Here is a 144,179-nt window from a genome sequence, read left to right on the forward strand (position 1 = left end):
TAAATTTTTTAATATTTTTATTTAAAAAAAAAATAAAAAATAAAATAATAAAATAAAATAAAAACTGTTCATCGGCAGATGAATTTTGAATGACACCTAGTTATCAAAATATTTTTAACTTTTTGACAGTCAACATTTTGAAATAAAATTTATGATAAAAATAATTTTTTATTAATAAAAAAATAGTTTATTTAACAAAAACTTAATATAAAGGAAAGAGTTTTTAATTTCTAAAACAAAATTTTAATTTAGAATCGAATTACAACAAAATTTTTGCTAATAAGTTAAAAAAAATGAGGGAGGGGGTGTAAAAAATTCACGATACTATTCGACTTATTCGACTATTTTCAAAAAATGCAAATTTTTTCGACTTATTTTCAAAAATTGCAACTCTTTCGACTTTTCTTAAAAATATTGCAACAAAATACTACATTTTTAGTATAAAATGCTACTTATTTCAATTTTTCTAGTGTTAAAAATAACTATAAACAAATTAAATTATATATTTTTAAATCATTTTTTTACGATAATTAAATTTTAAAAATATTAAAATAAACATATAATTAAACAAAATTTTAAATAATTAAAATTTTGTAAAATATAACTGAAAATATTTTTTTAATTATTTTATGTTATATTTGAAAATCAACTTTTGAACAATTTTAATTGGAAATTTTTAAAATTATTGAATTCATTCTAATTTTTTAAAATTCAATTATTTTTAACATTTTCAATTACATATATTTCGGAAAATTCTAATACTATATACAATAAATAATAACATTAAAATTTTTGAGAATCCTTTTTAACATTTTGAAGAAAACCCATAATATTCAAATTTTTTTCATTAAAATTTTTCAAAAAATTTATTATTTTTTTCATATTTTTCAATTTTTCAAAAATTCAATCATTTGTAAAAGATTTTACCAAGTTTTAATTGTTTGAAAATTTTTTTATTGTAAAAATTGAAAAACTATTATCTTTCAAAAATTATTTTAAAAACTTTTTTTAAAATTAATTTTAAGAATTTCTTTATAAATTGTTTTTCAAATATTATACCTCAATAACTTTTAAAAAAGGACAGTTACAATTGAAATTTTTATAAAAATTTGAATTTTTGTTTTTCGATAATTGAATTCTCGAAGTCGGCTAATTATTTAAAAAAATAGATTTAGAGATGAAATTTATAATTAAAAATTGTAGAAAATAATCGATTTTTAGGAGAGTACTGTTATAATTTTTAAAAAATATTAAATTTTTTAGAAGGTTTTAAATTGAAAAAACTTTTAATGCAAAAACAAATAAGAATTATTTAGATATTTATTTAAAAGAATTATTCAATTTTTAAATAATTTAATTAAGAAATCAGTGAAAGGTCAGGGAAATACAAAATATAAAATTAAATTAAATAATCGACATTTTCGACTTTTTTATTTTTAATCGACTAAAGATACTTTTTTTGCGTCTTAAAGTCGATTTGAGACCTGTAGTATAAAATTAAGATATTTTGAAATATCGTAAATATTTTTTTTTTATTAACTATTAATTTATTTACCATCATAAAATGAAAAACCTTCTTTATAGTTATAAGTTTTCATATTCTACCAGAAATATTAATTTTTCACCAAAAAATGTCCACGTGGACATTTTTGGGGGGAAGGGGGTTGTTAAAAGTCCACGATGAAGGAGGGGGGGGGGACAATTTTTTAAAAAATTGTCCACGTGGTATATGAATGACTTCTTAATGACGAAAATATTCACTGAGGACGAACACAAACTGTTGTTCAAATTTTCCGTGCGGTATTCGTTTCCGACGGCTCAAATATTGCTAGACAATTAAAAGGTAAAGGAAAGTTAATCTTCTTTTAAAATTAGCAAATTTTAAAAGAAGATAAACTTTTTTTGTTTATTTGGATCCAATTTTACTGTTACTTTTTAAATATATACAATTTCTGGTTCCTCTTCAGGACTTAATGGGTTAAGGCATTGTTCTTATGGCGTAAAAAAATGGAACGGATAAATTAAACATCGATTTCGATATAATAATATACAATTTTACTGATTCAATTATAATTGAATTAGTAATAATAATTATTATTAGCAGAGTAGATAGATAGATAGATGGTTAGTACTACTTTTTTCTGCGGTATATCATGTAGCTTTGTTTGAAATGTATAAGAAAATAATACACAGTAGAGTTTTTATGCATGTAGTAGGGATTATTCGACATAGGTGCATTTGAAGGGATCATTAGGGGAAGTTACCTCTTCGAGTTGAGTCTATACCATGCAGCACACTGTAATTCCCCCTCACTGCCCCTCACGGATGGCAGTCACCCTGCTCAGTCTGACAGTCTAGAGTTCAGCTCAGTTTGTGCCAGGACCACTACATAGTTCAGTTTCGATGGTGCGGTAGTCAGTTATACTCGCTTATGCTGTAACACTTCCCAACTCACCGGGTTACCCTAACTGCCTAAAATGCCCAATGGATGACCGGTTGAATCATCGCATGCCATCCCATCGCTCGTAGCTGACACTCACCGAGGAGAGGTTTCCATCGTTACCATGTATCATAATCTCGCTCCATTAAATTCTACTCTCTTTTGGGGATTTCATTTCGAAAAATTTTATCAACATCAACTGCAAGGTACACTTATACTTTCTTCATCTCTCTAAACCTTATGTCTAAAGTTTATGGGCACTTCAGTATTTATCTCATTGTCATTGACTGCCTGATGTTATTTTCTTTCTAAAACTAATAAATAAATTTAGTATTCAAGTCAACGAACTAATAAATAAACCTAAAACATTAATAAAGATATGTTCCTTTAAAAGCTACGAGAGTTTGGTAGATTATTTTACTGAAATGGTTAATAATTTTGAAGAGAAAGTTTCGAGCAGAGAAAGTGTTCATAAAAGATCATTTAAAATCTTGTTAAAAATATTCAAAGCTTTCTGAAATAATTATTAACTTCAATGCAACATTTATAGTTGAAAAGTATTACAAAACTAAGTTTTTCATTCTATATTTATTGGCAAGTATTCTGTTGTAAACAAAAGAGTTTAATGAAATTTCTAATATGGTGGATTGTGCTATACACTTTTTTATATTTTGTATTTGTTTTATTGCACAGTGTTATTAATATTATCCATAAATAAATGTAGCAAAATACGCAAAAGTTTAACAAAAATCGAAATGTTTAGTTTTTGTAGTATTTTTAAGCGCTAAATGTTTCATTTCAATGTTCATTACAACTTTTTAGCCAACATTTAATGAACATTTAATTTAATGTTCAGGCAATTTTTTCTTTAAATATTTTCTCACATGTGGACATCTTTATATTTACATAATTTTTACCTAACTCAGCTTTGCAACACATAATATTTTGAAGTTTGAACTTAAATCTTTAGTAAATTCACTGTAAAAATTAAGTATCTTAAAAGTAACGACAAAATTACTTAAAATATCTTATCTTAAGATGTTTAGGCCATAAACATCTTTTTGCAGTGTTTGCGTATAAAGCGAAACATTTTATTCCGAGATCGAGGATAACATTTTTCTATCTCACACCTTATTCTCAGAAAAAAATATGTGTTAAATTTGTTGCGTGTAGTTTTCAGATGGTGTTGTTTTAACACAATTTTGGTGTTATTTTAACCCCATTAGAAATGTATATTAATTTAACACCCTCTAGTGTTAATTTAACACACTCTAGGGTTATTTTAACACCAATGAAGTGTTAAAATCACACAGTATCGGTTAAAAATGTTGCGTGTTGTTTTAACACTACTTTTAGTGTTAAAATAACACTTCTTTTTTCCTGTGTAAGGTACAAAATATTGCAGTGTAACACTGCTAAATTTACCATGCAATCCGTATCAATTTACATGCAAGAATTTATGCTATTTGGATAATTTTCATTTTTTTAAAGAATTTAACAAAAATTTCTAACAGTAGGTTATGTTTTGACACAATTTCTCAAGAATCTAAGAGATCTTCCACATATTTTTACAATTTATGATTTTTGACTTAATTAAAGTTAAGAATCTATTGGTCTAAATCAATAACCTATTACAATGTACTACCTAAAAATGTCAGAATCCACTGAATAGTAATTTAGAGCATAATTCTCAGCGTTTACAGAAAACATTCATTATTTCATAAAATTGAATTTAAAAATTTCAAAATCTTTCTTACTCAATAAAATTTTATGTAAGGCATACTAAAAAAACTCTAACGTGGGCGACAAATGACAAAAAAGATTGCATTATTGGTAAAAGTTCCAATGGTCCGATTGACAATTTTTATTCGGCATTGTAGCTCATTATTATCCTTAAGATATTCTTTAAAATTATGTTTTCTTGAATTTTGAAAATATTATTTTGTTTAAAAAGTATGAAAACACAATTTACTATTGGCTTATATTTATCTATCTACATCAAATATTTAAAAATAAATTTTCTATAAAAGTAATTTATTCTCAATATTGTACAACTGAGTCATTAAAAATTCTGTGGTATCAATATTTGTTAGTTTTACTTTGACGTTAAAAGCCACTAAATATAATTTGAAGTTATGGCAAGAAATTATGCATTCATTCTTATAATTTACTTTTGCTTTAATATACCTTGATTTAACCAGAAATTGCAGTTATTTTCGTTTAAATATTTATGGAGAAATATTTGTTTTGAAATTATTTTGTACACTGAGAAAAAAGAACTATTGGCCCAATAGCGCTAATGCTATTGAATTCAATTTCTTGGAAGCAATAATTTCTGTATTGAATTAAGAAAATATAAAAATATAATTCGTAATTTAGAACTAGAAGCATAATGTTGTGTAATGAAATATGCAAAATGGTTGAGATGTAGGGTTGATACAATTTTATTAAAAAAATATTAATTAGTTTGAAATAAGTGTAAAATGTTGTTAAATTAATAATTGTATTTACAGTATACATATTCATATTTATTTAAATTAAAGAATATACCTACTTGAAAAATTAATTTTCTCTCTCACAAGCGGTATTAGTTTCATCATTTTTGTATATAAGGGAATTCAAATCAACATCATCCAAATGTATTATGATTGTATGTATAGTGTGTTAAGTTTATATTGCGATGAATTGTGAGTTTAGGTCAAGTTGTGAGCTTCTATATCAAATTAATATGTATGTTGTGAGTTAAACCACAAAAAAGTGCGTAGCTTTAAATAGGTATTAAAGAGCAGGTATTAAAGAGCAAAGATATGTTGATTTCTTAAAACATTTTTATTAGAAAGGCAACAGTTTGGATAGTTGATTTGTTTGATAATAACACTGCAATAATCAATAGCACATGTTATTTAACCAACAGTATTTGTATCCGAACGATATTTTCTCACCATACCATTTATATGTTAGCATGGTTTATAAATAACAATATTAATAAATTAAAGTTTCCTGATTGCTTCTCAATAAAATAATACCTGAAAATAAAGAGTGACCCCATAAACGAAGAGATAAACTTTTACCGAAATGAAGCCGAGGAGAATCGTAAACTGATGTGATGAGCGCATGTAGGTGAGTGTGGTATCGTCCGGGCCAAGATGAAAAGGAGAAGCAAAAATAGTTTTGCGTTGTTCGCAGGATAGATGAGTTCGTATTCGAGCAAATAAAGAAGTCGAATGCCAGCCAAAAGTTCTCTTCGTTTTATGGAGGTGTAATATTAAATAAAAACATGGCGTACCGCGGAATCACGATTCAGAGGAGCTTGACAACGTTTACGTCGTCCCGTTTGTCGAGAAGGCAGCACCTAATTTATATTACAATAAAAAGCAAAAAAAAAAAAAAAAACAGTATGAGGAAAATAAAAAAAGAGTAATGGTATTTACGAGTCTTCGCGTATGTATTAACGTATTATGGGGTCCCTGCTATCAAAGAGACCGCTTTTACAACCTCATATAATGTTTACAACACTAAAATCTGACATCTGTATAACAGTTCTTGAGACTTTGGAACTTAGTCCTTCCCGCGACACGACGCAACATCGAAATGTCATTTAGATAGTAGAATTCTCCTACCAATATATTGACCCTTTGCAATTTCATTTCGATCCCAGGATACGCAAATCCCGCACTCCTCTGCTAAATTGTCATTCTTCCTGTTAATTTGTTTTTACAGTCCATTACTGTTTTTTAGAAAGTTAATTCAAATTGCACGTGGAGGAAAGTAAGTGGTAAAAAAATTCCTACATTTATGTATATGATCGGACAAAATTGCAAGAAATTACTTCCTTAGAAATCTTGAATCTTTGATTTCAATGTATTACGAGTTTCAATCAAATTCTATCAATTAAACAAAATCTTCCGCTATATTGAATCCGCTATTTTGAATTTTGAAAATTTTGCAAAACTGACATCGTATTCGTAATCAGCGACTCCAAAAACCCTTAACTACAGTGGCTGAATTCGAATTTAAAGTAACATTAAAAAAATTTAAAATGGCGACTAAAAATTTAAAAATTGGTCAGATTGACTTAAAACTTGTTACTCGGGGGTTTTCGAAGTCGCTGATTACGAATATGATGTCAAATTTAGAAGTGTAATTGAAACAAAACTGTAATAAAAAAATTAAAAGAGATAGAAAGCATCTCTTACAATTTACAATTTCACATTAAATTCGAATTCCGCATCTTTAAAAACTCCCGAACAAATATTTTCAGACAAATCCGTCAACTTTTAAAAAATTTGGTAGCCATATCGGGTCCGCCATTTTGAATTTTGAAAATCTGACATCAGATTCGTAATCAGCGATACCCCCGAAAAACTCGAGAAATGAATTTCAAACGAAACGCATCAATTTTAAATTTATCCGCCATATTGGATCCGCCATTTTGAATTTTGAAAAACTGATCTCAAATTCGAATTCAGCGACTCCAAAAACCTTATTAATAATAAAATCATATTTTATGGACCGTTTTAAGGCCACAAGTGTGGACATAAAATGAAAGTACTTTGCAATATTAAGAAAGATTAACTATTTTTTTGCATTTTAAAAATCAGGAAAAATCGTTTTTTGACCATAACTTTTAAAAAATGTCAGGACACCTCCAAATGTTTTTCTTTGATTTTATAGTATTTTTTCAGGCGCATCTTTTGACCCCTTATTGAACATTTTTCATCCATGTTAGCCGGAGATATCAAACGTTTAAAAATCTAAAATTTTGAAACAAGACTTTTTTGAAAATTTTGTTAATAAAAAATGTAGAAGTAACTTTAGAAGTCTTCTAACCAACTCTAACCTATTTTTTTGAGCCTAATTCAATCAGAAATTACGAAATTATTGATGATATTTTAAAAACAAAAAATTATGGAAAATATCATTTTTTCAAATTTTTTACATTATTTTTTTTTAATAGCAGTCCAAATTTCGAACACAACAAAGATATTCATATTTTTTAAGATTACATGCATTTTCTATAAACACCTTTTGTATTATTGTATCTAAAAGTTATCACTTTTATATTTTATCCTAAATTTAATGATTTTCAATATTTACTATTTTAATAAAAATTTCTAAAAGAATTTAATTATTTAGAAAAATTTTAATAAAATTCTACGCAAACATTTAATTATTTTCATAAATTTTAAAAATTTCACAAGAATTCAATTATTTAAAACATTTTATAAATTTCTTCGCAACAATTCAATTACATTTTCATAAATAAAAAAATTCTTTTTATGAATTCGATTATATTTATAAATAATAAAACTCATTGTAGGGTTTCAATTATTTTTAATAATATAATACTAATCGAATTCATCGAAAAATGTAATTATTTTTAAAATTTTTTTGATAAATTCTTTATGAGAATTGAATTTAAAAAGACATTTAATTATTCAATAAATTATTTATTTTTGTACTTAAACAATTGAATTCTCGTATAGAATTTTCTAATAAAAATGGACATAAAAATGAATTTTAGTTAAAATTTTAGATAATAATTAAATATTAAAAACATTATAACGTGAATTTTTAGAAATAATTTAATTTTGAAATGTTTTCAAATTAAAATCTTTGAAAATCGAAATTTTTCATACTTTTAATTAAAAGTTCTATATATATAGAACTAATTTTTTTCAAAAAGCTTCATCCAAATTTTTTAAAATTATTTCAAGTTTTTATTTCCTAATAGGTATATGCGCTTAATAGAAGAATTTCCGAAAAATCAAAATTTCATAAAATTGAATTGGAAACAAATGGATTTGAAAATTCACAAAAAACTTTTTCAAAAATTATTAAAAATAACACAGGACCACAAAATTTTTTTTAAAGAAAGTATTGACCGGACCATGTTTTTTATATGTTTTTTGGGTCGCTGAATTCGAATCCGAACTCAGTTTTGCGCCATCACGTCAAGTTTCTTCAAAATGGCGGATCCAATATGGCTGACGTATTTTTAAAAAATTTATCAGATTTATTCGAAACTTGTTACTTGGGGGTTTTTGGGGTCGCTGAATACGAATTTCACCTTAGTTTTAAAAAATCCAAAATGGCGGATCCAATATGGCTAACGAATTATATAAAAATTTATCAGTTTTTGAATTTTTGAAAACTAAGGTGAAATTCGTATTCAGCGACCCCGAAAATCCCCGAGTATAACGTTTGAGGTAAATCCAATAATTTTTTTAAAAATTGGTCAGCCACATTGGATCCGCTATTTTGAATTTTTGAAAACTAAGGTGAAATTCGTATTTAGCAACCCCAAAAACCCCCGAGTAACAAGATTCAGGCGAATTGGGTGAATTTTAAAAAAATCGACGCCATATTGGATCCGCCATCTTAAGTTTTGAATATTTACTAGTTTTTTTTGATTGTTTAACATTATATAATATTTTTTCAGTGATTTAAAGTTGTTTTTTAATAGAATCTTCTGTTTATTTTTATTTAAATCTTGTTTACAGTCAGTTTTTTTCGAATTTTATTAATTTGTGAAGAAACTTGACGTCGTGGCGGAAAACTGAGTTCGGATTCGAATTCAGTGACCCAAAAAACATAATAAACATAGTGCAGTCAATATTTTCTTTAAAAAAATTTTGTGGCCCTGTGTAATTGATTTAAAGAAGAATTCTAGTTAAAAAGTCTAGAAAATAATAATTGAATTCAAGAGATGGGAATAATTTTGAAAAAGTTACAGTTACGATGATCTTGTAATATAAAATAATGATCTTATCACTCGGTTATCTTTAATTGTTATAAAACATGAAGATATCGATCAATATCTTCTTGTTTTAAACAATATTCTTATAAGTTTATTATATTTCAAAAAAGTTTGAATTTGAAATTTTTTAAAATCATAATTTCTGTGAGTTGAGTATATAATATAACGATGAAATATTCATTTAGAAAAGAATTTAGTGTTGTTTTTGAATAATTTTCCAATTAAAAAAATTGAGTGAATCAGAATGAGAATAAGAATATTCTTTAGGGTCAGGAAAAAAGTCGAAATTTTGTCTGGAAATCAGGGAAAAGACAGGGTTGTCACGAAATTAAATTTTTATAGCAACCCAGATTTTAGACTCTTTCAAAAAAAAATAAATTCTAATTCTAACATGGTGTTAACTATTACAAAACAAAAAGTACTCTGGATTATTGTTTTCCCTATTTTGGACATATTGCGTATATCTACAGCTGGTTTTGAATTTACAACTCGAACAATTGGAAGAGAAGATTAAATGAAGAAAAAAATTGAAATGCAATCACAGTACCTCTTCCATTCATGTTTGCGGAGTGTCTTATCTCACTACTGGCATCGAAGGCCCAAAAGAACGATAATATCAGTTTCTTGGCACTTGGACTCCCTGTTATACGCGACTGTCCGCAAAATTTATTCGAATTGCGTCTTATTGCTTTTAGTTATGTAGCGAGTAGAAACAAACGATGTGACCCTTTTTATTCCACCAGGAGAGTGGTTATTTCAATAATAACAATTATCCTGGCGAGAGAGATCTCGCTTTATCGATAATGTTATATTACGGACCCAACAATACATTCGTATACATATATGTGGTAATAAAGGATGCTTGATCCTGCCACTTCTCACAGCGTGCGGTGGCGTGGGTGCACTTTCACATAAACACCATCAGTGTTACTCTTTTTCAAAATTATTGTTAATAACAACAATTCATGTGTCTGGGAAAGTGGATATTTATATACAAAATAGAAAATTTTCATTCAGTAGGTATGTTGTGGACAATTTAATAAGAAATTTACTCACTTTCAGACTTTGTATGTAGACTGTGTGGGTGTTCTATAGAAAAATTATTCGAAAACATTAATAACTTCTTTTTAAAATAAATATTTAATCATTATTTTTCCATAGGAGATAGGATCAATTTCTTCATGTTTTTATAATAATTAAAGATAACCCACAGTGATAAAATTATTATTTGATATAAAAATATTGTTACTCTAATTTCTTCGAAATTATTTTCATCACTTAAATTCAATGACTATTTTCTAAAATTTTTAACTAAAATTCTTCTTTAAATCAATTATTAGTTAAACTTAAAAGTACGAAAAAGTTAAATTTCCAAAGATTTGAATTTAAAACCTTTTCAAAATTCAATTATTTCTAAAAATTTATGCTATAATGCTTTTAATAATATTTAATTATTATCTAAAATTTTAACTGAAATTCATTTCTAAATCAAATTTTATTAGAAAATTCTACGAAAATTCAATTATTTAAATACAAAAATAAATAATTTATTGAATAATTAAATGTTTCGTAAAATTTCATTTTTACGAAGAATTTTATTAACAACTTTTGAAAATAATTAATTTCTTTCAAGGAATTTAATTAAAATTTTACTGAAATTCATTATATTAAAGAATTTTATAACAATTTTTGAAAATAATTGAAAACTTTAGAAGAATTTTATCAAAATTTTTAAAAATAATTGAATTCCTGAGAAGAATTTAAATAATAATTTATGAAAATAATTGAATTTTATTAAATTTTTTAAAAATAATTGAAATTTTGCCAAGAATTTCATTAAAATTTTTGAAAATAATTGAATTCTTTTGGGGATTTTTATTAAAATAATAGATATATATATACAAATTATTGAACTAAGAAAAATTTTTGAAAATAATTGAAACTTTTCCATGAATTTTATTAAACTTTTTGAAAATAATTGAATTTTGCAATTTATATTATTAAAAATTCTGAAAATAATTAAATTTTGCAATTAATTTTATTAAAAATCCTGAAAATAATTGAATTTTGTCGAAGTATTTTATTAATTTTGAAAATAATTGAATTCTTGTGATGAATATTGTTATTTATGAAAATAATTGAATTTTGCAATGAATTTTATTAAATTTTTTGAATATAATTGAATTTCGGCAAAGAATTTTGCTATTCATTTATAAAGATAATTGAAATGTTGATAATTTTTTTTAGATTTTTTTAAAAATAATTGAATTTCTGCAAAGAATTTTATTAATTTTAAAAATAATTGAATTCTTGCGCTGAATATTGTTATTTGTGAAAATAATTGAATTTCATTACACGGAGAGAGAATATATATTAAATTTTGTAAAAATATTTTCAAATTAGGGAAAAAGTGCAACAAAGCGAAATTTTGATATAGAAAATACTAAACTTTAAAAAAAGTTTTGTGAAATTTATTAAAGTTATATTAGAATTTAATTAATATTCTTGATATTTGATATAATTATACTAAATTTCACATAAGTTTTTTTAAAGTTTAGTATTTTTTTATATCAAAATTTCGCTTTGTCGCACTATTTCCCTAATTTGAAAATATTTTTACAAAATTTAATATATATTCTCTCTCCGTGTAAAATTCCTCAATATATAAAATTTTTTTAAAATAATTGAAATTTTGCCAAGAATTTTATTAAAATTTTTGAAAATAATTGAATAGTTGAAAAGAATTTTGCTACCTTTTTATAAAAATAACTAAATTCTTGACGAGAATTTTTGAAAAATTTTGAAAATAATTTAATTTCTGAATAAAGTAGTTTATTGCTTTTCAAAGGAATTGAATATTCTTGTTATTAATTTTGGTATTTATCAAAATAATTGAATTTTTGAAAAGAATCTTATTAAAATTTCTTAAAATAATTGATTTTATGGTGAGAATTTTGTTGTTTATTATAAGATAATTGAATTCTTTTGCAGAATTGAATTATTTCGTCAAGTTTTAATAAAATTTTTGAATTGAAAAATTGCATTTTTCGTTAAAATTTTTAAAAATAATTGAATTTCTTCGAAGAATTTTATTACTTTTGAAAATAATTGAATTCTTGTAATGAATATTGTTATTTGGGAAAATAATTGAATTTTACAACAAGTTTTATTAAAATTCCTAAAAATAATTGAATTTTCGGGAATAATTTTGTTATTTATCAAGATAATTAACTTTTGAAATAATTAAATAGGTATTAAATAATTTACTCTGGTCAGAAATACGAAAAAAATTTGAAGGTTTTGTATTAGAATTCGTGCTAGTTTCATAGCTTTTATGAGGCTGACAAAAAAGATACTAAAAATTCAAAATTTTCTTATGAATTCTAAAAATTTAATTTTTTCTAGTATTTTTAATAAAAATTCCTGACTTTTCCCTGATTTTCCTGACCTGTAACAACCCTATATTTTAATACCGAACTCAGCTCCAATTTAGAACCTTTTTTTACAGTGCAAATATCAATTCACCAATATAAAAAATTTTAGAATATCTTTTGCTATTATTAAACTGATTACGAAAAATACGAATTTATACGTCGGTGAAGTTCACAACGTTTATGATCAACGATTGAAAAAAAAATTATTTTCCTAATACGAAAAAGAATAAAATTTTTTGTTCACAAATATTTCTTTTGTAAATCATTATTCAAAAAACTAACCAAAATATTTTCTATACAAAAATTAATAAAAATTTGATTAAAAAAATATTTTTCTTAGGAAATCGTTGATTATAAACGTTGTGAACTTCACCAACGTGAATTTATAGTTTTTTTAATATGTATTGTTAATTTAATTTTTATAACCAAAAACATTTTTTAGATATATATTTACTGTAAAAAGAAAATTTAATTGATTTAAAAGTCTTTTTTCACCAATAGTGACCACAGAAGAAGTGACAAGAAAATTTTTCATTAATATGAAATCGACAAGTTCTGTGAATGTACCCATAATTATAGCCCATGACACAAAAGTGTGTCTGGTTGTTTTCTAGCAATGGACCATGAACTGTCAAGAGGTCAATCAAATCAAAAACCTAATTTACAAAGAGAAAAACGAATTTAGTTTAAAGTTCGAATCAACAATTAATTTCCATCTTAATTAAAAGTAACTCGACAAAGTGACCCCTTTTCATGCGGACATGTAGTTGAAATGTATCGATCAGCTTGGCATTGATTTCTGAATACTTGAGAGCAACTATATTAAATGTAGAAAATGAATAATATTTTCGCGGAAGTGATTAACAAAAGGGCAATATATTCCTTAAAGGAATATTAATAAATGGAAAATGAAATATAATTCGCAGTGAAGTTTGATATAGATAGAGGGTAAACGTAATATTTTGAAACATCGTGGTCGGAGACTTTGAATTCTGATAGAAATGTAACCAGCACGGGCCAGTGTGTGCCACGATACGCAAACGTGACGGGCGACGGTGGACGAGCAGTTCTTTGATATCGCTGGAGCGTGAGGACGTTTTGGTAGACGGACAGACCTCGGCACGAGGGGTTCTGGTTATGATTGTGATATTACTGTTGGCTCGTAGGCTCTCGGAATGTACACGAGTCCTTTTTCTCTCTTCCTCTCTCTCTCTCTCTCGCTCAGTTATGTGTGAAGTTCTACGTTGTTCTAGGTGGATGCATGCCTGCCCATCAGGGCGCGCAACGAAGAGCTAATCAAACGGGCCAACCCGCTGTGCGAATATTAATTAAACTCTCCGTTACGCCCGAATAGCACATACACTGCTGTGTATGGCTGGAAGGGGCAACGGGCCAATTTAGAATCTGGCAAATGTTTGACTATCACCTCCAACGTCACCTTTCTCAATGCAAAAGGCGATCATCGGCTCCGCACCAGTTGCAACTTCAAGCAAATGCCAATCAAACGCATATAGTTGTCAAACACACTCAAGATTATTGTCGCGTCAAAATTACTCCCCTAATAACATGTTTGCTCAGAAATACTACTTTGTGTTTACTCTCTCAACATTTTTGTGTTGAGAGAGCCGAAATGATGATTGCGAAACAATAAAAGAGCATTTCGCACATCGGTTAAAAATCTTGTCAATAAAACGTGCAATTCACTATGCAGAAAGAGGGCATCTTGTTGTGAGATAAGTTTTTCGAAACATCTTATCAAGAGCGCCTTAAAACGCATTAGTCTTTCAGGTGGAAGATATAGAGAAATTTAAACTTTGAAAGAGTACCCAAAAATTAAATGGCAGAAAATTTTAAGACGAATCGAGTATTAAGGGAAGAATCTTGACCTACAAAATACATACAACTCCCTTGACTTACGCCACTTACGGATTAAATAACCCGAGTGGAAAACGAACTTTGGGCAAAGATAGCGTAAGCTAGTAAAACATGGACACAGATTTTGGCCAAGGGAAATCAGTTTTTAACCATATTTTAAGTTTTAACTATGGGTAGAGCGTTTCCCATATTTCACCATTCAAAGTCCTAAAACCGACGGAGTATTACCAAAACACAGACTAGACTGAAATAACTTGTCCTAACTTGAAAAGAACAACATTTGGGTCAAATTTTCTCAAAAAAAATCAATGTTGGCATTGGGTCTGTCAATTTTTCTAAAATTTGATGTAAATGTAGTGTTGTGTAAGAGAAAAAAGAGGGAAACAAAATTTTGATTTTATTTTCTCGGGCAAAAGCACCCCTTCTATTTTTTGTAATTATGATATTTCGATTCCTTATCTTCCTATTATTTTGATTATTAAGTTGTTTATGTAATTGTTAACAAAATAAAAAATACGAAATTAACAATTACTATTGTTCATATATCGAGGAGATGTTGTTCGATGTTTCCAAAACTAATCATAAATTTTAAAAATTGTAACGATCTTAAAAGGTTACTTCAAAACTTTTTTTTAAACATTAACATCGTTTTTTTTGTCAAATGGCAAGTTAGTCATTTGGCCACCACTGCGTATATAAAAATTAAAAATTTCAAAATAAATAGATCCCATCGTTTGCCCACGATCGGACAAGGCTTAAAAATTGTTAATTTAATGCTAGTTTTTTACAAAAATTTTTTTAAAAAATTGATCGATACGTACATTGTTAAAAATGAAATTTTATTTAAAAAATTTTAAAATCTTATCGTAAATTATTTAAAAATATTTTTATTAAAAACTAACGCGTGAAAACAAAACTTTTCATTATAAAAACGTCCAATTTGATGAATTTTTGAACGAGTTATAAGCATTTAAAGAAAAAATTTACGTAAAAAACGTCATTTTTCAAAAATCTGTATCTCCTGAACCGCTTTATGTAAAAATTTGAAAAAAATCAAAGTAGCTCATTTCAAAGAGTACTAAAGGAAAAATGTTTTAAAAAAATGTGAGATGCAAAAGTAAAATGATTAACAAAGGGGTTAAATTTGTTTACAAAATGTTTATAAGAATAGTAATTGTTAATTTCATTTTTTATTTTGTTAACATTTATATAAACAACTTAATATTTAAAATAATAGGAAGGATTAAAAATTCGATGTTTCGGTTAGTTTTAAAAAGTCTCCAGTAATTTTTTTTTGCAAAAAATTCTGGAGAAGATAAGGAATCCAAATATCATAGTTCATAGTTACAACGAAATGAAAGGGTGCTTTTGCCCGAAAAAATGAAATCGAAATTTTTTTGACTTTTTTTTGGGACAAATTTTGAAAAATTTTTTTGTTTTTTATTGCATTAATCGATTAAAACGTCTCAGAGTTACGTATTTTTGAAAATGAATTACTTTAAATTTTAATGCCCGGTAAAACTCAAAATTTTGTAAATTTTTGAATAATTTTATTCCCACTTTCTTTTCTTATACAACACTACATTTACGCCCAATTTCAGAAAAATTGACAGACTCAATGCAAACATTCATTTTTTTTGAGAAAATTTGACCCATTACTTAAAAGTTGAAGAAAAACTGATTTTTGATCATAAGTTTATACTTTAACCATGTTTTTGCATAAATTTCAAAAAATTAATTTTTTTATGATTAAGAGCCAGTTTCACCAACTTCCGATTAAAAGTTAATCAATGATTAAAAACAGTTTAAAGGCTTCTGATTGGTTAATTGAGGATTTAATCATTGATTAACTTTTAATCGGTGTTTGTGAAATCGGCTCTAAGAATAGGTAACAATTGATTTTTTTTCGCTCATGCATCCATTTTTACTCTATCAGTTCAAGAGCATAAAAACAGTAAAAATTGAATTTAGTCTTGTGAGCATGAAATATAGTGATTTTTATATTATAATTACAGAAAATGAGTAATGACTGTGCAATTTTCTCGCGCTGTCTCGCTCTGTCTCGCTCTGTCCCCGCAGTAATCCCAGTTGGCAATTATTTATTTTGTGTATTTATTATCGGGTCCAGTAATACGCGGTAGCAACGTATTTATTAGCGAGATAGGCTGAGAAATCTCTCTTTCTTTTTGCTCGCTTCCAATTATCCAAGAGGGGGTTATAGTTTAGTGGCTTGGTGTGGTGTGTAGATATACACACCGTAGTCTCGCCTTTACCGTCAAGTTCGTTTGCATCCACAGAGAAAGGAGAAAGAAGATACGAAGCTGGTGCGTGTTGTCCGATAATGTCATAACGTATCCCCATTCGGGTCCACTTCATAAAGCAAACTTTCGGTCCTTCTCGCACTCCAAGTCCTCAAGGGTCAGCTTCCTCTTTATATTTCTCCTCTTTATCCAACTAACTGACCACCTCAAGTGATAAAGATGCTCTTATGTGTGCTGCCTGCAATCCCACCATCTTTTCAGTTATATTTTTTGTTATTAAAAACACAATTTTGCATTACATTTTTTTTAAATTCTGTTTCAATTTTTTACCTAAACACTAATGCGTTTACAAAACAGAACTAGTACCTATTCAAATAAAACTCAAATTAATTAAGTAAATCAAGTGTAGCCCACTTTTGAGTAAAACCATTTTTTACTGAATTTTTTGTCAAGATTTACACAGAAAAAACAAAGTCTGAAATCGTTTACATCTTAAAATCAAAATGATTGAAAATTAGCCTATTTAAAAAGCTCAAAACCAGATTAAGTCAACTTTAGGACTTAAAATTATAGTTTTTAAAATTTAGTCAAAAATGATTCTATATAATGTCAGGCTTCGCACTCATCTACTAAAACCTATACTATATTTACTATTTTTTTACACGTTATGCTACTATTTGGGTACTTTTTTAGATTCCAGACACAAAAAGATACTATTTCTGTTTATTTTTTAAGAATTTCCTCTACTTTAAATTTGCTAAAACTATAAATAAAAAACTATTCTAAAAAATTATAATCAAATTCATTAAAACGATTCAATTATTTAAAAAAAAAATATTCGAAATTCAATTATTTTCAATATCTAGTATTTTCATCAAATTTATGAACAAAAAGTTTTGAACGTTCAAATGAACGAAATATTTTTTGTTAAAAATATATTTATAGATTATTGATTAAAATTCAAATTAAAAACTCAAATTTTACATTTAGAAACATTATAATTAATTTGCTTAATAGTGACGCAAAATTATAGTAATAAAAATTTAATTTGAAGAAGAAATAAATAAATTTCGTTCATTTGAACGTTCAAAACTTTAACCTCCTCAAATTTTGCAAAGGAATTCAATTATTTAAAAGAAAATTGATAAAATTCTTCCAAAATCAATTATTTTCATAAATAATAAAATTTCCACAGGAATTCAATTAATTTAAAATTCTATTTTCAAAAATACCAATTATTTAACAAAATTTCTATACAATTCTTCACAATAATTCAATTATTAAACAATATTCATGGAAATTCAATTTCTTAAAAAAAATTTTTGATAAAATTCTAAGCAAAAATTCAATTATTTTCATAAATAATAAAACTCATCGAAGAATTTCAATTATTTTTAATACTATTTTAAAATAATTAATCGAAAAATTCAATTATTTTCACAAATAAAGTTTTCCACAATAATTCAATTATTTAAAATAAAATTTTCATAATAATTATTATATTTAGAAAAAATTAATTATTTAAAACAATGTTTATAAAATTCTTATGAAGAATTTAATTATTTTTAAAAATAACAAAATTTTTCACAGAAATTCAATTCTTTTTAAACATTTTAATAAAACTTTTCACAATAATTTAATTATTTTCATAAATAATAAAATTTTTCGCAATAATTCAATCATTTTCATAAATAATAAAAATGTTCAAAGAAATTCAATTATTATCAGAAATAATAAAATGTTTCGGAAGAATTCAATTATTTTCAACAATTATGATAAAAATCTTCAAAACAATTCAATTATTTTTATAAATTGTACCTAAAATTCTTGACAAGAATTAAATTATTTTTATAATTCAAAACAATGTTTATAAAATTCTTATAAAGAATTTAATTATTTTTAAAAATAACAAAATTTTTCACAGAAATTCAATTCTTTTTAAACATTTTAATAAAATTTTTCGCAATAATTCAATTATTTTCATAAATAATATAATTCATCCCTGGATTTCAATTATTTTTAATACAATTTTACAGGAATTGCTTAAAAAATGTAATTTTTCTTAAAAATTTGATTTCAATTCCTCGAAAAAATCAATTATTTAAAGAAATGTTTTTTTTTAATTCTTGGGAAAAATTCAATTATTTACAAAAATATTAGAATTTTTCACAGGAATTCAATTATTTTTAAATATTGTAAAAAAATTGTTCGAAAGAAAACCAATTATTATAATACAATGTTATTTAAATTTTTTTGAAATAATTTAATTATTCTTTTAGATTTTTATGAAATTTTTCTCAATAATTCCATTATTTACATAAATAATTCTTCGAAAGAAAAAATTCAATTATTTTGAGGCATTTTAATAAAATTCTTTGCAAAATTCAATTATTTTTATAAATAACAATATTCATCACAAGAATTCAATTATTTTTAAAAGTGATAAATTTTTTCTTGGAAATTCAATTTGTTTTAAAAAATTCTAATAAAATTGTTCGCAAGAATTCAATTACCGTCAACCGGGGCTATTTTGTGCACCAAATAGCTTTTTTTTATTCAAAGATTTATTTAAATTCAGAATTAAGAGAATAAAGAAAATCAACTTTTGATATATGTTGTGGACATCCTTCTGAAGCTTTCCTATAAATTTGGCAAAGAAAAAAATTTTTTTGTCTTAGTTATAGTCATTGAAAGTCGTGCACACAATAACTCCCGGGATGGGGCTATTTTGTGCATCGAACTTTGTTTTCCTTTAATGTTGCGTAAACATTTTTTTAATCGTTTCTGCTTCATGAAATCTTTTGTGTATATATTTGAGAGTAAGTTAAAAAAAGAATGACCTAGTAAAATTTTTTTTGTAGATATATTATACAAAAAATGTAAAATAAAGCACTAAAATTTTGCTAAAATCTGGATTTACTAAAAATTAACAATCTTTCTTTAAATTGTATATTACGCAGATAGTAAATAACATTTTTTTCTTTTTTAATATATATTTTATAATAATATACTAATATAATTATAAAATGATCGTTTAAACACTTATAAATAACTTTAAAACATCATTTCAATAGGAGCTTTTTTAATAGTTTTGAATGATATTTTTAAAAAACTTAAAATAAATATTTTTAAGGTTAAATAGATAACAATTTAATATCTAATATGCTTTTCAAGTTATTTTAAGAGAAACGAGAAAATAGTTTTAAAACTAATTTGAAAAACTTATAAATATTAATTAATGTTCATTTTTTGAGGTTACGTTGTGCACCGGTTGAGCTTTTAATCGTTTTAATGATTTTAATTAACCTATTTACAGTTTTTTGACAGAAAAGTAAGACAAAAATGTATTAAAATGATAAACAGAATCTTCTTTACTTACTAAATAAAACATTTATGAAAAATATTTGATTTTTTTAAGTGCACAAAATAGCCCCATGGAATCCTGGTTTTTCAGTTTTTTCCTCTTTTCTCTTAAAATAATGAATAAAAAATTAGCGCATTACGTATGTATCATCACAACATAATTGACAACAAATATGTAACTCAGTTAATGAGACACATTAAAACTCTAGAAGATCTGGTATAATTTTTCCGAACTTTCAAAATTTTTTAAACAAATTTTCCGTTTTTAGGAATTTTTTTCTCTTAATTGACAAAGAATTAAATAATAACATTTAGTGCTCTCTATTGTCATGTAATCAAACTTTCATTTTACAAAATAGCAGATTAAAATAATTCATTTTAATAATTTTTTTCATCAAAAAACTCACGTGCACAAAATAGCCCCCGGATGCACAAAATAGCCCCAGTTGACGGTATTTTCATAAATGATAAAATGCTTTTTAGAAATTTAATTATTTTTAAAAAAATTTAATAAAATACTACATAGACATTGAATTATTGTCAAAAATTTTAATAGAATTCTTTTTTAAAATTTTATTATTTTTAAAAATTTTTTGCAATTCAATGATTTTCAATATCTATTTTCATAAAATAGCCGAACCGAATTCAATTACCTATTTAAAAATTTTTTGCAAAAATCTTCTTAATAATTCAATTCTTTTCATGAATAATAAAAATTGCTCAGGAATTTAATTATTTAAATTAGAATTTTTATAAAATTAGTCGAAAGAAATCAATTATTTAAATAAAATTCTTGGCAAGAATTAAATTATTTTTAAAAAAAATTTTAATTCTTTGATTCTTTTTTTAGTTTAAAAGCTACTTTTTGATACTTTTTTAAAATTAATTATCGAGTGTGAAGTCTGTAATGTAAATGGTTTTAATCAAAAGTGGGCTGAAAGTATAAGATTTATTTTTTAGTCTATACAGTTTCAGTCTTGATTTTTTTTGTAATAGTTAAAATACTTTTTCAAAGAAAATAAAAAAGTATTTTTCCTATTTTATAACTGATAAACAAAAATTGTAGTCTTATTATTTTCCCTCTTTACAAATTATATTTTATATAATAACTATCAAAGTTGCGATACGTTTTGTTTAGTGATATTAGTCTTTTTAATTTTAAGAACGAATTTATATATATGCATATTTAGCAGTTCGATATATCAAGCTTCGAATGCATTTAAAAAGGAGATATTTGCATTACTATTATCTGTTATCTTATAGCCCATTACTGATCGTTATTCCTTTCTGTATCGAACCTAACCCATTACCGATCGTTTCGCAATGCAACCAACTTCCCTTTCATCGTCAAACATGCACTCGCAATTGAAAATAAATCCTTATTTTCCAATTTTAAATGTCTATTATATTATGCTAATTTTGAATATACGATTTTTTTATCAAGCCTCAAAGTCCCGAATTTAATGAAAAGTTTTTTAACCCCAACATTCAAATAAAACACTATCAACTTTCAATTACACTTGTTTCAACTGTGTATGTGTAAAAAGTGTTATATGAATAAAATTGAAATGAAAAGTTATACTTACTTAAAGTTTATAAATATTGTAATCAAATATTAAATATTAAGCAGAATAATTAAAATTATTTTATTAACAAAATTGATTTTCTGTTTTAGGTGAGTCCAAATTTTGCATACCTTACTTTAATGACGCAATATTTTGTAAGTATCTAATTTAATATTATTAATCCTTTAAGACCCGATGTTTAACCCTTTAACGTCCAGCGGTACATATGCTGTACCATAAAGAAATAAAAAACCTATCTTCAAATAGGGTTGATATATATAATTACAAAATGATATCTAGGGGTTTTCGGGGTCGCTGATTACGAATCTGATGTCAGATTTTGAAAATTCAAAACGCCAAATCCAATATGGCGGACCGAAAAGTTTAAAATTTGATGGATTTTCATGAAAGTTGGTATGTAGGGGTTTTCGAGGTCGCTGATTACGAATCTTATGTCAGATTTTGAAAATTCAAAATGGCGGATCCAATATGGCGGACAAAAATTTAAAATTCGATGGATTTTCATGGAACTTGGTATCTAGGGGTCTTCGAGGTCGCTGATTACGAATCTGATGTCGGATTTTGAAAATTCAAAATGGTGAATCCAATATGGCGGATCGAAAATTTAAAATTCGATGGATTTTCATGGAACTTGGTATCTAGGGGTTTTCGTGGTAGCTGATTATAAATCTGATGTCTGATTTTGAGAATTCAAAATGGCGAATCCAATATGGCAGACGAAAATTTAAAATTCGATGGATTTTCATGGAACTTGGTATCTAGGGGTTTTCGAGGTCGCTGATTACGATATCGGATTTTGAAAATTCAAAATAGTGAATCTTATGTCAGATTTTGAAAATTCAAAATGGCGGATCCAATATGGCGGACAAAAATTTAAAATTTGATGGATTTTTATGAAACTTGGTATGTAGGGGTTTTTGTGGTAGCTGATTACGATTCCGGTGTTAGTTTTCAAAAATTCAAAATGGCGGATCCAATATGGCGGACACGCATTTAAAAAATCTTTGGATTCGCTTAAAATTCGTTACTCGGAGGTTTTCGTGGTCGCTGATTACGAATCTGTTATTAGTTTTTCAAAGTTTAAATGGTAAGAATTTTTAAAAGAATTTATCCACTTTTGAAATTTTTCAAAATTTTTTGCGGCCATTTTGGATGAAAAATTATGTATTTTGAAAATATGACTTCAGAATCGTGATCAGAGACCCCAAAAACCCCCGAGTAAGATTTTTTAAAAGAATTTATCCACTTTTGAAATTTTTTGGCGGTCATTTTGGATGAAAAATTATGTATTTTGAAAATATGACTTTAGAATCGTGATCAGAGACCCCAAAAACCCCCGAGTAAGAATTTTTAAAAGAATTTATCCACTTTTGAAATTTTTCAAAATTTTTTGCGGCCATTTTGGATGAAAAGTTATGTATTTTGAAAATATGACTTCAGAATCGTGATCAGCGACCCCAAAAACCCCCGAGTAAGAATTTTTAAAAGAATTTATCCACTTTTGAAATTTTTCAAAATTTTTTCTGGCCATTTTGGATGAAAAATTATGTATTTTGTAAATATGACTTCAGAATCGTGATCAGAGACCCCAAAAACCCCCGAGTAAGAATTTTTAAAAGAATTTATCCACTTTTGAAATTTTTTGGCGGTCATTTTGGATGAAAAATTATGTATTTTGAAAATATGACTTTAGAATCGTGATCAGCAACCCCAAAAACCCCCGAGTAAGAATTTTTAAAAGAATTTATCCACTTTTGAAATTTTCCAAAATTTTTTGCGGCCATTTTGGATGAAAAGTTATGTATTTTGAAAATATGACTTCAGAATCGTGATCAGCGACCCCAAAAACCCCCGAGTAAGAATTTTTAAAAGAATTTATCTACTTTTAAAATTTTTCAAAATTTTTGGTTTCCATTTTGGATGAAAAATTATTTATTTTTTGTTTTCGTTTAATGTGCCTTAATTTATTTATTTTGAAAATCTGACTTCAGAATCGTGATCAGCGACCCCAAAACCCCCGAGTATGAATTTTTACGAATATACGTTAAGATGTTTTCTTGTTTGGGCCATGACGTGTATACACGTCATCCACTGTTTGGGCCAGTTTTTTTCATGACATGTATACGCGTCATCCACAGTCAAGGGGTTAATAATTTTTAAATACGAAACCAACTTACACTTTGCGTGACCTAGAACTAACGACGTGGACGTGGTAAGCTACTAGTTCCAAGCTACATCGGATTCATAATCAGCTACCACGAAAACCCCTACATACCAAGTTTCATAAAAATCCAACGAATTTTAAATTTTAGGTTCGCCATATTGGATCCGCCATTTTGAATTTTTAAAATCTGACTTAAAATTCGTAACCAGCGACCCCGAAAACCCCTAGATACTAAGTTTCATAAAAATTCACCAAATTTTAAAATTCCGGTCCGCCATATTGGATCCACCATTTTGAATTTTTGAAATCTGACATCAGATTCATAATCAGCGACCCCGAAAACCCCTAGGTACCAAGTGTCATAAATTTTGAATGGAAAAAAAAATTTGGACGTTAAAGGGAGTAACGCTATTTTCATCATATTCCTTTAAAGACGAAATATAAAAAAATTTAATACCAATTATACCCCTATTTTCAAAAAATTAAAAAACTTTCCGAATTCACTCAGAAATCGCTACTTGGTGATTTTCAAGGTCGCTGATTACAAATGTGATTTCGGTTTTTAAAAATTTTAAATAGCGGATTCAAGATGACGCGGATTCAATAATTAAAAGTTTATCGAATTCACTAAAAACTCGTTACCCGGGGGTTTTTGGGGTCGCTGATCACGGATCCGAAAAACCAAATGCCAAATTTTCTGTAGCGTTTTATTGTTTAAAAATATTGACAAACTTTAAGTAAAATTTTTGTATATTTAGTCGATCCTTAAAGGGATTTTCCGTATTTAGAGATTTTCAGCGTCGCTGATGTTTTTAATTAAATATTATCAGTAGATGCACAATTCGATCTGAAAAATAGCGATCTATCTAATTAAATCTCTTGAAAAATAGTTAATTACATTTGAAGAAAATGAGTGCCGGAGTTATTAACATAATACCTACTCGGCTAAAGGTTCTAAACTCACCGACTGCGACTCGGTCCATTCGCCACCGCTGAGCGCAGTTAAAAATGTAACAAGACGGGAATTGATTAAGTTGCTATTACCAGCCACGATTTTTAAACATATATATATATGGCACATGCGAATAAAAGAAAATAAAAAAATAAAGTAAAACACTCGAGAACTACATATCTCGCTGCAACTAATCCAGATCTGAAGCTCTGCTCTGGCTTGGAGAAACGAGGCACTGTTCCAACTCGACGAGCATTATATTAAAGCCACTGAGTAAGATATTGCCGGACGCTCGACGTGTTTATGAATATTGGCACGTTACAAACGCAGCCCGCAAGTCTACCGTTCACATCTCCTTACATGATTGTGTTAACAAGAACTCACTCACACAACCGACAGAGTTACATTAATGCAAGCTCTGTGTGCAGGTAATAGACTATGTAGCGTAAGGAGTCGAATGTTTTTGGAGAAATTGGTTTGTCAATTATATTTATAAGTGCAGAAAGACGTCTTAATTGAAAATTTTAATAAACAGTTAATAAACAGATTATTAAACCTGGGCTATTCGATGTCTGCTGCAAAATATTAATAGTGTCGCTAATAAATTGTCACAGCGAAAAGAAGAGAGTATATTGTTAGCTTACTGTTATCTACATTCTTTTCTTTTTGTTGTGATATTTTGCTTGTGAATATTAATATTTAGTAGCTAACATCGAATAGTGCAGGTTTAATAATCTGTTTATTAAAGTTGGGAATAAAATATTTCTTTAGTTATCTAGTATGATTTAACCAAATTAGAAAGAATTTCAGGTAAAATTGCTACCGCGAGTGAAATGCAATTTAGATTATCATATTAGCATATTAAATTTCCCTGTAATCGCAACATCTATAACGGGGATTAACACTTAATTTGTACTGTGTAAGATAAAAGAAATCGAAACATTATGCAATTTTTTATTTTTTAGTCCTCTGTATAGTCCCGCGTGGAAATGGAATAACAAAATTTTTCACAGAAATTCAATTATTTTTAAACATTTTAATAAAATTTTTCGCAATAATTCAATTATTTTCATAAATAATACAAATTATTCTTAAAAATTTAATTTTAATTCTTCGAAAAAATCAATTATTTAAAAAAAATTTTTTTTTAAATTCTTTGGAAGAATTTAATTATTTACAAAAATATTAGAATTTTTCACAAGAATTCAGTTCTTCTTAAACATTTTTAATAAAATTTTTCGCAATAATTCAATTATTTTCATAAATATGTAATCAAAATCATTCTTAAAAAATTTAATTTCAATTCTTCAAAAACATGAATTGTATAAAACTAATTTTTTTTTTAAATCTTTGGAAGAATTTAATTATTTACAAAAATATTAGAATTTTTCACAGGAATTCAATTATTTTTAAATATTTTAATAAAATTGTTCGAAAGAAATAAATTATTTTAATTACCTACAATTTTTATTAAATTTTTGAAATAATTCAATTATTCTTTTAGATTTTAATAAAATTCTTCCCAAGAATTCAATTATTTACATAAATAATTCTTCGTAAGAATTCAATTATGTCGATAAATAACAAAATTATTTCCGAAAATTCAATTATACAGTTTTTATAGTAACAATATTCATCACAAGAATTCAATTATTTTTAAAAGTAATAAATTTCTTCTTGGAAATTCAATTATTTTCAAAAAAATTTAATAAAATGCCACACAGACATTCAATTATTCTGAAAAACTTTAATAGAATTCTTTGTAAAATTTAATTATTTTTTAAAACTTTTCGCATTTTAATGATTTTTTTCTATCCACTATTTTCATAAAATTTCCAAACAGAATTCAATTATTAAAATTTTTTTTTTTTAAATCGACATCTTTTCCCATTTTTTACCCATACTTCCATTACCACGCGAGGTGGTTATAAAAAATTGTTATTTTACAAGGAAAAAAGAATTGACAATTAGACAATTAACAGACATATTGGCAAGTGGATTGTTGATATAAAACAAATTTATTTGGTTCCCCAATAAAAATTCTGAATTGTTACGATTCAGAACTAAAATTATTTTGTAACAAAAATTAAATTAATACATAGAAAAAAAATGTATTTGATTTAAGTAACCGATTACTTGTTTATTATTATCACATTAATATTAAATTGAATAAAATAGTTTTTATGTAAATCACATAAATTTTATTTGAATTAAATATTTTTTTTCAGTGTATACCTCAGAAAGGAGACAAGAGGAAAAAATACCTACTATTTAAATTAATTTTACTTTTAAGCGTGCAAGTGAAGTTTAGCCCCCATTAATAAAATTATTTTTGGATTTTTAACATCCCTTCCCCCACAGTACCGAAAATCTATTAAATATTCACTTGCAATGTTAACATTGAAAGGAAATATTTAATAAATTTTTTTTTAAATTTAAATGTTAACATTGCAAGTAAATATTTAATAAATTTTCAGGAAGTTTTCGGTGCTGTGGGGTTTACAATAGTTTTAGAGTCCCTGATACTTTTTAAAAATAGTTTCGGCGATTAAATAAATGATTTTAAAAAAATTGTGGGTAAAAACTCTAAAAGAATTTTTTTTGCTATTTTTTATATCGGAGTGGTTTTAAATGTATTTTTGTCCACTGAATACGACCCGATTCACAAAATTGCCCAGCATGTCAGGATTTTAAGAAAAGTGTCGATAAAGACTCAAAAAGATGTTTTTGTGGGTCTTTACCCACACTTTTCTAAAAATTCTTATATGTTAGGCAATTTTGGGACCTGGAATCGTATTCACCGGACAAAAATATATTAGGAACCACTCTAATATTTAAAAATAAAAAATCCATGTTAGGTCGGTGTTTTCAAATTTTTGTAGTTTCTTTGTTTATAAGTTTCATAACAGATTGTATTTTAGTTTTTTAAAGAACTAGATGGTGTGTTATAAAACTCCTATCACAACTCTTGGAATTTTACATTTTTGAGTATAGGTTTTCTATCATTTAACAATGGGCACTATTTATAAAAATTATCAGGCATTCTGGAACTATTGTAAAAGATTCAATATTTTTTAAAGCCATAAAATTGTATAAATAAAAGATGTTAGAACTCCGAAAAATAATTAGTTTCTTTGAAGTGGAGGGTTCACTTGTCATACATCTATGAAGAGAATACATTTTTGGTTTGAATGTTAAAGTGATAAAAACTGTTAATTTGACTGAGCCCACCAAAGAACAGGAAATCACATATGTATAAATACTGTAAGATTTACTTTAGACTATCAGGAAAATTGGTAAAATGTAACTGCACTTGAATTGGTAGCCGCGCAGAGTAATTATTATTGTCATTAATACAATATTGAAACAATATTGAAAAGAAGATTAATGAGTTCGGATAAAGAAGTTGTCGATAGAAGCGTAGGTGAATTTTGGCGTTAAGAGCAGTTACACAAAGCGGTGCGATAAAATATAAGGGATTTGTCTCCGCGGCACCGTCGTACGTCATGTCGCAAATATTAACTCTGATACAGGCCATTCATTCACTTAATTACAAACAGGCATGATTTAAGAGAAGGGAACTGCAGGGGGTCTCGACACTGACTACGTTGGTAGGTGTTCAAGAGGTCTAGCGAAATACTGAACATCTTTCTTTACGATCTCGCATTTACACAACAGGACCCAAGAGCCACTTCGTCGAACGTAAATCTGACACTTTCGAATTCACTTATTTTAACTTTAAGTGAGTTCAAGTGATTTAAACCCTTATTCTAGTGGAGGTGCTATGTTTATGTGATTATTCTGGTTGTACTAAACAAATTTTCTTTAGTACGGTTCGAATGGCGAAAAGTGAGTTAGTTACTTTAAGTCAGCAAATTTTATGAAATTGCTATGCAAGCTTGCTGCAAATAACAAAATGTTCTTACAACTGCACAATAAATAAACCTTGTTGCAAATGTGTACATGCTTGCAGTGCTTGTAAGCACCTACTACTCACATTTGTGAGGTCACTTCTCTATTTGCAGCAAGCTTGGAGTACAAATTTCCATTATGGGTTACATAATTAGCATACATTTTTTACAAAATTTTACTGAATGTTTCTTTAAATAATTTTAAACACTGAAAAATATTAGAAAGGAGTTATCAAACTTTTACCAAATTAGTAAATACTATAAAAATTAGCAGGCTTTGCACTCATCTACTAAAACCTACTATTTAATTATTTTTTTACTTTATGCTACTATTTGGGTAGGTACTGTTAGTGATATCAATCTAAATCAGACAATTGACTTTTATATTTTACCTATTGCGCCTAATTTCCGCTAACAGGTACTTTTTTAGATTTCAGCCACTAAAAGCTACTAGGTATTTCTGTTTTTTTTAGAATTTCCACTACTTTAAATTCGCTAATACTAGAAATAAAAAAAATATTCGAAATTCAAATTATTTTTAATATCTAGTATTTTTATTAAATTTCGCAAAATAATTCAATTATTTTTAAAAATAGATCAAATTCATCCAAAATTCAATTATTTTCATAAATAATAAAATTTTCATAGGAATTTAATTAATTTAGAATAGCATTTTTAAAAAAAAATACGAAAAAATCATTTATTTACACTAAAAAAAAATTTATTTGATTCAAATAACCGATTAATTGACTATTATCAATTAAATATTTACATGAATCAAATAATATTTATTCGAGTCAATTAAATGGTATTTGAACCAATAATTTCAGTATTTGAAGCAAATACCTACCATTTAATTGACTCGAATAAATATTATTTGATTCAAGTAAATATTTAATTGATAATAGTCAATTAATCGGTTATTTGAATCAATTAAATTTTTTTTTCAGTGTAACAAAATAATTATAAAATTCTTCACAATAATTCAAATACTTTCACTAATAGGTAATAACATTTTTTATGGAAATTCAATTTTTTAAAAAAATGTTTAATAAAATTCTAAGCAAGAATTCAATTATTTTTACAAATTATAAAACTCATCGAAGAATTTCAATTATTTTTTATACTATTTTAAATTAATTAATCGAAAAATTCAATTATTTTCATAAATAATAGGTATAATTCTTCTTAGAAATGCAATTATTTTTGAAAATTTCAATAAAATTCTTATCAACTATACAATTATTTTCATAAATAGTAAAATTTATCCCCGGATTTCAATTATTTTTAATACAATTTTAAAGAAATTGATCAAAAAATGAAATTATTCTTAAAAAATTAATATCAATTCCTTGAAAAAATCAATTATTTAAAAAAATGTTTCTTTAAAATTCTTTGGAAGAATTCAATTAGTTACAAAAATATTATTTTAAAAAGTATTTTTTTCTAATTAATTCAATTATTCCTTTATACATAGATTTCAAAAAAATTCTTCCCAAGAAGTCAATTGTTTACATAAATTATTCTTCGAAATAATTCAATTATGTCTATATATAACAAAATTATTCCCGAAAATTCAATTATTTTAAGGGATTTCAATCAAAATTTTTGCAAAATTCCATTGTTTTCATAAATAATAAAAGTCATCTAAGAATTTAAATTATTTTTAATACTATTCTAAATTAATTAATCGAAAAATTCAATTATTTTCACAAATAAAGTTTTCCACAAGAATTCAATTACTTATTTAAAATAAAATTTTTATAATATTTATTACATTTTGAAAAAAATAATTATTTAAAACAATGTTTATAAAATTCTTTTGAAAAATTCAATTATTTTCATAAATAATCAAATTCTTGTCTGCAATTCAATTATTCTTTTAGATTTTAATAACATTCTTCATAAGAATTCAATTATTCACAAAAATAATTTTTATTATTTAAATAAATAATATATATAATAATATAATATATAATAATATAATATAATAATATAATATATAATAATATTTTTATTTATTTATTTTTTTTTTTATTATTCCCTAAAATTCAATTATTTTGAGGCATTTAAATAAAATTCTTTGCAAAATTCAATTGTTTTCATAATTGACAATATTCATCACGAGAATTCAATTATCTTTAAAAGTATAATAAGTTTCTTCTTGGAAATTCAATTATTTTAAAAAAATTCTAATAAAATCGTTCGCAAGAATTCAATTATTTTCATAAATAATAAAATACTCTTTAGAAATTCAATTATTTAAAAAAAATTTAATAAAATCCCACAGACATTCAATTTTTGTCAAACATTTTAATAGAATTCTTTGTAAAATTTAATAATTTTTAAAAACTTTTCGCAATTTAATGATTTTTATTATCTACAATTTTTTTAAAATTTCCAATCAGAATTCAATTATTTAAATAATTTTTTGTGTAAAGATCTTCGTAAGAATTAAATTTTTTTCATGAATAATAAAAATTTCTCAGGAATTAAATTATTTAAATTAGAATTTGCATAAAATTAGTCGAATGAAATGATTTTTTAAAAAATTTATATAAAATTCTTGGCAAGAATTAAATTATTTTGATAAATATTTAAATTCTTTGATGAATAATAAAATTCGTCGCAGGAATTCAATTTATTAGCAGGATAAGAAAAAAGTAAATATTTTTTATGAAAATTAGGAAAAAGTCAGGAATATAAAATATAGAATGGAATTTTTGTCAGTTTTGTAAAGGGTTTAAAAATCGAGTTTTTTTGGTCGTCATGTTTAATTTTTCAATAGCTACTTTTTTACTACTTTTTTTTAGTTTGAAAGATACTTTTTGATACTTTTTTAAAATTAATTATCGAGTGTGAAGACTGAATTATAGTAAAATTGTTATTATTTAATTGGTATACGAATTTAAACTCTTTGATTGGTAGAAAACTAAAAGTTCAGATTTAGAGAGTAATTCGTAAAGTGTATATTTCTTGGAAAAGAGCCTTAAGGATTTGAGATCTTTAAAATAAATTAAATTTTTTTAAATTAAATCTCGTAAACACTAATTTCTAGTTAATTTGTAGTATCATAATAATCATATCATAATAATCATGTAGTCATAATAATCAACTAGTCCGGATAGTCGGATTTGAACTGTTAAAATGTCAAATAAGTGAGAGATAAATGAATGGATACAGTTACAGCTCGATAGAAAGATTAGATGAAACAAAGAGAAGAGAAGGATTGTAAAGAAGCAAAGGTACAGGAATGAAGAAGGAAAGGAATGTCTATATGAGTCTAGAACCAAGTAAACGCGGTGACGCGTGATCCTGCACATTGGCCAAAGGAAAGATTACCATCGCTCGCTTTTTCCAAAACTGTGTTCCTCCTTCATTTCGCCCTTTCCATCTCCCTTTTATCCCTGAAAATTCTTTGATATTAAGCGGATGATGTACGCTCTTCAAGGGACTTTCTGGTTTAGAGAAAGAGTAACTTCTCGAGGTTTTTAAGTAGAAGATGCTTTAGAGAAATATGTCTACTTTTAAATGCATAATAAGAAAAATGTTATTGGTGTGTAAGATTGCATTGAGTCAATTTTCCCTAAACGCAGTTACTCAACAGTTGTGAAATAAGATATAGTTGAATCAGAGTTCCTACAAAACCTGAAAGTCATTAAGTCTATCCTTATCAGAACTAAAATTTTATTAATTAATAGTTTAAAAATTTGATTTAACATTTAAAATTATTAATTAATCATAATGACTAAAAGAAACATTTGTAACTCTAGACATTAATAAAGATTTAAATTGATTACAAAGTTTCTTTCTTAACATTTTTTTAAGCTTTTTTTCTATATATATATATATGAATTAAGTGAAGACATCGCTTTACAACAGGGAACTTATCTGGAAATAATTATTATTGGAATTATATTTATCGTTAAATTAATTAAGCGTAATTTATTTTTATAAAACCATTGGCATATCTTAATGAGATTATTCTCGGCTCTTTCGATATTTTCTTCCTCGTCTTCCATATTTTCTAGATGCATATAGTGTACGTGTTGATATTGACTTTATTATTTTCACTTCTGTTATTACTGAAAATAAGGTAAAAAATTGAGTATATCTAGTCAACTTTTCCACTTACATATTTTTTTAGAACAAAATAATTGTTTTTAGCAAATCTGGTTTCTACTTTATTATAATATTCGTTGCCGCAATTTGTTGATAAATATTTCGCATATTTTTAGTTTGAAAGAAATTGAAAACCCTCATATAATACCTACATGGAGATTTATACAATTTCATTAGATCGATTCTATAGAATTTCTACATGAATTTTACTAAATTTTATTGAATTTTAATTAGAAAGAATATAAATTTCGTGAAATAATTTTTTTAAAAATTATATTATTGTATGGTTACTACAGGACTCGAACTAGGTCCGTAAATTTGATTAAAGTCCGTAAAAGTCAGTTTTTTAAAAAATGTCCGTAAAGTCCGTAATTTGATTAAAAAAGCACAATTACTTAGCTCTTAAATTGTACGATAAAATTTGGAAAATTTTAGAGAAATTAAAAAAGATTGCAAAATTTAATTATTTTCAAAAGTAATAAAATTCTTGTCAAAATTTCAATTATTTTCAAAAATTTTCCTCAATTTTATGATTTTCAATATCTATTATTTTCATAAAATAATAAAAATTTCACAGAAATTCAATAACTTACAAATTTTTTATAAATTTCTTCGCATTATAATTCAATTATTTTGATGAATATTAACATTTTTACAGGGATTCAATTATTTTTCTAAATAATAAAATTTTTACAGGGATTCAATTATTTTCATGAATAATAAAACTCATTGAAGAATTTCAATTATTTTTAATACAATTTCAATCGAATTCCTCGAAAAATTTAATTATCCTTAAAAATTTGTTGATAAATTTCTTTATGAGAATTAAATTTTAAGAAATATTCAATTATTCAACAAATTATTTTTGTATTTAAATTTTGTGAATTCTAGTAGAATTTTATAATAAAAATTGATTTAAAAATGAATTTTGAGTTATAAACAAATGAATTTGAAAATTCTCAAAAAACTATTTCAAAAATTAATGAAAATAATGTATGTATAGAGAAATTTTTGTTAACACTAAAAAAAATTTAATTTTGAAAATACAAATTATTGCATAAATTCAAGTGTTTTCAAGAGTAATAAAATTCTTCGCAGAAACTTAATTATGTTCAAAAATAGTAAAATTCTGGTCAAAATTTCAATTATCTTTGTAAATAAATAAAATTCTTCTCCGAAATACAATTATTTTCCAAAAAAATTTAATTATTTAAAAAAAAATTTGATAAAAAATTCTACGCTACATTTAATTACTTTCATGAATAATAAAAATTTCAATAATTCCAATATTTTCATAAATAATACAATTTTTTTACACAGATTCAATTATTATTTTCATAAATAACAATATTCATCACAAGAATTCAATTATTTTTATAATTAGCAAAATTTTGTGCTGGAATTTAATTATTTTCAAAAATTTTAATAAAATTCTCCGCAATAAATTCAATTATTTTCATAAATAATAAAAAATTTTACAGGAATTCAATTATTTTTAAAAAATAATAAAATTCTTTTTAGGAATCTAATTATTTTGAGAAAGAATAAAATTCATTGCAGATAAATATAAAATTTTTTCCCAGAAATTCAATTATTTTCGGAAATTTTAATAAAATTCTTTCCAAATATTACAATTATCTTTATAAATAGCAAAAATCTTCGGAAAATGTAATTATTTTTAAAAATTTAATTAAAAACTGTCGAAAGAATTCAATTATTTAAAAATATTTTTGTAAAACTTTTTATGAGAATTTTGAATTTTAAGAAACATTAAATTGTTTAATAAAATATTTATTTTTGTATTTAAATAGGGTCATTTGGGGTAAATGTGAACGGAATATCTATTCTTTACCAAAAACATTAGTTTTTTTTTTTGTTAAAAGGTAAAACGGACGGATTTCTTTTGCATGAACTTGTTGCTAGAGTTCCCTAGAAAAATTTGATGAGATACAAAAAAATATTGATGCACCTGAATCGCCTAAAACTGACTGTTTACATTTACCCCGAGATTTTGAAATTTTCCTGAAATTCGGGGTAAATGTAAACACCACTGTAGTTAAGCGAGGTTTAAGAAACAAGTTATTTCAAGTATACTACTGTTTTAAGGGATGGAAAAACTGGAAAAAAATTCTTCGTAGATGTGTAGTAAATCAACCAGTTGACTGATAATGTATCATATAAATAAACAATCAACCATTACAAAATTAGTAATGTAAAAACTTGAATAACTTGAACAAATTTTAATAGATTTTCATTCAACTTGGTAAAAAGAAGTTTTTTTTTATTTTGCTGAATAAGAATCTAAAATCGAATTTTTAAATTTCAAAATGGTGTATCCAATATGGCGAATGAACCTAAAAATAATATTTTTAAAAAATGATCAAATTTGTTTGAATCTGGTTACTAGGGGGTTTTTGAGGTCGCTGAATACGAATTTGAAGTCAAATTTTAAATTTTCAAAATGGCGGATGAACCTAAAAATATTTTTAAAAATTGATCAAATTTTCAAAAAAATTTTTTTTTTTTCTATCAAATTTTTTTTTTCAAAGAGGACCTAATTTCCTTTCCTATGTAATTTTACATTGCAAAATTAATGAAATTGTGAAATAGAAGCAAATTTATTCAATTATTTTCTTTTAAAATGTAGTTCAAGTTCTGTTTACATTTACCCCGAGTTTTCGAATTCTCGGGGTAAATGTAAACACTTAATTATTTATTATGTAAATTGACGAAAGTCAAAAATCAAAGTCAATTTTTGTTAGGGCATTAATAAGGAAGAATTACATATTTTTGTTTGATTTTTAAATTTATGTTTATGCAAATGCGAGACAAAATACTGAAACAGTAAAATTTTGATTTTCAATCTTTTTTGCATTAAAAAATAACTTACACTATGGCATTGCCAATTGTCAAAATAAAATATTGGCAATACTCAGAACATCTTGTAGGTGAGCTGAGGTAAAAATATTGACGTCGTACTTATTTTTTAATTTGTAAATTTAGCTGAAACATCTACTGTTTACATTTACCCCTTCCCAATGGGAAGTAAACGATTGGTTCAATAATGGGCCATGCTTGGCGAACTCCGTTCCATTATTGGAACATTAATGGCAACCATCATTGGACCACCAATGGTTTAAACTTGGGATGATCACGCTACTGCCAATGATCGGTAGCCAAGCATCGGGCCAATATTAGTTGCCAAGGAAACAAAATCGATTTTCAAAAGCTTGATTTTTTATTGGCAGCCAACAAAAAACAAAGGTTTTGAAAATTGATTTTTCTTAATTATTAATTAAAATTTATTTTTAAAAAATATATTTTTCAAAAAATTATTTAAAAAAAAATATATTTTTTAAAAATATATATTTTTTTAAATTAATAGAACATATTAATTTAATTTGTCACCTCTGGTAAAACAAAGATGAAAGACTGATAAATTCCCTCACTTTATATCTTACAGTGGAGGGATAACTGTGAATGTCTTTGCGAGAGAGGAGCAGGTACTTATATAGAGCCAGTGAAACAGGTCACAAGCGAGAAGAATTCACTAGCATGCACTCTGGCGGCGCTTGTCGGAACTGTTTTCTGGCGCGCATGTATATCCTGACATTATCGACACAGCGCTTGGCAACCAACGTTGCGCCACTTCCGACAAGCGCCGTCAGAGTGCATGCTAGTGATTTGTTCTCGCTTGTGACCTTTCTCACTGGCTCTATATAAGTACCTGCTCCTCTCTCGCAAAGACATTCACAGTCATCCCTCCACTGTAAAATATAAAGTGAGGGAATTTATCAGTCTTTCATCTTTGTTTTACCAGAGGTGACAAATTAAATTAATATGTTCTATTAATTTAAAAAAAATATATATTTTTAAAAAATATATTTTTTTTTAAAATAATTTTTTGAAAAATATATTTTTTAAAAATAAATTTTAATTAATAATTAAAAAAAATCAATTTTCAAAACCTTGGTTTTTTGTTGGCTGCCAATAAAAAATCAAGTTTTTGAAAATCGATTTTGTCTCCTTGGCAATTCCTTGGCAAATAATATTGGCCCGATGCTTGGCTACCGATCATTGGCAGTAGCGTGATCATCCCAAGTTTAAACCATTGGTGGTCCAATGATGGTTGCCAATTGTTTTGCCAAGAAAAAACCATTGGGTACCAAGCATGGCCCATTATTGAACCAATCGTTAACATTGGCAACTTCCCGTTGGGTTGTTTATATTTACCCAAAATAACCCTAATTGAATTTTTTGTATATTATTTGAAGTTTTTCTTTTCTGATATATATTTAAGTTGAAAAATTTACGAATAATGGAAATTTTGTAAAATTGAATATTGTAAATAAATGGATTTTGAAAATTGTAGAAGAACTTTTTTGAAAATTAATTGATTTAAAGAAAAATTTTAGTGAAAAATTCTTAAAAATAATAATTGAATTTAAATGATGTAAATAATTCTGAAGAAGTACCATTGTTAATTATTATAAAACATGAAGAAATTGATCGCTCCGAGTCAAAGACTCGGAGTGATCGATTTCTTCATTTTTTATAGTTATGAAAAAATTTAATTTATACTTTTAAGTAAAATGCTCTCTTATTTGATTGTATAAAACTTTTACAGCTGTATAGAGAGTTCTATACACTTTTTAATATCTAGATTCTCAAATCAGATCCAGATATTTACTTTTAATATCTAGGTAGTTATCACAATTTGTTTTCCTTAGAAAAACCGTGATGTTAGGGGTCGTCCATAAAGCATGTGATATTTTAGGGGGCAGAGAGGGGGGGTCTGTAAAATATGCTCCATGTTAATCATTAATGGAAAAAGCATCATGACGAGGGGGGGAGGTAAAATTTCTGAAATTATATATCATTGCTTTATGGATGACCCCTTAGAGAATAAAAATATTAAATATCCAGTTTTGTTCGTGATAATGAAAATTGATGGGAAAAGATAATCATAGATATGTTTATTATATTTCTTCGGCATATAGGTAGCTTTCGTTCCTTAAGGGGACTTTGAAGTTGCAATGCTGCGAAATGATGGTAGCATAATACTCATATATAGTGAAAATAAGTTAACGGAGAAAGAAAGAAAGAGAGGGGAGCAGGAGAAGGGTAGGTTTAGATGAAACTCATCTTCGGTGCTCCGGTATGCATGAAAGGAAGCTTGTCCTTAGCCCCTTTTGCGAATAAGGGATAGGTCCTTACTTAGCCTGGCACGAAGTGGTACGCACAAAGTACACCCCCATCCTTATATATCCTTAACTGCCGAACTTATGGTTAGGAGCTAACCTAATAGGCTACCATCCTGTCTCACAGCGTCTTCTTACTCCCACACTAGGAAATTCGACACTAAAATCTTTGATACCCAGCACAAGTGTTGCGTGCATGTCTCAATTTTTTTCGATTATTTACTATCTAAACTTTGTATACAGTTATACTGTCAGTTACTGGGATTAGAATTAAACACTCAAAAAATGCCCAAGTAGATTTCACTATACTTTTCTACTATACTACTCTCTAAAGAATTAAGATTTTATGCAAACATTTTCTAAAAAAAGTATTCACTTTTGAATTCTTCTGTAATATATTGAGAATGTCGTGAAAACCCTGCGGTATGAGCCACTCCCATCAGATTTCATGATCATCGAGAGAATGTAAAAGAGAAAGAGGAGTAGAGAGAAAATTGCGTAAAGTTGCGAGAGCAAGTCGTTATCATTTCATTACATGTGCTTAAGCCGACTAATTATTAAGAATGCGCGCCTATATTGTTTCTGAAGCTTAAGTTATTAATAAAATGGCCGTTTCACGCCTGCCTGCCGCTCACTGCCGCTTTTGGAAGCGCAGGACTACTTTACCTTTCGTGGCTCGCAATCAGAGCTCGAGGACTATAACCCCCTGCCCCTCACGTACACGTCTCTAGCAGTATATACATACCTAAGTGTGTACCACAACACGACCATATCGCCATCGTCATTCCACTTGTTACGAGAGAGTCCATACGATTGATTATTCTTCTTCCGGCATTTTCATTACGATTTATACTACTCTGGAAGGAATTTCTCTAAATAACATCATGTAACACATTCTTATACATTAATATAACGTCCATACTTCATACACTCATTTAACCGTACAAAATAAAGAATTGCATATCTTCAACGCAAATCTCCTCTCATGGAATGTGAAATTATCTATTTTATAAAACTCAGAATTATTTGCATTTTTCATTTCCTTTCAAAATTATTCGCACTCATATTATTACTACCGTATATTTTAACTAAATTATTACTATTTACATTTTTTTTTAAGAAAAATGATTATTTTTTATGTCGTTGCAAAATATTAAAGCAACAATTGATTACTGTACTGAAAAAAAACTATTGGCCCCCTAATGCTATTGAATTCAATTTTTTTAAAGCAATAATTTCTGTATTGAATTAAGAAAATATATATTAAAATATAATTCATAATTTAGAACTAGGAGCATAATGTCGTCTTATGAAATATGTAAAATGGTTGAGATGTAGGGTTGATACAATTTTATTTAAAAAATAAGAATAAGAAAGTATATTTCTACAGTTATTTAATAGTATTTGCATTTCGTATAAAAATATCATGCTACAAACTTAGAAAAAATACTTTATTTAACAATGATAAAAATAAAGTCTAAAGAAGATTTATAAAATAATGTAATAATCGATAAATTCTTTCATTCATTTTGTTTCGTTTGACTCATCTAAATTATGCAAATTTTTTTGCTTTTTATTTAGAAAAAAAAATTAGAAAATTGTTAATTGTTAAAAAAACGGAATTATATCCATTTTATGCATAATTTTTAATTCTCAATAACTCAATAACTCATTCTTTTCTGTTAGGATACGGGATTACATACTCCCGTTTCTTTCTTTTTTAATATATTCTTAAATTTTAATTGAAAAAATAAAATGAAAATTTTTAAATTTTTAGAAAATGAAAAAATATTTCTCAAAAAAATGTTCTGTTACATTTATTTACGAATTTCTTTAATTGTAAAATTATTCGAAAACATCAATAAATACTTTTTTAAATAAATATTTAATTATTATTTTTTTCCCACAGGAATTAAGATTTTTAAAAATGTCAAATTCATACCTCTTTGAAATTAAACTATACTTAATAAAAGTATTAGTATATCATTCTTTAAATTAAGAATATTGTTACTGTACACGGAAAAAATTAATTTAGTACATTTTACGAAACTAATTTTGGAATAGCGGATACGGAGAGGAGTTTAGTATAAGATAAAACAGAATCAATAGTAATATATGATGACTGCGTTTCTCGAAAACTCAAAAAAAATTCTATGGACTTCACAAATGATCGGTTGGACGTTCTAATTCAAGAGTTTTGTAAAATGTTTAGCCTGAAGCGCATGCGCCACGGAAAAAAATATTCACGGAGAAAAAAACGAATAAAGCAGAAAAAAGAATTTCTTAATGTACCAATGAGCTCTCAAGACCATTTTTTCTCGACTTCTATAGGAGATAGATGATTGGTTCGACACATGTGACTGCACTCTACAACGCAATGGTTCGCTTGGATTGGCTTACTTTATTCTGACACTAACTTAACGGAAATACGCATACATATAAACGAATTCTGACGCAACGCACATACAATATAACTCGCACTTGTAGATGAAAGAATTGAGTTTCTTTATATACTAACTGAGGAGATTAAAACTGCGCTTGTGAGAAATGTCAATATACTGAATATTAATTTTTAAAAAAATCATTTTTTTAAAAGTTATACAAAATATTTTATGGTTTTTAAAATAACATTTTTTGATTATAATTAGTTATAAAATCTCTATAAAATTTTTCAATTTTTAGAAAATAATTTTATTCTTAATTTTAAATTATAAATAAATTGACAAAAAATTTTCAAAATTAAATTCAAACTCAAAAAATGTTTATATTAAATTGTCTAAAATTTGAAGTAATAACAGTTAAAACTTGAGAAATTAATATATATATTGTCATCGGTAAATATTATGATAAACTATAAAATTTATTGGAATGTAAATTAAAAGAAATTAATAATAATTAAAAGTTTGGATTACAAAAGCACATAAAAAATGTTACGAATTTGGAACAATGAAATGTGAAATATGTAAAAGAAAACAATTATCCAAATGTTACCGGCAGGTAAAGCAGTTCTCTTTTTCCTTCCACATATTATCTCTATATACAGCAGACAAATACCGACGCGACGAGACAAGCTTCAACATATCTATTTATAACGCGACTTTTGGTACACCCCGTATAGAATTTTACGAAACTTTGTGTTCGAGAATTCACGATAGACAGCGAAGTGGAAACTCAAACCACGCGTTTTTAGATTGCACGAAACATTTTTACCATTTTCTGATAAAATGTTCACCAGAAAATACGAAACATTTCTATATTCAAGCTTGTTTTATAAATTACAACACTGGTTGCAGTTTCTCGACAATTGTTCTGCTTAAAGTAGTGAAAGTTTCTGGGTTTTTGAAAAACTTCGTCAAGGAATCTTAAATATCCGCTAGTGCGAAATTAGTTTCGTAAAATCTGCTGAACTTATTTTTTCCGTGTAACTTCTTAAAAATTATTTTTATCATTTTAATTCAATTATTATTTTCTAGAAATTTTAACTAAAATTCTTCTCTAAATCAAATATTTTTAAAAACTTTTTAATAAGTTCTTTGAGAATTTTCAAATACATTTGTTTAAAATTCACTTTTACGAAATTTCGATTATTCGGGAATTCTTCAATTAAAAAAAAAATTAAAAAAAAAAAAATTAATAAAAAAAATTAATAAAAAAATTAATAAAAATTTTTTTCTGTAAGAAAAATTTTGGAAATTTTCCCAAAAAAAATTTAGGAAGCAAATTACACCAATTATTTAGAATTTACTAACATATATAAAGGGATTTTTTTTTAAATTATTGAAAATTTCCTATGAATTTAGAAACATTCTCATAAAATAGAGTAGAAAAAATCCCAAAAGTTCGGAAAAATTCTCTTAAACGTTTAGGAAAATTTCCTTATGAAAATAAGTATATGGAAATTTCTGAGAATTTGTAAAAATTCCCCGTATTTGGAAAAATTTTCATGTAACTTCAAATTATTTTTTAAAAAAATTAAATTTAACTTTTTCATAAAAATTAATTCTTCAAAATTGCCAGTTAAAAGTATAGAAAAATCAAATTTTCAAATATTTTAATTTGAAAATTTTTCAAAACTATTCAATTATTTAAATACAAATAAATAAAATAATTTATTGAATAATTGAATGTTTTTTAAAATTTAATTCTTATAACTAAAAATTTTATCAACAAATTTTTAAATAATTAAATTCTTTTGAAGAATTTTAATCAAGTTTTTAAGAATAATTACATTTTTCGAGGAATTCGTTTAAAATTGTACTAAAAATAATTAAAATTCTGCGATGAGCTTTAGTTATGAAAATAATTGAATTCCTAGAACAAATTTATTATATTTATAAAAAAAATTGAATTCATAAAAAAATTTATTATATTTATAAAAAAAATTGAATTCATATAAAAATTTATTATTTATGAAAATAATTTGTAAATATTTGAGTAGAATTTTATTGAAAAATTGAATTCTTTATGGAAAATTATTAAAATAGTAGATATTAAAAATCAGGAAATTTTTTTCAAGTAATTGAATTTTGGAGAAGAATTTTGTTATGTTTAAAGATAATTGTGATTATGACGAGAATTTTTTTTAAATTTTGAATACAATTGAACTTTTGTAAGAAGAATTTTATTACTTTTGAAAATAATTGAATTTCTGCAATCATTTGTAACTTTTCCAAAATTCAATTCTTTAAAATGTTTTTAACTGAAATTTTTCTGTAAATCCAATATTTTAAGTAATTAATTAAATATATATTGACAAATTTAACTAGATTTCCATAAGAAAAATTTGAATTATTAACATTTTTCAAAAGTCTAAGTTTTTTAAAATTTCTAATTAAATTCATTAAAAATTGAAATTTTATAGGGTAAGGGGCCCCAAGGTGGCCAATAACATTCAAAAATTCACTGAAAAATTAAAAAAATAGTTGCAAAAATCAATTTAAGGTAATTTTATTTGAAATGTATTGTTATTGGCTTATAATCACAGAATTAATAGTTGCAAACTCTGTTTTTTACTTATAAGAAGCCATTCTAAAATATTGTTAATTATTCATCCTATTTCATACGTTAAAAACTGAATTATTTTATCATTCATCATAAAATTTTCCAAATCGATAAAATTTACATTAAATTTTACATTTTTCGTAATATATTTTGATAAATATTACATCGTAAAAAATTCAAAAGTGATTTTAGATAAAAACGCTTGGTGGCCACCTTTGAACCAGGACGACATTTTTTAAGTTATCAACAAATTATATAACACACCATTTTATCGATATTCATTTATAATATTATTGTATTACATGTAAACAAAATTACCACAAAGTTTAGAACTTTAAAATTATTAACTGTAGTCGCGGTATCACTTTAAAAACAATGCTGTCTTAGAATGCAAACAAATATGTCATTGATTCAATAGCATTTTTTCTTAGTGTACACATCTATTTTTTTCACAAAAAAAATTCTACCCTTTTGCATATAATTAATGAAATTTATTAACATTTTTTTGTATCAACGAAAATAGTTTAGTGAAGAACCATAACTATTGAGAAAATTTTTATTGGGAATAGATGTAAAATATCTGAATACAAAGTCTCAAAAAGTCGAAAGTTATGTGTCACATTCTACTGTAAGTAAAGTTTCGAATGAAAGTTTATGGGATGACACTAAGTGAGTTTTTAACCTCACCCATTTGCTTCCCTGTCATGTTTCTATCACGTGGAAGAATATCCGAATTTTAGTGCAGCAAGTCGACGTGATAAATGGCCGAAGGGTGCTGATGAGTGCCAGGCGGAGTCGCGTGCTTCAGTTGGGAGTTGCTTCGTTCACTGATATTTGATATGGTAAACGAGAGACATGTGGCATCGGTTTGATTCCCACCTTAGGTTTATGGTTACGATTTGGATTCCTTGTGCATTGGTCGTCACCTGAATACCTCTTTGATTTAATACAGAGAATGGAATCAACATATTAACGAATCCTCTACCAACTGTACTAAATACCATCAATGTCCCACAATTTGTCCTATTCGTATTCATTCGAAAATCTCATTTAATTTAATAGGTTAAATTTTTTTAATTCTTTGTGGTTAGAAAGGTTTAAGTAAACAGGTTTATTGACGGTATGTGAAAAATTTGTTTGCAAAGAATCATAATCTTTTTTTCGATAAGGAAGCAATAATTGTGAAATGCAAAGAAATTAATATACCTTTTTATAAGAATAGTAAAATGAATGTCTTAATAAATGTTTAAAAATCGACTGGTAGTTAATAATAATGGTAGTTAGTTAAAGTAAATTATTTGAATAGATATATTGATGGAACGTCGACCTTTAATACGAGGTCAGAAATACAGATGTAGAAAGTTACAGCTGGCATTTCTGCAAGAAGGTATAGAGCAGATCCACTTCGAGTAATCCGGTTTTAATTAAATAAGCGGCTGCCACATCTAGGCGGTGCGGTGTAACGCGAATCAACTATGCGCCACCCTTCTGATTATAAAAAAAGAGTTAGATTGAAAATTTCAACTTCTCAGACTTGGAAATACTAGGGAAGAAAATTTACAATTACCCACAAATGGTGTACCACATAGGTCATCCAAAAATCTTAATCTCTAACTCAAAATCTCTCTTAATTTAAATTGTAGTTTTTAGTACTTTATTGTCTTCGAAAACCTAACTCATAATTAGAACTGTATTTATCAGAATACGTCCAATAGAATCACTCATTATAACATGTTGTTGACGCATTCATGTTCATTAATATTAACAATGCTTAAAATAGAAAAAATTTTAACTACTTCTATACCAGTAATAAATAATATTCTGTTCCTTCGAACATTAAACCAGATTCATAATTAATGAAATTTATGGTAATGTCGAGAGCTAGTTTCATTCACTTTTATTAATCCCAATTAAACTATCCGACGTTTCAATACATAAAACTCGTCCAGCAACTATATTTCGTTAATAAAGTTCACTCAAGCATCTGATCGTATTTCAAGAATAAGGAACTTCGTATTGACGATCTATGAACTTAATATAGGGAGTTAATTACTGTTTTCAATTTTCCGCGTCAGAAGTAATCTCAGGTGGATTATTTTAATTGTGGGAACGTGTTTAGCTTCTGGAATTTCAAGGTTTCAGTTCTCTCGCATCAATGCCGCAACATTGTTTTTCATATATAAATTATGTAAATATATAAAATAATAATATTATAAGTAATGATGGAAAAAATATAATATATTTAATATATAAACTAATGCAGGGTTGACACAATAATTTAATTTTGATTTTCCCTGACTTTTTCCTGATTTCCAGTGACTTTTTCCATGATTCTAAAGAATATTCTGATTAAGAATTAAGATTTTCAAAAATTTCAAAATCAAACCTTTTTGAAATTCAACAACTTATAATAATTAAAGATGACTGAGTAATAAAATCACTATTATTGTTACTCTAACTTCTTTAAAATTAGTTTTCATCATTTCAATTCAATTATTATTTTCTGCAATATTTAAATAAAATTCTTTTTTAAATCAATTTCTTTAAAATAATCTTTAATAAAATTCCTTTAGGAATTTTCAAGTTTATTTGTTCATACAATTCAATTATACGAAATTGCGATTATTCGGAAATTCTTCAATATTAAAAATACATTAGAAAATAAAAACTTGAAATAATTTTAAAAAATTTGAATGAAGCTGTTTGAAAAACATTATTTCTATAGAATTTTTAATTAAAAGTATGAAAAATTCAGATTTTCAAAAATTTTAATTTGAAACCTTTATGAAATTAAATTAATTCTAAAAATTGCAATTATTAGTAACTTCTCAAAAATTCAAATTATTATCTAAAATTTTAACTGCGAAATTAATTTTTAAATCAATTTTTATTAAAAAATTCTACGAGAATTCAATTATTTAAATACAAACATAGATAATATTGCATAATTGAAAGTTTCTTAAAATAGAATTCTTATACATAATTTTAAAAACAAATTTTTAAATAATTGAATTCTATCGACGAATTTTAATAAAATTTTTAAGAATAATTACAATTTTGTTAAAACTGTTTTTAAATAATTGAATTATTTTGGGAAATTTTAATAAAATAATGAATATACAAATTATTGAAATAAGAAAAATTTTTGAAAATAATTGAAATTTTTTCATGAATTCTATTAAAATTATTGAAAATAATTGAATTCTTGGGAAGAATTTTATTAAAATTTCTTAAATAATTGATTTGCTTCGAAGAATTTTATTTTTTTCGAAAATAATTGAATTGTTTCAAAGATTTTGAAAAACAATTTTACCAATAATTGTATTCCTATAGAAAGAATGTTATATTTTACGAAAATAATTGTATTCTATAATCAATTTTATTATAATTTTTCAAATTTATAAAGCATTTTATCAACATTTTTTTAAATAAATGAATTCTCGAGAAAAATGTTATTATTTATGAAAATAATTTAATTCTTAAGAAGAATTGTATAAAAAATAATTGAATTGTATATGAAAATTTTATTAACAAAATCTTGTAAAAATTTTTGTCAAAATTTATTAAATAATGGAATTCTTAATAGAATTTTATTTAAATTTTTCGAAATAATTGAATTTCTCAGAACAGTTTTTTTCAATTCTCTAAATATAAATTTTTTCGAGAAACTTCATTAAAAAATTAAAAATAATTGAATTGGTTCGTAGAAATTTATAAAAAATTGGTAAGTAGTTGAGTTTCTGGGAAATATTGATTAAAATTTTGTTTAAATAATTGAATTCTTTTGGAAAATTTTATTAAAATACTAGATATTAAAAATAATTAAAATGTGGAAAAATTTTGAAAATAATTGAAATTTTGACAAGAATTTTATTAAATTTTTTGCAAATAATTGAATTTTGGAGAAGATTTTTATTATAATTATAAAGATAGTTGAAATTTTGACGAGGATTTTTTTTTAAATTTTGGAAAATAATTGAAATTTTGCCAAGAATTTTATTAAAAATTTTACAAATAATTGAATTTTATTACCTAGTTTAGAAAATAATTGAATTTTGCAATAAATTTCATTAAAATTCCTGAAAATAATTGAATTTCGGCGAAGAATTTTGCTATTCATTTATAAAGATAAATAAACTGTTGAGTTTTGACCATTTTTTTTAGATTTTTTGAAAATAATTGAATTTCTGCGTATAATTTTATTAATATTTTGAAAATAATTTAAATTTTGACAAGAATTTATAAAGATAATTGAAATGTTGATGAGAATGGTTTTTTTTAAAATTTTTAAAAATAATTGAATTTCTGGAAAGAATTTTGATATTTATTGAAATATGTCAGTTTTTCAATAGAATTTAGTTATTTAAAATTTTATTGTCAGAAATAGAAAAAATTAAAGATTTTTTTTAGAATTCGTGGTAATTTCATAGTTTATGAGGCAAACGATGATTACGAATCTGGTAGCCATAATCTTAGCCATAAGTTCTAATAAAGTTGATGGCTATATTTTTCCTGTCATCTTCACGTTAAAATACATTCATGTATTAAATTTAAGCTCTCTATGTCAAAAAATGTTGCGGCTAGGGGAAGGGATATCTTTTTTTAAGTCACTTATGTCAAAAATAATAGTTTTTTCTTTGCAACGCCTATATAACCATCAATTCTAATAAGGTTCGTTATATATAACGAAACAATTTTCAATATATATTAAGGTCAATTTTTTCTAAGCTTAGTTTACAATTTTTGAAATTTTAAACTGTCGCATGCATTTAAATAATATGCAACTGGTGAAAAAATGAAAATTCTAACCTCTTCAGAAATTAAATTTTCAAATTTGTTACCATAATTTTTAATTATCAAAGAAGATTATATATTTTTCCAAGAATTCTTGGGTTACAAATTTTGCAAGAAGAAATATATAATCTTCTTTGATAATTAAAATTGAAAGGGGTCAACGTTGTGGTTGGTGTCTCTAGACTTATGCTTATAATAATGTGTATTATTATTATAATTAACAATGTAAAATTGGTTTTATAATTTACTAATATGTTAAGTTAATCATTAATTGGACATTTAAATTTATCTCAACAATAAAGTACAGCTTTTTATCTCTTTTACACTTCTTTCTCCGTTTCTAAGTGTTATACTTGAATGTTGGCTCAACTAACGACACTATTATCAACTAAATATCCTTGCAAATAAAAAGCCTTATCAACTTTCTCGTCGGGACTTTTAATATTGAGATAGCCTGGCCTCTGAAGTACCTACGAATGTACACTTCTTCTTTTAATTAAAGATACGCGACTGCTTCTATCTCAGCCCCTTTCGCCAAACCCTAACCACGTTTTTCGTGCTAAGGGGCTAGCAGTAAATGATAGCGCAGTTATGGTCGCTTCAGTTCAAAATATCCATATTTTCCGCAACTTTCTTGCGGACAATTTAAAGGAACAGTGAGAGAAAAGAAGAAGGCGAGTTATATACATCTATATAAAAGATAATATGACCCAAAGAATGGCTTAGCCACTTGTCATCTAAACAAAAATCTTCCCGCTTTTTAAAGCCTCTTACACTTGTAGAAAGAAATTTTTTCACACTACCGTTAATTATGCCCAGCAGCGAAAGGAATTTAATCGTAAATGGTTCTAAAAATGTCTCTCTCAGTGTTGCTGATAACGATTTTGCGGTAGTTAACGACAAAAAGAAACTTTAGCTTTTACTTTATTATTGTTATCTTCTCTTCTTTTATTTTCAAGTTGGTAATTTTATTTATTTTATATTGTTGTGGAAGAAATAGCAAAATGGCCTTTATTAATACAGGGTTGACACAGGTCAGGGAAAAGTCAGAGATTTTTATTAAAAGTAATGGAAAAAATTAAAATTTTAGAATTTATAAGAAAATTCTGAATTTCTGAGTCTTTTTTCTTTGCCTCATAAACTATTAAATTGATAAGAATTCTAATCAAAAACCGTCAATTTTTTCTATTTCTGACAATAATTTCTTTTTAAATAACTCAAAGTTTTGAAGAACTATCATAAAATTATGACTTATAAATTATTTAATGAATAATTTTACCTAAAAATTTCAAAGTTAATTGGATTTCAAAAAGAGTTGCGTTTACAATCTTCATAAACAGATGAACTTCAAAGGTTTCAATTGAAAATTTTAGAAAATATGAATTTTTAAAAAATTTAATAAAATTCTCGTCAAAATTTCAATTATTTTCAAAAATTTTCCTCATTTCAATTATTTTAAATATCAACTATTTTAATAAAATTTCCCAAAAGAATACAATTATTTATACAAAATTTTAATAAAAATTTCCCTGGAATTCAATTAGTTACCGATTTTTTTTATAAATTTCTTTGAACTAATTCAATTATTTTTAATTTTTTAATCAAGTTTCTTGAAAGAATCCAAATATATTCAAAGAATTGAAAAAAAACTGTACTAAAAAATTCAATTATTTCGAAAAATTTAAATAAAATTCTTTTAAAAATTCTATTATTTCAAAAAATTTTGACAAAATTCTTTACAAGATTTTGTTAATAAAATTTTCATATACAATTCAATTATTTTCAATACAATTCTTTTTAAGAATTTAATTTATTTCACAAATAATGCATTTTTTAATGGAATTCAATTATTTAAAAAAATTTGAATAAAATTCTTCGCAAGAAATCAATTATTTTCATAAATAACAAAATTGTCTTTAAAAATCTTTGAAACAATTCAATTATTTTCGTAAAAAATAAAATTCTTCGAAGCAATTCAATTACTTAAGAAATTTAAATAAAATTCTTCTCTAAAATTCAATTATTTTCAAAAATTTAATAAAATTCCTGTCAAAATTTCAATTATTTTCAAAAATTTTCCTCATTTCAATTATTTTTATTATCTATTATTTTAATAAAAATTTCCAAAAGAATTCAATTATTTAAACAAAATTTTAATAAAAATTTCCCAGGAATTCAATTACTTACCAATTTTTCATAAATTTATTCGAACCAATTCAATTATTTTTAATTTTTTAATGAAGTTTCTCGAAAGAATACAAATATATTCAGAGAATTGAAAAAAATAGTTCTGAGAAATTGAATTATTTCGAAAAATTTAAATAAAATTCAATTATTTAATAAATGTTGACAAAATTCTTTACAAAATTTTGTTAATGAAATTGAAAGTTTAATAAAGTTTTCATATACAATTCAATTATTTTCAATACAATTCTTCTTAAGAATTCAATTATTTTCACAAATAATACATTTTTTAATGGAATTCAATTATTTAAACAAATTAGAATAAAATTCTTCGCAAGAAATCAATTACTTTTACAAATAATAAAATTTTTCTCGAGAATTCATTTATTTAAAAAAATTTTGATAAAATGCTTTATAAATTTGAAAAATTATAATAAAACTGATTATAAATTACAATTATTTTCGTAAAAAATAAAATTCTTCGAAGCAATTCAATTATTTAAGAAATTTTAATAAAATTCTTCGTCAGATTTCATTTATTTTCAGTTTTGTAATGAAATTTCTCGATAGAATTTAATTACTTTCAAAAATGTAATGATTCTTAAAACTTTAATTTGAATTCCTCGAAAAAATCAATTATTTAAAAAAAATGTTTTTTAAAATTCTTTAAAAGAATTCAATTATTTACAAAAATATTAGAATTTTCCACACGAATTGAATTATTTTCAAATATTTTAATAAAATTGTTCGAATGAAATCAATTATTTTAAATAGAATTTTAATTAAATTTTTTTTTGAAATAATTCAATTATTCTTTTTCACAGTAATTCAATTATTTAAGAAAAAAATTAATAAAATTCTTCGTCAGATTTCAATAATTTAAAATTTTTTCAATATTCTAGAAAGAATTTAAAAATTTTGAGAAATCCAATTATTTAAAAAAATTTGACTAAAATTCTTTACAAGAAATTAATTATTTTCATAAATAAATAATATATTTCTTCAGAATTCAACTATTTTCACAAATAAAATTCTTCACAGGAAATTCAATTCTTTTCAAAAATGTTGAATAAAATTCGTCGCAAAAATTTCATAAATTAAAGTATTTTTATAAATAACAAAACTTATCGCAGTATTTCAATTATTATTTTTTGTACAATTTTAAATAAAATGATAGAAAATTGCATTTATTCTTAAATTTTTTTTTGAAATTCGCCGAAAAAATTCAATTATTTTAAAAATTTTTGATAAAATTCTTCATAAAAATTCAATTTTTAGAAATATTCAATTATTTAATAAATTACTAATTTTTGTATTTAAATAATTGAATTCTCGAAAAGTAAATTTTATTTTTATTTTCTAATAAAAATTGATTAAAAAATAAATTTCACATAAAATTTTAAATTATAATTGAATATTAATATTTATAGTGTGAATTTTTAGAAATAATTGAATTTTGAAAAGGGTTCAAATATAAAATAATGATTTTATCACTCTGTCATCTTACATTTATTATAAAACATGAAGGAATCGATCACTCCGAGTCTTTGACTCGAAGTGATCGATTTCTTCACGTTTTATAATATTGTTGTCATAAGTTATTGAATTTCAGAAGGTTTGAATTTGAAAATCTTTTAATTCCTATAGAAAAATAATAATGATTAAATATTTATTTAAAAAAAAGTTATTCATGTTTTTGAATATTTTTACAATGAAAGAAATTTGGAAATAAGTGTAATAGAACATTTTCTTATATCTAATAATAATTTTGGAGTGAATCAGAATTTTCTTCAGGGCCAGGGAAAAAGTGAAAATTTTTTCTGGAAATCAGGAAAAAAGAAAATTAAATTTTTGTGGCAACCATGTAATAATTTTGTTTGAATATAAAAAGAAATGATATGGAGTGTTTTTGATTATCAGAGAGAAAAAAAAAATGAATGAGATGAGTTTAAAATGCCTGAGAGTGTAAAAACTGAGAATCGATCCCATTTCTTTTCTTGGAGAAAGGAATTGAATATTGAAAAGCAAATAATACAGAATACAGTTGTGCGTACATAAATTTGCTGGCGTACTTAATTGAAAAGGGAAGCAATAGAGGATGCTGTCTCGGAGGACAAAGAAACGAAACAACATCCAAGATTCGTCGCAAGCTTATATGTGGGGATACCACTTATTCTTGAGACGAGAATATGTTAAACAGCTGAAGAATGCCGTTCGGCATTTTCTCCAAACAAACGAAGCGAACAAAAGTAGGTGGTTAATACGATAGTCCAATTTCGCCTTAGTAGAAATCCAACCAACAACATTCCAAGCAATACATTTTCGAACAATTCTAATACTTATTTTATTTACTTTTATTATTTTCGAGCGTCAATTAAAGCACTGTTAACTACTTAGTCATTGCAAATATTTACTTTTTTTAATTAGGATTGTATTCTATTTTCATTTTTGGATTATAAAAAAATCAAAATTTTATGTAATATTAGTTTTTACTTTGACTTAACTCATTTTTTTCTGTGAATCCTTCTTTTTGTGTAGGGTAATAATGGGGACTTTATTCACCTGCGAAGAGGTCAATAAAGTTCTTATTATTTCTCTAGGGTAATAATGGTCAGTTTATTAACCTGCTAGGCTGTATGAAATAAGCGTAAAGTAGCTGTGGCTCAAAAAGCACCCATCAACTATAAAATCGTACCTATGACACTGCTGCATAATGTACTATTTTTAAACGAATATATTATGATCTGCTACTAATGAGATGGATTCATAAATTTCTGTTCTATTACAGTATAATGAGATTTTCAAAAATATCCAAGTAGATGAGTCAATAAACTGATTAAAAAGACAAATTTGAACTTTCTCTGATTTATTTATAATGCAATGCTCACCCACCATATAAGCCTTTCTATAAATACAACTTTTCTATTATTAAAAATATTCCATGTCGTTTTACGAATTTAACATACTTAAAAGTAAAGAAGGATTTCACTACCTGATAACTATCTGTTTTCTACACGTTCTTCAAGAAATGGTTTCATGCGCTATCTTTTCGGTTATTAAGGAATAATTTAATTTTAGAAATCATATAACACACATCATTATTCTTTTTTAACATATCAAAACGTTGTTATAACTTAAATATATTTAGATACTTTCGAGATAATTTAAAATGCGATAAATTAAGAACTAATTTTATTTTTATTAGAAATGTAATTTCTGTATTTAAGCATTGCTATTTAATTAGTCTTGAAAGCTTTTAAATAAAGTTGTAGGGTTTCTTATTTGGTAAAATCGTTTATAATCTAAATCAGTTAAGTCATTTTTGAAACTATAAAAATTTTAAATATTTACAAATAAGCTTCAAAATTCCACTCATAGAAAGATAATGTATTTATTATACAAAATCAAAAAGGAAAAGAATAATTTTAATTATAAAGTTATTAAGTATATTTAGTATTTACAAAGTGAGCGTAAGACAAGAGAGAAGAATAATGTACAGTCTTCGCACTCATCTACCTACTATAACCTACTAAAATTTACTATCTACTAAAGTACCTATTATTTTTATTTTTTTACATTAGGCTACTATTTGGGTATACTATTTTGAGATTTCAGTCATTAAAAGCTACAAACCATTCTCAAAAATTATAATCAAATTCTTTAAAACGATTCAATTATTTTGAAAAAATATTCCAAATTCAATTATTTTCAATATCTAGTATTTTCATAAAATTTCGCAAAATTAAATTAAAAAAAAAAAAATTATAAAATTCATCCAAAATTCAATTTAAAAAAAAAAAATTTATAAAATTCATCCAAAATTCAATTTAAAAAAAAAATTTATAAAATTCATCCAAAATTCAATTATTTTCATAAATAATAATTTTTCCACAGGAATTCAATTAATTTAGATTAGCATTTTCAAACGAATTTCGAAAAATCAATTATTTTACCAAATTTTTATACAATTCTTCACAATAATTCAATTACTTTCACTAATAATAACATTACAATTATTTTTAAAAATAAAAATTTATTTCACAGAAATTCAATTCTTTTTAAACATTTTAATAAAATTTTTCGCAACAATTCATTTAATTTCATAAAATAATAAAATTCTTCTCAGTAATTCAATTATTTTTAAAAAATTTAATCAAATTCTTAGTAACTATTCAATTATTTTCATAAATAAAAAAATGCTTTTTAGAAATTCAATTATCTTTATAAATAATAAAACTCATCGAAAAATTTCAATTATTTTTAATACTATTTTAAATTAATTAATCGGAACATTCAATTACTTTCAAAAATCAAGTTTTTCACAAAAATTCAATTATTTAAAATAAAATTTTCATAATAATTATTATGTTTAGAAAAAGTTAATTATCTAAAACAATGTTTATAAAATTCTCATGAAGAATTCAATTATTTTCAAAAATAATAAATTTCTTCTTGAAAACTTAATTATTTAAAAAAATTCTTATAAATTCGTTCGCAAGAATTCAATTATTTTCATAAATAATAAAATGCTTCTTTGGAATTCAATTATTTTCAAAAAAAATTTAATAAAATATCACACTGATATTCAATTCTTTCAAAAATTTCTCAGGAATTCAATTATTTAAATTAGAATTTGCTTAAAATTAGTCAAAAGAAATCAATTATTTAAAATTTTTTATAAAATTCTTGGCAAGAATTCAATTATTTTTATAAATAATTAAATTCTTTGATGAATAATAAAATTCGTTGCAGCAATTGAATTTATTAGCAGAATAAGAAAGAAGTAGATATTTTTGATGAAAATTAGGAAAAAGTCGGGAAAATAAAATATATAGAATGGAATTTTTGTCAGTTTTGTGAAGTGTCTAAAACGAGTTTTTTGGTCGTCAAGTTTAATTTTTTGATAACTACTTTTTTTTAGTTTGAAAGATACTTTTTGCTACTATTTTAAAATTAATTATAAAGTTCGAAGTCTGATATAATAATAAATAACTATAAGTGATAAGGTTTCGTTTTAAAACTGATTTGCAAATTTTACCGATGCTTTTCGCTTTATAAAATTAATTGTACTTATATATTTCTTAATATAAAATATCTCTGTCCTTATTTTCAATTTTTTCACATTCAAAAAAATTAAAAGATATTATAAATACCTGCGTTTTAATTATAATTTTGAAATAAGTAACGGTAGGAAACTTTAAAGAAGATCGTGAAAAATGAATGTTTGATATGTCTGTAATATAAGTCTTATGAACATTTGAAGAAAAAAATATTTTCTCGATTCAGACATAAATCGTGAGCAACGAGCCCTGAGGATATCGGTTTATAAAAATAGTGGAATAAAAGAATATATTTCCGGTTACAAGTTTCTGTTTGGTTTTGGTTGACCGTTCCAAATATCAAAGATGAAAGACGTCCAAGCAATGCATTGTGTTGGTGTTATAAAGACACGAGAATGTCTCTCTTTCATTCTAAAGTTTGCTCTTTCTTATTCTTTCATGTTATGTACCTCCTCTCAACTCTCGCGTCTGCAAACAAATAAACTTTTGTGTGAAATCCTACAGCTGAACATATCCTTTACTATACTCTCTTGGCTTTCTATACTTTCAAAACTTTTCAATACTTTATAGCGTCTTTTTTCAAAATTATATACGTATCTATAAAAAAACCATTTTTTTCTAATTAGAAAAACCATACAATTTTCACCAATTGTTGTCGATATTTCAAATAAAGTATTATATGTGTCAATTTAAAAATTTCTTGGATGTATTTTCGATCATGACTGTAAACTTTTTAGTAGTCAGTCTCAAATGTAAAATTGTTTCATCTAAACATTTGTCTTCTCATCATAACACTTTTTATGACCAATCTTCTCTATATTTATTTTTCGGTTTTGAGTAAACTTTCAATTTCTATTTTAGATTTAATAAGATTACGAACACTGAAAAAATCTGGATTCAAAATGAGAAGCCTATGTTACTCAATTTTAAACGCAACAAAAATTATAACCTTATAGGTGGCACCACATTATATGGCGTTTAACATTTACTTATTTTGAGCTGCAACAAAAATGAACCTAGGTTTTTTGTATGAATTTGACAACAACGAGCTTTTCATGTAAAACCAGTTTTACTCTTGACAATAATGTGAAATTGGTTAAAGAGTGTGCATAATTAAGAAAAGTTATTTTTTTGTTTCAGGGAAAAAAAAGTTGGATCCATCGTGTTGTCCAGTTTGCGGTGTGACTGTGAGGGCACAAGAATTGGAGCAACATTTTGTTCACGAATTAGATAAACTTTTCAAGTTGACCTCAGTTACGCCTCGCCCTAAACAGTCGAGATCAGCTCTACCACCGGGTGCTACGGATCATCCCCATTCTTCCCTCTTGCACGCTCCTTCTGCGTCCGACGGCACGCCGCTGGGCAGATGGGAAACTTTTAAAAGAGTCAAGGCAAATCGTCAAGTAAGCAGTTTCGATATCAATTAAAAATATCACCCTACTTTCTTCTTTTCTTATTTACTTTTATTTACAGTGTATAAGTAAGTTAGTAATATACAACAAGAGAGTAATTAATAAGAAGTTAACGTTGGTTAACGTTGATCTAACGACACTTTTTGGTCACTAACGTTAGATCAACGTTAACCAAACGTTAGTAGCATTAGCAAACGTTAACTTTTTCACCATCTACCATTTCTCAGTGTTTCCAGGTCACTGTAGCGCTTTCCCCCTAGATCGTCATATATTTTCCACTAACAAAATTTTTTTTCCACTAAAAGTATCTGAACGCAAATTTGAAATTGCACATTGATTTTTATCAAAAGTAATTTAAACGCAGTGCTCAAACTAGGTCCGTAAATCCCGTAAAAGTCCGTAACTTTGCTTCAAGTCCATAAAAGTCCGTTCTTTTTAACCCCTTAGCAGTGTAGTCAAAATAAGCTTTTCGTGCCACAAGTGTGAAAAAAAAAATTTTTTTTTAATTACTTGATATTATTATATTTTATGTTTTCGGGGTCGCTGAATCCGAATATTTGATAAAAATTTAGAAATTCAAAATGGCGGCTCCAAAATGGCGGCTTAAAAAATTTAAAAGTTTCCGTATTTGACTAAAAATACTCACTTGGGGGTTTTTGGAGTCACTGAATTAGAATATTTGGTTAAAATTTTATAATTCGAAATGGCGACTTCAAGATATCAACTAAAAATTTAAAAGTTTACGAATGTGGTTATAAATAGTTATTTGAGTATTTTGGGGTTTATATTTTTATATACGTATATATATATATATATATATATATATATATATATATATATATATATATATATATATATATATATATATATATATATTATATTTTTATATTTATATATGTATATATTTACACAAACTATTTAAAGCACCGCTCTTAGTCGAATCCGGAGTCACGAACTATTTAATTTAAATACTATTAATAAATTTTTTAATATAGATTGATTTTGAGTATTTCACAATGTTTTAAAACATCGGACATATTAATTCCTCTGCTTTAAGTTTTAAGAACTAATTTGAGAACTTTACATTTTTTTGGTCGCAATTTTGGAGCCGCCATTTTGAATTTTGAATTTTTCTCTAAATATTTGGATTTAGAGACCTCAAAAACCCCCGAATGAACATTTTCAGACAAATTCGTAAACTTAAAAAAAATTTTGGTCGCCATTTTGAAGCCGCCATTTTGAATTTAAAAATTTTAACCAAATATTCGAATTCAGCGACCCCAAAAACCCTCAAGTAAACATTTTTAGTCAAATCCGTAAACTTTTAAATTTTTTTTGGTCGCCATTTTGGAGCCGCCATTTTGAATTTTAAATTTTTGACTAAATATTTGGATTTAGAGACCTCAAAAACCCCCGAATGAACATTTTCAGACAAATTCGTAAACTTAAAAAAATTTTTGGTCGACATTTTGAAGCCGCCATTTTGAATTTAAATTTTTCAATAACGGATTTGGATTCAGCGACCCCGAAAACCCCCGAGTAGGCATTTTTAGCAAGATTCGTTAACTTTTATATATCTTTTTTTTCGATGCCGCTATAGCGGTCATACACCTGGGGGCACGAATTATTTTTGCCTCTATAGACGTCAAACACTGTGAAGGGGTTAAAAAAGTTCCGTAAAGTGCGTAAATTGTACGATATAATTTGGATAACTTTGGAGAAATTACAAATGATTGTAGGAATTCAATTATTTTTAAAAGTGATCAAATTCTTCACAAAAATTCAATTATGTTCAAAATTAAAAAAAAATTTTCGTCAAAATTTCAATTATCTTTAAAAATAATCAACTTCTCCGAAATTCAATTATTTTCAAAAAATTTTAATAAAATTGTTGGCAAAATTTCAATTATTTCAAAAAATTTTTCTCAACTCAATCATTTTTTATAGGTATCTACTATTCTTATCAAATTTTCCAAAAAAATTCAATTATTTAAAATAAAATTTAATAAAATTCTACACAAACCTTTAATTATTTTCAAAAAATAATAAAAATTTCCCAGAAATTCAATTATTTACAAATTTTATATAAATTTCTTAGCCATAATTCAATTATATTCATAAATAATAAAATTTATGGCAGAGTTTTGATTCTTTTTAATTTTATTTGAATTCCTCGAAAAATGTAATTATTCATAAAAATTTTATTAACATTCATCAAAAGAATTCAATTATTTAAAAACTTGTTGATAAAATTCTTTATGAGAATTTATTTTTAAGAAGTAATCAATTATTCAATAAATTATTTATTTTTGTATTTAAATAATTGAATTCTCGTAGAATTTTCTAATCAAAACTGATTTAAAAATTAATTTTTTTTTAAATTTTAGATAATAATTGAATATTAAAAGCATTGCAGCATGAATTTTTCGAAAAAATTGAATTTTAAAAAGGTTTCAAATTAAAATCTTGTAAAATCTGAATTTTTCATACTTTTCAACTAACAATTCTGCATAATTAATTTTTTTTAAAGTTCTCGTCAAAATTTCAATTATCTTTTTAAATAATAAAATTCTTCCCAAAAATTCAGTTGTTTTCAAAAGTTTTAATAAAATTCTTGTTAAAATTTCAATTATCTTTAGAAAGAATTAAATTCTTCTTCAAAACACAATTATTGTAGTATAATTAATAGTTATTATGAAATCAAAGATCAATTAACTCTTGATTAGTATTTATTTTAAATAGTGTTTTCATACATTTGCGTCTATCGTGACAGATGTCTGAATGACAACTAAGTTTTTGTTTAATTATAATTCATATTTTGTTTAACAGATCCTCTTTTGTTCTGCGTGCCAATTCCGGTTACATATTTAATTAGTAATTGTTAAGTGATTAATACTACACTCGGCCATTCTGATAAATTCACCTGCCCTCAGGTGTTCGAAAATCAAGAACTTTCTAAACTTTTTTATTTAATTGACTATAGTCGATGTAAATTCTTTTAGACACATTTTTCTTTGTCGCGATTACAATAGGACTTGCGTAGTCTGACGTAGTGGATCTTATTATTTTATCATCTAACAAATTATTAATTTCGTTTTGAATTTTATCATTTTTTATGTAAGAAAGATCAATTTTATTCGTTTCGTTGATATAATCGATTTGATTTATATAATTTTTGTCAGAAGTATTTTTAATTTTAGAAATTTTTATTTTTCCGTCTTTATAATGTAATTCAATTGTGTTCAAAAAGTCCGTGCCTAATACTATAATATCTTTCATCACGTGATTCGAAATAACATGTAAAATTACTTTAAAGGGTTCGTTATCAATTTTCAAATTTACTGAAGCCATACCCAAAGTAGACATAAATGAATCACCTGATCCTATGCCTGAAAATTTTGTTATTTTTTCTTTGTTAAATTGTATTTCTAGATTTTTGATAATTTCTTCCCCAATAACACTTAATTCGCTCCCTGTGTCGATTAGAGCTTTGAATTCTTCCCCATTTATCGAGATTGTTTTGTACGATTTTTGAGAATTAGTTTGAAGTACATTACATGTTCGAATTTCTTTGGAAATTCCAATATCGTGTGAACATTGGTTTGCTTTATGTCCATAATTATTACATTGAAAACATTTTGGTCCTTTATCTTTAAGTGGACAATCTTTGCTCATATGGCCTTCTGACCCACAATTAAAACATTTGTTAATTTTGTCAGTGTCTGTTTGTTTTGTAAAAGTTTTCTTTAGAGTATAGTCTGTTTTATTAATTAATTTAGATTTTAGTTTCATTTTTTCATATGTGTCTAGTCTCAATTTTAATTCGCGAATATTATTTGATCCGTATAAAATCAATTTGTTTACCTCGTCTCCTTCAATTCCTTCTATAATATATTCTATTACCGCACTAGGTTCCATGTTGACCTGAGCTCCAATTTCCATCATTTTGTAACAATATTCGTGATAGGTTTCATCATGCCTTTTCTTACGTTGACGCATTTTCAGATGTACTGCATGGCTGTCGATTTTCGTGCTAAATTCTTCTTTGAGTGCCTTCTTCATTGCTTCCCAGGAATATTTGCAATCTTCAAAATTTATAAATAATTTGGCGGAACCTTTCAGTAAACGTTTTGCGTAGATTGCTTTGTATGTTTCGTTCCATTCACATATTTGTGCTGTATCTTCAAATTCGCTTATCCAATGTTGAATATTTCGACCATCATCACCGCTGAAGAAGTCTAACGTGCCCTCTATGTCTTTGAAGGTTATTATCGAAGAGTGAGATTGATTTCTTGAATTAATTTGATCTCTTCTGTCGTAACTCGTAGGTGATTGTTGATAATCAATATCATTAGAATATGATTGAATTTGATTTTTTTGTTGATTTTGACGTCTTTGCTCATTTTGCCTTCTTCGTTCATTTTCTCGTCTTAGTTCATTTTCTTGTATTTCCTCATTTTCTCGTCTTAGATTATATTCTCGTCTTAATTCATCTTTTCATCTTTGCTCATCTTTTCGTCTTTGCTCATCTTCTCGTCTTTGCTCATCTTCTCGTCTTTGCTCGTCTTCTCGTCTTTGCTCATCTTTTAGGACCCTAAAGTTTTGAACGTTCATTTGAACGAAATTTTTTTTTCTTCATTTAACAAATTTTTCTCAATAATCCTGTTTAGAATAGTAAATAAAACAAATATCAATCAAAAAATTCCAAAAATATTAATATTAAGGGTGAAAAACCACCCTTAATCAAATAACCCATATATGCATAATAATAAATTGCACAATATCACTACTATGCGTTCGGATATTTTTCTAACAACAATTCCAAAAATTCTCTAAAAATATACCAAGCAATTTCCAAAAGGTAAGAATGCTCGCTCGGACCCCCAAAACCCACCCCTAATTTAAAATACTTAAAAAAATACATAAAAGTGCAAAAGCGAGAGAATGCGTTCGTCTTTCTTTATGAAAATATTTTTAAAAATTCCCTAAAAATATACCAAGCAATTTCCAAAAGGTAAGAATGCTCGCTCGAACCCCCAAAACCCACCCCTAATTTAAAATACTTAAAAAAATACATAAAAGTGCAAAAGCGAGAGAATGCGTTCGTCTTTCTTTATGAAAATATTTTTAAAAATTCCCTAAAAATATACCAAGCAATTTCCAAAAGGTTAGAATGCTCGCTCGAACCCCCAAAAATCACCCCTAATTTAAAACAATTAAAAATAATATATAAAAGTCCAAAATCGAGAGAATGCGTTCGTCTTTCTTTCTGAAAATATTTTTTTAAATTCCCTAAAAATATACCAAGCAATTTCCAAAAGGTTAGAATGCTCGCTCGGACCCCCAAAACCCACCCCTAATTTAAAACAATTAAAAATAATATATAAAAGTCCAAAATCGAGAGAATGCGTTCGTCTTTCTTTCTGAAAATATTTTTTAAAATTCCCTAAAAATATACCAAGCAATTTCCAAAAGGTTAGAATGCTCGCTCGGACCCCCAAAACCCACCCCTAATTTAAAACAATTAAAAATAATATATAAAAGTCCAAAATCGAGAGAATGCGTTCGTCTTTCTTTCTGAAAATATTTTTTAAAATTCCCTAAAAATATACCAAGCAATTTCCAAAAGGTTAGAATGCTCGCTCGAACCCCCAAAACTCACCCCTAATTTAAAATACTTAAAAATAATATATAAAAGTCCAAAAGCGAGAGAATGCGTTCGGCTTTTGATCTCAAAATATTTTTAAAAATTCCCTAAAAATGTACCAAGCAATTTCCAAAAGGTTAGAATGCTCGCTCGAACCCCCAAAACTCACCCCTAATTAAAAACAATTAAAAATAATATATAAAAGTCCAAAATCGAGAGAATGCGTTCGTCTTTCTTTCTGAAAATATTTCTAAAAATCCCCTAAAAATATACCAAGCAATTTCCAAAAGGTTAGAATGCTCGCTCGAACCCCCAAAACCCACCCCTAATTTAAAATACTTAAAAATAAAATATAAAAGTCCAAAAGCGAGAGAATGCGTTCGTCTTTCATTCTGAAAATATTTCTAAAAATTCCCTAAAAATATACCAAGCAATTTCCAAAAGGTAAGAATGCTCGCTCGGACCCCCAAAACCCACCCCTAATTTAACATACTTAAAAATAATATATAAAAGTCCAAAAGCGAGAGAATGCGTTCGGCTTTTGATCTCAAAATATTTTTAAAAATTCCCTAAAAATGTACCAAGCAATTTCCAAAAGGTTAGAATGCTCGCTCGAACCCCCAAAACTCACCCCTAATTAAAAACAATTAAAAATAATATATAAAAGTCCAAAATCGAGAGAATGCGTTCGTCTTTCTTTCTGAAAATATTTCTAAAAATTCCCTAAAAATATACCAAGCAATTTCCAAAAGGTTAGAATGCTCGCTCGAACCCCCAAAACCCACCCCTAATTTAAAATACTTAAAAATAAAATATAAAAGTCCAAAAGCGAGAGAATGCGTTCGTCTTTCATTCTGAAAATATTTCTAAAAATTCCCTAAAAATATACCAAGCAATTTCCAAAGGTTAGAATGCTCGCTCGAACCCCCAAAACCCACACCTATTTTAAAATACTTAAAAATATTGTGTAATTGTCTAAAATTGAGATTCCTTAAAAATATACTATTTTCTAAAATTTCTCATTATATTAAAATCACATATTTTTTTGGTGGATATGGGACTGCCATATAGTATTGCTGTTTCAGCCATACGCAGCGTAGAACGGCCATATGTATGTGAGAGGCAGTAATATGTATGTGGAGAACACCAATACTGTATTTTAATGGGAATAGCAATACAGTATTGCTGTTTCAGCTATACATCCTAACCATGTACTTGTATGTCAAAATTGACGTTGTCATTTTTTTCAGTGAAATTTTTTTAAAATTTAATTATATTATCAATATTTTCACTTGTATATCTTTGAAAATTTAAATGTGTATGTCAAATAATTGCAGTAAATTTTGATTTTGTAGTCTATAATGTGAGATGAATTTTGTCGAGAAAAGCGGATAGGAAAGTCAAAAATTGTAGTTAAGAACAAGCAACCATCGGGTTTTTTCGGCAAAGCTCGGCTCTGTAGTCTCTCTCTCTGTCTGCACTTGCGCATATACACCGAAGGAAAGGTGTCTTGCATGGAATGAATGAAACGCTTTTTATTGCTCTCAAGTCTTAGATCGACGGGGCATTATTTGGGATGAATAATTGTAACTGTAAAAAAAAATATTTTTAACCGAATTTTAGATACTAATTTTTAATGATTATAATTCGTTCCCGAATTTCTGATTCCTTATATTTATGTTTGTGTAAGTTTAATTGTATATGTAATACACAAAAAATACATAAAATTTGTAATAATGAATTAAAAATGAGGCAGGGAACTGAACTGAGATAGCAGAGAATGAGAGACGAGGAAAGGAGGCGGCCGTCGAGTGTCGACAGAGATAGTATTTCGTACTAGGTTCTACTTCGGTAATATTCGGCGTCGCTCGACTGTTGTCGACTCTGAAGCCCCGCCACACTCCCCGGAAGTTAAGAAGGTTAAGAACATAGACATATAAGAATAGACTGCGCGAGTTTCATGATTCCCATGAGAGGAGCAAGCCGGTGGTATGAAAAGAGACGGATAGAGCGTAAGAACTCTCTTTTTTCTCCCTCACTCCAAAGCATGCCGTGCGCTAGAAAGAGTCTGACAATCGGTTCTTCTGCTCTATCCGTCTCGGTCGAACGCATTGATGTCTCTTTCTATATCACAAGCTGAATTTGAATCCTCTTGCGCAGTCTATTCTAATATGTCTATGGTTAAGAACGAAAAGAAAATCTTCTACGCTTTCAATAATCAACGTATTTCTAAATCTTTTGAAGAAATTATGTCTCTGTACTCCACCCTATAAACAAGTATATTAAAATTAGTTTTAATTCTTAGTTTGTATTCATAGAGGGCATATAATTATCAATTTAAATTTACAATTTATAAATATTTATGCATTAATTTGTGATACATAAAATTTGTAGTAGAAATTAAAAAATAAGTTTTAATAATATTAGGTATAAATTTCATTAAATATTTAAGGCCGATTTAGAATGCAATAGTCTTTTTTTGTCTATGTTGTTTAAAAAAATTTTTCTTTAAAAACTTTAAAAAATCTATTACATCTTAATAAAACAGTATACTTTTTTAAATTAAATAATAAAATTAATGTTTTTAATATGAAATTTTTTTCTTTTCCTTTACTTTTAAAAAATTATTATAATTTCTCTTCATTAAAGAGAACAAATAACAGAAACTTTTTTCTTTTTTTCAAAATAATTTTTTACTATCCATTGTACAAAATTTTTCTTCTCTCTTTAATGTTATAATTTAATTACGAAAAATTAATTTGTATTATTTATGAATAGAAAAACACGAGATTGGAATATTTTCCGTTTTCCTGAGCTTAATTTGAGCTGCCGGAAAGTAAAACCACATATAAAATTTCCACAGGCGTTTGAGTTGGTCTCTGAAGGTTGACAAGTCGATTATGATAAAAAATAATTTTTGAATTCACTTCCTTACACGGAGAAAATTTATTCCTGAAATTTTACTGAATTTAGTTCGGTAAAACTGGGATGAAGTGTCAAAACAGTAATTTTTCAAGAACTAGACTGTAAAAGAAATTGCATTGAAAAATAATGTAAAAATCATAAAGCTCACGATACATGTATTAGCGCTTCACTTACAGTTCGGTAAAACGTAAGCCAAGTGCTCGCTACATTCATATTTATTGAATAGTTCGGTAAAACGTAAGATAAAGTCTTCGGTAAAACTGACGAGTTGCAATGTATTGAATAGTTCGGTAAAACGTAAGATAAAGTCTCACCGCTTGTGAGAAAGATTCAAATTAATAAACTATCGTTGTACAAAATTAAAAATTATTTATATTAATGAATCATTTCTAACTATATTCAAGGTCAATTTATGAAATATTTTTAAATTATGCTTTTTTTATTATAAAGAAAAATGTTTAAATTTGTATTTAATGGAATAAAACAATAATTTATGAAAATCCTTATTATTCTCAAATTTTTGTGTTTAAAATTAAAAATATGCATATTAAAAGTGCAAGTATTAAATAATAATTGTGAGGTATTAGAAAGCGAAAAGGAAATAAGCAAGTCAGCAAGAAGGAAATAAGCAAGTAAGAAAGTAAGCAAATAAGAAAGTAAGTAATGAAGAAGGAAATAAGCAAGTAAGCAAAGTAAGAAAGGAGGAAATAAGCAAGTAAGCAAAGTAATCAAGAAGGAAATAAGAAAGTAAGCAAGTAAGCATATAAGGAAGTAAGTAAGCAGAAAGGAAACAAGCAAGTAAGCAAGAAGGAAATTAGGAAGTAAGCAAATAAGTAGGTAAGCAAGTAAGCAAAGTAAGCAAGAAAGAAATAAGCAAGTAAGTATGCAAATAAGAAAGTAAGCTAGTAAGCAAGCAAGTTATTTCCTTTTTGCTTACTTGCTTACCTACTTATTTACTTACTTACATACTTACTTATATGTTTAATTGCTTACTTATTTATTTCCTTTTTGCTTACTTACTTATGTTTACTTGCTTACTTACTTGCTTTCTTGATTGCTTGCTTACTTACTTACTATTATTCATATTTAATTAAAATGAATAAATTATATGTTAAAAAAATAAGTATGTTATTGCCATTTTATATTTTCTTTTTACATGATTTAAAAGCATTTATTACATATTTGGCAATTAATAAGTGTTTAAATTTTAAAATAATGAATTAATTGAATTTTAATTTAAATAATAATAAAATGATTATTAATTAAGTCTAAATAAGTTGGAAAAATCAACTATTAGTGTGAAAGTCTTACATTTGACTGCGGGACACTTGAAATAAAGTATTTTAATCCAGAAAACTAAAACTTTAGGCAAGTCAAGGAAGTTTTATCGAACTATTCCTGAAAATTAACACTTTCGGCAAGTCAAGAAAGTTTTACCGAACTATTCCTGAAACGTTAGTGCCCATCAAGGAGGTATTTATTTAATTTACATTAAACGTTCATTTTCAATTTTTTTAAAACTTTTACAGTACTAGTTCTTAAGGAATAAAGAACATAATAAACATAATAAACATTAGATTTTAAATATTGTTACCAAAAAAATAATATAAAAATTATTAAAAATTACGATTATGCTACTTTATCCCAACTTTATTGAAAAATTCGGTAAAATGTAAGGAACAAATTTTCTCCGTGTATTGGAAGTTGTATTGGGCATCATTTTTCTTCTTTAAAGAAATTGATAACTTACCATTTTCAAGAAAAATGAATAAAATGGATTTTTTGAAAACACATTTTTAATTGAATTTTTTACTTCAACTTGATCTAAAACATAAAGTTATGAATATTTTCTTTTGATATTTATAACGAGTATAGTTTAAACTGCTTATCTATTTTCTGACAAACGCGCGCGAGTCAGGAGTCTAGGTTGTTTATGTATAGCCGCTCGCGTTGGTCAGAAAACAGTCTTTTAATAATATTTACAAAACGGTTAATTCTAGAGTGAAACTACTAGGCAAAAATATTTATTACACCTTAATGAACATTTTCTTCACTGGAAGTTTTCGACCACTAAAAATTTTTCAGATAAACGAAGCTCTCGAACATTGTAAGTAATAATTTTGACAATGTGTATGATAAAAATTAATAACTTTTTTTAAATAAAATATTTTACTTTCTTCCAAAGTTTGTTATTTTAAAGATAGTTTAAACTATACTCCCTGAAAATATAAAAAGAAAATATTCATAACTTTATGTTTTACAGCGAGTTGAAGTCAAAAATTCAATTAAAAATGTGTTTTGAAAAAATCCATTTTTTTCATTTTTCTTGAAAATGGTAAGTTATCAATTTTTTTATGGAAGAAAAATTATGTGGAATCCAATTTCCAATAAGGAAGCGATTTCAAAAATTATTTTTTCTGATAATCGATTTGTCAACCTCAACCATCAGAGGCCAACTGAAACGTCTGTGGAAATTTTTTGTGTGGTTTTACTTTCCGGCGACTCATTTTTTAATTCACAATTTTAATGAAAATATAGAACAATCTTCATAATTTCAATTTTTTTGTTACAATACCTACTTTTTAACAAAACTTAAATTTTTTATTGAAAGAAATGAAAAAAACTATCATGATTAATATTAGACAATTACAATGTTTATTACAAAGTATTATTTTTTTCAAAAAGAAATAAGTTTGGAATAAGTAAACACGATTTCCTTCGCCGAATAGCATCTCTGCTAGTGCTTAAAGAAAAGCGAAAAAGAGGCTCACGGACAAGAGCGAAAGTCTGGCATATGATTGTGGGAGTAAGCAGTAAGCATGTTGGAAGGAGAAATTCTACCGCGAGAGTGGGAGCCGTTTGCCTCCGTTGTCTGCCAGAACAGCTGGTTACAGAGCGGAGTGGGGAGACTTGATTTTGTCGAGTCTTCGAGAGGCACGATGCTCAAGAAAGTCCCGCGTGAAGGAATCGAAAGAATGTAGCCTTCCCCCACCATGCGGCACACGTTGATTGTTGAAAGCGCTGACGATTCTCCTTTCACTTCGCGGTATATGTGAAAGTGTCGAGGCTTTGAAGCCGACAGAAGTCGAGCTTTGACGAATATACTCGAAACAGGACACAATATAACTTGAGTACGTTCGGCACAGCTTGGCTCAGCTTCGCGTTTTTAAAGTCGCTGAATTGTCTCAGTACCAACTCGCTTTAATAAAATGTTTATATCTTCTTAAATTTTTATATTTTTAAAAATATTTTAAAACAATTATTGAAGAATTTTTAAATCTGTATTATATGATTAAAAAAATTTAAATAATTGTCAGAAAATTCATTAAAATATTTGAAAATAATTATTTAAAAAAAATTAGGAATTTAAAAAACTAATTAAGTTTTTATAAAATTTTGAAAATATTTGATTACTATACAAATGCTGAAAACAATTTTTATAAAAAATTTAAATTTAAAACATTGTGAAGTACACAAGGAATTTTATAAGAGTTTTCGAAAATAATTGAAATTTTGAAAAGAATTTTAATAAAATTTTAGAAAATAATTAAATTTTAGAGAAAAATTTATAAAGATTATTGAAATTTTGACGAGAATTTTTGTAAATTGTTGAACACAAAATAAATTTCTGCGGAGAATCTTATTAATTTTTGAAAATAATTGGATTCTTCAAATGAATTTTATTAAAATGTCTTTTCAAATAATTGAATTCTTTTATGAAATTTTATTGAAATAGTAGGGGAACATAGTCTAGGTCGGCCACCTTTTTGACTTTTGTTTATAACTTTTTTTTAAAAAAGAATTTGGACAATTGAAGTATATGGTTGGAAAGTCCTGTTTAATAGGAACATTTTTTCTGTACAAAGTAAATTGACAGGTTTAAAAATGAAAAAGTTATAAAGATTTAAAAAAAAAAAATTTGTAGTCCAGGTTGGCCATTACAGTCAAGGTCGGCCATGTTTAAAATTCAAAGAGCATTAATCTTTAAAAAATAAAATAACATGTTTGGAGTTACGGAAAATTGATTCTTTATTGTTTACAGTTTGTAACTTAATGAAATAACAAAATAATACAAATAAACAATATAAAAAAATAAATATAAATAAAAAAAATTTTGCACTATAATATTAATAAAATTAAATAAAAATATTAATAAGATGATCAATTATATTATGAGTTATACAGAATTGCAGTTTTTGCAAATGAAGTAGCTCGTCGTCATCTTTGCGCATTTTAAACACATAGTGGCCGACCTTGACAGTAAGTAACATTACCGAATTGTTGTAACCATAAAGAAATACGTTTCGGGATTCGATTTTTTACTTTGTTTTCCTTTCAACCATGAGTCCCACAAATTTTCTGCATACTTGCCTTGACGATTCAATTTGTTTTTTATCTTTTATTAATGGTTTTTCACATTATGCACAAAACTTTTTTTGAGCTTTTTTTGTACCGACGTCACAGAAAACACAATTTTCGATTTTCCGAAAATGTAATTGAACAAAAAGTTAGGTTTCACTAAGACAAGCTTCGACAAGCATGCGCGTAGGTGGCGCTAGTGAACTTGTCCAAAAAATCGCGATGGCCTACCTAGAAAGTAGACCAACCTTGACTACATTCCCCTAGACATTAAAAAGAATTTAATTTTCACAAATTTTTTTCAATTATTAAAATTTCTATGAAGAATTTTATTAAAATTATTTTGAAAAAAAATTTAATTATTACAAAGAATTTAATTAAAATTTTTGAAAATAATTAAATTTTTTGAATCAATTTAATTAAAACTTTATATAGAAAAAAATACTTAAATTGTAATAAATGAATTGTAGCATAAAGGTTTTTAAAATAATTGAATTTCTTTGAGGAATTTTAATCAAATTTTTAAGAATAATTTCATTTCTCGACGAATTCTGTTAAAATTGTATTAAAAATAATTCAAAGTCTGCGATGAGTTTTATTATTTATGAAAATAATGAAATGTTAAATGTTTATTAAAATTTTTTCTAAATAATTAAATTCTTTTAGAAAATTTTATTAAAGTAGTAGATTTGTTAAAAACCATTGAATTAATAGAAGTTTTTGAAAATAATTAAAATTTTGCCATGAATTTTAATACAATTTTTGGAAATAATTGAATTTCTCAGAAGAATTTCATTACTTTTAAAAATAAATGAATTTCTGCAATCATTTGTAATTACTTTAAAATTCAATTTCTATCAGTGTTTTTTATTAAAATTCTTCTATAAATCCATTATTATTAATAATCAATTAAAAATATATATTAAAAAATTTAATTAATTTCAGAAGAGTTGGAATAGGTAATTAAAATTTCTCAAAAATCCACGTTCTTTAAGACAATTTCTAATTAAATTCATTCATAAATGAAATTTTACAAAATTTCAAATTAAAATCTTTTAAAAATCATCTGTACTTATGATAACTGTAAACGCAAATTATTTAAAATTTAATTAATTTTGAAATATTTATTTAAAATTAGATTTCAAGAATAAACTTTCAAAAATAACAATTCTAACCTTTTGGAAATTGCTTGGTATATTTTTAGGGAATTTTTAGAAATATTTTCAGAAAGAAAGACGAACGCATTCTCTCGATTGTGGACTTTTATATATTATTTTTAAGTATTTTAAATTAGGGGTGAGTTTTGGGGGTTCGAGCGAGCATTCTAACCTTTTGGAAATAGCTTGGTATATTTTTAGGAAATTTTTAGAAATATTTTCAGAAAGAAAGACGAACGCATTCTCTCAATTTTGGACAATTACACAATATTTTTAAGTATTTTAAATTAGGGGTGGGTTTTGGGGGTTCGGGCGAGCATTCTAACCTTTTGGAAATTGCTTGGTATATTTTTAGGGAATTTTTAAAATTATTTTCAGAAAGAAAGATGAACGCATTCTCTCGCTTTTGGGCTTTTATATATTATTTTTAAGTATGTTAAATTAGGGGTGGGTTTTGGGGGTCCGAGCGAGCATTCTTACCTTTTGAAAATTGCTTGGTATATTTTTAGGGAATTTTTAAAATTATTTTCAGAAAGAAAGACGAACGCATTCTCTCGCTTTTGCACTTTTATGTATTTTTTTTAAGTATTTTAAATTAGGGGTGGGTTTTGGGGGTTTGAGCGAGCATTCTTACCTTTTGGAAATTGCTTGGTATATTTTTAGGGAATTTTTAAAATTATTTTCAGAAAGAAAGACGAACGCATTCTCTCGCTTTTGCACTTTTATGTATTTTTTTTAAGTATTTTAAATTAGGGGTGGGTTTTGGGGGTTTGAGCGAGCATTCTTACCTTTTGGAAATTGCTTGGTATATTTTTAGGGAATTTTTAAAATTATTTTCAGAAAGAAAGACGAACGCATTCTCTCGCTTTTGCACTTTTATGTATTTTTTTTAAGTATTTTAAATTAGGGGTGGGTTTTGGGGGTTCGAGCGAGCATTCTAACCTTTTGGAAATTGCTTGGTATATTTTAAGGGAATTTTTAGAATTATTTTCAGAAAGAGAGACGAACGCATTCTCTCGCTTTTGGGCTTTTATATATTATTTTTAAGTATGTTAAATTAGGGGTGGGTTTTGGGGGTCCGAGCGAGTATTCTTACCTTTTGGAAATTGCTTGGTATATTTTTAGGGAATTTTTAAAATTATTTTCAGAAAGAAAGACGAACGCATTCTCTCGCTTTTGGGCTTTTATATATTATTTTTAAGTATGTTAAATTAGGGGTGGGTTTTGGGGGTCCGAGCGAGCATTCTTACCTTTTGGAAATTGCTTGGTATATTTTTAGGGAATTTTTAAAATTATTTTCAGAAAGAAAGACGAACGCATTCTCTCGCTTTTGCACTTTTATGTATTTTTTTAAGTATTTTAAATTAGGGGTGGGTTTTGGGGGTTTGAGCGAGCATTCTTACCTTTTGGAAATTGCTTGGTATATTTTTAGGGAATTTTTAGAATTATTTTCAGAAAGAGAGACGAACGCATTCTCTCGATTTTGGACTTTTATATATTATTTTTAATTGTTTTTAATTAGGGGTGAGTTTTGGGGGTTCGAGCGAGCATTCTAACCTTTTGGAAATTGCTTGGTACATTTTTAGGGAATTTTTAAAAATATTTTGAGATCAAAAGCCGAACGCATTCTCTCGCTTTTGGGCTTTTATATATTATTTTTAAGTATGTTAAATTAGGGGTGGGTTTTGGGGGTCCGAGCGAGCATTCTTACCTTTTGGAAATTGCTTGGTATATTTTTAGGGAATTTTTAAAATTATTTTCAGAAAGAAAGACGAACGCATTCTCTCGCTTTTGGGCTTTTATATATTATTTTTAAGTATGTTAAATTAGGGGTGGGTTTTGGGGGTCCGAGCGAGCATTCTTACCTTTTGGAAATTGCTTGGTATATTTTTAGGGAATTTTTAAAATTATTTTCAGAAAGAAAGACGAACGCATTCTCTCGATTTTGGACTTTTATATATTATTTTTAATTGTTTTAAATTAGGGGTGGGTTTTGGGGGTCCGAGCGAGCATTCTAACCTTTTGGAAATTGCTTGGTATATTTTTAGGGAATTTTTAAAAATATTTTCATAAAGAAAGACGAACGCATTCTCTCGCTTTTGCACTTTTATGTATTTTTTTAAGTATTTTAAATTAGGGGTGGGTTTTGGGGGTTCGAGCGAGCATTCTTACCTTTTGGAAATTGCTTGGTATATTTTTAGGGAATTTTTAGAATTATTTTCAGAAAGAGAGACGAACGCATTCTCTCGCTTTTGGGCTTTTATATATTATTTTTAAGTATGTTAAATTAGGGGTGGGTTTTGGGGGTTCGAGCGAGCATTCTTACCTTTTGGAAATTGCTTGGTATATTTTTAGGGAATTTTTAGAATTATTTTCAGAAAGAGAGACGAACGCATTCTCTCGCTTTTGGGCTTTTATATATTATTTTTAAGTATGTTAAATTAGGGGTGGGTTTTGGGGGTCCGAGCGAGCATTCTTACCTTTTGGAAATTGCTTGGTATATTTTTAGGGAATTTTTAAAATTATTTTCAGAAAGAAAGACGAACGCATTCTCTCGCTTTTGGGCTTTTATATATTATTTTTAAGTATGTTAAATTAGGGGTGGGTTTTGGGGGTCCGAGCGAGCATTCTTACCTTTTGGAAATTGCTTGGTATATTTTTAGGGAATTTTAAAAAATATTTTCAGAAAGAAAGACGAACGCATTCTCTCGATTTTGGACTTTTATATATTATTTTTAATTGTTTTAAATTAGGGGTGGGTTTTGGGGGTCCGAGCGAGCATTCTAACCTTTTGGAAATTGCTTGGTATATTTTTAGGGAATTTTTAAAAATATTTTCATAAAGAAAGACGAACGCATTCTCTCGCTTTTGCACTTTTATGTATTTTTTTAAGTATTTTAAATTAGGGGTGGGTTTTGGGGGTTCGAGCGAGCATTCTAACTTCTTGGAAATTGATTGGTATATTTTTAGAGAATTTTTGGAATTGTTGTTAGAAAAATATCCGAACGCATAGTAGTGATATTGTGCAATTTATTATTATGCATATATGGGTTATTTGATTAAGGGTGGTTTTTCACCCTTAATATTAATATTTTTGGAATTTTTTGATTGATATTTGTTTTATTTACTATTCTAAACAGGATTATTGAGAAAAATTTGTTAAATGAAGAAAAAAAAATTTCGTTCAAATGAACGTTCAAAACTTTAGGGTCCTCATCTTTTCGTCTTCGCTCATCTTCTCGTCTTTGCTCATCTTCTCGTCTTTGTTCATCTTCTCGTCTTTGCTCATCTTCTCGTCTTTGTTCATCTTCTCGTCTTTGCTTTTCGTATTCTTTTTGTTCTTCTTCGGTAAAGCCTCTTAAATTGGGTTCTTGATTTATGCTTTCTAATGCTTCTAGTAAACGATTTTTTAATTCCGGTTTATTTCCTATGATTGACAAACCCAATTGTCGTAATCTAAATTTTAATTCATTTAGTTTTAAAGAATTTATGTTTACTTCATCATCTGTCAAAGCGTCGTGATCGTCGTCGTTGATGGTTAATTGATGATCTTTCGTCAGCTCTTTTCGAAGTCTTTCTCTTAAATTAGCGGTTGATCCGGTTAATGGAAGTCCAAGTTCCGCTAGTCGTTCCCTCATGTTGTCGTCGGATAAATCGTGTAATTCTTCCAATTGTCTCTCGATATCTGTCATTGTGAATTTGACGTTTCTTATTTTTCGTGAAGAAAGAATTTTTTTTTTTTTTTTTTTTTTTTCTTTGGACGAGCCCCCAATTGTAGTATAATTAATAGTTATTATGAAATCAAAGATCAATTAACTCTTGATTAGTATTTATTTTAAATAGTGTTTTCATACATTTGCGTCTATCGTGACAGATGTCTGAATGACAACTAAGTTTTTGTTTAATTATAATTCATATTTTGTTTAACAGATCCTCTTTTGTTCTGCGTGCCAATTCCGGTTACATATTTAATTAGTAATTGTTAAGTGATTAATACTACATTATTTTCAAAAATTTTCATCAATTCCATGATTTTGAATAGACATTTACTATTCTAATAAAATTTTCCAAAAGAATTCAATTATTTAAAAAACAATTTAATAAAATTCTACACAGACATTTAATTATTTTTAAAAAATAATCAAAATTTTACAGGAATTATTTACAATTTTTTTTATAAATTTCATCACAATCATTCAATTATTTTCATAAATAATAAAATTTTTACAGGGATTCAATTATTTTGGTAAATAATAAAATTCTTACTAGGAATTTAATTATTTTGATAAATAATCAAACTCATTGCAGAATTTCAATTATTTTTAATACAATTTTAATCGAATTCCTCGAAAAAATGTAATTATTCTTAAAAATTTTATTAAAATTCGTCAAATGAATTCAGTTATTTACAAATTTATTAATAAAATTCTTTATGAGAATTCAATTTTAAGAAACATGCAATTATTTAATAAATTGTTTTTTGTATTTAAATAATTGAATTCTAGTAGAATTTTTTCATAAAAATAGATTTAAAAATGGATTTCAGTTCAAATTTTACATTATAATTGAATATTAAAAGCGTCAAAGCGAAAAATTTTAGAAATAATTGAATTTTGAAAAAGTTTCAGATTAAAATCTTTGAAAATTTGAATTTTTCATATTTTTAACTAACAATTCTGTGGAATTAATTTTTTTTTTGAGAAAGTTTAATTGAGAATTTTTTTTATATTATTTGAAGTTTTTATTTTCTAATATATGTTTAATTGAAGAATTTACGAAAAATTGAAATTTCGTAAAATTTAATATTGTAAGGAAATGAATTTGAAAATTGTCAAAGAACTTTTACGAAAATTATTAAAAATAATGAATTTTCGTTAAAAATTGTTGAAAATAATAATTGAATTGATTATGATTTTATCATTCTGTCGTTTTTAATTATTATAAAACATGAAGAAATCGATGACTCCGAGTCGAAGACTCGGAGTTATCGATATCTTCATGTTTTATAGTTATGAAAAATTTAATTTATAGTTTTAAATAAAATGTTCTCTTATTTGACTCGGATTGTAATTTTTAATTTTTTGTCCGTAAAGTCCGTATTTTTAAATACTTTCACTGGTTCGAGCCCTGTCCCTAGATCGTCATATATTTTCCCCTAACAAATTTTTTTTCCACTAAAATTATCTGAGCCCAAATTTGTTGAATTTGCACATTGATTTTTGAAAAGTTATTTAAATAATTGTGCCATAAAATATAATAGTTGAATGTATAACAATTTACTATTATAGTTATAGATGTTTTTAAAACATTTCGAACATTTATTAATTTTAAGTAAAATTTATTTATATAATTGACATATGAAAACATGCTTAAAGCGCATTTTGTAACTAGATCATGAGTGTGAAAGTATACAATTATTTTTAGGTAAAAAACACTAAAAAAATCTACTAAGCGAAAAAAAACATACTAATTTTTCTACTAAAATATTCCTTCTACTAAAATTGCTACCGAAGGGCCAAGATCTTACTAAATTTAATGGAAAAACCGCTAACTTGACAACTCTGGCATTTCTATCAAAACCTTGCATCCATACAGTTAATCATATACATAAATGAGAACCTTACAAAGAAAACTCAGCGTCGAAGTTTTAACATATTTATTTCCTAATAACCTCGTGATTGGAGTAATTGAAAAACATATATATATATACTTGTTTGCTTATTAATAATATAAAGTAAAAAATTGTCACTTTTAAAAATGAAAACTTCTGAATATCTTATTCGTTCTTTTGTAACCCTGAGACTTTACAAACTCGAAAGGGATTAACGACAGTGCTACTAACGAGGTCTGGTGCGCAATCAGCGTTAGGCATACATATTCATTATTCGTAATTCCACATCGTCGGACAAACTTGATAAGATTGATAATTAAAAGAGATTTGACTTTGTGTATTTATAGGGTAGAATTCGTCTCAAGAATCGGAAGAGGAAAGCCGACGATCCAACCTGTCCGGTTTGCAACGAACGACTCTCTGGAACGCCAGAAGAATTGAATCAACATGTTGAGAGATGTTTAAACAAACACAATGGCAATTCCACTGGATCAAATGTCAATGATGAGGAAGACGTCGATGTCGAAGGCGATTCCGAAACATTCGAGGAATACGAGTGGGCTGGGCAGAAACGGGTTAGAGCCACTTCTATGCTCGTCGGCGGATTTTCTGGTAAAATTTTAATTTTTTCATTTCAATTCATAACAATAAGTTAATAGCTTCTTAATATCATTAAGTTTTGCATTAAAATAGCAAGATTAAAGACTCAGTAATTAATAAATAATTGAATAATTAAAAAATATATAATTAAAAAGCTTTTAGACAAAAGAAAAGTCTGCTCTAGTTTTGCACTATGTAATTTAATCGTAAATTTTAAGTCACTGAACAAAATTTCCATTACTTTCGAAACATTAAGAGTTTTAAAAAAAGGATTTTAAAAATTAAGTCTTTTTAGCTACTCCGGGTAGCCCCTGGTAATCCGCTTACACAAAAAATCTTCAGTAGCGTGAAAGATAAATTAAAACTAGTTTTTAATAATAAGGGTTGCTACAAATATTTAATTTTGTTTTTCCCTGATTTCCAGACAAAATTTTCACTTTTTTACAAACTCTAAAGAATATTCTGCTTCACTCTAAAAATTATTAGATACTCAAAAATATTTTTTAATACATTTACTTAAAAATTTCTTTAATCGTAAAATTATTCGAAAACATCAATAACTTATTATTTTTTAAATATTATTTAACTTATTTTTCAAATATTTAATTATTATTTTTCCATCGAAATGAAGAATTTCAAAAATTTCAAATTCAACCATTTGAAATTAACAACTTATTAAAATTTTATAAAATATTTTATAAAATAAATTTAGATTACCATAAAATTTTTCAAAATAAATTTAATTATTCTCAAAAATCCTAATAAAATCCTTCGCAAGAATTCAATTATTTTTACATTGTAGTAAAGTTTCACAATACAATTCAATTATTTAAAAAAAATGTAATAAAATTCGTTTGCAAGAATTCAATTATTTTCATAAATACTAAATCAATTATTCAGAAATTCATTTTAAAATAAATTTTTATCAGAAAATTAGCTACGAAAACTCAATTATTTAAATGCAAAAATAAGTAATTTATTGAATAATTGAATTTTTAAAATTGAATTTTCATAAAGAATTTTATCAAAAAATTTTTAAATAATTGAGTTCTTTTTACGAATTTTAATAAAATTTTTAGGAAAAATCACATTTTTCAAGGAATTTGATTAAAATTGTATCAAAATTATTCATAAGAATAATTGAATTATTGCAAAAAAATTTTTTTTTTATTTGTAAATAATTGAAATCCTGGGAAATTTTGATTATGAATGAAAAAAAATTTGTTTTGCGTAGAATTTTATTAAATTTTTTTTAAATAATTGATTTACAGCGAAGATTTTTGCTGTTTATAAAGATAATTGAAATCATGGCGAGAATTTTTTTTTAATTTTTTAAAATAATTGAATTTCTGAAAAGAATTTTATTACTCTCGAAAATAATTTCATTCTTGTGATTAATATTGTTATTTACGAAAATAATTGAATTTTGCAAAGAATTTTATGATAATTCTTGAAAACAATTGAATTTCTGGGAAGAATTTTGATATTTATCTAGACAATTGATTTCTTTCTAAGAATTGCGTTAAAATTTTGGAAATAACGTTAAATACAGAATTGAAATTAAAATTGTATTAAACATAATTGAAATTCTGCTATGAGTTTTATTATTTATGAAAATAATTGAATTATTTAGACGAAATTTATAAAAAATTGTAAATATAATTGAATTATTGTGAAATTTTAGGTATTTATGGAAATAATTAAATGTTTGCTTAGAACTTTTTTAAGATTTTTTTTTAAATAATTGAATTCTTTTGGAAAATTTGATTTAAATAGTAGATTCTTTCGTAAAATTTATTTGAAAATAATTGAATTTTTGCACAGATTTTACTATTTAAAAAAATAGAATTAAATTGTTTTGAAGGATTTATTAAAATTTTGTTTAAAAAAATATTTGAATTTTTGCAATATTATATATTTATAAAAATAATTAAATTCTTGACAAGAAAGTTATTATTTATGAAAATAATTGAATTCTTGCGAAGAGTTTTATTAAAAGTTTTGAAATTATTAAACAAGAATAATTAATTGGTAAAATAGTAAATAATAATAAAATTTTTGTTAAGTTTGAATCTGAAATTATTTAAAAATAAAAAATTTTGTAATTTGCATAATAATAATAATAAATTGGATATCACGTTCCGCGTGCTAGCGCGTGTGACATTTGCTAGATTTTTATTAAAGAATAAATATTATAAAAATAAATATTTTGAAGATATCAAAACTTATAAGAATTGTTTTTTATATTGTTGAGAATTTATGGTAAAAATTTGGATTGAAAAAAAGACTAGGGTTTCAAGGGCTAATTTTGAAGCTCTTAGTAAATTTCAAACTGAATTTTAAAGAGGACTGGACTCCCCACAAGATCCAAGAAAAGAAATTTAATTACACTCATTAGAAAGAAAATTACAAGCTGGACAATCTTCTGCCACTGTTCTTTCGAGTTCTACCATTCAAAGTTACAATGTGCATAACTTCGCTAAGAATAATTTAGTGAAAAATAAAAAAATATGTGTCTGTATTTTTCATGTAGAAATTATTGAATATCCAACTACTGTAATTTCAAAAAGATTGTAAAAAGAATTTCTTAATATCCGACTGACGATTTACACTTTTTGATTAATTCCGAAAATATTTGTCTGATTGTAGCTGTCGGTTTAGCGACATCCTCCAGCAGTCGTAATTCCGCAAGTGGTCATCATGAAGACGAGGACGTGGATTTAATTGTGGATGGAGACGAAACAGCTCAATTCGGTCCAGCTCAGTATTCAGAGGCTGACGTAGTAGCACTAAGAGTCGATGGCGACTCAAGGGAACAAAAGGAGAGAGACGCTCTTCGGGAAGCGGTGATATCGCCTAATGCACCCCCGCACACTCCTCCAGATCAGTCGCGTATGCAGATCGAAGTTAAACCAGAACCTGGTTCAACAACTCCGTCGGGACAACAGAATGAGGTCGAAGAAAATTCCTCTTCAGTGACTCCAAAGAATGAAGTTGAAGCTCCCGTCGTCGAGGCTCTTCGAGGACGAATCAAGGAACTTGAGGCCGAGATTCGAGGGCAACCTTACAAGTGTTTGATCTGCATGGTAATTTAATCTTTTTTATATTTACCGCTTATTTCTAGATATTTTCTTCCTTGTCTTTATGAGTTGCATTAAAGTAATATTGTTAAATATTTTATAATCAATTGCATTCTTGCATTGCAATAAATATTTATTTCAATAAAAAAATCTGTAAATTGTTTTGCTTGTTATACTTTATGCAACAAAGGTTTATTAAGGTCACTCTATGCTACCTGTTCCGGTGCATGCTAACTATATAAGCGCAGCTGGGCAATAAAGTGTCCATTATTGCCCTAGGGTAATACTGAGTACCCAATAGTGTCCATTATTGCCCTAGGGCAATAATGAGTATACTTTATTGACCAATGAGTAAGGTCAATAAAGTACACTTTATTGCCCTAGGATAACAATGGCTACTTTATTCAGGGTTGCCACAAAAAATTAATTTTGTTTTTCCCTGATTTCCAGACAAAATTTTGACTTTTTCCCTGACCCTAAAGAATACTCTGATTCACTCTAAAAATTATTAGATACTCAACAAAAACATTCTATTACATTTACTTACGAATTTCTTTAATTGTAAAATTATTCACAAACATCAATAACTTTATTTTTAAATAAGTATTTAATTGTTATTTTCCCATTGGAATTAAAATTCTTCAAAACATTTAAATTCAAACATTTTTAAAACTCAACGACTTATAAGAATATTTTTATAAAACATGAAGATATGAATTACTCCGAGTCTTCGACTCGGAGTAATTCATATCTTCATGTTTTATAAAAATTTAGATTTCCATAATACTTTTTTAAAAAAAATTAAATTATTTACAAAAATTATAATAAAATTCAATTATTTTCATAAATAATAAAATTCTTCACAGGGTTTTAATTATTTTTAATACAATTTTAAATAAATTTTTCGAAAAATTAAATAATCTTCAACAATTTTTTGCAAGAATTAAATTACATTTCACAAATAATGAAATTCTTTGCTGAAATTCAAAAATTTTCAAAATTTTCAAAATTTACTATTTTAAAGAAGTTTTGAAAAGAATTTAGTTATTTAAATAAAATGTAATAAAATTCGTTGTAGGAATTCAATTATTTTTACAAGGAATAAAATTTTTCACATGAATTCAATTATTTAAAAAAAAAAATTGATAAAAATCGTTGTAAGAATTTCATTATTTTCACAAATTAAAAATTTTTTTCTGAGGATTTCAATTATTTTTAATACAATTTAAAATAAAATCCTAGAAAAATGGAATTGTTTTCTTAAATTTTTTGCAAGAATTTAATTACATATCACGAATATAATGAAATTCTTCGTTGAAATTCAAATATTTTCAAAATCTACTATTTTAATAAAAGTTCTCAAAAGAATTCAATTATTTAAAAAAAATGTTATAAAATTCGTTGCAGGGATTCAATTATTTTCATAAATAATAAGATTCTTTACATTATTTGAATTATTTAAAAAAAAATTTGATAAAATTTGTTCAATTACTTTCATAAATTAATAAATTTAATTAATTTATAATTTAATGTATGCTTAGAATTTTATCAAAATTTCTTTTTTTAAATAATTGAATTCTTTTGAAAATTTTTATTAAAATAGTAGATTTTGAAAATCATTGAATTAAGAAAATTTTTTTGAATTAATTGAAATTTTGCAAAAATTGTTATTAAAATTTTTAAAAATAATGGAAATTTGGAGAAGAACTTTATTATTTTTAAAGATAATTGAATTTTGAGGAGAATTTTTTTTAAATTTTGAACATAATTGAATTTTGTGATAAGAATTTTATTACTTTTGAAAATAATTGAATTTCTGCAATAATTTGTAACTTCTCCAAAATTCAATTTTTTCCAGTATTTTAATAAAAATCCCTGACTTTTCCCTGACCAATTTTACTTTCCCTAACTTTTCCCTGAATTCCCTGATTTCCCTGACATGTGGCAACCCTATTATTGTCCTAGGGCAATAATGGGCACTTTATTGACTACTGGACTATAATGGAGAACTTAGTATGCGCCTGTAGAGAAAAGTAAAGTGACCATAATATGCCTGAGTTGTATAAAATAATTTTTGATGAATTAATGTTTATTTTTATCATTTTTCTCCTTCTTCAAATAGGAACCTTTCAAAAATCCAGTGACCTCTGTCTGCTGTTGGCACGTCCACTGTGAACAATGTTGGCTGCACACCTTGGTAAGAAGATCTTTTCAACTTTTTTCAATCGAAAAAAACTCACTTTATACCAATATTTATTTACTTATGGGAACATGGAACAGAATATAATAGAATTTATACGACATAGCATAGAATTGATTGAATTTGTTTTAATATTGTTACTCGGGGGTTTTTGGGGTCGCTGATAATGAACCAGATGTCAGATTTTCAAAAATTTTAAAATTCAAAATGGCGGATCCAATATGGCTGACGAGATTTATAAACATTGATTCAATTTGCTTCAAAATAGCTTTCTAGAGTTTTTGGGGTCGCTGATTACGAATTCGCTGTCAGATTTTCAAAATTCATTAAATTAAAAATTACGAATCCAATACGGCGGTCGTTTTTTTTAACCGGCAAAGATTAATTCATATTAAATCCGACATTTTTAATTTTTAAAAACTGACATAAAAATTCTTAATCAGCGACCCAAAAAACTACCGAATAGCAATTCTTTAGTAAATCCGAGCAATGTTTAAAAATTTTTTTCGTCATTTTGAATTTTTAAAAACTGACATCGGATTCGAAATCAGAGACCCCGAAAACCCCCGAGTAGCAATTTTGAAATAAATCGAAATAATTTTTAAAAATCTCGTCCGACATATTGGTTCCGCCATTTTGAATTTTGAAAATTTTTAAAATCTGTCATCAATGAAAGAAAATTCTCAAATAGATTCTCAAACAAATATTTTTTGAACAATTTAATTAACAAGCTAAGGCGAAATCACAGTTTGGAAAACAATTTTTTGAAATAATAACTAAAATAAATTACATAAAACTGAACCTTTTCTAGAAATTTCAAAATAATTTCAATGAATAAATTTTCAAATTATCATCAGAGGAAATTTGAAATGAATGTTTTTAAGAAATTTTTTTTTTAAAATATCACTTATAAATTTTGATTGCAGGGAGCAAAGAAACTTTGCCCACAGTGCAACATGATTACATCACCGGGAGACTTGCGGCGAATTTACATGTGAACCCGGCGATTTGGTGTCCAGTGAAAAAACTTCTTCTCTGGCCAGTGTCCGTCAACGAATTTACCCTAATTCTAATCTAACTACAATTCGTCTTGTCTGATAAAATGGATCACGGCCACTTGTATATTTGTATATTATGTTATAAATTAACGATTTAAATACCGTTATAAATATTTAGAGCTAATAAATTAACATCTAGATCGTTCAAATAGATAATATTACCTAGAAAGACAGAATCTTTCACACTGAAACTTCGTAGAATTAAAATGCAGAAAAGAAAAATCATTTATTTGACAAACAATTGGGGCCATTCTTGAAAATATATTTTATTATTTTACATTCTTTTATGCAAAAGGAGTTGCACAATTCTTATAAAAGTACATTGAACAATGAATATTGTTTTAGGGTGTAAAATAGTTTGGAATTTTTAGAAACAGTCGCAGGTAAGTTCGCTGAAAATAGTAAAACTTCACATCATTGTAAGTAAATTTTCATACAAGTTTCTTGCAAACTTACAGGTATATAACTTAGATTCAAAGTATTTTAACAGCCCCTCCTCATCATATTTTAGAATTTTTTACAATTCGTTCATTATTTTACGAGAAAAAAGCAATTTATTTTAAATTTTAAATAATTTAAACAAATTAACATTGAGGTGATCACGTGACCTATAACAGACATACATTTGCTGTTAATTCAGTCTGACTGAACAGTATAATATAAGACCAGTATAATATTTCATCATTGGTTGGTTAAAGATTTCATCGTCGATTAAATTTTAATCGTGGTTTCTAAAACCGGATCATAGTCATGGAAACGACTTATCTTTAAACTCAGTTAAAATTAATAAATTGAAAATACTCAATAGAGTAAACATTTTTTTTATAAAAATATTTTTAAAAAATTTTTTTTATAAAATATTCAATACAAGATATTATAATTTCATTTCTTCTAAAAAAGTAAGATATTTTAATAGGTTTTTTAAATCTTTTTAAATGTCTAAAAATGTTTTATTGTACGCCTTCTATAGTCGAAAATAAAAGTTAAAAATTATTTTATATTTTTCTTATAGTAATTAGTTATCAGTTATTCTGAATTTCTTGTACTAAATTCTATTAAATCAAAATATTTAAAAAAAAATTTTAAAAACATAAGTTCGTAGATAGTATCTAAGCTTTCCTTGAACTTGTGAACCTTAAAATGGGTTGAGATACATTTTTTCTAAAACGTATTTTCTAAAACTTTATTTTCTAATAAAGGTGAATTTTTAAGAAAAACTTTTTTCTAATAAAGGTGATTTTTAATTTTCTTTTTTCTAATAAAGGTCTTTTTCTAAAAATTTCTTTTTGTAATAATAAGGTAATTAAAAAAAAAATTCTAACAATATCCAATTTTTGTAATGACGATCAAATAGGTATATGATTAAAAAATAAAATTTATAATCATTTTTTAATTCTTTACAAAAAATACTTGAAATTTCATTAAAAAAAATGTAATAAAAAATAAAAATTATGCAAAGTGTTTAACAAAATTTAAAAAAAAATATCGTTGAAAATCGTAATTTAAAAATAGAAATTATAGGCTTTTTTTCCCTAAAGATATTCAAAATTTTCTGAAAAAAAATGTTTTATAAATATAGTAATTTTGAAAATTTTGGTATAAAAATGATGCAAATTATTATTTCTTATTTTCAAAGAAAAACAAAATTTTGTTAAAAAATTGTGATAAGAAATAGAAATTTTGCAAAAATTTTCTTTTTTTCAAAAAGAAACTCATAATTTTGTAAACAGAATTGTGATTGAGAAACAAAAAATATGCAAAACTGTTTTTTTTAACAATTTTCTAACTTTTATCAAAATTATAGAATTTCCCAAATTTCAGGAAATTAAATATTAGAAATCATACATTTTTAGAAAAACTTTTTTTAGAAAACAGATTTCATTAGAAATCGCTTTTTTTGGACAAAAAGGATTAAAAAATATTTTTTTTTGAAACAGTGACCTCCTACCAAAAAAATCCAAAATTTCCTTTCAATTTTGAGACAATCTTATGACAACTTTACATGATAAATTAGAAATCGCTTTTTTTGGACGAAAAGGATTAAAAAATATTTTTTTTGAAAAAGTGACCACCTACCAAAAAAATACAAAATTTCCTTTCAATTTTGAGGCAATCTTATGACAACTTTACATGATAAATTAGTCAAAAAATTTAAATGTTTTCTTGGTTGAATTCATTTAATTTTTCAGGTGATAAGAACTCACAAAAAGTAGATTCATAACTCGATTTTGATTATTATTTCTGAAATCTACTACAAAATTTTTTAGTATAAATAATTAGAGCCCATACAAATCCCATAGAAATTATTTATTAAAATATTTATTTGAGAAAATTTTATTAGAATTTTTATACAGTCCAATATCCGACAGGAAGATTTCGGCGTGAATTTTAAAATAATTGACTAATCAGTAGAAATTATTGATAATGTAATTATCGGTCAATTTTAAAATATGCGCGGAAATTAATCGGAGGGACAGCATATATGCTTTTGGTTGTATTTTCTGCAATTTTTAAAAATTGTAGGATGAAATGCAATTTTTAAAATTCTACTGTGTTCTTTAGCAAGTTGTGCATTTTACTGTCAAAGTTTCATGAGATAAAATAAATAATTTTCCATGTTAATAATTATTTATTATTATTATTATATTAATTAGGTATTTTTTTAAAAAGATGTTTTCAATGTAGATTCTGTCTGTTTAGGTGAATTTTCATTTCCACGTCACTTTAAACAAAAGATTGTTATCTTACATTATTTTCACACTTTCAATCGTCGATATGATTTAATTTTAAATGTCTCAAATTTATGCCCCAAAATAAATGCACAGAATTCAAAATACTGTCTTTAATGTCCACGGAAAGAAAATGGAAGTCCCATTTTCTTAAATTATAAAGTACGCAAGTTTAGAGAATTAAAAATATATCAACTGTCACTCAGTAATTCTATTGATAAATCTTCGAATTTCCTTTTTTATTGTCTCTCGATTGTCAAGATTCTTCTTAATGGAATTTAAGTTTCCATTCAAGAATCTACATATTAAACAAATAATCTTGGTGAAAATATGTATAAATTATTTACTTATTAATGAAGAAGTAAAAACACTTTAAATCTGAATCAGTGAAAAATTTACTGATTTCGATGATAGTCGATGAAAATTATTTAGTCGATGATGAAAAAAGTGATTTTTGCTGATTCTTAGTGAAATTCTGATACATTAAAAAAGCCCGATTATCGAAATCAGTGAATCTTTCACTGATTCAGATTTAGAGTGAAAACTGAGGAAAAAGAAAGGGAAATCATTGTTAAGGGTGTATTCCTTGTAAATAATGTTGTATCTACTAAACAATATTTCTTCGTATTTGTACCTTTTCACCGAGGAGTTTTCAATTTATATTATATTCGACATGACTTTTGTTTTATAAAATATATTTTTCATAGAATTTTCATTGCAGGGTTTAACTCTTAAGGAAAATGAACAAACTCAAAGTGTCAATTTTTTCATTATGGAGGTATAGCGTTTTTTCTCTTTTCTTCATAATTATTTACCTCTTTTCGTATATTTTATTAGATAGATGTGCATATTTGCTCCACCAATTTGGACGCTACGTGAATATATTTATAGCCACTTTTCGGGACACTTGAAGACTTATTGTAAATACACAAAAACCCCTAAAGCTGTGCTGTATTCGAAATAAAATGACCATGGAAATGTAAAATTTTGCTGTCATTTATTACATTCCTTTTGCTTCTTAATTCATAAATGCAAAAATTATTTTACTTTACAGGTAAATTAATTAATACATAATAATAATTAATGAATTTTGTGTCTTTCTTCAATATGCTTTTGGGAGTCTATTGGAGAAAGACCTTAATTATGCAGAAAAGTCTATTATTTCATGTGCAGAAGTGCGGAACCCTCGGTTACGGTAAGTGCAACTGTCACTCGTCTGATTTTTATTTAATTTAATTTTTTATTATTTTTATTTATATAATTAAGGGAAAGGGGCCATCCATAAACTACGTTACCAATTTAGGGGGGAGGGGGGTCCAAAAATCTATAAAACTGCGTTTAACACAATGATATCTTTCGATATTTAAGTTGTTAAGGTGTGACAATTTTTTTCGGACATTATTTAGAATCTAAACTTATTTATTATTAAAATTTTTAAAAAATTATTTTTTACCATTTTCGAAATTTTTTTTTGGAAAATTACATTTTTTTAAATTCATACAATAGATTGTATCATTAGAAAAGCATATAGAAAATTGTCAATGAAAAATAATCAAAACTACAAGAGAAGTTCGAATTTTTATTTTTCGAAAGAGGGTTACTTTAAATAAAAGAATAAATTTCTTCCTGTTCTTCTCTTGTGCTATTTTGTGGAATTGTTTTCTAAAACAATTATACCAATAGATTGTAAGTAATTTAATAATTCAATTTAAATAATTATAAGTTTCTATAGATTCTTAAAAGCACGTGAAAATCTGCGTGATTTCGAATCTAAAATTTATTGCACGCCTTTTATGTTTATCGAATGGCACTATGAATGTAATAAATAAATGATTAAACGATTTCTCCAAGAATAACATAATAATATTAATATTCTTTAGCGAATTTAATATACTATTAATCTTTCAAAATTAGAAAAAATAGAAAACTGTTGATCAGTAGATCAACAATCACAAAATGTGGCTTGATTTTCGCTTCCTCCAAGTGCAGATAAAAGGGAGAAAGGATTTTTTTTTTATAAATAGAAACAAATTTTACACTATAAATACTGCTAAAAGTTAACATAATATTTAAAAATTCTTATTGAAAGTTACAACATATTCAATAAATCGATTTTACTGGATAAGTGTGTTCTTGTTTTGAAATCTTATTTTATATATCGACAACCGAGAATTTTCAATCAAAATAAGAAACACAAATTTTAGATGATTTTTTATAAACTTCCCCGAAAATAACGTTATTTTATAACTTAAAGCACCATAGGAAGGACATTTTAACTGTATTTAGAGGCAATTAAAATTCCTCCAAAAATGATTTTGTTTAAAAGTTTTATTAAAACTTCCTTGAAGATAACGTTACTATCTGATCAAGAGCTTAATATGAAAAAGATGACTGCAGCCTTATTCTCTACAGTACCGGTCAAAATTTTGGAGACCACCCATTTTCAGGGGAATGGAAAAAATTTATAAATGGCTAATTCTATCTCAATTCATGCAGGGCGAATAGGTTAAAAATTCTAAATCAAGTTAAAGGTAATTTTTCTTGTTCTTTACGACAAATAAAGAGACACGTATTTTTTTATTTAGCGAAAAAAAATTTTTTAGCTGAGTTATTAGTGTTTGAAAATTTTAGGACATATCGTGATTTTATAGCTAAACAGCTGACAAATTATTTTCAAATCTTTCTAATTTTTGCAAAAATAAATATTTTTCAATTTTTTTTCTTGATTTTAGTAGTGTTTTTGATACTTTTTCTTTGCAAACTTGAAAATTTGAAAATTTTGAAAATTAACAAAATGGCGTCTATTTTCCGAAAAATTAAAAAAGTCAATTTTCTCAAAAACATCATTTTTTTTTCTTAAAATTTTTGTGTGATTACTAGATGAAAAAAGGAATTAATTTTAAAAGATTTCATGTCCACTAAAACTGTTTGGAAGTCGCAATAATTTTTTTCAGAAAGTAACAGATTTCATTATTTTGAGTAATGTATCGGCATATACATATATATATTTTGCATGTTTATGTTTTTCGATGATTAGTAGTGTTTTTGGTACCTACTTTTTATTTGCAAACTTGAAAATTTTGAAAATTAACAAAATGGCGGCCATTTTTCCAAAAATCAAAAACTAAAAATACTAAAAATAATTGAATAAAAATATTCATTTGGAGGTTTTTGGGGTCGCTGAGTTAGAATATTTGGTTAAAATTTTAAAATTAACGAAATGGCGACCAAAAAAATTTAACGGTCGCCATTTTGTTAATTTTAAAAATTCTTAAGTTTGCAAATAAAAAGTACCAAAAACACTACTTATCATCGAAAAACATATAAACATATGCAATAAATATATATATGCCGATACATTTATACTCGTATCAACTCTCTAAAACTGAATCAGTGAAATTTGACAGAGAATCACTGACTCTATTGTCTATTCTTGCGATTTAAATCAGTGAAATTTCACTGAAGAACAGTTAAAAATGATTTAAATTTTTGTCATTTTTCATTGATTGGCCAATTAAAGAATAACTGAAATTTTCAATATGTGTGACAGAAATTTTCAGTAGTTTATTAATTGGCGAATCAGTTAAAAATAACTGAAATTTCAGTTATTTTTAACTGATTTTCAGTGAAATTCCACTGATTCAAATCGCGAGAATAGAGTCACTGATTCTCAGTCAAATTTCACTGATTCAGATTTAGAGAGACAATAATGAGATTTGTTATTTTCTGAAAAAAATTATTGCGACTTCCAAACAGTTTTAGCGGACATGAAACCTTTTAAAATTAGTTCCTTTTTTCATCTAGTAACCACACAAAAATTTTAAGAAAAATAAAAAATAATGTTTTTGAGAAAATTGACTTTTTTAATTTTTCGGAAAATAGCCGCCATTTTGTTAATTTTTAAAATTTTTCAAATTTTCAAGTTTGCAAAGAAAAAGTATCAAAAACACTACTAAAATCAAGAAAAAAAATTAAAAAATATTTATTTTTGCAAAAACTAGAAAGATTTGAAAATAATTTGTCAGCTGTTCAGCTCTAAAATTACGATATGTCCTAAAATTTTCAAACACTAATAACTCAGCTAAAAAATTTTTTTTCGCTAAATAAAAAAATACGTGTCTCTTTATTTGTCGTAAAGAACAAGAAAAATTAACTTTAACTTGATTTAGAATTTTTAACCTATTCGCCCTACATGAATTGAAATAGAATCAGCCAAATATAAAATTTATGAAAACTAAAATTTTTTTCAGTATAGACTGAAAAAAATGATATTGTTAATTTTAACATACGAGTATGGTTAGGATGTATAGCTGAAACAGCAATACTGTATGGCTGTTCAATATCTACCAATATAATATGTGAGAATTGGCCATTTTTATGGCAGTACCAAAAATATATTTTTTCATTGTATGTTTTGAAAGATGATAAAATTTTGAAAAGAATATGACCTTACGGAAGTCATTTGGCTAATATTTTATTTAGATATTTTTAAAAAATCATCATTTTCAATGTTTTACAATTTGAATAACTGCTAAAATAATGAACGTTTTTTTAATGATCTTCGGCTTATTTTAAAGGTCATTTTCTACAGAATGATCTTTAAAATAAACCTTATATCATTAAAAAGCGTTAATTATTTTAAAAGTTATTTTTTTTAAAACATTGAAATGACGATTTTTTAAAAATATCTAAATAAAATACTGGCCAAATGACTTCTGAAGGATATCTTGTTTTTTTCAAAATTTTATCATCTTTCAAGAAATAAAAATAAAAAAATTTTAGTTTCCATAAATTTTATGTTTTAAAATGTTTTTCATTTAGGGATGTTCCGCATATATTACGTAACACTTTTTGGGGGGAGGGGGTCAAGCTATTTGTTAAGATAAGCAAAAAAAATGGCGCTAATGTATGTAACAGTGTGTTACATGGGGGAGGGGGGGGTCCAAATTTTCAAATATTAGCGTTATGTAATTTATGCACGGCCCATCACCTGAAAATGGATGGTCTCTCAATTTTGACCACTAGTGTATTTGTAAAAGATAAAAATCAAAATAAGCTTGCACCGCAGGTATCCTGCAAACATACAGGTTATTTGAGGAAGGTCTTTTTATAATAAGCATGATTTTTGAATTTCTAGAATCTTAAATTTTCAGTGTTATAGATTAATTGATGGTGACCATGCAATAGTGCATTAGGCTCTCGGACTGTCTGTCCCAACAGCTATACCTACTTCGAGTTACATAGAGGGGAGTAGTCTACTTATTGGTCTGATCTATTCTCCACCGAGTAAATCAAAGTAGATATTGCGGTTGGGACAGACAGTTATAACGCCTAATGCACTGAAGCAAGGGCAACCTCAATTTTACTTAAAAAATACTATATCAATTTTATAGTGAATATTATAATTTTAGAATTCAAGTAAAAATAATTTTAAAGATATACCAAAAAGGAATTTTGAATCTGCTAAAACTTTCTAATTGCAAGACTGTCACTATGCTTTCCGGAACTTACAGTACAATCTTCCCAATTTTTCTTTGAAAGTTTAAAGGAAGCTTTTTTATAAAGCTAAAATGTCCACCTGAAATAAAGCTTTCATTTGGAACCATAATAGATGTCTCCACCGAAAACTCAAGGGAAGCTTCCAGTAAAATGTATATTTTTGAAAATTTTAAAATCTTTTCAAGTGTTTTTCTGATTTTTGTTCATTTTTATGACATAAAGAATAAATCTCCTTTACTCCCGAATATTGAGAAAATGAACATTCTACTGGAATCCATTCAAACTGGACAAAAATTTTCAACCCCCTCCTCCTAGAAAATTTGCAAATAAAATTTTATAATATTTTGTGGTTTAAGTAGTCACTAATATTACTAAAGTTTGTGGAAATATTAGTTCGATTTTGACAACTTTTACTCTTGAGATTGGTACACTTGAGAAAATTTGCCCCATACACTTTCGAATAACTCTATTCAATTTTCCTCATCAAGCATTTTAGTAAAAAAGTAAATAAACTAAAGTTCCAGTAATTTGTGTCTATTTATTTCTTTCTATTAGATTGTGTTGTCTCTGATATTTAATCGTTGACAATATTGTATAGTTCTCGGAACAATTTTCACATAATTAATTTGAAGACAGAGTAGGGGCTAAATATATTACAGCCACAACTTACTTTACGCCTGCTGTTCTTGGATGAGTTATATTCGGTAATGTATAAAAAAACTTGAAATAACTTTTATCAATTATACGAACACGGCTAACCATGTTATTATATAAGGGTTAATGTTATTTCTTCGTTCATGTAAAGTTTGAACTATTTGTTTCTGTTATTAATAAAGTAGCTTTAAATAATTGGAAACGAAAGTCAAGGAATGCATCGCAGCTATAAAGAAAAATAAATTTCTGTGTTTAATTTTCAACTTATCATCGCTTTATCTTCTCTCCCCAGATTATCAAAGAAACCAACTTCTGGGTAAATATGAAGTCTTAATTAAAGCTGTAAAATGGAGTAACGGCCAAAAGAAACTGTTAAAAATTCACAGGAGAAAATGTCTTTGTCATTTCGTGTCTATGTGATTCTGTACATAGAAATGTGTACTTAAGCAGAGTAAAGATGTACATTTTGCCTCGCATTTTGCGTAATGGCCTGTCTCTTTAGGGTGGACCTGTGCAGTTCTCTCTCGTGTTTGCACATAGAGACGTACATATTAGTGTGTAGATCTCAAACAGAAGAAAATATGAATCTTTATGTTATGCTGCTGAGAGAGGGAGAGAGCAAACAGAAAAGGTGGGTTTGCAGGTGGAGACTGAGTTTCAGAAAGCTCCGCCTATCGTTTACTTGCCATGAAAGCGACTGTACTCGCACACTTTTTAGTCAATATATACACGTACTTGGGTCAGAAAGCCAACTCATTTCACCCATAAGCTTTACCTTTTCTGTAACTTTCGTGAAGCGGCTCTAAAACTCCAGAGATTACTCCTTCCAATTCCAAGATATATAACTAAATTTGATTACTGTAATAAATCAAATTGTATTACATGTACAAAAGTACATGAAGATCAGTTATGTAATAACTTATATTTGTCAAATTTTAAATTTATCTCTTAGACACTTCAATATGATCAAGCTTCATATATCTAAAAAATGTAAATTTTAAGATTGTTTCCATGAAAATATTTTATTTCACGTTATTCTAAAGTTAGGTGTTCAATAATTATTATCAATAGAAGTTTAGACCAAAAACGCTTTTTTATCATTTTTACAGTACTTTAAAAAAACTAGATAGTCATCTTTTCCGGACTTACCCTATATATAAACTAAAATCCATAAATTTATGGTAAAGGTTACGAATCCAAACATGTCAAGAAATAAAATTGTAACCTTTTCGAATATGCTTCTTAATTTCTAGACATATTCAGATTTGTATATCACTTTAACATAAATATAAAAGGATTTTATTATATCTTTAATTTCTTCAAAATTATCCAATTACTTTAAAAAGCTCAACCCTTAATGCTTTCTAGAATTTTTCTTAAATGACCTAATATTTAATGATCCAATTTAATAAATTGCTTCCTCATAGAAGAAGTATTGTAATACCAACATTTTTCGAGTTCGATTTTTTAACATATTGTTTGAAAACTTTTCTGTAACTATAAGACTATTATAACTATCTTGTAGGGTATTCAAAAATACATTAATTTACTCAAGATTCAATCACTTTTACCATAGTTATTAAAAGTTATTCATATATTTCTATTATTATCTCTATGAGGAAGCAAAGTGTTCATGAAATGAGCAAAAAAATTATTAAAAAAATATACAACTTGGCAGCGGTTTTTTAATTTTGTATGACTATAATGAATAATTTAAAATGTACGATGGATTTGTTGAGTACTTCCAGAAACTTATAAGAATTATTTTGTATCTTATGAAATGAAGTTGAAACTAGCACCCAATTATTAGCACCCACTTAATTTTGATAATTAAATTTTTAAGTTAAATATTTTTTAAGAAGTTGTAACTAGCACCATCATCATCATCAGCACACACTTAATTTTTCAAAATTTGATGTTGGAATGTATTAAACAAAAAAAATTTAACTTTAAATTTTATTTAAGTTGGTGTTGATAACTGCGGGTGAAAGTTCCAGCTACATTCTTATGAAAGAAGTAGGTTCATTGTTCATTATTAAAATCTGAAATAATTTAGGATATTTATGTAATATAAAGTAATTTTAATTGTTTATCAGTCAGTATTAGTAAATAAATATAATTCATAAATAATAAATTTATTCATATTTAATAACTTACTTTTTATTATCGTTAAAGCTATTAAAAATTAAATATAACTTATTAATTTATGGTTGACACATTAAATAATAAATTTTAACTGTAAAATATTGTAAGTAACCTACGGCAAAAGCAGCCAAATTGCCTATGTTGATGTTTGCTAGTACTCATTCATGTTTCGGGTTCGCTAGGCTCGTCATCAACTGATACCAACGTAAACAATGGCTGCAACAACAAATGAAATTTGTTTATTCTATATTAACCATTCTTTTTTTCATGTTTGTATGTAGGATATTGTTTAGTCTGAAGTCAAGTATACACATGACTATACAATAATTACACTACCGGTCAAAATTGAGAGACCACCCATTTTCAGGCGAATGAAAAGCGTTTTAAAACATAAAATTTATTGAAACTAAAATTTTTTTCTGTTAATTTTTTGGTAGATGATAAAATTTTGAAAAGAATAAGATATTTCAGAAGTCATTTGGCCAATAATTCATTTACATATTTTTAAAAAATCGTCATTTTCAATGTTTTACAAAAATTTGAATAAAATAATGAACGCTTTTTAATGATCTTAAGCTTACTTTAAAGGTCATTTGCTACACTATAAGAATTACTTATAGACATTAACGTGTAATTTTTTTCATAGAAAATGCAGGCCGTCAAACTAGAACCAAAAAAAATTCAAAAAATTTGTAACATTCTTATTAACAGAAAAATAATTTTTAAAATTCAATCTTTTTTTTTATTAAATTTTCTTGAAAAATCTACAACATATGGTATTTTATATATTTTCTAGAATAGTTTTTAGTACAGAAAAATTGTTCTAAATTTTTTGAATTTTTTTGGTCCAAGTTTGACAGCCTGCATTTTCTAAGAAAAAAATTACACGTTAATGCCTATAAGTAATTCTTATGGTGTAACAAATGACCTTTAAAATAAGCCTAAGATTATTAAAAAGCGTTCATTCTTTTAGAAGTTATTCAAATTTTTATAAAACATTGAAAATGACGATTTTTTAAAAATATCTAAATAAAATATTGGCCAAATGACTTCTAAAAGATCTTGTTCTTTCCAAAATTTTATCATCTTTCAAAAAAGAAAAAGAAAAAAATTCTAGTTTCCATACATTTTATGTTTTAAAATGTTTTTCAATCATCTGAAAATGGGTGGTCTCTCAATTTTGACCGGTAGTGTATATTAATCATGAAAATTAAAACATTTATTAATCTCAAGATTATAAACTATAGATAATTTACATTTCATAATATAAAAATGAAAGAAATTAAAGAAAAAATTCTATGAATGCGAGTATATAAGTACAATAACGAAGTCAATGAACTGAGATATAATAAACATTGTGACGTTGAATGGTAAAGACCGATCAGGAGTTTAATTTCCTAATTATATAAAAATAAAATAAATAAATACAATTCTCTGAAACTAAGATTTGTTTAAAAATCTAAATACTTCGGAAAAACAAAAATTATGTCTCTGTCAATTACAAAGCATAGGACTTTTAAGAAAAACATCAATTTAAAAAAAACCATTATCAGAACACATTTAATTTTTCAAAATTTTATGTTCGTATTAAACATAAAAATTTTAACTTTTAAATTTAATTTTTAAAATTATGTCGGTGCTGATAACTGTCTGATAGTTTCAGCTTCATATAATATAATGTGTAAAATGTTGACAGTCTAGTTTTAAAGACCTGTACAAAATAATAAATAATCTTCAAAATAAATATTGGTTTGGTATACGAATGAAATTAATATTAAACATGAAAGTGAAGTGATGGAATATGATGAGCGAGTAAAGTCCATGATCGTGTGAAAAGTTGCGAACTGGACTGAACAAGCTTTAATGTTCTCCGGACGACGGGGGCAGTAGATGTGTTAGAAAAGTTAATCGGGGGCGTAGGGCGTTTCTAGAAGCGAGTAGAGCGCAACCGCGACAGTCAGTCTGACGCCTGCGAACTCGAAGGTGATAGCAGTGGAAGCGCCGCCCACCGTTCTATTGACACTACCTTATTTCTGAAGTTCTCCAACCACCTACTACCTTCAACCTTTAGTCGCTGCAACCACCCCGCGGAAAAGAGAAAAATCAACACTACTCAGTGCGCACGTGGTTCTATCCGCATTTACTTATTTGATTCCCACCCTCACTTGCGTCCCATCTCGATGAATCCTCTTTTTATGTAGGGAACTTAGCTGGAGGAGAAGGCGTATCTACGTACCTGGCTACTTTTAGACCGCATTCGTTTACGCCCTTTCGAGCCAGTCAATATTATTATGCATTGTACGGTAACTTCGAGGTAGAACGCAAGTTCAGTATCAACAGAGAAGCACCTCCTCGAATCGGGTGCAGGTGTCTCTCGACAGGTGCGATTAGCGTCGAGTAAGTTATGACCCTACCAGGCGAACAAGCCCTCCACTTCCGGGAGCTGGATTATGGGTTGAGGTTCAGGGAGTTGAGAGGTCTTGGTTACGGGGAGTCGGGGGTTTGATATGCTGATCATATTTAGAAGATAGTTCAAGAACCACTGAAATTGAGTTGTATATATATGTATTCGCAACCATTAAGAACGTCTATTTTTCTAGAATTAAAACGAGTACAGTCTGTACAACAATAAAAGTAAACATATACTTGATATATTCATTCATACTGTATATGTATGCGCTATCCATGGAGGGAGTTAACTGCACTGATACTGGAATACTGGTGTATAAAACTAGTATTATACAAGCATTACATTGGCGAGCTATCTGTATGGAGAAATTGTTTGGTAAACCAGATTTCAGATGTTGACCTTATCATGTAGCTGAAGTATGAGACGTCTCGTGAGACGGTAGGTTCCGACTAGAGCGCCGCGCTAAGGTACTATCCATAGGCGCCGCCACAAATACGTAACTCAATAGGATCGAACGGATAGCACAAAAATTAACAAAACAAACAAATTATATGCAAACCACAACATTTTATAATTATTCCAAATAGTTTATTTACTATAATAGAAAAAAACAAAATTAAAAAAAAAAGAATTGATTAGAAACAAAGAGGTAACATAACTTTTAGAGAAATAGTAAAAAAAATTTAAAATAAGTAAAAATTTGTACCAAAGTTTAATCAAATGTTAGAACATATTAATTTCTATATTAATAAAAATCGTTTCTTATTAAATTAAAAAAAAAAATTATTTTAATTTAATAATCTGAAAAATTTAAATTTAAAATTTAATTCAAACTAATTATAGAAAATGTTAGGTAATTTTATTATTTAAAATAGTTTCTCATAACAATAGAAATAAGAAACAATTTTTCATTTTTAAAAATCGGTCGGGGAGAAGGGAGAAAAATTAATTTTTCGGCCTTCGCGCAAAGAAAACGGAAAAATATATAAGTTTGGCGGTAAAATAAAAGTAATTGTAGAAAAATGTTAACTAATTTTATTTTTAAAAATAATTTCTTATAACAATAGTAATAAGAAACAATTTCTTATTTTCAAAAATCGGTCAGGGAGAAGGTGGAAAAATTAATTTTTCGGCCTTCGCGCAAAGAAAATGGAAAAATATATAAGTTTGGCGGTAAAATAAAAGTAATTGTAGAAAAATGTTAACTAATTTTATTTTTAAAAATAATTTCTCATAACAATAGAAATAAGAAACAATTTTTCGTTTTTAAAAATCGGTCGGGGAGAAGGGAGAAAAATTAATTTTTCGGCCTTCGCGCAAAGAAAATGGAAAAATATATAAGTTTGGCGGTAAAATAAAATTAATTGTAGAAAAATGTTAAGTAATATTATTTTTAAAAATAATTTCTTATAACAATAGAAATAAGAAACAATTTTTTATTTTTAAAAATCGGTCGGGGAGAAGGGGGAAAAATTAATTTTTCGGCCTTCGCGCAAAGAAAATGGAAAAATATATAAGTTTGGCGGTAAAATAAAATTAATTGTAGAAAAATGTTAAGTAATTTTATTTTTAAAAATAGTTTCTCATAACAATAGAAATAAGAAACAATTTTTCGTTTTTAAAAATCGGTCGGGGAGAAGGGGGAAAAATTAATTTTTCGGCCTTCGCGCAGAAAATAATGGAAAAAAATATAAGTTTGGCGGTAAAATAAAATTAATTGTAGAAAAATGTTAACTAATTTTATTTTTAAAAATAATTTCTTATAACAATAGTAATAAGAAACAATTTCTTACCCAGGCGGAAATTTCCAACCGGCGCGGATCCTAGCCCGTACTGACGCCGGTGTAACTGTACTGGCTCGGAACCGCCTGCCAACCGAATGTGAACGGGCATTCTACCGAATAGTGACTAGGCCAGGAGCGCGCTGGCAACCGGCTCGGAACTGGCATTCTACCGCCCGCTGACCGGCCGGGAGAAGCCGTTCCGTGTATAATTCAACCGGCTGGGACCTGGCACTCTACCGACCGCGGATTTTTCATTTAATAGCCAGCCGAGCGCTGGCATTCTACCGACTGACAACCGGATCGGATCCAAATGATAATTTCAACAAATATCAATAAAAAAAATAATAATTAATTGCAAAAGATAAATACTGATGACAATTCATTGACAGTTCACTTTACACATTTTTTTTATTTTTTTATACACTTAAACGTAATTTGTTATTACATACACATTTGAAAAATCCTAACGCTTGGAGGTACGAACCTACGCCTAACCGAATATTTACGCACCGAAATCTCGCACGCTAACCACTATGCTACGCTCGCATGGGACTCTCAAATCTTAAATACTCTCAAGTGTCACAAGCTGAAATAAAACTTGTCGAATAACTACGCGTCAATGCTACAGCTATATTTTTATTATTATTTAATATATTAAATAATTGTATCTCAATATAATAATATTGAACATAATAATATTAATAATTTTAATTAATATCACAATAATAATAAATTTATTATTATTGAGATATTATTAATTAACATTAATATTATTGAGAATTAATAATAAATTATTAACATGAATATTGATATTTATTAATATTAATAATTTATTATTAATTCTCAATAATATTAATTAATAATATCTCAATAATAATAAATTTATATTAATAGTATAAATTTATTTATAATAATTATAAACTATAAGTGCACAACAAATTTTTTTAATTGCTTAATTTTGAAAAAACTCTTAATAAATAATTACTTAATATTTTGATTAAATTCATTTATTAATTAATCATTATTTTCTAAAATAATGCAATTAATTATTGTAATAATTATTTAGTTATGACACATTTATTGAAAATAAATTTATAATGTGATTTATAATGTGACAATAAATGACGACATCCGCAGTCGGATCCGGCCCAGCACCGAGCCAGTACAGACTAAACATATCCGTTATTCTTCCGACGCCGCAGAAGAATAAGATCCGCCGGCGGAAGAAATCCAGTACCGAGCCAGTACTGACAATAGTGGGAAGACGGTTCCGACAGTCGGAGCATAATCTGTACCGCGCCGGTTGCTTTTTCAGATCCGAATCGGTACAGACCGTCGGTACTTGCGGTCTGTACGGGCGCGGATCCCAGCCGGTTGTAAATTCCGACATTCGTCCGACTTTTCCGCCTGGGTATTTTCAAAAATCGGTCAGGGAGAAGGTGGAAAAATTAATTTTTCGGCCTTCGCGCAAAGAAAATGGAAAAATATATAAGTTTGGCGGTAAAATAAAAGTAATTGTAGAAAAATGTTAAGTAATTTTATTATTGAAAATAGTTTCTCATAACAATAGAAATAAGAAACAATTTTTTATTTTTAAAAATCGGTCGGGGAGAAGGGGGAAAAATTAATTTTTCGGACTCCGCGCAGAAAATAATTGAAAAAAATATAAGTTGGGCGGTAAAATAAAATTAATTGTAGAAAAATGTTAAGTAATTTTATTTTTAAAAATAATTTCTTATAACAATAGAAATAAGAAACAATTTTTCGTTTTTAAAAATCGGTCTGGGAGAAGAGGGAAAAATTAATTTTTTGGACTCCGCGCAGAAAATAATGGAAAAAACAGAAAAAATTTTGACGGTAAAATTTTCCGTCCTTAAGGGGATGTCAAAGTCGATTGGATTTTTGCATTGAGCTTCAATGGGAAAATCGCATCGACTTTGACATCCCCTTAAGACACAAATGTTGGTAAGAAATATAAGTTTGATACAATATTTAATATCTTTAGGTGATATGTATTTTCGTAATAGAATAGAAATAAATAACAGTATTGGTAATGTTTAAGGCAATTAGTAGAAATTGGGAGAAGTGTCAGTTGTTTGGAATAATTTACAGAAGTACGGGAAAATTACAAGGAATAAGACAGAATTAATAAAAAAAATTGAAATTTTATTGGTTATAATTTTATACTTTTAGCTTACACAAGTTTTTAACATTTTATTAGATTATGGTATTAGATACTGATGGATTATTTCTTTAAATTATTATTGTAAATCCCTCATTGAATATGCTGCTTGTTGTAGATAATGTTCTTCCTTCACACTTTCTCCAGACTTAGGACTGGCTGTGGTCTCGAAACGTAATATTATCAGCTGCTCCATTCCTTTTTATTATTTATCTGCTTGTTGTCACTGTAAACAATTTAAAATTTTTCTAATAAATCGTTAAAGATAATGGTTTTTGGTAGATTCTTCTATATATAATTGACTGGTAGGATCGAGGATACAACGCTACGTTTAATCACACTCGCTAATAACAGTCAGACATAGCACAGAACGGCCAAAAGACGGTGACTGTAATTTGGATTTTTTTAGCATTTGTAATCATGCGAAGTGTCGAGTCTTCGATTCAGCCAATCAATATTTTATTCGAAGTTTGATCTGCAAATACCGCTATCTTACATGAATCTTTCCTATTACGTTTTCGCGGCGGCACAGGTGTGTTTAAAGAATTTTCTTTATTAAAATAGTTTTTACATACATTTTTACATAATTACATAAATTTACATATTTACACAAAGGATAAATCTATTTCTAAAATTAAATAGAGTCTATGAAATGATATTTTTAAAATAATAAAATTTATATTAAATTATATGTAGATTTCGTTAGCTATTGTTTTATTGTTCTAACTAGAAAATAGGCAGCGGTTAATCATTATAGGCACTGAAATAAGTATAATCTGTAGAAGTTTCTATGCATATATAAAAAAAGTTTATGATGAAGAAAGAAAAAGATAGTAGGTATGTAATATTTATTATGAAATAAATATTTAAAAAATTTGAATTTTTCTGTCGGTGAAATTTAATGTCATATCAAATAATCATAAATATGAATTAGTCAAAGTTGACTTAGAAAATAGTACTGATTTCTTTATAACATTTGCTACTTAGCAATTTTTTTGACTTATTCTCAATCAAAAACAAACAATTTTTAGTAGTATACTACTTATTCCTTTGTTAAGATCTCTAATAAAGTTAAATTGTGTTATTTAAAATACTAGGCTATACAAACGATATAGAGATTTCCTTCTATAAAACGTTACTTTTTGTTTAAGAATTCGTCAAAACGCTTACTAATACAATTAGAATAAAAACGCATTTTATTTAATTAGTCAGGAGTGACTAATTTAGATTTATAAAAAGATATAAACATTTAGTAAAATCGTACTTGATGATGCATAACTATTTTTTAATTACATTGTTTGTAAGGTAAAGTCAATTTATGAACAAATGAAGACAAAAATAATTAAAAGTTTAATTTATATTATTAAGCTAATTAAAAATCAATAACTGTAGTCAAAGTTCGTATTTCAATGCTTGTGGAAAAAGTATTCGATTTGCATTTTCTATTAATTAATATGTCTGTTAAATTGTCTATAGGATAACGCATCCAACTTCGTGGACGTTGGCTGCAAAGTCCGCACTTCATTTCAACAGAGCTATCTTCCCATTCTGATATATTCTTTTTCTTTCCAGGAATACAAGAAACATGCGAAAAGCTGCGACAAAAAGTACACATGACAAGGTCGTTAGGCTCTTCATCATTCACTATAAAACAGTAAATGCAAAAGGGTCTTATGTCATGTGAATTTTTTAACAGAATTTCTGCCACATGATTCCTGTAAGAATTAGCATTCCAGTTAACATTCATTTCAATTCCTTTGGAAATATTTGCTATGTAATACATAACAAAAACTCCGCAGTTATATGAATCATCTTGAAAAGGGCGGTTTTTTTCCCATCTTACTATTTTCCAATTAATCTTTTTTAATTCATGAAATGAACTGTTTTGGGGAGAAGCTTGAAGGAATCGTTGAAGTGCTTCCTTAACTCGAATTTCTTCTTGAGCTGCAAGTTTCATTCTTTTTTTAGTAATTTTAATTGGATCAATAACATTGAGCGTTTCTTCATCTACATTCAAAATGAGCAAACGCTAATGTGCTTTGAATAAATAAGGACACAAAATCGTACCAGTTATTGGTAATTCTGTGGAATACAAATATTCATTTTATTTAGCATATCGAATACTTCTGCCACTAAATATGAAACTAGTTCCGTAAGTCGTGAAGTAACTGTAGTTCTTAACGTCCTGCATCATCGTAATCGAAAAAGAGTCTATACCCAGGTGCGAAAAGTTGGTCGGGCCATGGTCGCGCCGACCAAGTGGATAGTCGTGCCGACCTTGGCAACCAAAGGTCGGCCGAACTAGCGAATTGTAACACCCGCCGTCCAGTGGCTGACATGGTCGTGCCGACTATGGTTGCCAAAGTCGGGCCGACCAGGGGTGCCAAAGCTTTGCCGACCATGAGAAAGAAGGTCGGATTCACTTTGGCAACCTTGGTCGTGCCGACCTTGGCTGCCAAAGTCGGACCGACCAGGGGTGCCAAAGTTTTGCCAACCATGTGAAAGAATGTCGGCTTGACTTTGGCAACCATGGTCGTGCCGACCTTGGCAGCCAAAGGTCGGCCGAACTAGCGAATTGTAACACCCGCCGTCCAGTGGCTGACATGGTCGTGCCGACTATGGTTGCCAAAGTCGGGCCGACCAGGGGTGCCAAAGCTTTGCCGACCATGAGAAAGAAGGTCGGATTCACTTTGGCAACCATGGTCGTGCCGACCTTGGCAGCCAAAGGTCGGCCGAACTAGCGAATTGTAACACCCGCCGTCCAGTGGCTGACATGGTCGGGCCGACTATGGCTGCCAAAGTCGGACCGACCAGGGGTGCCAAAGCTTTGCCGACCATGAGAAAGAAGGTCGGATTCACTTTGGCAACCTTGGTCGTGCCGACCTTGGCAGCCAAAAGTCGGCCGACCGATTGCAAAAAATTATTAATTATTAATTATTATTATTCATTATTTATTTGTTTATTGTATACATCTTAACACTAAACGCAATCTTACACATAAATACAAATTAAAATTTCTAACGCTCGCAGGAATCGAACTCACAACCTAACGCACCGAAGTCTAACACGCTAACCATTACGCTACGCTTACATGAAAGCCTAAGAACAAAAATGATTTTATAAGCTGCAACTTCAAACCGACCGTCGGCCCGACTCAGGCCAGAGTCGGCCCGACCAACTAAAATTAGGTTCTTTAAACTCTGGTTGCCATAGTTTTACCGACCATCGGCCCGACTCAGGCCAAAGTCGGCCCGACCAAGTGAAATTAGGTTTTTTGCACTCTGGCTGCCATAGTTTTACCGACCGTCGGCCCGACTCAGGCCAGAGTCGGCCCGACCAATTGAAATTAGGTTTTTTAAACTCTGGCTGCCATAGTTTAACCCACCATCGGCCCGACTCAGGCCAGAGTCGGCCCGACCAACTAAAATTAGGTTCTCTAAACTCTGGCTGCCATAGTTTTACCGACCGTCGGCCCGACTCAGGCCAGAGTCGGCCCGACCAAGTGAAATTAGGTTCTCTAAACTCTGGCTGCCATAGTTTTACCGACCGTCGGCCCGACTCAGGCCAGAGTCGGCCCGACCAATTGAAATTAGGTTTTTTAAACTCTGGCTGCCATAGTTTAACCCACCATCGGCCCGACTCAGGCCAAAGTCGGCCCGACCAACAGAAATTAACCTTTTTAAACTCTGGCTGCCATACTTTAGCCGACCATCGGCCCGACTCAGGCCAGAGTCGGCCCGACCAACTAAAATTAGGTTCTCTAAACTCTGGCTGCCATAGTTTTACCGACCGTCGGCCCGACTCAGGCCAAAGTCGGCCCGACCAACAGAAATTAACCTTTTTAAACTCTGGCTGCCATACTTTAGCCGACCATCGGCCCGACTCAGGCCAGAGTCGGCCCGACCAACTAAAATTAGGTTCTCTAAACTCTGGCTGCCATAGTTTTACCGACCGTCGGCCCGACTCAGGCCAGAGTCGGCCCGACCAAGTGAAATTAGGTTTTTTGCACTCTGGCTGCCATAGTTTTACCGACCGTCGGCCCGACTCAGGCCAGAGTCGGCCCGACCAATTGAAATTAGGTTTTTTAAACTCTGGCTGCCATAGTTTAACCCACCATCGGCCCGACTCAGGCCAAAGTCGGCCCGACCAACAGAAATTAACCTTTTTAAACTCTGGCTGCCATACTTTAGCCGACCATCGGCCCGACTCAGGCCAGAGTCGGCCCGACCAACTAAAATTAGGTTCTCTAAACTCTGGCTGCCATAGTTTTACCGACCGTCGGCCCGACTCAGGCCAAAGTCGGCCCGACCAACAGAAATTAACCTTTTTAAACTCTGGCTGCCATACTTTAGCCGACCATCGGCCCGACTCAGGCCAGAGTCGGCCCGACCAACTAAAATTAGGTTCTCTAAACTCTGGCTGCCATAGTTTTACCGACCATCGGCCCGACTGAGGCCAGAGTCAGCCCGACCAACTAAAATTAGGTTCTCTAAACTTTGGCACCCATAGTCGGCCCAAACTTGGGTGGAAACAGTAACCAAAGTCGGCCCGACTTTGGCTGCCGACCTATTGGCAGCCATAGATGGGCCGACCTGCGCCCGACCTTCCAACTCTGGCGGCCGACCAAAATTCGCACCTGGGTAACGTCTCCATCTATCCACGCGTTGCCTTTCAAAGTTTGGTATTGCTTTAGATACAAATGAATATCATATGCATGCGGTAAAACCGTAATGGATTCTGATGGCTTGTAGCATCCAAATGTTATTTCTCTATCTACTTTTGCATCTAAATAATAAGGAATATCAGGAAATAATCCATTACCGATTTCCATTTCATGCATAGAATTTTCACTTTGATCAAAAATAGAATTTCCCGTATTTGACCATGTTTCTGAAACTGTTTTTTTTACAATGGAAACGATAGATTCTTGTTTCATTAATTTATGATCGAAGAATTCATCGTTTTTTACATTCATGTTTAATGGTAAGTTATTTGATTCCATTTCTTCATTTACAAAATTCATTTTCAAGTCTTTTACTGGTAATTAATCCGGAATATTCTTTTTTTGATCTTTAAACTTTCTGTAAGAAGGTTCAGGTTTTTTCGGTTTGCGAGATCTCTTTTTCTTTAGTACGACATTACTCCTACTGTTAAATTTGAACTGATCAAAGTAATTATTTCTTCTTCGCGGTTTAATTGATTTTTTCTTTTTGCACCAAGATTCATTTCCTAAAGGATTTAGTGGTTCCGGAATTAAACTATCATTCGTATCTGAATCCTTTATACCCTCAGGATACAAAGGTTTCGGCACTTTATGACTAATAAGTTGTGTGTTCTGTTTTTCCCGTTTTATTAATTGTTTAACTTGTTTTTTCGTTTTTCTTATAAAACGCGCCATTGAAAGATATGTCTGTCCTTTTAAAAGTACTTCTTTCGTTACCCGAAAAAATGATTCTACATATGCATTACTTAATCTCGAAGCATTAGGTAATACATTTTTAATGATAATACCTGACCACATACATACAAAAGGCATAAAGTGCCGAGTTATACGTTCTGCTAACAGGGGATTATACATTTCATTAGAAACTTCTTCATTTCTACTAATTTCACGCATATGTGATTGAACTCTTTCCTCTATTTGATGGTAACGGTGATAAAAAGGAGAATTTATGGCAACGTCATCAGACGTTTCCTTAAAATTAAATGTTTTGATATCTTCTTCAGTGGGATGATCAAATTTACATTCGTTAAATCTTGCAAACTTGTCTATTTCACAAGAGGCAGTCATTTCCTCTGGAGATAACAATACTGTTAATAAACTTTCAAAAATTCGATCTAAATCTTCAATTGTTTTACATGTTACCATTAACCCCATAAAATTCATTACTATATCACGACCCAAAAACCCCGGAAAATGTTCATCTATAAGTCTCGCGACACGTTTCATGAAATGAGCACAACAAGTTTGCACGATAACGAGTTTCATTGGAAAGGGAATGTTTAAAGTTGCGCACTTATAACATATTTTTAAATAATTGTAAATATCGGTATCATTCCATTCTGACATTAAACTGTGTATATATGCCCATGTCCAATCAACGACAACAACTGCAAATGTAGGCCAATTATATCCTTCAAGTTCAACAAAAGCTCTATAGTGTTTCAAGAAAGTACTCATGGTCACTGTATCATGTTTAGACGATACCATTTCCGCTAATGGTATTACCGAATTGTCAAATTTAGCTACGAGTGCATAATACAATATTGATTTTAAATCATAATCTAAGGGACTTCGAACTGTACTACCAGTTGCATCATAATGTAATACTATCACTTTTCCTGGCTGTACAAGATGCAATTGTTGTCGCGTGTACATATGAGCATTTAAGGGATCGCTAACAGATCTTAGGTAAGGATCATTTTCTTCTGAATCTTTTTTTCGCTGCTGCATTAAATCTGACATATCATTAGATTGTAAAGTCAAGTCATATTTACAATTTTCATCTGAACTTGCTTTCTGGTAAGTAGGAAGCATTTTCAGATGCTGCATATTTCCATCTGCAGAAAATTCTTCGTTAGTATTTTCAGAAATATTTAATTGAAAATTGCGCGGTGATTGAAACTCAAGTTTAGATTTAACTTCAAGACGTTCTTTTCCTGCTAATGGATAGAATAATTTAGGACCATTATGAATTACTTCTTTACTTTTTGTGCTATATAAAAAAACAAAATCGTGTCGCAAAGGAATATCCATTTTAAATTTTTGTCCGTGGGAATTATATCTACATTTCGCGTACAAAACATAACTTTCTTTATTTTTTCTAAAACCATAAAAACGTAAAACGCAAGTTATTTTGCAAATTATAAGTAATGCATCTTTTAAACAATAACGAACTAAATTTTTATCAACTTCTCCATTTTCATCGTAAATTGAAGTATTTAATCTAAACTGACCGCGGTCTTCACAAAATCTTGCTTTCATCTTATTTGACATTGAAGGACGTTTAATTTCTGTATTGTTAAGATGATCGTGTTCTTGCATTTCAACATCAGATTCAGAAGAATCGTCACTGTCATATTCGTCAGAGTCGGTTCTAGTGTCAATATCATCTGTAGAATACTCAAAAACATTGTCCTTTAAACTTGAATCAATGTTACATTTTTCTGATTCTCCCCCAGTAGATAAATGTAACTTTGATTCAAGTAATTCATCTTTAATCAAATTTTTATTTTTCGAACAAAAAATTGAATATGGCTTTTTGTTTTTAACATCAAGTGAAAATGTAGAAGTAGATGATGAAATATGACTTGACTTTTCATTAAAAGTAGTATCATTAATATTATTCTGATAATGTACCTTAATTAATTTAGAGTTGTTAAGAGTAGGACTGCTTATACTAATTGCTTCTGCTGCATGTTGATCCATTTGGTTGGGTTCCTCGTCAGAATGGTTGGTTTCCTCATCAGTATGGTTGGGTTCCTCTTTAATGTGATTGGACTCCTCATTAGTATGGTTGGGTTCCTCTTTAATGTGATTGGACTCCTCATCAATATGGTTGGTTTCCTCATCAGTTTGGTTGGGTTCCTCGTCAGTATGGTTGGTTTCCTCATCAGTTTGGTTGGGTTCCTCGTCAGTATGGTTGGTTTCCTCATCAATATGGTTTGGTTCCTCTTTAATATGATTGGACTCCTCATCAAAGTGGTTGGGTTCCTTATCCGTTTGGCTGTCTTCCACATCCATCTTATTGGTGGTTTCTTGATCGATATGGTTAGGTTTCTCATTAATATGATTGGACTCGTCATCAGTTTGGCTGTCTTCCACATCCATCTTATTGTCTTCGTCATCCTTCTGTTGTAAATGTGTTGGCTTCTTTTCTTGCAATAATTCCTTAACCAAGTTACGAATATTTCCAGTATTTTTATTCCAAGCTCTGAGAAACATCATCCTTGTGGAATTTTTATCTGACTTTTTCAAATCATGGCATACCTGAAAACAGAGTTAAGTATAATGTCCTATATAACAATTTATTGAAATAATAATGCGCTAAAAAATTATTAAAATATTACAAACAGGCAAAGAACTAATACACCATTTTAAAGTATAAGTTCAGTAAAGAAAATTATCCAATATAACCCTTTTCATAGACCTTTTCATTGTAATTCATTTTCTTGTGTGCAGACGCTAAAAGTTTTAGCAATAACTAAAAAGGGAGCGTTTACAAATGATGTCACGTTTTTGAGGGTACGGGGGGGGTCTCTGCTAAACGTGACACAATGTATTTTTATATGTGAAATTGAATGAAATTGAATGACAGGGGGGAGGGGTCTAAAATCCCGAAAAATTGCGTGACATCATTTGTGAACGCTCCCAAAAGCAAAACTAACAGATGATATTCCAGAAATTTCATTTGACATAAAACATTACAGAAAAATCTTTTAAAACAAAAAGTTCAGTAGACATAAACTTGTTAACAGAAATCATTTAGCGTTATTTTTAAACGTAACTAATAAGATTTTATCAAGAAAATTATTGTACTAGGACAGGGAGCGTTCACAAATAATGTCACGCAATTTTTCTGAATTTCAGGCACCCCTGTCACGAAATTTTATGCAATTTCACATGTAAAAATACATTGTGTCACGTTTAGTAAAGACCCCCCCCTCCCCCAAAAAACATGACATTATTTGTGAACGCTCCCACAGTTTAAAATTCGTATCTATTTTATATGTCAAATGAGTAATGAGAGTGTTAAATGAGTTAGATTTATATCGATTTAAATATCCGTGTAGTAAACGAAGTCCAGTTCTGACCTAGTGTTGGAACAGTATGTTTTTAATTATATTCTATATACTCTAATCAGTGAAAATGCACTGGACGAAGTGTGTGGCTTGACGTGAAGTAAACCTGAGACCTAGAGTGGGGGAGTTAAACTGTCTCTCTCTCTCTCTAACTGAGCTCCACTCTTGACAGAAGCTTACTTTACGTCACGCTACACAAGTAAGCGGCCTGGTGAAAACTCGTTCATATACACTGAGAAAAAGTTCTGGTTGGAATTACCAGAAAACCTGTTTTTAACTAAAATTTCGTGTTAAGTGATAAGTGTCGCGCACTGAAAAAAAATTTAATTAATTCAAATAACCGATTAATTGACTATTATCAAATAAATATGTACTTGAATCAAATAATATTTATTGGAGTCAATTAAATGGTATTTGAACCAACAATTTCAGTACTTGAAGCAAATACCATTTAATTGACTCCAATAAATATTATTTGATTCAATTAAATATTTAATTGATAATATTCAATTAATCGGTTGTTTGAATCAAATAAATTTTTTTTCCAGTGTGTTGAATATATCCTAACCACTCTCTAAATATGAATTAGTAAAAATGTTTACTAATTCGAATTAGTGACTGACTTTTTGCTTTTGAATTAGTAAATTTTGCTAACAAATAGTAATTTCTACTAATTTAATAGTAAAATTTACTAATTTAAGATCAAAAAGTCAGTCACCAATTCAAATTAGTAAAAATTTTTACTAATTCAAATTTAGAGAGCTGAACCTTTTTTTCAGTTGGAGCTGTAAAGAGGAAAATGGGCCTGCGACATACTATACTGAGGTATATTCTTTTCTCTCATTTTTAATGTACGCAGGCGCAGAACGCGTCATAACAGTGATACATAAAAGGACTGAGAGAGAAAAAGATACCTGAATAGTCTATCTCTAGGGTCGTTTTAAGCAGTGAAGCGCCTGTTCCAGTAGTACTTATATTATATTTCAGTGTATCATGCACAGATGGAGAGGGTAAAGATGAAATTGTTTCCGTAAAAAATATAATTTTAGAATTAATTGTAGATCCTATTACGGTACCAAAATTTGAGAAACTTCAATTTAAATTTTAAACAACACATCTCCTTTTGTTGAAAGTAAAAAATTGAAATCCACTAAATTTTTGTGCGGCAAAGGGTTATGCAATTTTTACCAAACCGGTACAAAGGAACATTTACTAAACATTTGAAGTTTGTATCATCAAAATTGATTTTTTACGAGTATAAAAGTAAGAAAAATAACCTAAAAAATTAAAAATTTTGATTCTTTTTATGCATACACTTATTCAGGGTGGCCACATGTCAGTAAAGTCAGGGAAATGTCAGGAAAAATTTTTTTGTCAGGGCAATTAAAGAAGGTAAATGTCAGGAAAAAAAATTTTTTGGCAGTTAAGTCAGGGAAATGTCAGGGAAAAAAATATTTTGTCAGGGAAATGTGAGGAAAAAAATTTTTTGTCAGTAAAGTCAGGGAAATGTCAGGAAAAATTTTTTTGTCAGGGCAATTAAAGAAGAAGGGAAATGTCAGGAAAAAAAATTTTTTGGCAGTAAAGTCACACTGAAAAAAAAATTCGGCAGAATGTGCTTTTTACTCAGGCAATTTTTGCCTAAGAACAAAAGCAATACACGTAAAGGCAATTGTTTCTTTTAAAAAAAGGCAATTTTTGCTTTTAAAAAAGGCAAAAATTTTAACTAAGGCAATTTTTACCCTTTTTAAAGGGAAAAATTGCCTTTTTTAAAAGAAACAATTGCTTTACGTGTATTGCTTTTGTTCTTAGGCAAAAATTGCCTGAGTAAAAAGCACATTCTACCGAATTTTTTTTTCAGTGCAGGGAAATGTCAGAAAAAATTTTTTTTTAAGAGCAATTAAAGAAATTAAGACGGTCATGCAATACATTTTTTTCTCTAGACAAAAAAATTTTTGTCAGGGAAATTCGTTGTTATGTCAGTAAAATGTCAGGGAAAATAATAAAGTCAATCTTGCGGCCACCCTGTTATTCTGTTTATAACATGAAAATTTTATTATTATATGAACGAGTTTTTACCGGGCAGCTTACTTGTGTGGCGTGAAGAAAAGTAAGCTTCTGACTAGAGTGGGTGCAGTGAGAGTGAGAGAGACAGTTGACCTCCCCACTCAAGCCCTCAAGTCGGTTCTACAATGGACGCGTTCGTATGGAACGTGAACGCGACGTGCTGACGTGCCCATTGTAGAACCGACTTGAATAGCATGGGTGACGTCAGCACGGCACGTCAGACGTCCACGACCGACGTGCCCATTGTAGAACCGACTTCAGGACTACTCTACGCCACACAGGTAAGCCACCCGGTGAAAACTCGAATATCACAAAAATGAATAGTTTTAGTTTTCAGATAATTAAAAATATATCATAAATGACTTGAAAACTTTCCTAAACGTAACCCATAATTTTGTTGTTGCATTAGACAAGTTTGCCTCAACATTACATGGGAACAGGGCGACAGAATTGCTTGGAAATATTACCATGCAATACTGAAATAATATTGAACTGAAATTGTATAAGGAGAAAAATACACTACTCTCAGCAGTTCCACATGAAGGCAAAATCGCAAGGACACTATGACAGTTCAGCCCCCACCATTCTATCTAACACTTATGTCGCCTTCCCCTTGTGACGTAACAAGAGGAGAGTACATTGAGTAGATAGGATGGTAGGGGGTACAACGATCGTAGCGACTCTGCCTTTTTAACCTATCAATTGCGACTGAAAGGATAAAGTGGCTTATTTTTATTAAAACGAATTTCCATAATACAACATTTTATGTGACAGAATTTACATTACGATGAATATTAATTTATAGAAATTTTTATTGAACAAAATTTATTAAAACGCATTTTTAGTAGACATAAAAAATTAGAATGAATTCTTTTTTACTCTAAAGTTTTATTTATCCGAAACCTTATTTAATAAAAATTCATTTTGAGCTATTATCTATATTACACACTAGAAAAAATGATAATGTCAATATTGACACACAAGTATGGTTAGGATGCATAGCTGAAACAGCAATACTGTATTGCTGTTCTTAAAATACTGTATTGGTGTTCCCCACATACTTATTACTGTCTCTCAAATACATATAACTGTTCTACACTGCGTATGGCGGAAACAGCAATACTGCACGGAGAAAGAATATATATTAAATTTTGTTAATGTATTTTACAAATTGGGGAAAAAGTGCGACAAAGTGAAATTTTGGTATAAAAAATATTAAATTTTAAATAAACTTATATGAAATTTAGTATAATTATGTCAAATATCAAGAATATTTATTAAATTCTAATATAATTTTACTAAATTTGACATAAGTTCTTTTAAAATTTAATATTTTTTATACCAAAATTTCACTTTGTCGCACTTTTTCCCAATTTGTAAAATACTTTTACAAAATTTAATATATATTCTCTCTCTCCGTGTGAATGGCAGTTCCATATCCACCAATATAATATATGAAAATTGGCTATATTTATGGCAGTACCATAAATATATTTTTTCAGTGCATAAATTTTACTTTACTAGATTTTAATTGAACATAAGTCCTACTTAATACAATTTCTATTTTGCGTAATTTTCATAGTTTAGAAATTACATTTAAAAGAATTTTTTGACCGAATTGAGGCTTCGGATCGAAGAACACGATCGCCGCTCGGTTGGAAGGGATCATACTACTCAGGTAGCAGTGAGTGGCCCAAAGGCGCTCAATAGAGGTGTGCATTTAATCGACTCGATAACAGAAAATTCAAATCGGAAATAATTTGATTCGAACTAGTCAATTCGAAAATCGGCATTTCGAATTGCACAACTCGACTCGGTTAACTTTCGATTCGAATTGGCAGTTCGAATAGAATTTTGCACACCTCTAGCGCTCACTGCTACCTGTCTGGTATTATCCCTTTCGACCACCGCAGTCGAGTTCTTCGATTCGAGGCCTCAATTGTCATCTGGTTAAATGTTCACTTTACTAATATCTCAAACTTAGAAAAATATATTTAATAAAAATTTATTTTATGCGATAAAGCTCCATTATTGAGAAATATTGAGAATTCAAACAAAAATATTATATTAAATAATATTTCTAACAATAAAAATCCTGAAATAACAATTCGGCTAAGAAAAAATTCTTTCTAATTTTGTTATGTCTTTAAGAAATGATATAAATAACATTTTATTCAATAAAAACTTTTAGTAAATGAAAATTTTAAAAATTGTAAATTCTGTCAAAAAATTGGTTTACGAACCAATACATGGGTTGGGGACCAAGCGCTGGAGTGACGCTCACAGCGGGGGGTGCTGGACCTAAAGGAGTTTTCTTAATGGATTTTTTTTCAAAATAAAAATTTCTTAAATAATAATATTTTTAAGTTTCTTTAAAAATATTTGAATTCCTTATTTTTTAACGATTTCAAACATATATTGTTCGGCTTTAAAATATTAAAATTTAAGAAACTCGTATTTTAAAAATGTTTCTTAAATTTTAATATTTTGAAGTGGAACAATATATGTTTGAAATCGTTAAAAAATAAGGAATTCAAATATGATTAAAGAAACTTAAAAATATTATTATTTAAGAAATTTTTATTTTGAAAAAAAATCCATTAAGAAAACTCCTTTAGGTCCAGCGCCCCTCGCTGTGACCGTCTCTCCAGCGCTCGGTCCCCAACCTACAGACGCTTACTGTCCGCATGGTGGGGGAAGGCTACTTTCCCTCACGGGACGCAATCGATGGCTACCCCCGATAAAAATGTCAAAAAAGAAAACAAGGTAAAAATTAGGAGCCGGCGCCCTGCGGGGTAAGGCGACATTAACAAAAAATTGCCAATAAGTTGGCGTCACAGAAAATTTTTAGTTTAACAAATTAATTTAATAAATAAACCAATTGCAATGAAATTTTGGAAGAATTTTTAAATCGTTACATCTTCTTTCCATCTTAACCAAATTACTTAATTCTTTTTGGAAGAAATTCAGCATAAAAAAACGAAAACATTGTTTATATTATAATTACACAACAATTTTAGAAACAAAATAGTTATTAAATAATAATTGAATAACTTTTGAATACAAAGACGAAATAGAATGAGGCAAACACTAAAAAAATCTTTGCTGCGGTTTTTATAAGATTCCGAAATAAAAATTTTGTAATGAGAATGTCTTCGTATAATATTTTTGTTCACTTTTGTGCATAAACATTAGAAGTTTCTGATACTTGGATTGCAAATGTAGGTGCGCGCGCAGACCTATCTCTCTATTGTCCAATTAGTGAAAAATGACTGAAATTTCAATCATTTTTAACTGATCTTCAGTGAAATTTCAATAATTCATGTAGCGAGAATAGAGTCACTGAATCTCAATCAAATTTAATTTATATTCAGTTTTAGAGAGGAAGTTAGCAGCTGATTAGAAAGAGAGGTCTGCGCGCGCATCTAAAATTACACACCAAGTAACAGAAACTTCTAATGTTTATGCACAAAAAGTGAACAAAAATATTAATAATATTATACGAAGACATTCTCATTACAAAATTTTTATTTTGGAATTTTATTGAAACCGCAGCGAAGATTTTTCTAGTGTTTGCCTCATTCAATTTCGTCCTTGTGTTCAAAAGTTATTCAATTATTATTTAATAATTGTTTCTAAAATTTTTGTGTAAACATAATATAAACAATTTTTTTGTTTTTTTGAGCTAAATTTTTTCAAAAAAGAATTAAGTGATTTGGTTAAGATGGAATGAAGATATAATGATTTCAAAATTTTGACATCTCAAAAACTACACGGAGAAACTTTTAATACCAATAATTCTTAAAACTGGTGAGACATTTTAGTATGTTAGGTTAGATTCAAGGGAAAAACGACATAGGTTATAGAAATTGCTATTGAGACTATCAAAAACACTCATTCAGTATATATTTTACAGTTCTTCATAAGGAAACTAACGAAAATTAGTATGTTGTTTTAGAAAGAAAATAATAATTTTTGCAAAGTTGGGAAAGCCATGAATTAAAAAGAAACACAACAAATTAATTGTCTATAGATACTCATAGAGACGATAGTGATACTTGGATCTGATGGTAGATGGCATTAGTGTATGTCACTGTAACTGTAGGTAAATATATTTAACACGACGTAAGAACCTAACCTATATTATTAACGCACACACGCACACGCAAGTAAAGACACGACGATTGGTCACGGAAACCGAAAGATCGCACGATTCGTTAGAAGTACACAGCTGAATCGTCCTTATATATTAAACGAGTCGAAAAATATGTGCCTTCGAGAGAGAGCATTTTTTAAAATAACTTACTAATCAAATTATGTAAATAAGTAAAAGTCGTGAAAAAAATTATGTTATATTGAGGAACAGTTCTTGAATTTAATTTGGCATGAGGAGACATTCACGTTTATTAATAAAAGGTTTTTTTCTTTCATACACGTGTGAATTTCAACTTCGAAAACATTAGGGTTAGTTCGCAACGTCAGGTGATGGACTCGGTGATGCTCGGGCGAAATCGGTTAAGTCCGCCCGCAGTCCTTCCAAAATTGGTATGCTACGTTAGAATGTCTGTTATATATTCTATCTATATGTGGAAAAAAGGTTAGAATTACCGTATTATTTCACAAACAAAAACTAGCATTTTATTCTTTTCTAAAGAAAAATAAGACTATTTCTAATGCAGATAGTAATTTTTGTACACCGAAGGTTGCTTAATATATAACGAACTTATCATATTTTCGTATTAATGTTGAAATTATTAGCACAACGCACGAAAAATCCTCACATTCTAACGTACTTTTAGAATAAACATAACCAAATATATTTAATATTATAAGAAAAAGTTTCTCCGTGTACTGAATATTTTGACGTAAAATATTTGGTGCAAATATTTCTTTTTGTGAGTAGATTAAAATTCCTAACTTTCATTGTAATTGGTTTATTTACTAATATTTAATACAAATTTCAGAAACAATTTTTTTCATTTTCAACAAATTATTTGGTAAAAGACGGAGAAATAATATAAAACTTTTTTCAATTGAAAATTTTACGTAAAATTAAAAAAAAAATTTTCAAAAGCTGATAAATCCATTTTTTTAAAAAAATTGAGATAAATATAAATTTAATATTTCAAAAACCTCACAAATCGACATATCACTGTTAAATGTAAGAAAGAAAATTTATTAACAACGAATTTTCAATTTCAAAACTTTTTGACATAACCAAGATGACTGATAATGTATATGTTTTTCATAAGAAAAAATTATCAAAACAATTAATTCACTTAATAATGATAATGTTTAATTAAAATCAGAACGTATTAAATATAAAAACATTGTTTTAAAAATAAAATAATACAAATTTTTTAATTTATAATTAAGTATAGTGGTTATGTGACAAAAGTCATTTGTTTCATTTTCTCGAAATAAGAAAATATAGATTTATCAAGTTTTGAAAACTAGCTCCTCATTTAATTTATTCAAAAGAATCTACTAATCTATTAAAACTGGCAAAATTAAATTGCAGAGGAACTTCGATTATCAAAACTCTCTACTATCTAAATTGTAAATAAATTGAACTGAACTTTTACTTTTTTTTTGTCATCGTAAACACAAATTTTTAATTTTTACGTCAATTGACAAATAATTTAATAACAATAATTTTTCTATGAATATAAACGAAAATAATTGCAATTTCTATTATCCAAGTTTTGGATTATCCGAATCAGGACCTGTCAGAATTATGATAATCAAAGTTCCACTGTACATTAAATATCAAAAATTAAAATATTAAAAAAATATTAAACACTTACTTTCTTAAATAAGGAGTCAGGTTTCCTGCTGGTGAATTGCACTTCCTCCACTGAAGTCACATGGTTCGCAATAACTCCACTTAATCGTTCGAAGCTCACATTCACCTTCCTCATTTTCACAAATTCACAAAATTCACCCGAACGTTCGTAATTTCAAAATTCCGAACGACCGCACGAAATGAGAATTCAAAAAGAATTGAAAAAAAATCAATACAGTAAATCAATTGGAAAAACATCCCCACTCATAATATTTAAAAAAAAATGGAGGGGATAAGAAAAAATTCCATAAAGGATCCACCCACCTTCGTTTTAATTGGCTAAAAGGCTTAAAAGAATGAAAATAGAGAAAGAATGAGTAGAAAATTAGGAAACGCCTTTTTTCATATTGTCCAGAATATGACTAAACTTTAAATAAAAACTTTTTTTAAATTTCTTGTAATTATTAAAATATTAAATTAAACTTATATTTTTATTCACTTTGTCTTCATCAGCACCAGAAAATCAATTTTCCCCCCTCTCCCCGACAGATTTTTGAAAATTAAAAATTGTTTCTTCTTTCTATTGGTATGAGAAACTATTTTCAATAATAAAATTACTTAACATTTTTCTAGAAATATTTTAATTTGACCGTGAGAATTATATTTTTTCCATTTTTTTTTGCGCGGAGGCCGAAAAATTAATTTTTCCCCTTTCTCCCCGACCGATTTTTAAAATTAAAAAATTGTTTCTTATTTCTATTGTTATAAGTAATAATTTTCAATAATAAAATTACTTAACATTTTTCTAGAAATATTTTAATTTTATCGTCAAAGTTATATTTTATTCAATTTTTTTTAAGCGAAGGCCGAAAAATTAATTTTTCAACCTTCTCCCCGATAGATTTTTAAAAACGAAAAATTGTTTCTTATTTCTATTGTTATAAGAAATTATTTTTAAAAGTAAAATTACTTAACATTTTTCTACAATTAATTTTATTTTACCGCCAAACTTATATTTTTTTCCATTATTTTCTGCGCGAAGGCCGAAAAATTAATTTTTCAACCTTCTCCCCGACCGATTTTTAAAAACGAAAAATTGTTTCTCATTTCTATTGTTATAAGAAATTATTTTGAATAATAAAATTACTTAACATTTTTCTAGAAATATTTTAATTTGACCGTCAAACTTATATTTTATTCCATTTTTTCTGCGCGGAGGCCGAAAACTTAATTTTTCCCACTTCTCCCCGACCGATTTTTAAAAATGGAAAATTGTTTCTTCTTTCTATTTTGATGAAAAAGTATTTTCAATAATAAAAGTACTTAATATTTTTCTGCAATTAATTTAATTTTACCGTCAATCCTATATTTTATTCCATTTTTTCTGAGCGGAGGCCGAAAAATTAATTTATCCCTCTTCTTCCCGACCGATTTTTAAAAATGAAAAATTGTTACTTCTTTCTATTGCTACAAGAAATAATTTTCAATAATAAAATTACTTAACATTTTTCAACAATTAATTTTATTTTACCGCCAAACTTATATTTTTTCCATTATTTTCTGCGCAAAGTCCGAAAAATTAATTTTTCCCTCTTCTCCCCGACCGTTTTTTAAAAATAAAAAATTGTTTCTTATTTCTATTGTTATGAGAAACTATTTTCAATAATAAAATTACTTAACATTTTCCTACAATTAATTTTATTTTACCGCCAAACTTATATTTTCTTCCATTTTCTTTGCGCGAAGGCCGAAAAATTAATTTTTCCCCCTTCTCCCCGACCGTTTTTTAAAAATAAAAAATTGTTTCTTATTTCTATTGTTATGAGAAACTATTTTCAATAATAAAATTACTTAACATTTTTCTACAATTAATTTTATTATACCGCCAAACTTAGATTTTTTTCCATTATTTTCTGCGCAAAGTCCGAAAAATTAATTTTTCCCTCTTCTCCCCGACCGTTTTTTAAAAATAAAAAATTGTTTCTTATTTCTATTGTTATGAGAAACTATTTTCAATAATAAAATTACTTAACATTTTTCTACAATTAATTTTATTTTACCGCCAAACTTATATTTTCTTCCATTTTCTTTGCGCGAAGGCCGAAAAATTAATTTTTCCCCCTTCTCCCCGACCGTTTTTTAAAAATAAAAAATTGTTTCTTATTTCTATTGTTATGAGAAACTATTTTCAATAATAAAATTACTTAACATTTTTCTACAATTAATTTTATTTTACCGCCAAACTTATATTTTCTTCCATTTTCTTTGCGCGAAGACCGAAAAATTAATTTTTCCCCCTTCTCCCCGACCGTTTTTTAAAAATAAAAAATTGTTTCTTATTTCTATTTTTATGAAAAAGTATTTTCAATAATAAAATTACTTAACATTTTTCTGCAATTAATTTAATTTTACCGTCAATCTTATATTTTATTCCATTTTTTCTGCGCGGAGGCCGAAAAATTAATTTTTCCCCCTTCTCCCCGACCGTTTTTTAAAAATAAAAAATTGTTTCTTATTTCTATTGTTATGAGAAACTATTTTCAATAATAAAATTACTTAACATTTTTCTACAATTAATTTTATTTTACCGCCAAACTTATATTTTTTTCCATCATTTTCTGCGCGAAGGCCGAAAAATTAATTTTTCAACCTTCTCCCCGACCGATTTTTAAAAACGAAAAATTGTTTCTCATTTCTATTGTTATAAAAAATTATTTTTAAAAATAAAATTACTTAACATTTTTCTACAATTAATTTTATTTTACCGTCAAATTTATATTTTTTTTCTGTGCGGTGGCCGAAAAATTAATTTTTCCCCCTTCTCCCCGACCGATTTTTAAAATTAAAATTTTTTTTCTTATTTCTTTTGCTAAAATAAACTATTTTCAATAATAAAATTACTTAACATTTTTCTACAATTAGTTTTATTTCACCGTCAAAGTTATATTTTTTCAATTTTTTTTTGCGTTACGGTTGGAAAAATTCAATTTTTTCCTTGTCCTCGACCGATTTTAAAAATTAGAATTTTTTATTTCTAGTGTTATATGAAACAATTTTTAGTTATAAAAATACTTAACATTTTTTTATAATTAATTGAATCTTAGCGGCAAACTTATATTTTTTCCGATTGTTGTGCGTTAGGATCCGAACATCAATTCTTTCCTCTATACCCCGACTTATTTTTTAAAATAGAAAATTGTTTCTTATTTTTATTGTCATTGGAAACAATTTTCAATAATAAAAAGACTAATCATTTTTTTAATATTTCTCGAAATTTATTTCAATTCTAAATTTTTTGGATGATTACATTTTTAAAATTGCTTTTTTTTTGAAATGTAATATGAAAAAATTTTAAGAATATATAAATTAATATGTTCCGTAATAATTTATCGAAACTATGTCAGAAATTTTTATTTATTTTATTTTTACTCTTTTCTGAATGTTTCGGTTTTTTCTTTTTGTTTTGTTTCGATTCTCTATTTTTTAAAATTGTATTTTATTTATATTGTAATAAATAAACTGTTTTGAATTATAATAAAATGTATCCCTTGATTATTATTTGTTTTTATTGTTAATTTTTGTTTGAACTCTTTTGAGTTATGTGTTTGTGGCGGCGCCTATGAAAAGTACCTTAGCGCGGCGCTCTAGTCGGAACCTACCGTCTCACGAGACGTCTCATACTTCAGCTACATGACCTTATCTGGAACACACTGAACTGGCAAACCAAAGCTGGCTCAGTTGTGGTCATTATCAGGCTAATACATTTAAAAAATTTAGAATTCTCTGATCTATTAGACCAGTTCTGGCCTTGATCATAATGGAAGACCAATTCTGGCCCTGATCAGATAATCAGATTAAAATAAATGTATAAAAACAAAGTTTTACCATTATCATCATTTGTTTAAAAAATTAATCGGAACATGTATTAATAATTTTAATATTGATTCAACATTTATGGATTGAGTCGTCTTCATAAATTAACTTACAATTTAACTATATGTAGAGATGACTGATGGTTAGGGTGTCCCAAAAAAAAGTTTTTTTTATTGGGTCTCATCCCCTAAAATTCTTTCAAATTGTGTAAAAATAAGAACACAATATTTGGAAATAAAAAATTTTAATAAACCCGTGGTTCAGAGCCTTTGAACCATAAAAACGCTAAAAATGTAGTGTTTTTTCATTTTTAACATAAATATAAATCTCAAAATATAATGAATAGGGTGTCATTATAAAGATAATTAAATTACCTTTCGATCCATATGTCATAGTTTAAGATTCAATGAAAATTAAGAGTGTTACAGTCGATTAAAGATCAAATTTCATGAAAATTTTGATGATTTTTATTTTTTAGACACTTAAGTAACTTGTACTTTTTTCACATTAAACAGTAAAAAATATTTAGGTTTTAATTTTTTTATTAAGAGTCTGTAACATTACGAAAATTTTCAGCCCTTGTGGACCACGATTTGATTGAATATGACAATTATACACTAGATTTAGTGAACGAAACTATTTTTTTAATTTTTTATCATTCCTTCAACATTTGCAACAAAAATTGAAACAATAAATTTAGATATAACCACTAAACTTACTAAAATCAGTGATCAAGAAATACTGAAGTCGCTGATTTAGAGTCCAATGTCAGTTTTTCAAATTTCAAAATGGCGGAGAACTTCATAAAAGTCGATCGAATTCGTCTCAAAATCGGGTAACGGATTTTGAGACGAATTTAATCGACGATTAAATTACAGATTTTTGTAATGTTAGACTCTCAATAAAAAAATTAAAATCTAAATATTTTTTACTGTTCAATGTGAAAAAAGTACTACCCTGTAAAAAAAAAAGTATTGGGAGGTACGGGATTCCGTATTGCAAGTGCCAACCTGCCAATGCGGTATTCGCGAATTACCGCATTGGGTGTCGTGGTGAATACGGAAATCAAGGGGTCCCAATGCGGTGCCAGTTTTAAGCTTTAAAAAAACGAAAATACGTGACAGGAGGAAATAATTAGTGTCAGTGGAGAAATATGCGAGTTAAAGGAATGAGAAAATAATAATAGTGAGTGTAAAAATGAAATTTTAAGAAAAAAAGGTAAGTTGAACTGTCAAATATGGGCCCAATGCGGCATAGGCTGATTTCAATGCGCCACAGCAAAAGCAACTTTGACTGGTTTGAATGGCGTGAAATAGGTAAACAAACATTTTCTAACACATTTGTCTCCGTACACAGACACTTTTCACTAAATCTGCCAACGTACAATTGGTAAGCATCTTCTAAATTACAATAATCGAAAATATTGTTTAGATTCATGCAGAAACGTGGTTATAAAATGAAAAATTGGAAAGTAATGTAATGCAAATCATATGTCAGCTGGGCCACTGTGTTCGCTCGATTCGCTCTGCTTGCTTCTGCCCTCTACTGGCGACTTGCACTATGTACCGATTGTGTACCGCATTGAAAGCAGCCTACGCCGCATTGGACTCATATTTGACAGTTCAACTTACCTTTTTTTCTTAAAATTTCATTTTTACACTCACTTTTATTATTTTCTCATTCCTTTAACTCGCATATTTCTGCACTGACACTAATTATTTCCTCCTGTCACGTATTTTCGTTTTTTTAAAGCTTAAAACTTGCACCGCATTGGGACCCCTTGATTTCCGTATTCACCACGACACCCAATGCGGTATTTCGCGAATACCGCATTGGCAGGTTGGCACTTGCAATACGGAATCCCGTACCTCCTAATACTTTTTTTTTACATGGTAGTTACTTTAGTGTCTAAAAATCATCAAAATTTCCATGAAATTTGATCTTTAATCGGCTGTAAAACTCTTAATTTTCATTGAATCTTATACTGCGACATATGGATCGAAAGGTAATTTAATTATTTTTACAATGACACCCTAATCATTATATTTTGACATTTATATTTAGGGGAGAGTAGGCTACATTGAACCAGCGTCAACAGTGAATCACTTTAATTTTCTAAGAAATGACTGAGTGGAATTTTGTCTTATTTAATATAAAAATTAGTATTACCGAAAGCGACTACGTCCAAAAATTTCGAGCACGTAGGTTTATTATTTACAAAGAAAAACGAAAAAAACTGTTTTTCACGTACAAAACAAAAAATTTTGTGGAAATATAATGAATTTTTTTTATTGAAATAGGAAGTTTTAAAAATTAGTAAACTTGTGATTTATTTTGCTTAGGGTGTCAACTTCAATATTCCGATGTGATAAAGAATTTTGTGCAACACCTGCAAGGAAAGTAATACTTTGCATGCCTGCAAAGTAGGCGCAAAACAGTACTTTGCCGCACTAGTGCGGCAAAGTGCTTACTTTGCTGTTTTGTTTGTTTGTTTGCTGTACTGTTTTGCGCCTACTTTACAGGCATGCAAAGTATTACTTTCCTTGCAGGTGTTGCACAAAATTCTTTATCACATCGGAATATTGAAGTTGACACCCTAAGCAAAATAAATCACAAGTTTACTAATTTTTAAAACTTCCTATTTCAATAAAAATTTTTTTGACTTTGCCGCACTAGTGCAGCAAAGTGCTTATTTTGCTGCACTAGTGCGGCAAAGTGCTTACTTTGCTGCACTAGTGCGGCAAAGTGCTTACTTTGCTGCACTAGTGCGGCAAAGTTCTTAAACTTTTGGGTTTTTTTGGTGATATACATAGGTATTTGTTTTCCATTTGTAGAATACCGGTTTTTTGGAGTAATATACGCGTAGAAAACCACGTATATTACGTGCGGTAACATACGTTCCAAACCCTGCTAAACAGTACGTATGTTGGCGTCAACTAGCGTTTCCAAACAGATTTTTTATCAAAACCAAAAGGTGTTGCACAAAGTACTGTGTGCAACACGTACGAAAGAAGATTTTCCAACTTCGTGCAAATTGCTGCCCTCGCTTCGCTCGGAACAGCAAACTTTGCACTCGTCGGAAAACAGCTTCTTTCTGTACTTGTTGCACAATATACTATTAAGTCTTACATAAATTTATTATAAACAATTTTTGTTGTGAATGTCATGTGAATACAGTGAGTGCGGCATCATTGAACTACCCGAATTTACAGCGTATTTTCAGTTTCAAGAGTGGTAGCCCTGACTAAAAAAGTTGTCTGCTCTATTGACCAATAAGAAAAATGCTAGTAGTCATGCGCAATTAAGGTTTCAGAAATTATACATTGTATACTCTGTTCAAAGAGAGAATGACCTCGGCAAAGGACGATTTTTCGTCTACTATCGGGTCAAAAAGTATAGAGCCCTCACTTTAAAATGTTATAACTCTGTTAAAAAAAATCGTACTGTATTAAAACAACTTGGAAATAGCAGCTGCACTATCCCCACGCTACTATACGAAAAATCAAAAAACCAAAAAATTTTTTACGTTTTTTACGAATTTTTGAAAGTGAAAAATACATGGTTTTTTCCTTGATTTTTACAAGTATCAACTTTGCATGTTTGTAACTTAACGAAAATGCAAACTATTGTTACGTTGATTTTTTTCCATTTAGTTTAAACCCTTTTTGAACATAATGTTCATCGACATAATCAATATTTTGTTAAATAATGGAGATTATTTACAAAGAAAATAAAAAGCTATCTTCTTTGCAAATTATGGCACAGATTTGAGACAAACTTAAAATTATGCAAAATATGCTTCTGATTAAGAATCTGGAAGAAAAATTTGAAAAAAAAATTTATTTAAAGAATTATCCAGAAAAATGTTTTCAGTTTTTTGCTTTATTACTCCATTAAAGCAAGGTGCATGCAGTTGTAAATCTATTCCTCAAAGGCGTAGAACTGTAATATCTCAAACGACTGCTTTTTCTAGCTGTCGCAGGTATACAAGAAGGGTCTGTAAATTTCTGAGTAACTAAAAACTCAATAGTTTAGAATTCTGAACTCTTTATGTAGAGGAATTTTATCAGATTAAAAGAATTTTTTTTTATTAAATTATTTATATTAATAATAATTAATTATTATTAATAATTAATTAATTTTAATTAATTAATTAATTTTAATTAATTAATAATAATTAATAAAAATAATAAAAATAATTTAATTAATTAATTAATTAATATTATTAATAATAAGTAATTAATAATAATATTAAAAAAAACTTTTCTTATTTATTTTGCAAAATATTATTTTACTTGGTAAATAAATTTGCTAAATAATTTTACTAATTGAGCTCCTGGATCAAAATAGTCGACTTTTTCGCGAACGCACGCGCTAATACCAGTCGGGTAACAGTGAGAGGCCCAGAGGCGCTCACTGCTACCCGACTGGTATTAGCGCGTGCGTTCGCGAGAAAATCGACTATTTTGATCCAGGACCTCAATTATTTTGCAAAACCTAATTTTGCAAAATTTATTTTTCAAGTTAAATTTAAAAAACATTAAACTTAGTTTTAAGTGAATTAGCATTTTTTTTAATGTTTAATATTTTAAATACTGATACAATGAAGCATCTGCTTAAAAGTGAGTGTCATTAAGTAGGTGTTTAAAAGCTCATTAAGCGGAATGAAAGGTGTTTCAGGTCAGTAATACATACCACTTGGATATTTCTATTGAACTTTCTGTTATTTTGAAGCCTTTCTTTAGTAATATGTTTCTGCATCATTATAAGGTATAATTTTCAAAATTTGAATTTTACCTTCCTACTGCAAAATCTATGACAGTCAGTTATGAACTACTGCGGTAGTTATGTCTCTTAAGAACGTCTGCTAATATAAGACAAATTTTAAATTTTTAAGTGTATCATTTCTTTGTAATAATGCGTCAAATTAGTGTCGGAAACTGCAATTTCTATGAAAAAAATGCTGGTGGTGAAGGAGACTGTCTTTTTAAGTGTTTTGCGATGCATTTTAATGTGAGAAGTAGTTATACGGTTCGACAGAAAATAGTATCTCATGTTATCAATCACTGGGAACAATTTCGGGAAGAAGCATTACATAGTTTAGATATTATTAATTCATCGAAATATAAATTTTACATGGGGAATCAAGGAGTTTATGGTTCTATGTTAGAATGTCGTGCGGCTGCATATGTTTACAATGTTAACGTTACTGTTATACGAAAAACTGAAAACAGTGAATATTACATTTTACCTTTCAAAAAAATTGGTGCGACAGAAACAATATACTTGCTATTTACAGGACATCATCATCAGAATCATAAAGATGGTCATTTTACTGTTTTGATTCCTTGTAATGAAAATAATTTATGTGTCGAAAACCAAATTCAGTCAGTAGATTCTAATATTACAAACAATCATGAAATAAATATAGAATGTGAAATTAATGAAAGTGATATTATTGAGTGTGAAATGAACCAATATGCTGTGTTACAAAATTTTACCCCTTTGACTATGTTCGAGGATATGCATCTCGAAAATAATAACGAAAATCTTAATGAAATTGAAAATAATCCAAACGTATCTTTATCTATAAGTTCGGATATGGATACCTGCGACGACGAATTGTGTTTATTTGAGAAGTGTGTTAAAAAGTGTGAAGGATATTTAACGAATAATACTTGCAATGAGAGACATTATTTCTTAGAGCAAGAAAAAAAATTTATTATATGTGCGAGGCAGTATTTTGAATATGAAAAAATTGTTGGACATACTGATACATCTAAAGTTGTACAGAGAACGGCAGATTGTTTGCAAATATCTACAAGCAGTGTAAAACGTATTACAAGTGATTTTGTAAAACAAAAGGACTTAAAAATTCAACACAAAAGTGGAAGGCCTTCAATTGAATGTGATGAATTTCTTCAAGGTTTAATTAGAAGAAAAATTCACCAGTTTTATATTAATCGCGAATATCCAACTACTAAAGCTCTGTATGAACAGTTACAACGAGATGTTTCCAATCTTCCTGATTTTAAATTAACAACTTTAAAAAAATGGATGAAAATGTTAAATTTTTCATATGAAAAATTGTGTAAAAAACCAGTTTGGATGGAGAGCACAAGAATAGCAGCGCAACGAGATAAATATTTAATTACTATTAAACAATACCGTGATAATGGTTATAAAATATTTTATACTGATGAAACTTGGTGTGGAGCAAATCATAGTAGAAAATTTGGATGGGTTGAAAATTTCATTATTCAAGAAAATATTAATTTTGATTATTATAGAGATCACGTTCAACAAGTTTGTGGAAAACGTGGTGGATTTGTTACACCTTCTGGAGCCGGGAAACGTGTTATAATTTTACACATTGGTGGAAAATTTGGTTTTGTTGATGAAGGCTTAAAGTGTTTTATCTAAACTATTGAGTTTTTAGTTACTCAGAAATTTACAGACCCTTCTTGTATACCTGCGACAGCTAGAAAAAGCAGTCGTTTGAGATATTACAGTTCTACGCCTTTGAGGAATAGATTTACAACTGCATGCACCTTGCTTTAATGGAGTAATAAAGCAAAAAACTGAAAACATTTTTCTGGATAATTCTTTAAATAAATTTTTTTTTCAAATTTTTCTTCCAGATTCTTAATCAGAAGCATATTTTGCATAATTTTAAGTTTGTCTCAAATCTGTGCCATAATTTGCAAAGAAGATAGCTTTTTATTTTCTTTGTAAATAATCTCCTTTATTTAACAAAATATTGATTATGTCGATGAACATTATGTTCAAAAAGGGTTTAAACTAAATGGAAAAAAATCAGCGTAACAATAGTTTGCATTTTCGTTGAGATACAAACATGCAAAGTTGATACTTGTAAAAATCAAGGAAAAAACCATGTATTTTTCACTTTCAAAAATTCGTAAAAAACGTAAAAAATTTTTTGGTTTTTTGATTTTTCGTATAGTAGCGTGGGGATAGTGCAGCTGCTATTTCCAAGTTGTTTTAATACAGTACGATTTTTTTTAACAGAGTTATAACATTTTAAAGTGAGGGCTCTATACTTTTTGACCCGATAGTAGTTCGCGCAGAATGTTGTAAAAATGAAAAAGTTGGTGTGGTTTTTAATATAGAAACGCCTTTTTCGATAGAAAAAATGAGTTTGAATCGTGGTCTTAGCTCCCCTTAAACATCTGACTTTAGGTAAAATTTTTTTCTTCGGTTTCGCATTTATGAGGGTTTCCATAAAAGTGAGTTTAAAGGGTCATAAAAAATTAGAAAAATTTTTATAACATATTTTGAAAATTTTAAACATTATATTCAGAATCTACAACGTCTAACGATTTCAATGATATGTTATTAATAATGGGAATATGAATAATAAATAACAAACATTTGAGGTTATGGTAAAGAGGGTAACATGTCAAAATAAAGGTGCTTCTATACCTCCGGTGGATTGGCCAAGCAATCGTCTTAGATGAATTTTCACGGTCGGGTCACTTAATTTGATTGGTTGAAGAGTAAATTCTATTTTTCCTGTTCCTGAAAATTAGAAACAGTAAAAATGGAATCTTTAGTACAGCCAATCAAATTACGTTATCCGACCGTGAAAATTCATCAAGCCGATTGCTTGACCAATCCACCGGAGGTATAGAAGCACCTTAAGTCTGCTATCATGATTATGTATTTTACCTAGTTTTATACAGTTTTATACGTATAATACGTCGAAAATGTATTATACGTATAAAACCTCGAGTGACGCGTCAAAACCCATCCCTGTTGGAGTGTCTATTTATCCCTCCGAGATGGTTACGAAAAACTTAACCTCAAATATAGTCTGTTTGTTCCTCAAGATAGTTAGTTGAATACTCCAGTTTTCTTCGTGTATATTGTACATAATTTGTATTATGTAAAATATATCTGTATTATTTAAAATTTAATTTTTAATATTATATTTAGATATTAAAAATTAAATTTTTATTTATTATAAAAAACAATAGGCATTATTTAATTATAAACATTCGCAACGTCTTATTAGAAATCCTTATGACCCTATATTTTGAACTGTAGTTTGTTTTACTTTAAAATGTCAAAATAAAAATACTTATAAAGTATTTAATTTAACTGTCCTTTAATTATATTAATTTTCATATGTCAGGGACAAACGATATACTGTTTAAATCGTCTTGATATCAGGATTTCAAATTTAGCATTCAAATTTTGTAAAATTAATTTTTTTAAATATTTAATTTTTCATAAATTTATTAGCATTTGAATGGTCCGTTTAGGGTCTAGGGTTATAAATTACGCTTTTGTTAGCATCAGTCCCATATGGGAAAGAAGTGGTCACATCTTCCCGAAGTAGAAGAGTGAAATACGAAATTTTTACTGGATATGCACTTAAGAAAAAAAAGTAGTAAAACGCCATTTTCAAATTTTTCTCCGCCTTGAAAGAAAAAAATCTGCGCGAGCGAGGTCATTCTCTCTTTGAACAGAGTATAGTAGAACTTTAAAATTTTGCGCCATAATATTTATTTTGAGGTTAGGAAATTTGATCAGCATGGCTCTCAGGGTGGAGTCCCATGACAGCGTTTTGCGTTGCGTCGTAATGGGAGAGAAAAAGACGCAAATATACGTTTGCTACATTCTCTCTTATTACAACGCAACGCAAAACGCTGCCATGGGACTGCGGCCTCAACGTGATAAAATTAAACTGTCACTTCTGCTACGAAACCTGACATCGAAATATATTAATATCCTATATTAACAAACAATAACTATTTAACAACAGTTTTCTATTTTTTTGAGTGGAAAATAAGATTTATTACAATGTGTAAGTGGAAATATTATTTTCGAAGTAAGTTGTAGTGTTTTATTAGAGGTGGTTCAATGTAGACACACTTCTTTCAAAATAAGAAAAGTGTAACTGGTTAGAAAAAAATTAAATTTTATTATTTAATCATAATAATTTGTGTTTGTAACGTGTGTATTAACTAAAGGAGTACTTCAGTTTTATTTTCATACAAAAACCTCATCAAAATTTGTAAAATTTAATTAGTTCTTGGACTTTACTGACTTTAGAAAATACCCGGTTCAATGTAGCCTACCCTCCCCTATGTTAAAAATGAAAAAACACTAAATTTTTAGCGTTGTTCTGGTTCAAAGGCTCTGAACTACGGGTTAATATTAAAAAATTTTATTTCCAAATATTGTGTTCTTATTTTTACACAAATTAAAAAAATTTTAGGGGATGAGACCCAATAAAAAATTTTATTTTTATTTTTTTGGGACACCCTACTGATGGTACAATATGTAAAAAAAATTTCAGGGCGTTTAAAATGTAAAACACACTGTCATTGTAGAAAATTTTTAAAAATTGTTATATTTCTTAAAAATAAGATTAGAGAATTTAAACAAAAACTATTTTAAATATCTTCATAGAATTGTAATGGAGTACCCCATTAATTGTAAATTAAATTTTTTTTATTTTTAAATATCAATAATAAGATAAAATATTTTATATTACTTTACGTCCTTTATGAAATACAAGAATTGTTAAGTGTGTATGTATAAATAAAATATTCCCAGTGTCCACAGACATCCGTATAGGAACTCCTTGTCAGAACGTTCTTGGGACATTGTAAAAACATCTTTAAAATATCCTAAAGATATCTTAACAATGTCTTAAAAATATATCCTGAAGATGTCTTAAAGGCAGACTTAAAGGCGTCTTAATCAAATTCTATGTCTAGTCTGAATACGTCCTAAGCATGTCTGAAACACACTCTAAACATATATGTTTAAACTATGTCCAAAATACATCCCCAAAATATCCTAAGTTCGTCCCAAACATTTCCTAAAAATGTTATTATTTTACTCTAAAAATGTCTATGAATGTATATTATAAACATTCTAGAGAAATTTTAAAGACGTCTTTGGGTCAGACATAAAACGTCGTATGGTCCGCTTATTGTTATATTTTTCATACTCCAAAGACATGAAAAGTTAACCTGGACAATTTAAAACATTCTTCGGATCTCTTTAAGACATCCTACTGTCCTCTGGGTTATTTCGTAAATAATATAAATAAAAACATTTTATATTTTACTTTTCAATCAAGTCATTATATAAATAAATTTTGAGAGTAATGTGAAAAGAATATCACCAAATGGCTTTTGAAAGAGGAACTTGTTATTCAACAATGATTGAAGATTACGTCGATGGCAGTGCTAAAGGAGAAAAAGAAGAATTTGCTACTAAGTTGTATATTTTTGTTATAATGTTGGTGCTCATTTCATGAACACTTTGCTTCCTCATAGAAATAATAATAATTTTATAAACATGGTAAAAGTGATTGAATCATGGGTCAATCAATGTATTCTTAAATACCCTACAAGGTAGTTATAATATTTTAATAGTTAAAGAATAGTTTTCAAACAAAAAAGTTGAGATAATGTCACTTTCCACAATTTTTGGTTTTTAAAATACCAATAATTTCGAAACTTATAATTGAATTAGGTTCAAAAATATGTCAATCGTAGCATTCTTGAATGTTCTGCAAGTTGGTAATGATACTTTTAAAGTTACTTCTACATTTTTCAACAAAATTTTCAAAAAAGTCTTATTTTCCAAAATTTTAGATTTTTAAAAGTTTTAATATCTGCGCTCAATAGGGACGAAAAATGTTCAATTATAACTCAAAAGATGCGTCTAGAAAAACTCTACAAAATTAGAGAAAAACATTTATAGGTATCCTCACATTTTTTTAAGTTATATGGGCAAAAAACGATTTTTTGATAAATTAAAAATCCAAAAAATATATAGTTAAACTGTATGAATCGGGCTGAAAATACTCTTATATTATGTCCACATGTAAGACCTACAATTAAAGAAAAAAATTCATCCTTAAAGCACTTTATTATTTCGAGATATTTTTGAAAATGTAATGTTTACACACACATACGGAATGACATCTTTTAAAAATGCGATTTTTGGACTCCTGAGGTCTAATAAAATATAGATATGTCAAAAAATCGACCTCGAAAAATTTTGGTATTACAATACTTCTAATATGAGGAAGCAATAGAAAATGATTTATTAACATTTTTTATCAAACCTGTTACTGATGCAAATGAAATACGGGCGTTTAAACAAATAAAAAATTGAAAGGCTTCAAACTAATTAACTATATGACAATTGCAACGGAAAGTAAATATTCAATGATATATAAACAAAAAAAGTATTCAATTTTTAATTGACAATAAAAAATGAAAACATTACAGATTTTAATTTTTATGAAACACTATTTGGTTTTTTTTAAAATTCTAATTAAACTTCTCTAAAGACAATAACAATAATGTTTCTATCGCGTTTTAAATTCATTAAGTGTTGAAGTTAACGATCACTTAGTAAAGCCAATGGAAAAAATTAAAACAATTCATTTAACGTTTACAACAGCAAGGCTGTCCTCTTCAGAAACTATAATTTTATTAAATAAATTTAGACAATAGGTTCATTACAATATTAAAATAAAATAACATTAATTTTATTTTAAGAATAATTTTGTTTTAATATTGTAATAAATGTAATGTTCCAGTAACATTGACAACATTGAGCCAATATTGGTAATGTTAAGGCAGTGTTCTCAATATTGCTGTAATATTACGTGCTACTGGGGTATTGTCTAAATTTATTTAATAAAATTATAGTTTCTGAAGACGACAGCTGTGCTATTGAAAACGTTAAAGGAATTGTTTTAATTTTTTCCATTGGCTTGGCTCGGAGTGATCGCTAACATCAACACTTAATCCTCTAAAGACAATTATGAGATTTGTAATAAATTAAATTTGACACATGCGATTTTAAAGATTTTTTCCAAACAGTTATAATAAGGTTCCGTCAAAAACAAGCGCTATTGAACCCTATTAAAAATCCCCCACAAGATTTTGCACATTTTCCTGTACAAGTTCAGTATCAGAACTTGTACCATTTTTGTAAAAGAAAATGTACCATTTCAGCATACGAAATTGAAACAAAATCTTGTGCCCAATCAGGACATAAGCTTGCCACAAACTTGCATTAAACTTGCTGTGCAAGGTGTGCAAGCTTACAGAGCAAGCTCGTGACAAGTTTGTGGCAAGTAACAAAATGTCCTATTGCAGCAAGCTTGCACTGCAATCTTGCTACAAGATTATGATATAAGCTTGCTGCAAGCTTGTGAGGCAAGTTTTCGACAAGCTTATTTGGCAAACTTGCTACAAGTTTGTAGTGTAAGTTTACAGTAAGCTTATTGCGAGCTTGCTGCACAATTATATACAATTTAATTGAATCAATTTTAATTTTTTCTAGAGATTTTCTTATAAATTTCAAAATATACACTCAGCAACATATCCAGGTGGCAAAGAAATTTACTGCGCATCCGTAAATGCCGTAGAATTCAACTGCGCATCGTGTCAAGTTTTTTTAGTTTATCCGGCAGCTTGCAGCAACTTTGTAGCAAGTTTATCCGGCAAACTTGTAGCAAGTTTGCCAAATAAGCTTGTCGAAAACTTGCCTCACAAGCTTGCAGTAAGCTTATATCATAATCTTGTAGCAAGATTGCAGTGTAAGCTTGCAGCAATAGGACATTTTGTTACTTGACCCAAACTTGTCACGAGCTTGCTCTGTAAGCTTGAACACCTTGCACAGCAAGCTTAATGTAAGTTTGTGGCAAGCTTATGTGCTGATTGGGCGTCGTTAACTACGTTATACATGACGCCGTAAACGACATCGTAGGTGGAGGGGTGCAAGGCTTCAGGACATTGACTGTGCTCTAGACTTGAACGCCTAGGTTGTAAAAGGGGAATGGTGAAAAGCGGAAGGAAAATAGAGAAAGTCGCAAGTACTCGTTGGCCCTAAACCTATACACAAAATATTATAACTAAAAGAATAGATTTCAAAACCTAAAATAGAAATAAAAATAAAAGTGAAATTTCTATTCGTCTACAATAATAATTTTATTATTGTATTATTTTATTGACAAATTAAGATGTGTTTTTTTAAATTATATATTCAGTAATTTTCCGCGAAGAAACCTTCTTGGTAAGTTATAGGTTATGTTATAGGTTATGTTCTTCCAGATATTTTTCGATATATTTCTTTCACTAATAATTGTATGTAATTTCAATTTAAAATTATTTGAGGATGACTGTCGTCGACGGGCGAAAGCTAATAAATAGTTATAAAATTATATGAATGGATTTTTTCAAAAAAACAAAATAAGATCTCACTAAAATTACAAATCCAAACAAAATTATTACATCGTAATATAATAATAATTTTAGTTTCTTATATTAAAATTATATATAACTACATTAATTATACTTTAATATATATTAATATACAGCAATATATTATTATATATTAATTAATTAACATATAGTTATTGTTATAATTGTTAATAAAATTATTTATTTTTATTGTAGTGATAAAAATATAGAATAATGTTTAACTACCAATGTTAATGACTTTACTACTTGATAAACACGAGATGAAAAAGTTCAACTTAAAATGATTATTTAATTTTAAATTAAATTAAACAACCGTTTACAATTGGCCCCATTAAAGGGGAGTTTTTTCATCACGTTATTCATTGTGTATTATTTATCATTCATATTGATGTACATTTTTCTTACTACGGAGCGCATACCATCGCGTATCCCGATATAAAACATCGTTACGGCGTCGAAGAGGATATCGTTGTTGTGTGACGTCAGATGTCGATTCGATGTATGACCCCTGGCTTGCTGTAGCTTGCTCAGCTGCATCTGTGGTAGTTAGGGCTTGTTCAGCCTCATCCTTCTCCGAAATCGGCACTCCCTCCGGAACACCTTCATTCTGATGTTGAGTTGTAGAGCCACTCGGAGCTTGTTCAGTTGTGTAAGGTTCTACCGTAGATACGGCTACGGGGATATCAGTCAGTTGTTGACGTTGTTGACTTTTCTGAGCAATGTTGTTTGATCTGTGTTCATCCAGACCTGATAGTGTGAGATGATTCGTGAGATCGTTCTCTGTTTCGAGAATGGGCTCGAGTGTCAGAGGGTCGTCGGTCGCTAGAATGGCCTGTTGATGAACTCCATCCGGATGTTCTAGGTTTCTTTCCGGCCGAGCTAAAGGTGGTCGTACCAACTGACTTTGATGTACTTTATCTTCTTCTTCTTCTTAAATGACTTCAGGCTTAGCCAACTGTCAGAACAACAAAATATAAATAGAAGAATTAGAATTAGAAAGTGTCCACGTGTTGAAAAGAAAAGCAGGTATGACAACTACGTCGGCAGCGACGTAATTTGAAAAAATTTAATTTGAAAGAGAGGTTCCAAAATTGGACCAGCGTAGCGTCGCTGTTATTTTTGTTGATTTAGACGAGCTTGCTCTTCTCTTTGTTCCACTGGATCTTGTCCCAGACCTGGTTCATGGGCTGGGTGAGTGTCGAGTTCTCCGGGGCGTTTGATTTCTCGACTAAACAACAGATATCCTGGAGTTGAGCCTGTAGCCGCGTTTTTACATCTGCGTAGTGTGAATAGTAAATTGGGCAATTGCATGTCCTAAATTTGCTGGTGCACCTCGTGTAGTCTTCAGCGTAATCCTTTTTTAACTTCTTGATTGCGTCGTTCAGTTGGATTCGCTCGAGGGCGATAAGTGGGGGTAGTCCACAAGGTACTGTTCTACTTTTGACAAGCTGTTACCCAAACTTGGCTTCTGAATTGTGGTCCATTATCGCTGAGAATACGACTCGGATATCCATATCAAAAGAAAACCTCATCTTCTAGGACTCTTGTAATGGTAGCTGCTTCGGAATTTCGCAGAGGGAAAGCTTCTACCCACCTAGTAAAAAGATCTGTCACTACCAAGATGTAGCGATGACCTCGTCTTGTTAACGGATACGGTCACATCAAATCCACGGCTAGCGTTTCCCATGCTGTTTTCGGCGATCGAGGTCGCAGACGAACTGTTGCGTTGGTTGACCGTGAAGAGGTTTGGTGCAGATACAAAGCTCACATTGAGCTACGTATCTCTTTACTTCTCTGTTCATGCCGGATCAAAAAAAATGTTCACGGATGCCTCGAATGGTTTCTTCGGCTCCAGGATGTCCGGCTAAAGAGGCGTCGTGGTACTCCCAAATGACACGTTGTTTCATAGACGTAGGTACTTGTAATGTTTGCCAAGTAGTTGGACATAGGGCAGCGGTGTGTCCGCAGCGAATTTGTTTTAGCTGTCGTGGACAAGGACATTTTTCAGCGCAGTGTCCTAATAAGCAGCAACGAATAATAAAGGAATCGTGTCAAGTAGTGGCGAAACGGGAACAGTTTTATCACGCTGCCCAAAGTGCGTTTTTATACCGACAGATTAGCTCAGTCGGATAGATGCCTCGCTTGGCGGTCGTTTAAGGACCGAGGGTATAAGTACCCTTGGTTCGCGCCCATTTGGCTTGGTATTTTTCCGGCACGTGAGATAATCTGAGCGGGAGGTTTGACGTTGAGGTATAATGATGTGCACCGTCGATTATTATTCGGTACACACCATTAGAACTCGACTGTCGATAAACCGGTTGTACTCAGGAGAGGTTTTCTACAGTTTCCCTCTTCTCTGTCGAGAAAACTCATTGACGGGTGGTCCAGGCGGAATGCGAGTACTCCTGATAAAGTCGGCTGTAGACGCAAATTAGGTTAATATATAGAAAATTTCTAAGTAGAATGGTTATGCTTAATTCAAAAAGTATTTCTCGGGGACTCTTGTCGAAGTGCGTAAGGCCAATAGGGCAGGAGTATAAACAATAAAAAAAAGTGCGTTTTTATAAGGCAGTATTTAGAAAACTTGAGAGGGGAGGACAAGTGCAGTCTCTCCCCAATAACAAGCGCAGGAGACGTTAGGAGTGAGGTAGAGGAAAGTTTCATACACCTGCAACGAAGACAGTATTCTGATTCAAGTGAGGAGGAATTGCCTTCAAGTCAGCGTTTCAATGAAGGAATTATCCAAGCGTGTTATAGTGTCAGCGATAATTTGAATAATCAACAAAAAGATGTTGTGCTAAGAAAAACAAATATGAGGGATGAGTTATCAGCGGATATAGGGGTGGAACCGAGCGGAAAGAACGAGACGATTGTTCTTGAATCCAGCAATGCAGAAATAGCGGAACCAGCTGCAGCAGTCCATTCAAATAACCGGACACGAGCAAGGGTGCAATTCCCAAAATAGCCAGCAGTGGAGTTTTAAGCCTCAAAATGGAAGTGGTAGGGTGATGTGGGGTGATGTGCAACGTATCTTTTCGTTGGATGAAAAACATGTCAAATAATTAAATTTTTAAATATTTCAAAATTGAATGACTTAGAGGCATTATAATAGAATATTCCTGCATTATTAGATTTTCAGAATTTTAAATTTTTCCTACAAATTTTTTGCTTTTTCAAAAACGTCTGTTTTTGCATTTTTCAAAAAAGTTGGGGTGATGTGAAACACCAGTAAAATTCAGGTATGTTATGCATAAATATCGATGAAAATCTCTTTAATTATTAATTTTAGGCTTTTTCAATGCAAACTAATCGAAATCTGCCAAAAAAAATTTACTAAGGTATAGTTGACCTCTAAAAAGTTAAAATTTCACCAAAGAAAAAAATTTTTTTTGTTTAATTTTTTATTTATTAATAACTGAATAAGGAATATAATTAAAGGAAAATAACTAAGAATATTTTATTCATCATGTGAATCGCAGTTATGGCACGTAAAAAGTACTTACGTCCACCACAAAAAAAAAGTGTTGCACATCACCCCAAATATGATATTTTGCGAAAAATGATTTGTACGCAATACAATGCAATGGAAACACAAGATATAAACAGATATATAAAAACACTTAAAAAACCAACAATAAACACATTCTTATCTGTAAAATAAATTAAAACCCTTCACGAAACGACTAGAAATGTAAAGCGCGAGAAATATTTCCTTCTCGAGAAATTTAAGTCAACTTACGCACAGCAAACCTAGCTGTGAGCTGTCTCGTGAGTTTTATATAAAAAACCAGCTATTGAGAACACAAACAAATGTCAATACTTGGCTCTGTTCAATATCGAACTGTAGATCAGAAATCGGCGGTGTTGCACATCCCCCCATGTTTCACATCACCCCACATCACCCTACCAAGGCCTGAACCAAGGTCATTCACGAGCAAGGGTGCAGGAGTATAAGAGGCGTGCGGTAACGGAGTTGGATGCAATAGTTTCAGCGACCGAGCGATCGATGGGAAGGTTAAAAGAGAAGCAGAGGAAGGAGATTCAACACCGCAACCATAACCCTTAAACTCCTGGGATTATGTTAAAGGTTCTTCTAAAGCTGTCCGTTTTCCTAGGTCAAGGGAATTACCAAGGGAAATTCCGGCTCATTACTTAACATATTAATTAATTAATTATGTTGAATGTTAATATTAAATTTGAATTTGTAAAATTGTAAATGTTGGCTTTTTTAAATGAACTTATAGTTATAAAATGGCAGCAGTATCTGTTTTCCTTCGATTTTTCCTTTTGTGGAAAAATAACCATTTCGCAGAATCTAATATAATAATGCGGTTTTTGATCTATAACTAGACCTGAATTTTACTTCCTAAAATGTAAAAACTCTGGGGACAATTCAACTTGAAGTGGAATACTGAGTGACGAGCAGTTGAAATTCAGCTTCTTTATAAATATTCTTTGACGAAAGAATGCTCCAAACCAATTGGATCCTTCAATTGACTAAGGTAACGATTCGCGACCTCTTGAGGTTTTCCCATATGTTGAGAAAGAACAATCATACATATTTATTAACGTGTCTGGATTATTACTGTCTTTGTTCAATGATTCTTCCAAAACGCCAGGTGTTAGGCCCATTGAAGCGATGGAGAGAGAGAGAGAGAGAGCGAGGATTTTCCACCATAAGAGTTACAGAGACAAAGGATGACACTGGCCGGCGACCGTTTTCCAAATTTGGCGAAATTCAGTTCTAGTACGGAAGTCTACAGGAAGGGAACCTATTTGCCGCGTTGAGAATAATTACGATAAAATGAACTTTATTCAGTAAATAATTGATACGAATTATAAGTTAAATAGTGTTAAATAAAGGAGTAAAGTGAAGTCGATTAGTTGGTTTATTATCGAGTTTGCCTAGCGTAGGGATCAGAACGAGTCAAGCGAATTAGTAGCCGACAGATGCAAGTTATTCATGTTAACAAAAGTCGCGTTACAATGTGTTATTGTGAAGGAAGTCTTCTTCTGCATCATTCGTGGCCCCCACCTGCTGGAGCTCCAACCATTGTTCCATCTGGCGAGTAATTGACAAGTCAGATTGTTGTTCGTTGGCAATTTCTTCTGACAAAGATGGTGCGTAAATGGCGTTGAGAGTTGGTGGTGGATCATGCCTTTTTCTGGTATTTCGTTACCCTATAGCGTGCCTAGCTCGTGGGGTTTGAACCTGGTTGCAGCCAGGATGACCTTCGCGCCCTCAGGAAGCGGTAGGCAGCCCTAAAACTTCGATTTAAGGGGGAGTAGTGCCGATTTCTGAGAATCATGTGCCTATTCATACATGTACGTTACCTAAAGTTTTTGTTGGACGCGAGCCTGTACCTTTGTCGAGACCGAGTGCCCAAGTCAGCGCCAGGTGGCGTTTCATCCCCAAGTTGAGGAAAATGAGAATCGTTCTAGGCCCTCATTTTTGACCAAGAATTATATTGACCAACAAAGCCAGTTCGTACAGACCCAATTTAATTTTGAGAGCAGTTATGTACAACAGTTGTCAAACACGGCGCAGTCTAGGGCATACCTTCGTCCTTCGTTAGAGTGTGGATCAGGTATTAGTGTAAAATCACAAATGGATTTTCGTTCTCAGGATTCGAATTCCACTTCGGATGAGGAGATGGATCCTTTCCCTAGTGCCCCTACTCAGGTCCCGGTTAGAGATTTAGGATTTTAGTTGGTTAAGTTGTTTAAAGATTGGAACATTCGTTTCTCAGCCACAGGCAAGGAGAATCCAGAGGAATTTTTGTCACGTCTTATGGATTGTAAGGAGGGGATTTAGATTAGTGATAGTAAGTTATTGCATGCTGTGCCTAGCGTGTTGAGAGGAGTAGCTAGTAATTGGTATCGTGTGGTTAAGCGTGAAATTAAATCATGGGAACATTTGAAAAGGTTGTTCAGTAGAGAATTTTTGGAAACTGTGGATGACGAAGACGTGTACGACGAGTTAAAGTCCCGAACGCAAGCAAAAGGGGAGAAAATTTCTGAATATCTCCTTAGTTTGCGTTATATTGCCCAGCATTTTAGAAATCCGATGACCGATTTTAAAATGTTACGAATAGCTTATCGTGGGTTAACCTCTGAGTATAGGCGTTATGTGTCATCATATTCAGTGAATACTGTTTTGGATTTGGAGAAACATTTACGTCAATACGAAAGGATTAAGGAAATTGACAAGCGTTATGTCCCTCCCCCCTCTAAAGAGAAAATGTTGTTCCCTATAGCAGCGCCTAAATTGAATGTTAAAAGTTCTAAATTGGACGCCCTGTTAGAAAATTCGTTGTCGGATAGTGAGGGGGAAAATGTAGGCGTAGATGTAAATGCGAATAGGAAGAAACAGAGAAGTAAAAAGTCCAAAAATAAAAAATCTGAACCCAAAGTTGAAGTGAATGCAATATCGGCTCCAGCAGGGCAGCCTGGTGTTGTGGCGGGAAAGTTGGTAAATCAGCCTTTTTCTATTCTAGACCGACTAGCCCAATTGCCCATTTCCATGACCAATCTTGCCCAGTCACTTAGTAATAATGCCCCCTCTCAGGGTGGTATGGTTAGGACAAATCCCCTAAATAATAATCGGCAACAGGGAACGAGATCTCGCAATACTGTTAGTAATAATAATGTAGATCCATTTTTAGAAAATTGTAATAAATGTGGCGTGGTTGGCCACAAAGCAGTGCAGTGCCCTTCCGTGTTGTGTTATTGTTTAGAGCTCTCGGTCATTATGCTTCTCAGTGCCCTAACAAACCTAAGGTAACTGTTTCCTGACAGGTTTGCGAAAAACCGGGTGCGATTTTCACCAACTGCAATAATTGCAGTTATATACGGGAGTTGTTGAGAAACGCGCAAGAGGGGGGACCGTCCAACCCTCCCCCCAGGCATAAATTCACCGAAAGCAGATAGAGCTGTCGAAGAGTGTTTCTTACGTTTAGAACGCATGACATATTCAGCACACGACGAATACCCCTCAGCTCTTGGTTGTCAAGGGGGAGAGGAGGCGGGAGAAGTCGCCCGAGTGTCTAACGTAGCCTCGAAAAAGTTAGAAACCGATTTAGGTGTGGGTTCGAGTAGAAATTTATTAGAGAGGGAGAGGCAGTTAAGTGTTGAGCCGAGTAGTAGTAGAGGAGAGGTGAAAGCGGGGAATTTTGTCAATGGTAGTGGTGAGAGGGGAGAGTTTTCTTCAATTTAGTGTGCCAAGACCGTTGCGTTGAGTGGGGATCGGCACGTGGAAACGGTTGCTATGCATGACCCTATGGTTTCGACTGTTGGCATGTGCGTTGAAGCACAGACTCAAAGCAGAGTTACGGAGAACAAATGCATAGTTCTTGGTACCAATGACGTTGCGTCCGATGCATTTGCATCATTGCCGGAACCAACCGATGTAGTTTTTAGGGAGGGGAAAATGCAACCAGTGCATTATCGCCCAGACCAGACGAGGAAATTATAGATGGTAGTAGTAATAAAAATAGATTCTTTTTGAAAGTGTTTATCGCAGACCGACCATATTTAGCCCTTTTTGACCCCGGTGCGAAGATTTCTGCCGTAGGACCGCGCCTTGCAAATGAGTTTAGAGAGCGTTTAGAGGCAGTCGACTCGACTATTTTTAGTGCATTAGGCGGAACCACCAAAACCTTGGGTAAACTAAGATTTTGGTTAACAGTAGATAGCGTAGCAGTCTTTCGAATTGCGAGCAGCAGATTCTTTGACCCAGGATCTAATTTTAGGGGTGGATTTTTGTAGAGTGATGGACATGGACGTGCATTTGGGTAAGGGGTTATGGAGAGTAATTATGGAGAATTATTGGAGCAGGGTATTATTGAACGAGCTTTTATTGAGTGGAGTATAGCCCCAGTAATAGTGAATAAGGGAGACGGTTCTTTCAAATTATCCGATCCCAAGTATCGACGGGATTTTAGATAAGCTCCGAAAGGCCCAATGTATTTCTAAAATTGATTTAAAATTGGCCTACCATCAAGTACCGGTGGCCGAGAACAGTAAGCAATATACAGCATTTTCGGTGCCCGATTTAGGATTGTTTCAGTTCAAACGCATGCCGTTTGGTTTGACCTATGTCCCTATGACGTATTAGCGTTTAATTGATGCCCTTTTCGGACCAGAATTTGACCCTGTTGTTTTCGGTTACTTGGACGATATAATCATAGTCACAGACGATTATGATAAGCACATAAAATGGTTGAGAACCGTTATAATAAGGCTTGCTCTAGCAGGATTGGTAGTTAATCCCTCGAAATGCGTATTTGGTTGCTCTAGAGTAACTTACCTTGGTTATGTATTGGATCGAGAGGGTTTACGTCCTGACCCTTAGAAAGTTGCCCCTGTTTTAAACTATCCAGCGCCCCAGAATATTAAACAACTTTAAAGATTTTTAGGCATGGTTGGGTGGTATTCGCGTTTCATCCCTAAGGATAGTGAATTGAAAGTCCCATTATTGAGACTCCTTCAGAAGAACCGAAGTTGGGAATGGGGAACAGAACAGGAGAAAGCTTTCCGTGAATTAAAGCTTAAACTGAGTTCAGCGCCCGTTTTAACCCGACCTGATTTTGCCAAGCCCTTTACCATCCAATGTGACGCGAGTGATTTTGTCATTGGAGCGGTACTGACTCAAGAATCCGACACAGAGCATTGCGTTGGTTGCTTAACGTAAATGAGCCATCAGGCAGATTAGCCAGGTGGGCCTTCGAGTTACAACAGTGAAACTTCAACATAGTGCATCGGCGTGGTTTACACCACCACGTACCCGATGCGCTATCGAGGATGTTTGAAGTAGAAAATGAACTGGCCGCGTTTGAAACGGTGATTAATCAGTGGTATTTGAAAAGGAAAAATTTAGTTGAGAAGTTTCCTCACCGTTTTGCCGATTGGCAATTGTTTGAGGGTCGTTTATACCGTAAAAAAGAAGACCTGTTGCTCAGTGGATTTATGGACCAGAGTGAGACTTGGAAACTTGTCGTGCCACAGTTATTTAGGGATAGAGTAATGAAAACTGCACATGCCGAGTTGTCTGCAGGCCATTTTGGCACAGACAAAACATATCATCGTGTGGCCATAGAATATTATTGGCCAGGCATGTGGTTTGACATAAAACAATTTGTTAAGTCGTGCCCCGAATGTCAAAAATTTAAAGTCTCTCACAAAGGGCCATTAGGGTTAGTGGGTCATAGAATAGTGGAAAATCCTTGGACCGTGGTCGCAGTAGACTGTATGGAGTTCCCTCCTAGCAAAAGCCAATGCAAACATCTGGTAGTTTTTCAGGACCTTTTTTCTAGGTGGATCGAAGTCAAACCATTGAGAAATGCCGATGGAAAATCAATTGCTAGGGCTTTCGAAGAATTAAATATTTTCCGTTGGAGAGTTCCTCGTTTTTTATTATCAGACAACGGTAAGGAATTTGATAATCGTGTCTTAAAATCGACCCTAGAGGAATACGGTATACAACATTTGACCACCCCCCTTACCACCCCAGGTGAATCCGGTAGAGCATAGTAACAGAGTTCTTAAAACAATAATTGCGACCTTTGTGGGACAGGACCACCGTGACTGGAACAAACATGTCCATGAGTTCAGAAATGCCGTTAATACTGCGGTCCAAAATACCACCAAGGTATCTCCGGCGTTTTTGAATTTTGGTCGTCAGCCGTTACCTGTCAAGAGTTTAAGACGTGAAATCAAACAAGTTACGACCATGGACCGTATTGCCCCTGAGTTATGGTTAGATAGATTAAAGAGACTTGATGCCCTAAGAGACCTAGTCACTCGTTTCATTGACCAAAAAAGAGAAAAAC

General features: G+C 28.5%; 2 protein-coding genes across 2 annotated transcripts; one reads left to right on the forward strand and one right to left on the reverse strand.

Moving 5' to 3' along the window:
- Positions 1-2,451: 2,451 nt before the first annotated feature.
- LOC122505811 (E3 ubiquitin-protein ligase Rnf220-like) lies at positions 2,452-83,310 on the forward strand. Its single transcript, XM_043617655.1, has 6 exons — positions 2,452-2,646; positions 56,249-56,511; positions 76,567-76,831; positions 79,469-79,905; positions 82,022-82,096; positions 83,026-83,310. The coding sequence occupies exons 1-6, from the start codon at positions 2,565-2,567 to the stop codon at positions 83,095-83,097; spliced, it is 1,194 nt and encodes a 397-aa protein (XP_043473590.1). The 5' UTR covers positions 2,452-2,564; the 3' UTR covers positions 83,098-83,310.
- A 17,238-nt stretch (positions 83,311-100,548) lies between these two features.
- On the reverse strand, positions 100,549-108,790 carry LOC122505812 (RNA polymerase-associated protein LEO1-like). Its single transcript, XM_043617656.1, has 2 exons — positions 107,921-108,790; positions 100,549-100,786 (listed from the first exon to the last, which is right to left on the reverse strand). The coding sequence occupies exons 1-2, from the start codon at positions 108,506-108,508 to the stop codon at positions 100,784-100,786; spliced, it is 591 nt and encodes a 196-aa protein (XP_043473591.1). The 5' UTR covers positions 108,509-108,790; the 3' UTR covers positions 100,549-100,783.
- Positions 108,791-144,179: the final 35,389 nt, after the last annotated feature.

This window comes from Leptopilina heterotoma, unplaced genomic scaffold (genome assembly GCF_015476425.1).
Source record: "Leptopilina heterotoma isolate Lh14 unplaced genomic scaffold, ASM1547642v1 Lhet_370, whole genome shotgun sequence".
In the NCBI taxonomy this organism is placed as follows: domain Eukaryota; kingdom Metazoa; phylum Arthropoda; class Insecta; order Hymenoptera; family Figitidae; genus Leptopilina; species Leptopilina heterotoma.

Excerpts from the sequence above, each read along its gene's own strand:
- LOC122505811 (XM_043617655.1), top strand. The coding sequence starts at position 2,565 with ATGTATCATAATCTCGCTCCATTAAATTCTACTCTCTTTTGGGGATTT. Across the intron at positions 2,647-56,248 it reads TTATCAACATCAACTGCAAG|GGAAAAAAAAGTTGGATCCA; the intron begins GTACACTTATAC and ends TTTTTGTTTCAG. Across the intron at positions 82,097-83,025 it reads AATGTTGGCTGCACACCTTG|GGAGCAAAGAAACTTTGCCC; the intron begins GTAAGAAGATCT and ends TTTTGATTGCAG.
- LOC122505812 (XM_043617656.1), bottom strand. The coding sequence starts at position 108,508 with ATGATGTTTCTCAGAGCTTGGAATAAAAATACTGGAAATATTCGTAAC.